The sequence below is a fragment of the Lichenostomus cassidix genome, chromosome 5 (genome assembly GCF_008360975.1).
Source record: "Lichenostomus cassidix isolate B80296 chromosome 5, HeHo_3.0, whole genome shotgun sequence".
Lineage (NCBI taxonomy): Eukaryota > Metazoa > Chordata > Aves > Passeriformes > Meliphagidae > Lichenostomus > Lichenostomus cassidix.
Window position 1 is genome coordinate 57,623,364 of NC_139486.1, and position 144,179 is coordinate 57,767,542.

Here is a 144,179-nt window from a genome sequence, read left to right on the forward strand (position 1 = left end):
ACTAATTGATTAGCTTTTTATTAAGAATTCCTGTCATGAAACTGCTGTTGTGTTACAGTTGCCCAAGTAACAAAACTCCCTGTTGGTGTGTAAAATGCTTACTCAGGTAGTAAAAGCTGAATATGCAAACAAGTTAATCTGCAAGAAGGCCTGAGCCGATATTAATGAACAAAAAAAAGTGTAAAATACATAGTGAACAAAGACTGTTGGAAAGTGATGATTGAAGGAAGCGATGAGGATGATGGAAGCAAACTCAGATGACTGAAGGAAGCGATGAGGAGCTGGGCTGTTAGAGGCATGGCAATGCTAGCAGCTCCAGGAGCAGCGACAGCAGCAGTGAATGGAGCCTCACGAGTTGGTCAATTTCTTCATAGCAGCTTTTCTGGGGCTGTGGTTTGGGTTTGCGCTAATAGGGATGTTTTAGCTATTGCTGAGCAAGCAGTGCTTGCGCAGGGTCCCGGTCCCGGTCCGTTCTGCCCCGGTGGGTGCACAAGTAGCTGGGAGGGGACACAGGGGACACGGAGGGGACACAGCCGGGACAGCCGCGCCCGTATCCCACATCTCGCGGACCCTGCTCCCCCTACACGGGGTGATTTCTGGGGTTGACCCTTGGGGGCTGGGCCATCGCTGGATCCCCGGAGCCCCGGACCACACCCGCCCGGGGCAGCCCCGCGGTGTGGCAGCTCCCCCGCCCCGGTGCGCGGTGCCGCTCCGCCTCCGCGGGCAGTGCGCATGCATGGGGCGGCAGCCCAGCCCTGAGTCACCGTACAGCGCTCCGCAGCCGCTCCCCGGCACAGCTAAAGGCGGCCACCATGAACCGCTTGGGCAAGAAGGCCGATGAGACCCTCATCGAGATGGCTCTGTCGGCGGACGGTAGGGCAGGGCAGGGCGGGGAGGGCACGGTGGCGCTTGCCGGCCGGCGGTGGCTCGGGGCCCGCGGGGGCGAGCGGGCTGTGCGGGGCTGGGGGGCTCGGGTTCTTCCCAGGGCCTGCAGGCCGGCGGCTGGGCGATGGGGCTGATCCCGGGTGAGTCCTGAGCCCTCCCGCATCGAGCTTTGATCCTCCTGCTTCCTCTTGAAAAGGGCAACACCGCTTCTCCGCGAGCCGGATCGAACTGTGGTTAGCTCTTTGTGATCCCCAAATAGATCTTGCCAGTGAAGGTTCTCACAGCAGCACCCTGCCCGGAACAAAAGCCAGAGAACCCGCTCGATTTTTATCTTAAAAGACACAGCAGATACGCAGGTCCCTCTGCCGGACAGCAAACTTTGAGCCTCCCCCGAGGCGCTGCCTCCCAGCAGCTGAGGTTTTCCTTCCAAGAAGGCTCAGAGCAGACTAGCTCAGCTCACCTCTAAAGGTTCACACCTTCTTCCCCCTCGCCCCATCCCACAGCTCTGGATAGACCCTGTGGCAGGGCTTTGTGTCAGAGCCTTGCTTTGCTACAGCCATGTTACAGTTTCCACTTCATGTCAGTGTAGTATGTCATTACTTATAATAAGTGTGGTCCTGTTAGGATTTTGTGAAATAACATGACGCAAGTGTGTGTTTATCGGCACCTCACCTGGCAACGTGAATCAACAGCTGTAGGAGAGAGCATGTTGATATTTTCAGAATGAGACTATATATATTTTCGTAAAATAAAAGAAAAATGCTGACCTAGAAAAAATTCTGTTTTGGGAATAATGCTTTGCCGTCAGTCCTAGAGGTGAAAATCTTAAAGCAGGAAAGAACCAAGTCCCTGTGTTGGCTTCTCGGGTGATGTGTTCTCCCTCACATCTGGACCACACCACCTCTTTTACAAAAACATATAATGCCATTTTAAACATCTCGAGCACTAATGTCAAATCGTGTTTTCAACATGTTTGCCAGCCTTGTTTCAGAGAGGTGTGGTGGCAGGTACGGACTGTGGCATTCCCCAAAAGAAGCGGCAGTGACAGCAAGGAGGGCTGTCCAGCTGCAGGGAGGCAGGCGTCCTCAGCAAGTGTCAGACGAAGGTTTGCCCTCTCTGGGAAGCCTGGTGGGGCTGGCAGGCTTCTTAGGAACTGGAGCAGATGGATATTACAGCCTCTTGGCGAGCGGTCCTAATGCAAAGGGGATGTGAGAGGCCTGAGTCATCGCCCATCCCGCTGCCTGGGAGCAATGAAAGTGCGACGGCTGAGCTGCTCTCTCCACAGGCTGTTCTTCAAAGTGCCTTGAGACTAAGAAATACTTACAGAGCGCACAACGTATTCCCCTTTAGGGAATGACGAAGTCAGATTTGTAAACTTCATTCCACAGTGTTCAGTTTTCCCGTGAGCCTTGTGGGGTTTTTATAGTCATAAATACTGAGTATAAGGAGGTTTGAGGGGTTTCAGTGTCCAAGGATGGTTAAGGAGGATTTACCATACAGTAGCAGATAACTCTCCATACAAAATCATGTTCTATCCAGTTCATTTTTGTTAACTAACACCTTTTCTAAAACAGAAACAATTTGAATATGGGGTGAAGCGATAAGGCTTTTTAAAGTATTTGTTAATTTGTTGCCTGGAAGTCTCTCAAGGTTAAAAAAAATACCCAAACCTCCCTTTAATGATTGTTCAGAAAAGTTAACAGTACTCATATGCTGCCAGCAGGACTTCTTGTAGATCTAAACATACGCTTTGTGCTTCTAAGGAAAAGCCTTGTAAGGCTCTAGATGTCTGATAAGCATAAGCAGGGTCTGTGTAAGTCAATAGGAACAAGGCAGGAGTGAAAACATCTGCTGCTTATTTTCCTTAAAGACATGTTTGTATTTGGATAGTATGTGTATATTTAATTCTGGTTTACTACTGCTTTTCATTAAACTTGAATGCTGGGGAGCAGGTTATGGGGATAAAAAAACAGTCTACCAGCAGCAGAAAGTTTAACTTGCCTGTTAGAGCCTGTGTGCCAAAACTCTTACCTTGAAGGAAGCTTTCTGGCTTCCTGCTGAATTACATCTGTGTGAGGCAAAAAATTCTGGGTTATGTGTGTGATTTTGCTTTCTGTTAGAAGATGTGTGTCATTTACCTCAAATATTAAAGTCTAAGAAAACTGAACTTACAAAATTGGAATGTGAGTATCAGAGGAAGAAGACTGCAGTATGTTGCTAGGCATATTTATGTCTACAATGCTACAGTAACTGTGTTGTCAGATATATCCCAAGCTGCCTATATTCTGGAAGCTTGCTGCTGGCTCAATGCCATGATTTGAAATATGCTGCCTTTATACACATGGCTCCTCTTCCAAAACTTCCAGGAGCCTGGTTTGAACTCGAAATGCTCTAAGCACTCTAAATTCAAATGCTTACTAAGGCTGGTTGTAATCTTGCTTGTGTTCCCCCTGAGAAAGGTGGAAAAACATGAGGAAAAGCTGATGGCTTGACTTGCAAACAGTGCTTGTTCCAGTGTGTTGGCATCTTGCAGTACCTCAGCATTCAGGGCCAAATGCTGCTGTCGTTGAATAAAATGATATTTGATCACTTATTTGATCAGAATTCATGCCAGTAACATAAAATACAGGCCTTGGTTCAAAACTACATCTGTCTCTAATTACTGTCGCAATGTATGTAGTAATTTCTGATCTATTTGTGGAAACATTGAATGGGATATCATGTTCCCAACAGGGCTAAACCAAAGGGTTTGTTAAGAGGAAGCTGTTTGAGAGTTTATTCCTAGGTAATGAAATAAAAGCTCCAAGAAATTTACACATAGTTGAGAATATAAAGGGCAGGAGAGAAAATACTCTCTCAGACCAAGCAGTGTGTGCTTTCTGAGTGGAATTTCTTCGCTGGCTGCCATGTGTCACTGCGGGGGCACAGTGTAAATACAGGTTGGGTATTGGAAATTAAACCTCCTTGTAACAGAAAACTCCTGTTTGCAGCAGGGAAACCTGCTTTTGGGAGCTGATCCCAGCAGCTTGCATCATATCACTGTGTAGCTGTGGTGCTTTTGATGAGAAAATGAGAGCATCAAGCCAGTTCCACTGCAGCTGGTAAATATGGATTTTTCTCCAAAGATTGTGTTGGTTTGAAAAAAAAAAAACCTGAAAACTACACTTGGACAACACTTTCATTTTAGGTGAGAACCCTGCATGTGGATTAACTTCACTCTGCGTAGCGCAGTGAGTAGCAAAGGAGGAATTAAGTCCTCTGCATGCCATTTAAAACCAGTAGTAATTATGTGGGATGTTCAGGCCACATTTTGAGAAGCTGGGAAATACAGCTGGATTCATAGAATATTTAGAGTTGGAAAAAACCTCTGAGATCCCTCAGGTGCAGAACTGAGTGATGGTCCTGCCATCACAGGTGAAGGCATATTAGTCTCTCTGTAACAAAGGGTGTACAATTTCACCTTTCTGCTCAGAAAATCAAAGAAAATGCTCTGCTGCTGTCTCTCCCTTCCAGCAGCTCCTGGAGGAATGGCTTGGCTCAGCTGAGGGGCAGAGGTTCTGGATTGTGAATGCCAGATAAACAGCATGAAAGCCCCCAGCATCTCTTGTAGTGTGAGGCAGTGATGTTCTCTCAGTGATTCCCTCTCCGTCAGTTTGCAGCTAAGGCTCTGCCTGGAGTGCTGTGCTGTCCTCAGGTGTTCCCTACAGAAATAAACTGATAACTGGATTATAAACTGAAAGTACACTTCAACCTTTATGTGCAAAGGCTTAATAATTACTGTGATGCAAGGAAACCTAGGATAAGATATAAGGCCGTTGCTGAAAATGTGCTTTTAAAATCGTCCTTGAGAACTGTTGGTGTATAATTTGTAAAAAAAAAAAAAAAACCAAAAACCCCAAACAACAAACAAACAAAACCCCCAAGAAACCAACTACCACTGTGTTCATATTTAGTATCTCTAAACCAATCAGTCACATGTTCCTGTGGAGGACACAAAACGTCAACATAAACATGTCATCAAGAAGGTGTAAGTAATGTAAAAATGTGATTAAGAGGCCTTAAGAGGTAAGGTAATAATAATAATAAAAAACTAGTGCAAAAGTTCACTGTAAGGTAATAATACAGTGAACTTTTGCACTAGTTTTTTATTGTGGCTTGGAGATTGAACCAAAGAGCAGTGTAATTACCAGGTTGTATTTTCTTATCTAGCAATAATTTTATTGTATTTGGTGATAGCTTTCCACGTGCATGTGTGTATAGATGCAGAAAGGGGAAGGAAGATTCTGGTGTTGTATTGCTCAGGATAGTTCTTACAATTATAATTGTGGAAGGATTTTCAGCTGTTTGCTATGTGCTAAAGCTAAATACTATGTCAGGAATTATTTATAGGTTAAACATCGTGTGTGTGGTTACATATTGTCTAACATTGTGTATTTTGTTGTAACAATTACAACATTTCGTGTTAGGCTAAGCACTGTGTGTGGGAGGAGCTCAGTCTATTGGGACCTGTTTGCTTGGATTATACTATGGAAATGTGTGTTTTTCATTGAAACCTAAAGCTGGTAAAGCTGTGGTGTTTGTGCCTCTATTCTCCAGTGGCTCTCAGTGAGGACCTGTAGAGCTGGTGAATTTCCAAACACTTTTTTCTAGGAAGTGAGTATATCTTTGCATGAAGTGCAAAGTCTTCTAACTGGAAATCCCAAGGGATTCTTGTCTTCTTTCCTAGGCTCACAAGGGAAATATGAAATTTGAGGCCTTTGGCAAGAGAGCAGAACCCTGGCAAACCATGTGGGCAGGAGGTTGTCCTTTCATTTTCTGCCCTTGCCCTAAATTAGAAAGGGCCCTGTGGTTTGTTTTTCAAAGGAGTTGTCTTAACTGTTGGGTAGGAAATCAGAAAGTCTATGTTTGCACAATTTATAGCGTGCTAGAAATATACCATGCTAACAAGTAATGGCTAGCAGATGTGGTTTTCAGGCCACTGGGTTCTTCAAACCACTTTGCCTACTTCAATTCTGTTAATTGACTGGTGCTTATGTAAAGAACTTTAAGTGATTGAAGCCATGATCCATTGCCCTGCTCATTTACCTGACTGATGGAACACTTTCTCTTTGGGATCAGTATGGGAATTCCAAAGTTATTCCATCATTTTTGAAGGGATTTGGACAGAAATGCCAACTCTTGCAATTCCTATAAATCCTGCAAATCTTGCATTTGTTTCAGAAACAAAAATTTACAAGTTAAGTTGGCCATCTGAAATTAAAATGTTTGGATGACATGAAACTGAGGAACACCACCAGAGGACAATAAATTCAAGGTGATTTTTAGAAGAAAAGCAAATATTGCTATATTTGCATCTTCAGTTTCCTAGTTTATGTATCCCTTTTCATTTACAACATCTACAGAACATCTCTCCTACAAGAATAGGACTGTAAGGTGTATGCACAGAATGGGGCTGATGAAATCTGGCCTGACTTTATCCAACTGTTCCTAGTCTGGGCTTTCTTTTTAACTGCACTTGAACCTGATAATCAGTTTGTGTGTCATTCTGCACAATGATGATACCTGAAAGGTCTACGTGCTCACAGCATGCTGTAAGTCTTGGCTGTGCTGAAATATAAAGTACAGTAGTGGTTGTTGCCTCAATTGCATTAAAATGCCATTCAAGTTCTGTGTTACAACGCTATGCTTGTGGCTTTTCTTTGCTAAAAACAGATTTGCACAACTTCTCTTTTTCTTTAGTGTATTCCTTTTTTTGCTATCCTGGTGTCTTTGAATCAAAAGGGGAGGTGGTTTTGTGGTTCTTTAAAAGGGAGGTAGCTGAGGGTAACTGCCCTGTTCTGATTTAAAATACCCAGTTATTATACTAGAGATTAGGACTAGGACTTCATGTCTTTTCCAGATGCTAAATTTTCTTACTGTTAGGAACAGATTTCCAAATATTTATGCCTAAATAAAAGAGGTTTTTTTCTTTTACTTCTGATGTGTTGATAAATACCTGTTCTCTGGAAGTGCTTATTAAATGATAAAACACATACAGAAGATTATTATGTCAGCGAAGCAGCCTGTACTTGAATGCAATCTTCTTTTTTTTAAGGGACTTTTTAAAAGAATTTTAAAATAAAATTCTTTTAAAATATTCCCAATAGATTTTTTTGGATTCACTGAGAATATTTTCATTGTTAAGAAATAGTCCTAAATTTTTAGGAGCGTCTTTGTGTGTGCATGAATCACCACTTCAGACTTCATCTTAAGACTGAAACTTTGGCTCAGCAGCACAGCTATTACTCTTCAGACCAGGCCAGCTGGAGTAATAAGCTTATTTTGCTTCTCGGAAGTCAGCTAGGTGGGTCTCCAGTTCCAACTCTGTCATCCAGCTTTGGAGGATATGATCAGTATGTGCATAAGTTTGGTTGACAAGTCATTGTAAGGCTGTTTTCCTTAGATGTGGAAGCACTGGCAATAGTCATTGTGATGCTACTTGGAATGACTGACTCATTTCTCTTTTCAAGACATCTTGGAATAATATTTTCTTTCATTGTCTGTTAAAGATAAATATAGGGAATTTTTTTCATAGCACAAAGTAGCTGCTTCATAACAACTGCAGTGTAAGTTTCAGGATTTGTTAGGGCTTTGGTTGGTTTATTTTCATTTTACCTGGACCATTGAATTTTGCTCTAGGGAGAGGCATGTGTAGAAACTAATATGCCAAGGTGTCAGACATATGCAGAACAGTGTCACTGGTTTGAAAGCTCTTTTTACCTGCTTGGTTTTGTTGGCTGAAAAGGATGCTGTTATTGTGTCTACCAAAATCGTGGAAATAAATGAAAGCAGCATTTTGGAAACAATACTGAAAGTAATAGTGGAATCGGTAGTAATACTGTTTTACTATTACTAACCAGTGCAGTTTATCATCACCTGCCTGGGAATCCTGTCTCTGGCTTTCCTTTGGAACAGCTCTATCAGAGCTCTTAGGTCTGCAAATGCAGATGATTTTCTAGTTTTAGTAGCAAAACAAAAATTCTGATCCCTGTAATATCTCTTCAGCTGCCACCTGATTTTAGAAGCACCTAATATGTTAACACTTTTACTGCTGGAAACAATCTGTCAAGAGCTGTACTTGGTGCAGATGAATCAGGGAGATAGAAGTTGGAGGAAAGGAAAACTCAAAAGCCTCCTCTTGCTCTGTTTCCTGACGCAGAGTCACCCTGAGCTGTGCCATGCTGCAGCATCTGCATCAGCTGCCCTGTGCCCAGCTGTGCCTCAAACACAGCATCAGCAGCCAAGCTTGTGTCTTTGCCATCTCCCAGCAGACTCTGATTTACTGATGATGCTGAAGTAAAAGAATTGTCACCTTCCAGGGAAATTGCAGGCTAGGTGCAGTTAAAGGGGCTAGAGCATCTGTGGCTGCAACTGTGCTAGTAATTAAAAAAGCCAAGGATTTTTTCACTGGCTCTCGAGGACAAGTAGCACAGTCCAGCCTGTAGGGTCTGTGGGAGGCTTTGGCTTGCAGTGCCATCATTACTTTTTTTGCAGCAGCACTGAACACATGTGCTTTTATTTTTTCCTAACTCATCAGTTTTGCCATGTAAAAAATGAAGTGATTCCAGCACGGTGAACAACTTTATTTCAGAATTGCTAATAATTTAATTATGCAAGAAGCCATTTTTCATGCTTGTTACAGCAATCATAAAATTGCCGTAATGAAAGTACCTTTTTTGTGAGTAAACTCTTTATATTTTAAGAGATGAAATCAGTCTTGATTATATTCTCCAGTCTGTGGTACTGAATGTTGATTTCTGTTTCAGGTTACTGTTGTTCTGATTATTTGAATCTGTAATTGAAGTAGAAATGGTCTGTAATTCGTAGGGGTGGCATACCAGAAGTTTCTAAGTAGGTTGCCCTGTGGTTGGGTGTAGTTTGGGGCAGCATATGTTAATTCTCTAGAATTATAGGCCATATGAAGCTTGCTTATTTCCATAATGTGCACCCTCCCAAGGCACATGTGTTTGAGGAGCTACAAATAGCTGTGTGAAGAGCTGTAAGGCTGCTGAAGAAAACAGTGACACTGGGAAATAGGAATTGCTTTCAGCTAGGGCATGTGTGCTCCCATGGAGGCCAGTGATTTGAACAAATACCAAAAGGATAAATTTCCGAAACAATTCAATGAGTTTTAATAGTCATAGGGTTGTTCTGGTGTTGCTTTTGAACAAAAAAAAATTTGAGGAGTGATTCCAATTTGTACAAACAAATTTTGTATTAAACAGCCACTTAGTTTAGTAATTCCCAAGTGTTTGTTGTTCTTGGCACACAGACATTTCTGTATCTGTATACATAAAAGCATGTAGCATTGGAGAACAAGGTTATACCCTCAAATATGGTATTTTTGTTGGTTTATGCCCATTTTTAGATATGAAGCTGTAATTTCATTAAGAATTTTAAAGGTGTTTTCTTGGCTAATAGAAGCTATTATGGTCCTCCCTGCTGCTGCTCAGGGAAAGTGGCATTCTTGTTTGTGATGCTGAGTAAGGTGTCTGGACAAAAAGGTCAATGTTGGTGTTCCAAGAGGAGCCTTGCCATGCTTTCTGTCTAAGTCACACTCACTGGTGTCCAGGGCTTATTCTTTTGTTTTATATAGTGGCTGTGTGGTAAAGAAGAATGGAGGAGAATTATGAAATAGGTTTGTATTAAAGTGAATTTTGCTTGTGGTTCTTACTGAAGTGTTTTTTCCTTTTAAAGATGACATTGCGATTCTCACCAGTTTCAAGCCATCACAGTCAGAAGGTATTGTACTAACCCATGTTTTACCTTCCTCCCTTTTTTCTGTGTCCTCTATCCTTTCTTTTTGCTGCTGGGAGCCTCTTGGAAATCAGACTTCAGTTACTGTGAGTCATTGGTATCACAGATGAGCCAGGCCTTTGGCAATGTGATTTGCAAGTCAATTGTTGGCTATCTGTTGGCAGCTCTCCTGGTTAAGGGAAATTTCCATTTTTTCTGGGCATTTCCATTCCTGGTGCTTGGTGCAGTTCTGGGATGGAGCCTCTTTGCAGCTTCCTACGTGTTTTGGGTGTGCATTGCTTGTGCTGCTGATGTTCAGGAATCTGATTATGTGTTTTACAAGGAGTGAACATGCTAAGTATGTTGTACTTTTCAGTTAATATATGTTTTGCGCTCTCCTTTTGCCTTCTTGTGTGCTGCTCTCGGGTTATTCAGGTTTATTCCAGTGGATCAGAGAAATCAAGAGGATTTCCTCCCACAAGTTGCACAAGTAATCAGCTGTGGTACTGGGAAAGTGTTTAAAATGAGGAACTGAATTATATTTGTTCTGAGATTAGATTTTCACAACTAGAGAGAAGATAAAATCCAGGGGAAAAAAAACCCTACAAAGGTTGTTAGATGCCATTGAATTAATTCAAGTTCCCTCAGCAGCATAGGCAATTGAATGTCCTGGCCAGTTTATATCCTACCTGGATGCAATTTTGACATCAAATATTTGCATATTGCAAAAAAAAAAAAAAATAGACTTGTTTTATTGGCAGAAATAGTCTAACTGTAGTTGTCTTGACAGTGGTCTAGTGTAAGTCTGTCCAGTCTAAGCTATACACAGCAATGCTTCCTTAATGGAGAAAGAAGTAAGATTAATCACTCAATCCTCTTTTCTGAAAGAAAGAGACACCATTATTAGGTGCATGGTCTAGATTTTGGTCAGCTGTTTTCAAAATGGTTATCTTTCTCCATTGGTGGTGAAGTGATTTAGATGCCTGATTTAAGAAACTGATCTGTCTAATCAGCAGAGAGATGGTTATTTACAAAAACTTCTTGGAGCAGGAACGTAGGTTATGGGCTCAGAGTGTTCTTCAAAGGAAACAGAATATGTAAGATTATGAAGGTACTAAATATGATTTTCCCCATGACATTAACATTTTACTAACAGTGTCCTTGGTGAAATGACTGTATTTGTGGAAGAGTCATTTTGGAGTTCACTGCTGTCATTAAAAGAAGGCAGATTTTTTGTTTGGTTTGTTTTAGAGCTGGTTTTCTTTTCTCTTTGCTTTTTAAACAAGAAGCTTAGTAATTAAGTTCATATTGCTATTCTTGATCCTGTTTTCATATATCTCCATTATGTGGGCATCTGTAATCTTGTGGTTATGTATCATTAACCCTTTGGCAAAAAGATCACGCCCTAATTTGATTTCTAGCAAACAATCCCATAGGTAATTGAACTTCCATAACCAAGACAGAAAAGGTCTGAGTGTGAGACCCTCTTAGACCTAGCAGATATTTGAGACAAGAAAGATACGTGATGACAACAGATTTTTTTTCTGTCATGATTAAAAATATGTTTCTGTGAATGCAGGGTTACACCAAGGTAGTACAGACTGAGTATATTGTGTCTTGCAGCATTTTTTCCCCTCCAAAGAACCATTCTTGAGGATTTTATGTGTTTTGTATTATGAATATTGTGAATATTATTTTCTATCTTTTGCTTGTTCATAGTTCCTTGCCTTCAAGGTCCACATCATTTTCAGGTGCAGCAACATTTGAAAATAAGGAATGTACTTATGTGACTCTCTTTTTCAATGTTCCTTAGGGGAAGAATGCAATGGACCTTTATGTGAAACTATTTCAACTGCAGGATCAGAAATCCCAAGCAGCTCTGAGGTAAGGTACAGGAGGGATGGTGTTAGTTAATGTACTACTAGCAGGAAGGAAGAAGAATGGTTGGTGTGAAAAAGACAATTAGTTTTAAAACGAATACTTTTTGTAGATTGTCTTATACCTCCTTTTTATCCATGTAAACATTTTCTTCCTGTATTGTTTTGAAAGGGCAAAGCCATGAATGTGACACTGACACTCAGAGTCTCAGGAGAGACTTACCAGTGTTGGTGCTACAACACAGTGGTGGTAGAAAACAGGATGAGCTTAATGGTGATTCCAGTATCAGTCTTGAAATGAGAATCATGCAATCTTTCCATGTTTTGAAGACTGGAAAAACATAATGTTTCTGCACAAATCAAATGCTTTGTTTTGTGCTGTGTATCCTGTTGCTGGCTTGCTGGGGAAATCAAGGCACACCAGAGTTCCACTGCTCTGGGAACCTTGTGGCAGTGCAGCAAGACTCATGAGAAAGGAAATGAGGATTTGAGTTACTAGAGTACCACTTCCTTGCAACATGTGCAAGACGAAAAGTATCATCAGCTCTACATCTTTTCACAGTATCTCATTGCTTAATATGTACAATGTCTTGAAGAGGCAGCAGTGTGTGGCCAGTATTCAGTTTAGAAACTGGCTCATAAAGAATATTGAAAATACATGTTCTTCACTTCATTTATTTTATTTTCATTCCTATTGTCTGATTTCTTTATTGTTGTTAGATGTTAAGGGAAGATAGGAAGTTTTAGATAGGAAAAGAAACAGCTGTTCTGTGGAAGTAGAGTCTTCTACTGGCCATGAGCACTCATCAGAAATGATGTCTGTTGAACTGAGTGTTGAAAAACTGCAGCTGTTCTGCTGAGCTTCTTATAAGTAAAACGTGTCCTCCCTCAGCTTCCTCTAAGGGCCAGATCTGGAGATGATCACACAAAGAACTCAGAAGGGCTTCCTGGATTACACAGATCTTTTTCTTCCTAGAGCATGCAGCCACATCATCCCAATATTTTCATAAATTTACCAGTTCCATCTTAAAACTTGCTCATATGTTCACCTGATTCCCTTCTGAATCTGTTGTAGGAGTTGTAATCATCTTTTTCTCCAGGCAACTTGTCAGTGAACAGCCATATCAAATGCTTCACAGACATGATCTCCAGTTAGAGGGTGTGAATCACCATCTCATGATAAGCTGATTCTGAGCTACCTACGAGTGTCTCTTAGTGCATGGAGATAACTCATTTCATCAGAGCTTGGAAGAAGTCACTTTGTGACTTTGGACATATGAAAAGCCAGGAAACATGGGAGAAAGAGTGCAACACATCTCATATATGTAGAGACATGGGATTTGAACCTTGTTTGAGGGGTGAAAGATCCATGATGGGGTGGGAAAGGAGGCTTTGATCTTCAGCACATTCTTGTCTGGGAAAAACATATCTGGTTGTCCTCTCAAACATCTCTCCTTGGTAACTTCATGCAGCCTTTTCTCTTATTTTCTACTTACATGTTTCCTTACAGAATTACTTTTCTTCATAATTTGTTAATAAATATCACAAAGTATTGTTATATTAGCGATATCAGTAAGTAGTTGATAACTTGGATTGTTTTGTTGTGTTCATTGCTCCCTCTGAGGCAGCTTGTTTGGCCTTAGTTTGTTTCTGCAGATCAGCTGATTATCTGATATTTGATTTCATTTAAGTCACTATCTTTCTGTGCTTTGCCCTATCCTACCCAATATCCCCGAACACGTTGTCATTTATCTGATTTTTGCTTTCTGTGCATTAGCCAGACATAAAGTTACAGAGTTACACTTAATCTTCTTGCCCAGTTTCACACTCATCAGCCATGAAAGGCTTAGTTCTTGATCAATATCCTAGAATTCAGGTTAAGTCCATACCTAAAAGTTTTTCTATTTGTTCATTCCAGTAGTAAGATAGCTCCTAATATTTATGGGATTTTTTTTCCACATAGTGCTGATCTTTTGTCTTCACGTGTTGTCACAGCTTCAGCTGTCTTCTCTATAAACTGGAAGAATTTCTTTTCCCTCAGTTCTTTGCTAGGCTGCCTTTAACATCCTTGATGCTTTCCTGTAGGAATTGAGCAGTGTCTTCAATCCCAACATGAAAGACAAACAATGGTTTCCCCTCCTTTCACCAAAACCCTTCTGAGCTCAGATCAATATGCTTTGTTCCTGTTTTGACAGGTAGCACATTTCTCTATTTAATTATTTTACTCCTGCAATAGGTTGGTAATTTTCTTGTCATTTAACTATGTTTCTGCAGTTGAAAAATATGAATATTTGGAATTCCTAAACCAATTTAAGTCAAGTAATTTTAAAAGAGAAATGGAATTAATTAATGAAAAAACCACTGGGAAATAGTTAAATGAACTTACATTCATTCTGCTTCATTGTGCTCAGGCTGTCCTTTCTTTTGGAAGAGAAAAAACATAACATCCAGCAACAGCATGCTTCTGTTCAGCAGCACAGAGAAAAAGCTAAGGCCTTATTATTGACTTAGCAACAGAGGAGGGAAAAAATAAATCCAGATTTAATATGGAGAGCAAAAACATTACCCATACATAATTCAGTGGTTGGGGTTTTTTTCCTTCCTTTTGTAATCTGCAAAGGAATATATGATTTGAATGTAAGGAATGATGCAAGTAAAACAAAAAGTGAAGAACAGTCTGCAGTGAAGCCTGCCAAGATATACAAAAGCTGGATGAAGTCCAGGACTCAAAAAGCATTTGAGCACGAATCAGTGGTGCATTTGGTCCCTCATGATTTTGCATTCTTGCCTATTTGACCCTGGATTTTTTCAGATTTTCTTTTTTTTTTTCTTTTTTAAAATCTGCTTCTTCTCAAGTCTCCTTATTTTTCTTCTTCTTTAATCTACCACAGGGACAGAAGAAATAAGATCACCTGGAGTCCAACAGCTTTTCATATTCCATATTTATGCTTATAGCATAAATGATTTCTAGATGCTTTGTCATGCAGGGAGGCAAGGAGGTGTTTTCAGCAAACAGCAGACTGGGGAAGGGAAAAAAACAGGATGTGATGGGGATATTTTCAAATAAGTGCTCCATTGGGGACTGCTTCAAATTATGCCCTTGTTAAATCAGCAATACACAGACAGCCACTTCTATTAAGGATGGGCAACTACCTTAAGTGAATCCTTACAGAGAATCTGCCTGAATCAGTCTTTGTGGAGTTCCTGTTCCAAGAAATACATAAATGCCTCTGAAAGTCCTTTCAAACAAATTGGAAAATGAATGAAATAAAACCTGGGAATTTGTTTTTTCCTCTGTGCTCTATATTTGTGCAGAGAGAGCACTAGAAGAATCTATAATAGTGTGCCTGCTCAGGGATTGCAGTTAGTTGTCCAAGTTACAAAGTAAATGAAGATGAAACCCACTGACAAAAGAGAGTTCCTGTGCTTAAGGGGAAAGAAGATCACTCAATTAATTCAAGATTGGAAGAAAGGTTAAAAAAATGAAGTTGTATTACATTTTTCTAATAGTAAAAGTTCAGGCCATTCAAATAGGATAAACGTAATATTAGTACAGATTTTGTGGAAAATTGAGTCACCAGTTTGTAGTTTATCAATGTCTGTAGAGGTCCATCTATACAGAGGACTGTTTGTTATTCCAGTTAAGAAGTAGAAAGTAATTTAAAATGTTTGCTTGGCATGCATGTGGACTCTGCCTCATGTGCCCTGTTCTACCTGGGAAGAGTTAGGAATTGATTTTGCACAGTTATAAATTGAATTTTTACCTTTCTGCTAATTTCACAACAGTGAAATGCTCACTAAAAATTCCTGTTAATCAGGATATTCCATAATGTAACTTGATCATAAGAAAATCTGAGAACAAGCTGTCTGTATTTAAACCAGGTTAGCAGAAGTAAATTGGCAGAGCTCCATCAAATTTATTAAAGCAATGCATTTTACCAAAATTAGGGCTTGACACACATTATTGTCTTTCAGTGCTGCACGTGGTCCAAACTAATTGTTTTTGGTTTTTTTTCTGAAGAAACACCATCATAATGTGTATTACTTTTCATGCTTGTTCATTTTTCAGTTCAGACTGGTGGATCTTCAAGTAGAGAACCATAAGATACCATTATTAATATTGCAGAGATAGACCTGAAAGGTTTCAAAATCTAGAAAGAAGTACAAAAATACTTCCTTCAAGTCTAGCAAAAACACAATGTGAGGGCTATTTTGGGGGGAGCCAGAGTGCATGAAAAACCTTTAAAAAGTGGATTTCAGAATAAGAGGGACCAGCCCAACACTGCTGTCACCACTGCCAACCTTCTTGGTTTTTACCTCAGCCAATTTGGACAATTTGAGTTGGGTTTTTTTGGGTGATGTGTTACCAACATTGAAACCCCTTTGTGCTGTACACAGGCTTTGGCATATAATGAAAAAACGGTGTGTTTCTATCAGAGTACTTGAAGTGTGCAGGAGAAGATATGAGCACCAGTTTAAAAATAGTAAATCCTAATGACTTGAGCTAATTGATTGCTGGCAGTTCTGCTGAGCAGGGCAAGTTCCCATGACTTACAGGAAATCATTTCACAGAATGCACAGGAGTGTACAAAAGCCTCTGCCAGCTGTGTGTCTTCACCTCCCAGCTTAGTGTTCCACAAAATGAATTAAAATTTTGTCTCTGGGTGCAGCAGTGCAGGCAGTGAGCACCAGTGGGTGTCTGAAGCCTGTGTTTGCATCTAACCATGGTGGTGAGCAGTGGGTGGGAGGAGTTTGGGATGGAGAGGTTGGATGAAAGCTGACAGAAGGGTCCCAGTGTGGATGGGGTAGGAATGTGTGAAATGGAGAGGTCAGGAGCCACGGGGCAGCACTGAAAGGCAAGGCTGTGCTGCCATCCGTGTGCAGTCTGTACAGTGCTTTACATGGCAGGTATTTAAAATATAATTGGAGAAAAACTTTCCATTTAAACTTTTACTTTTTCCATTAGTAGAGCCCTTCGTTCTCTACTAATAGTGCAGGTTTTTCCAGCAGCATCAGTGACAGGAGGATTAGACTTCTAAACCCAGTTCAGACTGTCTTACGGTAAGAGCACAGTGCAGCTATTTATATTTGCTCTGTTTCTTGGGAGGATTCCTTGCCAAAAAATAGGCTGATCTTCATGGGTTTATTTTACTGCCTTCGGAAAAGGACATTTTTGACTTATTTAGATAAGCAAATACCCAGAGATGGCATCATTAAGAAAGAATGTATGTTACTTGATGTGCAACCAGGACAGGAATGGACCTTTGAAATCAAAATAAATCAGAGTGCTATTAACAGTTGTCCTTCATCATTTTCTAAATGGTAATCTGTACCAACTTGTTTAGACTGTATTTTTTTCTAATGGAAATGATGAGGAATACTGTTTAACTCTTATCAAAAATTGTAATAATTAATGCTTAAAAATCAGTATGGACCAGGTAAAATTTGGTGGTGTAGGCTAGAGACCAAGCTCCTCTGAGGAAGTAGAGGTTGGTTTAAACTCTGACTATCTCGACTGGAAACCCATCTATCACTCAGAAGAGCTTTTCAGCAACTTAAACCAGGAACTACACTGTTTCTTCTGAATTAGCCTTTTATTTTAAACCATCCTTTGCATCATCGCTAACAACATTATGTTTTTCCCGTGATGCCACTGGCAGGGCCTAAACAGCACTGAGACTACTTTACTCATCCCTGAACATCAAGTGGTAAGCAGTGAGAAGTATTCATGCTTCCTTGCATGAATTTGTGTGGCGTCTTCTAGTACAGTATGCCAAAACGTCCCTCACCAGAAAATTTTCCAGTTTCAAGGATGCCATCATTCTAAAAACAACTTTTTCCTAGCTTGTGAAAATTGAATGTGGTTTTGCATTTGTTCCTAGTGATGACTAGGAAAAATGATAAAAGATAAATGGAAGCAAATCAAAACGATAATTGACAAAATTGAAAGGTAAAGATTGGTGGAGAAAACTGGAAAGTTTGCTTTTTTATCATTGTTTTGGTTTGATGGGATGGAGGATGTATTCTGATGCTGGTGTTATTAACAAATGTGGGATTCCTTTTTATCATGGTGGCCTGAGGGCTCGGTGAGTCAGCATGATACTTTAAAATGGTTTAAAAGAGCAAGACACAAACACATCATTTGAAATATGTTGCCTCTTTTTTTTTATTTTGAATAATAAGGAAAGGCTCAGAATAGCCACTTACTGAAATTCACAGACAAGATAACTATATAAATTCTCAAATACATCGGAAAACTTAAAATAATCATTATTGCTTCATGGAGAAAAAGTACAAAAATTCATTTAAGATAACTGAAGAAGTACATGCTGAGGTGTATTAAAACTGTCTGCTTGCTTACTTTGGGCTCTGGTGTCTTCCATTAACACGTACGCTCTCCTAGCATACTTTTTATTTTACTTTGTTCTGTTCTTGTTTCATGTATTCTTTTAGCCAGAGAGGCTTTTTATGTGCATTTATAGCTCAGTGCAAATATCTTGGTGTCTTAAACTGCTTTGAAATGCATGTTTTCAAGTGCTCAGATTTCAGTGGGGTTCAGAAGTGAAACATGAAGGTGAGAAAAGCAACTTGCAAGTTCTAGCTGCAAGAAATATATGGGGGTTTTGTGTTTCTTTGAATGGGAAAGATTATGTTTTTGTGTGCAAACTTATAGCCTGCATGAACTGGAAATTGGGATGGGTGGTATAAAGGGTGTTGTTAATACACATCTTTAAAGCAAGTAAGCTCTTCAGTTGCATGGGTTCCTTCAAGGAAGAATGATGAAGAGAACTTCATGGAAAGGGACTCTCTGGTGAAATGGGACCTGAGTGCATAAACCAGAAATTAGCCATTTTGATTTTCAGGAGAGAGCCTGTATAGTTGTGTATGTTCTGTAAATGTATTTCCAGGAATTTTTCACTTTTGGAAATACATTTGTATCATTTATATATGTATGTATAAAGTTATGTTTAAACTTATATATATGTGTATAAATATATATGTATTTAGCATAGCAGCACTTAAATCCATGTGTTTTTCCTGTAGCATGTTCTAATTCAGTGTAAAAGAGGAGTGTATAAATATTCCATGCAATCTGGGGATCTGAGTGAAGGTGATAACTTTGTTTTTAAGCCATTGAATGTTTCCTACCCTTTCAGTTGTGGAGGCTTTTCTTGTATTTTGATTCAGCTTTCAAACCTTATATTTTTGTTCATTTCTGTATTCTGAAAGTTTTTCTGCAGTGGATTGCTAACTCATAAATTACCTAGTTGCATTTTAATGTAGTTCTTTTGGGTTTTTACACTGTCTGTTTTAAATCTAACTTGCCTGTGTGATTATCAAAGGTATGCAATTAATAAAATAAATATTTGGTTTGTAGACTGTATCTGTTAAGCCAGCAAAACGTTACAAATCAATTTAATGTTGTAATTTCAGGTAGTTTTCCTTCCTGGTAATGTAGGACTATGTTAATGTAATTCCTTGATGTGCTGGTTGGGATCATAAAAACCTTTCCATGGTATCAGTGTAACCTCTCAGCATTCCTGTTAGTCACAGCCAGAGGTGCTTCCCTGTGCTGTAATTAATGAAGCCAATGGGCTCTTCCTCCTCCCATTGGTGTTGGATTCTGCTTTGTTACCGAAAATGCTGCTCTAAACCACCTCCCCACATCAAAAAAAGCAGAAGAGGAAGGGTGCTGAGGTCTGACCCTGCAGTCCCAGCTCTGTGGGGTTGGGCATTTGGGAAACCCTGAGGTCTGAGGCACTGAATTTGGGAAGGCTGTTTCTGAAGGGTTGGCCCTAAAGGAACTTGCAGTTTTCTGACTGAGTAATAATATGAGGAGTATTGCTCTGGGACAAGTTTCCCTGAGCAAACAAGGGGAAAAGTTTCCCTGTCTTTAAAGCATGGGCATGGAGAGGGCTGGGATATTTGTGTATTTGGAACAAGCTCCATGCCTGCAAGGTGAGAGCTGTGCTAAGTGACCTGTCAGGACACATTTCCTGTTAGGTGCATAACCAGAAATAAAAAAAATCCCTCAGAGTCCCAGAAAAACATGCAGGTTAAATAATTCAGGTATAACCTGCACAACATATTTGCTTTTTGGGCACACCACTAAACCACTGAGGGAAGCTGCCCACGCTGCCCAACGCCCACAGTGAGTGGGACATTGCCCACAGCCCCTGGGGCTCAGCTTCAGCCCACAGCTGTGTCTCTGAAGGATTTCCTGTGCCAGGGTGAGTGGTTGCTGCCACTTCCAGCAGCTGCTTTACCTCCCCAGCTCCCTGTCCTGCTGTTTGCCTTGGCCCTGCAGCAGTGTCTCCAAAGTACCTGTGGAGTGTGGCAGCCAAGGGTTCCTAGCAGTGCTGCTGAGCCTGGCTGGGTCTGAATGGAGTGTGGGGCTGCCAGCCAGCATGGACACACTGTGCCCAAGCCAGTCTGGGCAGGACAGACTGTGGGTTCTCACAGCCTCACTTCATGCTGAGCTGGGCTTTGCTTACTGACATCTTGGTCTCTCTCCTGCTGCTGGAGTCAGGGTTTGCTACTGCAGCTCGTGTCTGAGCTGAGGATTGCAAGTCTAGGTCCTTGGAGGATTGGTTGGTTGGGCATGCTCCAATAGCCCAGCCTCTGCTGGGTGTCTAGACAGAAATTACCAAATACAGGCTGACTATAAATATTGATAAAATACCATATGAGCCCTGTGAGTTAGCACTTATGTAGCCGCATGAAAAGCAAATTTATCTCTTCATGGTAGACCATTGCGCCATTCAATTAGCACATCTGTCCACAAGCTGTGAGGTCACTTAGTTCTTAGAGAGATAATTAGACTATTGAGGCTGAAAAGTTACTACAGGATAACAGGACGGCAGGTTTTGTTTTTTGAACAGGTGGTTTTTGTAAACTTGCCTTGTAGTTGATGGATTTATTCAGCTTTTTGAAAGCACTGGGAAATGCTGAATGTTGGCAGTAACAAAATTTCATAGAATCCTACAGCAAAGCTGGATTGGAAGGGACCTCTGGATGGCCAAGCTCCTAGTTAAGGCAAGGCTGGCGTCAAACTTAGGTCAGGTTGCACAGTCCTGGCCAAGCTTGCTCAGGCTGTGTGATCCATGAGGATGGAGATGATGCAGCCACTCTGGGCAGTCTGTTGTACTCATTCCCACTCAGCCACAGCCTCACATCCAGCAGGAATTGCTCCTGTTGGGACTTGTGGTTGTTGCTTCTTGAGTTTTCACCATATGCCTTGGGGCTCTGTCTCTTCTGTAGTTATTAAGAGTATAACTTAATTACTAAAAAGGTTCAACTTCCTATCTGTGCTGTGTGGAGAAGTTTTAACTTGGTTACTTGTATTGCAGGAGGAACACATTTCAGAGTCTTTTCTGTGATGAGCTGTAGCTTCACTTAATAACTGCAGGTTGTCCAAGCTCATTAACTGCATTCATGCGGTTCTGGGCAGACCTATTAAGAAATAAGAGGTACAAATCCATGCTGTTTAATGATTCACTGATAGAATCAATGCAAATTACAAACTTTTTATATACTTTAAAGTTGTAGGTGCACATGTAGGCACAAACCTTCATGAATATGCAGGACTGATCTTTTCCTTGTGAAATCCAAGAGCAGCAAAATGGAAAGGAATAATTTATGGGTGTAATAAGCAGGCCTCTCACTATGCACAATGAATAATGCTATGTACAGAAGGAGAGGAAAGTGATAAGTATTCCCCTTTTAAAATCAGATTAGACAATGACTACTACGTCTTCTTGAATTGGTAGTCAGACCTTTAATTACTGAGGATTCTGATACATCTTAGAAAATAACATCTTAGATAAAATATTACTTCAGTTGTATTGAATAATGTAATTATAGCTAAGCAACCCAAACAATTTGGGGTACTCCTTTGGCAGGAGATTTTTTTTAAAGTAAATATTGCTTATTATTTCTTCTTTGTGTGTATGAATTTCATTCACTAGAATAATATCTGTGCTTTTGAAATCACTGTCTTTTTAAATCAGTGGCTGGGGTGGAGGCTTTTTTTGGCAATTACATTACAGTACTGTTGATTCTATATAGATGTCAGTGTGGCTCTGTGCACTGCGTTAATTTGATTAAATTAATATCTAAACACTTGCAGTTTGCATGTAGTCACAATTATATTTGCAAAGAAAGACCTAAACCTGTAAGTACAAAACAGAACAGAAAAATGCTTTTTCTTTTCTGCTGTTGGATTCCATGATTTTTGTGAGCCTTTTAACCATGCAAAATGATGTACTGCATTTGCAAGCAAAAGCATTTCTGAGGGAGCTGTCCTGGTTTCAGTCACACAAAGTAGTCCAATTGATCTGCTGTAAGTATTTCTCCAGAAGGTAAACAGCAAAAAGCCTTAACAGAATTGCTGAAGAGGGAAGGCAAAGAATGGATGGCAGCATTTTCAGGAAACAATTTCTTGTAGCTTTTTGTGTGCTTCATTGATTTGCAGCAGTATTTTGTAGCTCCCCAAGGCTGGGAGAGCTTCAGGAACACAGGAATTCTCCATAATGCATGGCTGCTTCAAGCAGGCTGCTCTCAGATCTCAGCAGTTACCAGTGTGTCTAATGAAGGTGCATGAAGTTGTGCATCAGTGTGGAACAATAGGATTTTCAATTGTTTTTATTTAATTTCAGCCCAGATAAACACATGGATCATGTGGATGTTATTGTGATTTTGTCAGCTCTGAAATTACATGGTTGCCAGTTGTCTTTTTATGTCCCAGGGGGTCCAGCCTAACATGAGAATAACAGAAACATGCATGCACTATGCATGAGGCAGTGTTTTGATACCTTTACTCTACACTCAAACCCACTTTCTTACTGCTCTTTTGGAAATCTGCTTAAATATCCAAATGACAGCAATTAGTTTTATAGTAGTCATTATTTAAAACATATTTTTATTACCAAAACAGGTTCTAGCACAGCTTTGCCTTTTTTGAAAAAGACATGATAGTCATATTATTTGTGTTTTTCTGATGGTTGGAGGCTTTTCCTAGCTCTAAAAGACATGGATTTCTTGCTCTCTGTATTTGGGGTGTGTGTGCTTGGAGCAGTTGGTTCTTGGAGGGAAAGAGTGGCTCTGCTAACTCCTTGTTGGTTATTCCAGCAGAGTGGAAGGAAGTATAATCTGTTCCTGAAGCGACGTCTCAGGGTAAAGCAGTGATGAATGCTATTGCCAGTGCCTTGGATGGCTGCAGTAATAACATGCTTCACTGTGTGATGCCTTTTGGTAACTGGGAGCAAGGTTCACAGCTGGAAAGAAATATTCCCTGCTTTCTCAGGGAGCACATGCCTCTTTGCATGGTGTGAGAGGGAAAAGACAGAGACATAATCCTCTGAATTATTCTGGTTTGTGCCTACTCTAATAAGATAAAAACTCATTTCAGCCCTATACAAATCCTATTCTGCTGATGGATGTGGTTGAAAAAATAATACCAACCTTCCTCAGCACAGAGTTACATTAAAACTAGAATATTAGCCTCTATGGAGAGCACTTTGCTGTATGTCTTGTGCATGATTTGATAGAGCTGAATATTGATATGGTAATAAATAATACTACCTAATATGAATTAACATCCCTAGGCAAGTGGGGTTGCAGTCTTTTATTTACCTAACATTAATTAATTAATTACTGTGGCCTAATCAGTGGTAAAGGTGGATGTTGTAACTATGACATTCTGGCATGTTGGTAGATTAAAACATGACCTTTAATAGATCAATTGGAATACTAATTACCCTGTCATGCTGATAACTTTTATGTATTCTTTTCCCCATGAAAGTAAATACTTAATTTTGAGACATCACCCCTTTTGGATCTATTTTTATATGGTGTCATTGCTGGGACATATGTCTCTGTGGTGGTAGATTTAGTGAATCTTGTTTTGTAGGGGGAAATGCATGGAATTTGCATTTTGCTACCTGCTTCAAGTATTCACAAGTATTGCTACACTAACCTCTATGTATATTTATTCTTCCTGTACCAATTATTTACATGCAAAGCTTGCAGACATATGCAGTTAATTTTGATATTATTAAAACCAGATATAACCCTTGTTAAAACTTGCCCAAGTATATCTTCAGCTGGAAAGAAACTGAAGATTTGTGGCAATATGGGGAAGCTTCTTTGCTTTCTGTGATATTTAAGAGAAACAGCAAAACCTGGTTTTTGATTCATATGCCTGTATCTTCTACAGATTGATAAAAGACATCAGAGCAAAGATTCTATTTTCTTCAGGGATGGTGTCAGGAGAATTGATTTTGTTCTCTCCTATGTGGATGATCTTAATAAGGAATGGGAAAAAAAGCTGGTAAGTCTGTCTTTTTGAAGTCTTCTTAATTTTTATCTGTAATAACCTGAATGTCAATTACTAACCCTTTCAGATCACTAGACTCATTTGGAATAGAATTTAGCTGAAAAATGTTGTAGCTATGTGAAAAGCAATTCTGTGGAAACGGAAATTTCTGTGTAGTTTACTGTTGTGTCTCAGGACCCAATTCTGTTAGATTTTTGGGACTATGTTTATTGAATTTGGGACTATGTGTATTGATGACTCTTTGTTACTTAAGCTGGGTAATATATTATACAATTGAGCAAAGTAATCCAAATTATTTTGCTTCATCTTTTAACAGTCTAGCTGAGACTTTGGAGAAATATTTGCAAATTGTTGTATCTGTAAATACTTTCAAATGAAGTAGGATTCTTCTAAATAAGCACAGATCATCCAAGCAAGACTTAACATTAACTATTTTTTGTGATCAAAAAAGTTAAAAAAGGAGACACCAAAAAAACTTAATTCTCAGGTAATCATATTATTCTGAAAGATAAGGTTATCGGGAAAAAAACCTAATTATACCAATGCTTTTGACAAAATCACGATCAAAGTTAGAAGTCTGTGAAGTAAAGCACAGTTATCGTCTATATCTTGTAATAGTAAAATATTTTGTAGATAAAAACTAGAATTTCCTTTGGAAAAATACTGGGAGATTGGGCTGATATAGAAATTGCATATTGCCTTCATTCTGTTATGAAGGAAATACTGTTTTCATTAAGGACTTATGCTGCCCGTCCTTGCATTAAAATATAATCCAGTATAGAACACAGCCCATGCATCTTACTCTTGTTACCATAAAAATCCAAGAATTTGACATGTCTCTGTTTCATACTTTTTCCAGATTAAAATCTCAGTCAGTTTTTCTCAGCTAGCCACATTCCAGAGATTTTCTTGGGAGACCAGGTTACTTTATAGATATGGTACCATTGGTTTATATAAAACATACTTTTTCAAACTCTCCCTGACCCTTTGTCAGGCTGTACTCCTAGCTAGATGCTTTCTTCTCCCATGAAGCAAAATGCATTTAAAAAAGAAGGAAGAAGAGACCACTCAATGTAGAGAAAAAAAACCAAAAAAACTGTGCAAAATTTGTCAAAGCAAGTGTTAAACTTTTCCATTGGTCATACTTGAGTTATTTAAAATAAGGGAAGAAATTAAGGCTATTAGGTAATGTTTCAGGTGGGAAGGAAAGTGAGTCAGCTGGTCAGTGTAGTCAGTCACTCATATTGTGTGCAGCAGTTTCCTTCTCAGGGCTTCATGGGTCATTAGGGGACATTAGGAATGTTTGCCAGACCAGAGGCTGTGCCCATGGGTGTCATTATTGACTGAAGGACTCATGTGGGAGAAAGCCCAGGAGTTAGGAGCTAATAGTGAACTTCCTCTTGGAGGTAAAAATGCACTTGCTAGGAAGAAACATCTCCGTCTTGCAAAAGGCCTGAGTATCCACATTAAGGGTTGTGAGATTTAATTCTGTGTATGTCTGTTACTTGCAGAAGAGTTTATGACCCCGTGGAGGAAGGTCAGTGGCCCTGTAGATTAGCTCTGTGGTCACTGGAGGAACAGGCATGGAGATAATTTTTTTCACACAGTTCCTGGGGCATCTGCATTTGCACTGTATTTATCTTCAGCATAGATCTTTATGCAGTTAGTATGCCCATGAATTAATGCAGACTTCTTAGCATACAAGTACTGTGCTGTTGTCTTGGTGGTTAGAAGATTTAAATATTGATGAACTGCACCCTCTGGAATTTGCCTGACATACACTGTCCTTGCTGTTGTGCAGTTATCACAGAAAGAAATGGGAGTTTGTTTTACTGTGGTGCAATGATACAGCAAAAGGGAACAGCTAAGAATAGTACTGTTCATATGAGGAGAATAACAGTTGTGACAAAGGGTTTTGTTTCCTTGTCTCAAGGAAACAGCTTTATTCTGCATTTCTGAGAACAGGATGAATAACCTCTTTGTGTGCTTCAACATAGCCCTGATACAGATGTAAGAGACAGTCTGTTCATCTTCTCCATTAGTTTAGTGCAGAACAACTGTTGTAACTTTTTTGATGTTCCCAGACATATTCCAATGCTGTTTTGAGCTTGCCTTCTATAAGCTACATGAATAAATCTGAGCTAAAGAGAGACTGTCCAAAAGAAGGCCATGAGGATGGTGAAGGGCCTTGAGGGGAAGCTGGAGGAAGGGACCCACCAGGAGTTGGACCTGCATTGCTATCAAATCAGGTTTATAAAAGTTATCTCTCTGCCTTAGGTACCTGATCATGCAGTGCTGCATCTGCACTGGGTGTGTTAGTACTGCTGGACTTTGGATCTTGCCTTGGTAATCTTAGCAGGATGGTTTGTTAGAGCCCAGCCTGTGTTAGATGATAGGCTGTGCTCATCCCACATTTTGTGAGATATCCATGTAGTATGGTGGATGTGGTGACTTAGAGAGCTTCCCTCGTCCCACTGTGACTGCAGAGTCAGAAATATATGCACCATGTATAGCTTTGGGGCAATAAGCTTAAAATCCTAACAAGTACACATGAAAAACAACCAGCACTGGCCAAGGGCTACGTTTTGTCCATTTTAAGCCTTTGATGGTGACATGAAGAAATCCAGTATTTGGCAAGAAGAGGGAGAGCCTTTTATTTTCTTTTTTTTTTTCCCTCAGCAGATTGATGTCCTTTTAAAAATGGTTTTGCCATTAGCTGGAAAGTACAGTACATTGCATTGGTTTCAGGAGGAGGCTTATGGGAGAAGAGCAGTGTGGTGGAAAGAGCATGATTTCTATTAGAGCACTGCAGTTTATCATACTAGGTGTACAGTAAGGACAGATAAGTAAGGTGGAGCCAGACCCTTTGGCTCTGTCTGTTCCTGAGCTGCACAGCTGCTGGTGAGAGAGGCTGGCTGGTGTCTGGTGGCAGAGAACCCTCTGACCTGACTTGCTTGGCTCTCTTCCAGTGTTGGCTGGGGAAAAAATACACACCAGCATGCTTTGTTAGGAAAAAATGTAATCCAGAGTGGCATGTAGCTTTGGATACTAGGCTTGAATGTCAGCTTTCCTCTAGCATTTTAACATGCAGTCTTAAACCATATTTTAGTTGTATTGTTCTCTATTTGATTATCACATCAGCAGAACAGAATTCTCTGGTGTGTTTATACAGGTGCATTTAGGCAGGTGAGGAAAAATAGTGCATGGAATTGGGTTGGCTCCTAGCATGTGCTAGAACTCAGGAGTTACCACATTTGCAAGTTTATACAGCCCAGTGTCTAATTTAATGTCCAGAAGTCGTTGATAAAATCAGAGGGGACACATAAAAATGAGAGGCCACTAACACAGGAAAACACATCAATACATCTTAAGGTGCATCTGAGGGCTATGAAAGCTATTCTTCAGTCTGTATTAGTTTGTCTGAGTAGTTTGTGCATACTGAAATGCAGAAAGAGCAGTCTGCTCCTCACAGACATGCAGGAAGAGAAAATTGGCTGAAAACAGTGGTATTTTGGGTTTTTAAAGTATGTTTGAAAACTGTCATTTAAGACTTTTCAGTAGAAGAAACGTTAGACAGTGTGGCAGAAGTAAATTGGTTGTCTAGCTTGTGCATTTTAAAGATTCTAGAACTCAATATTTGGCTTAATTTACTATTATTCTGGCAGTTCTTCAGGAAATTTTCTATAATTAAGAGGAAATTAATGCAGTCTCCCAAAAGGAGCAAAACATATATGGGGCAGGAGAGGAAGAAAATGTTCTTACCTAAAGACACCACCTAGAGAATTCCTTTGCAAACTACAGAGTTCAAGCAGCATCTGAAGCTCACACAGGTCATGCAGGCAGCACACACTGCCACAGGCAGGTTTGTTGATCTCTGCATGAAGTCCACGCTGACTTTCTGCAAGCTAAGCACATGGGGTGATTTGCTCATCTTATCTAGTTTTATGGAGATGGTTGTGAAGGGCTGTTTGCCTTGCCTGTAATCAGCACTTCAATATCTGTATCAGGCATGATTGTATAGCTGGTGAGTGGATGAGGCTGTAAGCAATCCATGTGCCTCCAGAATGTTTCTTTTCATCATTCTCTTGGGAATGTCAGTCAGCTTGAAGAGGAACACTCCCCACCCAGTAGCCTCCTGAAGTCAGAAGTGTTTGACACAAGACATGTATTTATATTCCTTCTCTGATGACCCAGACAGCACAGAACAAGCCTTTTCCTACCCCCTAGGTGTCCTGTGGCTAGTCAGGGCAATTCCCCATCACAAAGCTGGCCCTCCCCAAGCCCAGGCATGGGCTGGTTTTTGGCTGCTTGCTTTGAGAAGGTCACATAGCATGGAGGGCTTGTCACCAGTGAGTCACCAGTGAGTGATCAATTAGTGGCTAGCTTCATCAGTTACTAAAGTGTCTTTGTTTCTCTGCAGGAAAGGAGAAAAGAATTTGAGAGCAATCTGCAAAAGGCTGGCTTGGAACTAGAAACAGAAGACAAGAAGGTAAAAACAAAAAGTTAGGATCAAAGGAATAGATCTGGAAATTAATAAACTATTTTGTTTCTTTGAGAAAAAGTGTAAATAATGTTCTTGGATTTCAGTGGAGGGTGATTAATCTGGGGGAAACAAGATTAATAAATTTATTTGAGTCCTTTTTTGAGATACATTCATAAGAATTGTGGAAGCAGAATCATTTTGATTCAAGAGGAAGCTTTTGCTTTCATAACAAGAAGGCAAAATAGCTGTGATTTGATTTAAATCCACATAAATGGGAAATATGCTTACAGCTGAATTTAATCCCACCTAACAATGAGTAACAAGTTTGGAAGGCAGTGAATGGATTAGTTATGCACACTGCATGTTGTAATTATGAGGAAGTACCCTAGTTTAACAACTTGAGGATGTTTGATTAGTGGTACTGTTTGGTGCAATAACTGGAGAACATGGGATTTTGGCTGATGCAGTCAGTGTGCCAGAGGCTGAGTTGAGTAAAACAAGTCTTGATCAAGTTCAGACTCTGTAACATCCATAGATGGGGAATTCATTGAGCAATATGTCAAAAACCCTTCTGATTGCCATCTGCTGTGAATGCAGAGAAATGCTGGAAGAACATACATGCTGCATGAGGCCTATGACAAGATTATCCTTCATGTTTCCAGTATAATGAGAATTTTCAGGACTCAGTGTATGAGATTAATATGGTTTGAAAAGCCTTTGTGAGCTTTTAGTAGTGCAAAGATTATTTTTATGGGTAGCCAACCACTCAGATAAGCTCTTCAGTTAAATATAAATATATATGCACACACACACACAAAGTTCTCCTATTCCCTCCTCCTTTTTGTTTTAATATTCCTTCAAAAATATGCAAAAATCAACACATTTTGTATAAAAAATATTCCCATAAATCTTGCACTGAAACACAGTTTGGTCTGATGTCTGATTTACCTTTCCTGGGGCAGGAATCTGAAGATGGAAAGATCTTCTTTGTGAAGATCCACGCGCCGTGGGAGGTTCTGATCACCTACGCAGAAGTGCTGAACATCAAAGTCCCCATCAAGGAAAATGACATCCCCTCCATGGTGGAGAACCCCCTGGACTGTGTGCTTTACCCACTCAGGCTGCCCGAGAAGGTGATGCACCCTGAGCCAGATTATTTCACAGCACCTTTCAGCAAGGACAAGCAGGAGTTGTACCTCATCAACGACGAGAGCACCTTCTTCTCCCCATCCATGAGGAACAGAATTGTACGTATGGGAATCTGGCTGCTGGTATTTGCATGTAGATTTACATGGCCCCATCAGAATATTCATGCTAGGAAGGAGTGAGCATGGAAACTGAGGGAAATACAGAGAGGGTTGGGTAGCTGTGCAGCTTGCTTGGAAATACGGAATAATATTTGTTGGAGCAGAACTTGTGGATGTCTACAAGGCAGTTGTGCCCTCAGTGTTCTTGTATGGGGTAAGGCCTTTTGAGGAAATATTTTTTGCTTTTGCATGTTGTTCCTGAAGATTATATTCAGTGCACATCCATTGTAAGTTTTCATTAAATGGCATTAAAATAGGAAAAGTCTGAAATTCTCCTCCTTGAATCTCAGGTTAATTATATTCTTACACGTTGCCCTTATGGAACAGAAGAAGGGAAGAAAAAATTTGGGATTAAGAGACTGCTGAACAATGGCACCTATACAGCTGCATATCCTCTTCATGATGTAAGTATTTTAGCTTTCTGCTCCCCTGAGCATTTCCCAGTGTTTGCACTCTTTTACCTACTGTGACATTTGCTGTTCCAGAAGATATGAAAATATACTCAAACCTTTCAATTTGTCCCAGTAATTGATTCTGTTTCCTAAGACACAAGATGTATCTGTCAGCTCTACTATTTGGCTTTTATGTGCTGAAATGTTTCTTCCTGGGGATTTTTTAGAATATGTGTCAGTCACATCATTCCTTTAGAGACTTGTTCCATCATACATTCCTGTAAATTTTGTTTTTAATAGTTACTTCAGATGTCACAATGCTTTAGTGAACTTAACCTCCTTATTTGTATCTCTGAATTATACCATAAGACATTTTTTAATACTGTATATAGATTTATATTTTTAAATATTTGAAAGCATTTTTTTTCCTTAGGAAATAAAAATAAATGGGTAAATGGATGTTCCATAGGTTTTCAGGAGGAAAGTTTAGCTGACCAGGATCTAGAATGCTAGTCTAGACTGGGAAATACTTTATACCTTTTGGACTACCAAAACCACAGAGAGTAAAAAGCAAGAGTCTCTTCTATACAACTTCAACCAACTTTAAATGCTAAGAAATCTCACCAAAAAGTTCCAAAACTTGTGAGACAAACTCTAAAATCTTTGTCTAAAAATAATTGTTTAACCTCTTAGAATATTTTCAAAACGCAAACTTAAGGTTGTTTAAACTTCCATTGGTTGATCTCTACTTAGAAACCAATCTTCATGCTTTTCTTTGGGAAAAAAGGAAAACACAGGAAAAGATTCAGAAGAAAAGGAAAACCCAAGATCACAAACTGAATAACTGACACAGCCAAATGTGTCTAGAAGCAGAGTTCTACAGCACAAAAATAAAATTACAAGAAGCTGCCAGAAACAGTGGTTATTTTATGCTGTTTAATTACCAGAAAAGCAATGAAGTTCCAAAATTTTCATAGTGTTTGACAGTTAGATACCTGATAATGACAAACACCACAGTCTTAAGAGGGGTGCATCATCACTCCTGTTTGTCCAACTCAGTGCTACTCCCATTTGAGGCTGTGGATGAGGTTTTTACACCTTGCTCTGGTTTTCTCCCAGTGCCAGTACTGGAAGAAGGCGAGTGACCCCAACTGTGACAGCGAGAGGTACACTCTCTACATGGAGTGGGCTCGCTTCCTGCGCTTCTACAAGGAGCAGCCTCTGGACCTGATCAGGTAAAACACTGCCTGGGCTTGCTGGGTGACCTTGGTTTGCACTGTAATGCAGTGTCTGTTCGTTTGGAACTTGGTCCTGCTTGGGAATTTTTGCCGCTTTTACGATCCGAAGAGAGCTGGGTGTTAAGTGGGCATGGCTCAGCTTTCTGCTAAGAGCTGGGAAAATGCTTGATCTCAAATCAAGTCTCCTTCCATCCAGCCAGTCCTTCTGGGGTCAGGTGTATTACAGATAATTCAGATGTAAAGAAACGCATACATAGGATATCTCAGATTTTTTAAGCAATCTCTGAAGAAAAAATTCTAAAGATTTATCTCAAATGTTGAAATTTCAGCACAGACTTGAAAAAACGCTGATAAAATCAGTTTGGAAGCTTGACTCTCAGTTCTCACCCCAAATTTAAACTCACCCAAGATCTCTCTGATTCAGCTCATACAATACAACAGAATGTTGCTTTGTTCACAAGGTTCAGTTACCTGTTTGTAACATGAATGTAATACATTTTCTGTGGATTACCCATTTGTTCTGACCATATAATCAGAACTGTCATGATGTTTCGTTTGTGGAACTCCTTGGAAAAATCAGAAAGTAAATCTTCATTTACAGTATACTGTAGAAAAGACGAAGAGTGATTGTAAAGTTGGAGTTTCTGCTAGGAGGACAAAAGGGACAAAAGAGGCCAAATATCCTGATCATTCACTTTGTTCATGCAGCTTGAATAACTTTTCATGGCCAGCTTCAGATCTCATTTTCCACTGTACTTCAATGCATTTATTCTTCTGTTAAATGAGAATTTTTCCAAGTATTTCATTTTTGCTCTGGCCAGTTTGCTCTGTTATGGTTCTAAATTTTGCTTTGTATTCCTGTTAATTGCATTTTCTTTGTATTTAGGAAGTACTATGGAGAGAAGATTGGAATCTATTTTGCCTGGCTTGGATTTTACACTGAGATGTTATTCCTTGCAGCAGTTGTTGGCTTAATCTGTTTCCTTTATGGCTTGTTTACAATGGATGAAAATATGAGCAGGTGAGTACAACACTGAAAGTCTCCTGGGCAAAAGCTAAGCGGTGTGAAAGTTTTGTTCTTGCAGAAACACCCCAACAGGTAATAGAGAATTTTGAATTTTAACCATAAAAGATGAATTACAGGTTAACATTCTCATGTATTTTATTGAATTATGTAATTCTGAGACCTGTATTTTGGCTAGGTTAAGAATTCACCTGGGAATACTGCTATACATGTGTAGATTTCTCTGGATACTGAAGGACTATCATAGGATTTTAAACTTCACCCACTGCCATAAAATTCAAGTAGTGAATTAAATTAAATTTGTGAAGCCGCAAATGTTGAGCTTTGGACAAATGAAGCTCTCATTTAATTTCTAAATAAATTCCATGTAGCAGCTTTTAAGATGCTGTGGAAGTAGATGCTTTACAACGTTTTCCTCCTCAGCAAAGAGATCTGTGACCCTGCAATTGGAGGAGAGATCATCATGTGCCCACTTTGTGACCGAGAGTGTGAATACTGGAGACTGAACACCACCTGTGAGTCCTCCCAGGTCTGTATCTGCTCCTGCAGCCACTTGGCATTTTGTGTTTATCCTGAAAACTGCTTTGGTACTGACCTGCTCCTGGGTATTTTTTTGCAGTATTCCCATTTGTTTGACAACGTGGCAACTCTTTTTTTTGCCATTTTCATGGGCATATGGGGTGAGTACATTTGGTAAGCTTTATGTCAAGCAATAAGATGATCTTGGTCAAACTGTTGAGGGCCACTGGAATTCAGAAGAACAGGAATAATGGCTTCACTTTAGTATCCTGTGTATTTGTTATCAAAGGATCTAGCCACTCACTTTTTTCATATAGAATTATTAAAAAAAGTCCAATAAGATTTTTTTTGTTGTATAGCTGTTGTAGTAAACTTTTCTTGGTTTCTAAGCACTAGTATTTGTGTGACATTAGTCATTCAGGAAGTACCAACCAAAGAGTTCAGAGCTGCAGAAGATAAGCTTTCCTGTGTTTGTCTAAACCATAAAGCCTCTCCAGTTCAAATAAGAACAATCAGATTACAAAATGTTTACATATTAAAGTAGTTTATAAAATGTAAAATGCTCTTAAAATATTATATAGTATTATAAATTTTATAGTTGTTTGTGTATGAAATCAGTTCCCTCTAGTGTCTTAAAAAATTCTTAAGCCAGCCCAACTCTTGATCATATGAAAAACATCAGACATTCACCATCTTTAAAATGACCATGATATCAAATAAGCATCAAAAAGCAACAGAAATCTTTGAACACACTACTTGAAAGCTGTTCTGCTTATTTGTTGTAATAGTTATTTATGTGTTATAGGTTTATGCACTGCAGTTAGTGCACTGAATTATCAGGTTCTTTTCTTAATTCCATGTTGCTTTTTGCATATGCAGAGTAGTTAAACTGTAATTGAACATGGCCATCATAACCATGGAAATACCCATATCTTGTCTTGGCATCTTCTTTGTCAATTATTTCTGGAACTCAGTTAGCTAATAAATCACTGGATCCATATTGGGATCTTACCTGTGAGCTGTAGGAGGTAGTCAGTAAATATAGGTGAGCCACGCTGTAAGGATAAATAATTAACCACAGAAAAAAAGCCAGTGCAGATGTTTAACTTGGTCCATGAACTTGTTCACTTCTGTTTTAACATTTGCAAATTGCAGTTACTCTTTTCCTGGAGTTTTGGAAGAGGCGGCAAGCTAGACTGAAGTATGAGTGGGATTTGGTGGATTTTGAGGAGGAGCAGCAACAACTCCAGCTGAGGCCTGAGTATGAGGCCAAATGTACCCAAAAGAAGAGGAATCCCATAACTCAGGTAATGAACATGCTGCATTGCATGTGTGCAAATTCAGTTGTATAGTGAAAGTTTCGTAACCTGGAAATTGATGCATGAAATCAGGAAAACAGAGGCAAAGTTTATGGCTTTGACACTGTTTTTAGTGTCTTTCACATTTCAAGGTAGCAGCCTCTGAAATCTTCATGCCTTTAAAACCACTCTTTCTTATCTCTACACATCATATGAAGAAGCAGTAAAGTGATAAGTGGGTCTAGCTGTGGTTTTGCTTCTGATACCCAACTTCTTTTTTTTGGGGGAACACCAGAGAGGTGAAGGTTGCTCAAGTCCTTTCCCTAAGATCTAATTGAGATACAGTTAGTAACCCTTTTTATCTCTGTTAAACACTACGTATGAACACTAAATGTCAATACTAATTTTCATTGAAATTTCTTTTAGGTAGGAGTTATTAGACAAATTTAGGCATTGGCTGGTTGCATTCCAACACAACCTCTACCACCTCATTCTAATGTATTTTTAAATAATCCTGAGAGTGATCATCTTAGGACAGAGAAGTAATTTTTAAATAATCCTGAGAGTGATCATCTTAGGACAGGGAAGTAATGGGCTGACTGGTTGGCACTGGTACAGCATGGACCAAAACCTGTAGCCTGGTGAGGAGAATCAGCTGGAGCAGAGCACAGCCAAAGGCTTAGGTGTGCTTGTGTAGCTGTCCTGAGGGAGAAGGTTGCTCTCTTGCTTAATTAACCCAGATCCCTTAGGTGAGATAAGGTTTTTTGAACTTTATTTAGGAAATCAACTGCTCTATTGGACTGTAATACAGTTATCTCAGTGTGAGATACTGCACTCCTCTGTGCCTTCTAAGTGTGCATGAACAATTAGCATAAAAATTCAATGGCTGCACAAGCCTTTATTTTATGACTCTTCAATTGAGTGTCTCAGTGGTTTTTCAGAGGTTTTGTTGCAGCAGGGTTAGCAGTGATCCTTATCAGTACCCAGTTATAGGATAACCTGCACACATTAGCCACACTGGAGTGTAATTTCCTCCTATTAGAGCACGTGCTGTAATGAGCATGTGAAAGGACAGTGCTTTCAAATGAGCTAATTCTGCAGTAACCCAAAAGGTTATGTGGGTACAGGACATTGACTTTTCTTGTGTTCCGCAGCTGGTTTTGCTTCACTCAGAAAACTATTTCCTCATTTTTCGTGATTCAAAATTCTTAGTGCACTGAACCTGAAATTGCACATCTTGAGGCTGTAATTAACTCATTTGTTTATGGTGCTGAACTGTCTAACTAGATCATGGCTAAAATCTGGGTTTGCTGATTACAATAGGATTCTAATTTACATGAATAATGAAGCATTAAGAAACCTCAGCATGGAGAATTTATTAAACTTGAGTCTGGTTATGACCTCAGAGCTGTTTGACAGCTAACCTAGCATTACAGTAATAGTTCTGGCCTGCTCATTTCAGAAAGTTGGTCTTTTTCCTTCAGCCACTGATTCATTTTGCAAAAGTTTAACCATTAAAGAATGCAGGTAGTGTTTTTACTTGTAGCAGTTTTATGGCCACTGCTGTCCTGCTCTTTTTGCCCCCCAACCCCAGCACACTCAAAATTACATCCTGATTGCCATTTTAGGGGGTTCTGGGTGGTTTCCCTTGGTTGTGAGCACTTTTCACACAGCTGATGAGGGATCTGTGTGCTTCTTGATGGTGGAATGAGGTGTGGGAATGAGATGAACTGTGCTGTACTTGACTGTTTCAGGAGATGGAGCCTTACATGCCTCTAACTAGCCAGGCTGTGCGGTTCTGCATCTCGGGAGCTACGGTGCTGTTCTGGGTGAGCATCTTTTTGGATCATCACTTTAACATCTATCAGAGGTCCTGATCATTACTAATCATCATGTTAATATGAGAAATTGGATTTAATCACGATATTAACACATGCTTTTAGTATTGTCCCCCAGATTTCATGTTGCCACTTAAAATGCACATCAATTCTGATAAACTTCTTTTTTAAAATAAGACCCTGGGAATTGGTCATTAATTAGTAATTTGATTGGACGTTTTAGCATAGGGATGACTTTCTCTGTGACTTGTTTGCTGTTAACAGACATACTGAAAAATTATAGTAAAGGCAAACAGAAATGGGGATGGAAAGGACAAGTTTAATTAAACTGTCCGCTCTGAAACTCCCTCTACATTCATTGTTGTGAATTCTTTTTTTTGAGTCTGAATTCTTCTGCACTTATTCAAATCTTGGTATTAGATTGTCTGTTTTTCTTTTGTTAACAAAATACTGTTTGGGGATTTAATATATATATAATATAACGAAGTATTTAGTACTAGGCACGTCAGTGCTGCTGAACTCATCCCCACGAAGAATAAAATTTGAAAAATAGGAAGCGCGATGGTTTATACCTCGTTTTTAAAGCCATGAGCATGTAGCTGTAGCGTGGAGCTGCAGGCAGCTGCAGGAGTGTGACTGCAGTGTCCTGTTTCCCTCAGGTGTCGCTGATCATCGCCAGCATGATCGCGGTGATCGTGTACCGCCTGGCCGTGTACGCTGCCTTCGCCAGCCTGATGGAGAACACACAGACCCTGCAGCCCATCAGCAGCCTGCTGACCCCGCAGCTGGCCACTTCTGTCACGGCCTCCTGCCTCAACTTCGTCATCATCATGATACTGAACTTCTTCTATGAGAGAATAGCCATCTGGATCACTGACATGGGTGAGTTGTTGCAGGTAGAACCCTTCGAGGTGTTCCGTGCTGTTGTTCTCAGCTCAGTGCAGTGGGAGCACCTCAGTGACTCAGATGGATCCACAGCCACAGTGAACATTTTCCCTGCATTGCCATATTCTCATAGCCTGGTTTCTCTTCATACAGCTTGCTTGTATTAGAACTACTCTACAGAGGCAATCACAGACCTGAACACATTTAAAAATTACCTAGTACTCCATTAGAGTAGCCAAAGCAAGAGCAGGCTGTCAATTTCAATTAGAAATCCTGTAGATGTGTTTTTAGAAATAGATCACAACCATCTTTACAAGGAAAAAAAGACTAAATAATCATGACTCTTAGTCTGGGGGAAAAGATGGGATAGGAGAGGATATTCTCCATTTTTTCTGAGTGTTGCTTCCCTTGGCTCTGACTGTACAGATTTGGAGTTACACAGATGGAAGGCAGAGGCTGAGAAGGATAGAAAGCTGTTCCCAAGATGTGTTATTGCAGCAGTGGCCATTGATAACCTGTCCTGCAGTAACCTCACTCTAGAGCTGGAGGCCCAGGAAGAACAATTAATTTTGTCGCATATTTTATGTTTGACTTCTGCTTGCATGCTGGAAATGTCCTTCCTGAGAGCCTTTCTTGCATATTTTATTTTATTTTATTTCATTTCACTTATTTATTTAATTTCATTTTATTTTATTTCATTTATTTCATTTCTCACATATCTTATTTCATTTTATTTGTCCTTAATAATTCAGAGGTACAAGTCCCTGCAGGTGTTTTATAGAAAGAAATAATTGCAGAATATATTCAGCTTGTGGAGGAGAGCTGAAAATATTAGGTACTTGCAGTTTGTACAGTTGTCATAAAAACAGTGTGTTGATCTTTTTTTATGAGATCTTGCGAGTGGAGTCAAGAATGGAAAGGTGTTTCTTACAGAAAGGGATGTTGCATTTGGTTTATTTTGATTTATCATGGGCCATCTCTGAGATCTCTATTGCTTATCTCTCCTGGAAAAATCAGACCAAACTGAAACAGAACAAGTTAATAAGTAAAATTGCCTCTAACCAACACAGAAACAAACAGAAAATCATATTTTTCTGAATCTTTTCTTTCTTGAGGAGCAAGAATTATAAGCGTGAAGGCTCAGCAGTGTTCTTTTGCAACATACAGCATGTTGGGAAAAAATATTGTAACGTACTTCTCTATCACAAAGAAAAAAAGTAATCACTTGTGTTGCTAGCAATGAAATTTTCATGCTACAGGAGATCCTGCTAGTTACTGTTTGGAGATTCATCTTGGATCTCCTAAAATAATGTAACATTTGGGGATGGACAAGTGCTAATGGACAGTACAAAGAAGGGGAAGTTACAAGTTTATGAAAGTTTTAAATACGAATTTCCTTTGCTTGCCTGCTCCAAACATTGCATTGTAAACTAAGGGTAGGGTATCTGAGAGCAGGAGCTCTGGTTGCTGAAATATTTGTAGCTGTGCTTTTTTCCATTTTTTTTTTCCTTTAAGGTCACTGTGCATGATGAATATTTATGAATCTATATCCGTTTAAAGGGAATAAAGGAACATAAAATTGTTGTTTTCTGGTTTCGCAGAGATCCCCAGAACTCACATGGAGTATGAGAACAGGCTCACCATGAAAATGTTTTTGTTCCAGTTTGTCAACTACTATTCATCCTGTTTCTACGTGGCCTTCTTCAAAGGGAAGTTTGTTGGTTACCCAGGTGCCTACACATACATGTTCAGTCGCTGGAGAAATGAGGAGGTAAGACTTCCTTAAATAAGGTGGATTGTTCCCTTCAGCCTGCATGGTCATAAATTTCCAGCTGCAGGCTTGATCTGAACTGAGCTGGAGCTCAGCTGGCTCTCCTGAGGCTGATGGTGAGGCTTCCAGGACTTTTCCTGCTGTTGCTAGTCAGGGAAACACCAGCAGTGGAAACCTGTCGGTCACAAGAGTGAAAAATCATAAAGCTTTTCTTGGTCCCAATTGTCCTGAAATACCAGTGATCTTAAATCACCATAGATCTTAAAAACAAAGTCTGGTGCTGAGAGCTCACTAAGAGCCACAGATTCACCCTGCTGGGGCTGAGGGGTGTGTGCTGTGTGCAGGTCCTGCTGAAGCATCTCTGAATTACTGTCCCCAAATGGTCATTGTGTTTTGGTGTGTGTTTTGTCTCACACTTTCAACACTGAAAGCCCTTCTGTAACAGCCTTCCGGCAAGGGTAGCTTAGCTGGCAGTCCAGGTGGAAATGAAGCATTGTCCTTACAAGTTTGAAGATCTCCTTTCTTGCATTTCCACAGCAGTAGAATACCATTTATCTGGGTGACAGCCATTATTCATTAATTCCTGGTTTGTCTCCGCCAGTGTGACCCTGCGGGCTGCTTGATCGAGCTGACGACACAGCTCACCATCGTCATGGCTGGCAAGCAGATCTGGGGGAACATCCAGGAGGCCATTGTCCCGTAAGTTCTGACACTGAGATACCCACCTGACAGCCAGAGGAAGTTCTTGGGGTGGTTGCCATGTGAAGAAGCTGAGAAGAAGTCGGTAAATTCAGCACAAATTCTGACATGTAGGCTCATTTCGTAGAGGCTTTGATCCTCTTTTGGTGAAAGCCGTGGTTGTGAAAGCATGTTGTATTGAGGAGCTTGCTCAGGGAAGGGGAGACTTCACAGAATATCCTGAGTTGGAAGGGACCCACAAGGATGGAGTCCAGCTCTTAAGTTCTGCTTCTCCCAGTGTTAACTTGTTTTTCTCCATACACAGCTGGATTTGTAACTGGTGGGGTCGTCGGAAAGCCAGGAATAATCCCGAAAATTTATACAGTCGCTGGGAGCAAGACCATGATCTGCAGACTTTTGGAGCCTTAGGCCTGTTCTATGAATATTTAGAAATGGGTGAGTTTAAAATCACACATTTGGAATTGAGGACAGGACACCTCGTACTGACACTTTCAAAAGAACATCTTGATTAATTGTTGTGGGTTGATGGCACCACTTTCATCTGCATAACAGTGAACAATTAACTGCTGGAAATCGTTAAATAGGTCAGCCCAATTTAAAAAAAGCTGTCTTTGCATCTTGAACTGCTGGGAATTTCACAGAAACACTGCAAAGACTATTTGTTTTCCTCATTTGAATGGGGAACATTATTCTCTGTGCAGCCAGCCTCGGTCTCTGTTCTTTTCTTGTTCCAAAGCATCTTCTTAGCTGATGTCAATGGAAATTTTAACTAGGGATGAGTGCCAAATATGCTGTAAGAATGGGTACTGCAGACGTGAGATCTACAGTGGCTAAGGGAGAATCCCTTCAGCTTCAGTGCTGCTGTTCAGTCCATGAGACCAGCAGAGGGAGTGTGGGTAAGGGAATAGGAGTTTTCAAAGCTAATGTGAATATGTCAGCACAGAACATTAGTTACAAAACCTGAGAAACCGAAACTAAAAGTGAAGCCAAGCTAAATCTAAAGGAAACCTTAAAGAAGTTAGTATTTGGCTGTTACAAGGATACATTTTGTTGAAGAATGAACCTTTGTGTTGTTTTATTTCTGCAGAAATCGTTTTAAGTGCTTTAGAGTTGTGTAGCATTATTATCACTTAATTAATTTGATACAGGGCTGTGGTTTTGTGAAATTAATATACTCAGAACAATCTCCTTTTCCAGCCATGTCCTTGCTCTTCCAGAATCAGAGCTGAACCACTATGCTCCAGCACTGTCCCAGGGCTGCTAAGATAATAGGAATTTCATTGCTTGTCTAAGGTGAAGAACTTACCAGTGAAATCATAGAAGAGCAAATGACTGGTGTATGGCAATTTATTTTTACCCACTGTCTAAACCAGACAAAATGCTCTATTTCCTTTATTTGAAGTACAGTGGCAGTATTGGCTGTGCACTGAGGATTATCACATTCTGTACTGAGACACTTAATTTTGGTAACAACTGAAAGGATCATTTGTATATTTTATTGGCAATTCTTAAACTAATGTTAAGACTCCCCAGTGGAACTATTGCATATAGAATTGATATGAGTGTTTTGACTAAATCAGTAACAATAGGTGCAGGTGAGGTTGTAGTGGATAAGTAAAAGGAGAGCAGGATTGTTCTGTACAAACTGCAGGAGAGCAGAACTAGCCTAATAATAATTGAGAAATTTGGTGGATGAATATATCCCAATTCCCCTACAGTTATACACACATGAGAATACTTCCATAAGGGCAGATTTTGACACTTCCTTTTTCTCCCTTGCAGTTATTCAGTTTGGATTCATTACTCTCTTCGTGGCATCCTTTCCCCTGGCTCCCCTCCTTGCTCTGATGAATAATATCCTGGAGATTCGAGTCGACTCCTGGAAGTTAACCACTCAGTACAGGAGACCCGTGGCTGCTAAGGCACACAGCATAGGAGTGTGGCAGGAGATCCTGAATGGCATGGCCATCCTGTCTGTTGTCACTAATGTGAGTATGTCAGCTGTGCCACCTCAGCACTGATTCTTCACTGCACTCTGAATGTGAGGAACTAAAAACCAGCTGATGCTTTTTCTCCTTCATCGACACTGCATCACATTTCCCTACAAAAACCAAACCATTTGAGAGGTTTGGCTTCTCCATATATTGTCAGTGTACAGCTCCCAATCCACATTTCATCCACAGACCCACAACTCCTCTATAAATCTGCTCACAAAGTTTGTGTGCCACTTTCTTGTTATTCTATTTTTCCAATTCCCTTTCAGGCTTTTATTGTTGCATTCACGTCAGATATGATCCCTCGTCTGGTTTACTACTATGCTTATTCTCAAAGTGAAGACTCACCTATGTCTGGTTACATAAACAACAGTTTGTCAGTGTTTCTAATCTCAGATTTTCCTGAGGACAATAAACCTAAAGAGAATCCAGAAAACTTTGTCATATGCAGGTTGGTGTAATAATGAATATTTTATCACTTTGTTTAGAATACAGCATAAAAAATGAATGCAGATCTAAGTAGTTCATTAGAAATTAAATTATGTCATTCTCTTCATTCTAAAGTGGGAGAGGTAGTATTTAGGATATCAACAAGGTAATGCTTGAGGTGGTGAGAGTTCAAGCCAATAACAAAAACAATTATCTCAAAAAAAAATCACCACCATTGCTAATGTGCGTTTTGCTTTTTCTTCATTGGATATTTTTGTTCACTTAATTAACTATTGATTTTTGAGTGGTGAAGAAAATTTACGTCCCTAAAGTTGCAAACTTCAGCCTATATTTGCAAAGATTTTTAGGCTGCATAAGTGGGCGGGGAAGCAGGAATAAAGGGGGTGTTTGGATTTCAAAGCTGAAATTGAGAAAATAAATGAGTATTTAAAATCAATCCTTATTTTGCTTGATTAGACCCCAAACCAAGCACCTCAGCACTTTCAGCAGCAGCTACATTTGTTTGGTGGTGTAGAATATGTACTTAAGTCTGTCCTTTTGTGAAACCCATCTGTCCAGCCCATAACCTGTTAATGTCTGTCAGGTTTATTCAGAATGTGTTCATTACCCTGTGATCCATCCCATCACTCTGTCCTCTATTATTTGGTCATTGCCTGAAAAACAAGTGACCTGTGTACCAAATTTCACATCACACATCCTCATCCCTGCCCTGCTGCTGTGAATGTGAGGGTGTTTAAGCAAACACAGAGATAGAAACAAATTGAGAGGCAACCTTTTTCTGCAAAAGGAAGCAGAGCATTGAAAACAAGAAAAGGTTCCTTAAGTGACAGCTGTACTTGCTTGTAAGTGTCACTGAGCTTGTAGTCCATACCAGGCTGACTGTGACATTTCACCTTTGCATGTCTGTCATTCCAACAGGTACAGAGACTATCGATATCCTCCAGACCATGAGAGGAGATACTTACACACTATGCAGTTCTGGCACATTCTTGCTGCAAAACTGGCCTTTATCATCATTATGGAGGTATGTTGCCTAAAAAATCTCCTTCTGAAATTGGGACCTTATGATTTTCTGGATAGTTACTAATGTTAACATGCTGGGAGTATAAAACTATTTTTTCCCTAGGTAATACCAAGTAATCATGTCCTAAATGATTAATATTACTGGGCTTTTTAACTTCAGTGAGCTGACCTCAGAGTAGGAGCAGTGAAAATGGCTGAGGAGGCTGCTAGTGTTGATCAAAATAATCAGCAAAATGAGAAAAGGTCTTTAATGCCAGTGGAAGAGATTAAAACCACCAGTACTAGCACTTCCACTCCTCTTGCTTTCATTGAAGAGCTGTATGTGAGATGACTGTACTCAAATCCAGACAGCATTTTGCAGTGATGTATATTGGCTAAAAGCAGCTAAATCAATGGTTTGGGCAACTGGCACCTCAGTGTTAAGGCACTGTTTTGCAAGTTCTGAAGGGAAAAAGGAGTAGTTAAAGTGCTCTTCTCATCACTTTTCCTGCTGTGTTTTGTCAGCTCTCCATAGCTGAGTGTTATCAGCACAGCTGTGTGAACTTTCTAACAAACCACACAGAGGAGTTAGAAAGGGATGATTGAGATTCAGGCCTTGACACTTTCCTCTTGGGTTTGCTAAGTTATTAATGGTATGGAATGAAAATTTCCCCATAAGAGGATGTGTTTTAATAATCATTCACATCTTAGATACACATTAATTTGGTATGTATTATTCCAGGACAGCCAAAGGAAATGTATTCTATTTGTGAACAAAAGGTGACTTATTTGGTGTCAGGTAAAACAAGAGGTGTTTCATTTGGTAAGGAGTTGTTAATTTTTTTTTTTTTTCTTTTAGCATGTTGTATTCATCGTCAAATTCTTTGTGGCGTGGATGATTCCTGATGTTCCTGCCGATGTGAAAGCCAAAATAAAACGTGAAAAGTACTTAACACAAAAAATCCTACATGAGTATGAACTTGAAAAACTGAAGGAGAGACTGTGCCAAGGTGACAAACAAGCCACAGAAAAAGAGTTCATCGCCACGGAAGGGAGAATGGAGCTATCCAGAGCAATGTAGCCAAAAACCCAATGTTTGGGATTTAGCTCGTTTTAGCTTTTCTTATCTGTGGTTTGCTCAGTATGCATCATGTTGAAAGCTGTAGGAGAGTTGAACCCTTCTCTTCCAGTCCAAAGATTTTAGACTTTTCTTTAAAAGCTTTTACTGAGCTTTCAAGGATTAGGAAATCTACTTGACTGTACGATTTCAGCACTGGTTTGTATTTACCCATGACTTTGAATCCTAAATGTAATCTTGTAATCCTAGGATTTGGACTCCTAGTATAGGGACTGTTAACCTCAAAGGGCTCACAGGACATAAGAAGGTCATTACCACCAAGCCCTCTCGCTGTTCCTAATTGCAATATTCCAGGCTGTATCCCAGCTGACCTAAAATGATATCACAGGGGAACACTGCTGTGGAAATTGCTGAGAAATATTATTTTTACTATGTGATCGTTTAAACAGAACACTCCTGATGCAAAGGTTAAGGTTTGGGGTTTTTTTTGTTAATATTCACAATGTCTTATGAAACATTGGTTTGAACTTCTACACATTTTGTAGAAGGAATTGATTTTTAAAGATATATTGGCTTAATTCCACTTGGAATTATTTGTAGGCACAGAATTCAGTTAATACATACTGGTGAAGGAAAAAAAAAGCCATATTTTCATAAAGATACAATTTGCCCAAGAGTTTGCTCTTTAAATGCAGATATTGTGGAATCACCTAATTGCAGTGGGTTTTGAAAAGAGGTATGGAGAATTACAGTTATTTAATTTCTCAATCTCAAAAACTGCCATTGGAAGATTATGTTGGACGTTGGTTTTGGCCAAAGCTGCTCCTTTATTTATTTCTTTGTTTGGATTCTTGATGGATGCCAGCAAAGGGCTAAAGCTGTGTGTCTGTCCCTGATGCATAGTGTGGAGTTTGCCTGCACTCCATGGCAGTGGGATGGGAGCTGGACCACCCCACCAGCTGATCTGGTCTTGGATTTTTATCCAAAAGATTTTAAGCATGCCAAATAATCCATATTTATGCTGTTATTGTCTTTATACATAGTAGCCTAAGGCTTGGGGGTTCTTTTTTTTATTTCCTTTTGAATCTTTGGGAAGGATCTTTTTTCTGTTTTGTTAGTTGGCTTTTCTACAAAGTTACTGAGTTTATAAATGTGTACTAACTATTTGTGCAAAGTAGCTTCCAGCTGTCTATGAATGTGCCCTCATTTTCTAGTTTGAAGCAGGTAGGCATTTTAATGATTTTGCTGTATATTTAAGACATACCAACACTTCCATGCTTAGTGCCTTCTTTCTTTGCATTGGGCAAAAGGTGTGGGAAGGATCTGTGCAGGGCAGCTCCAGAATGTGCTTGCAGGGTGCTGTGAACCTGCAGACAGAGCTGCTCAGTGCTACAAACCACACCTGCCTTGGCACACTTCTGCTCCAGTGCCATGTGGCTGCTTGGGATTGCAGTCCCTAGACTGCAGGTTGTCCTAACCAGATCACTCAGTTCTCTCGTGCTGAGCACACAGCGTAGACAAGATTAGAAAATTCTGCTCTATTTGCACTTTGAAAGTTATACTTCCTTGCGAGTATACACTTAAAAATTGAGATTTGTGTTCCATGTCAGCTGAATGATGTACTGTTTACTAGCACCACAACTTAGGGTGGTTTTTTTTAGCAAACCTCGCCTGCTCCTTGGAGTACTTGGCGAGCAACCTTAATGTTTAACAGTTCCAAATCCATGTCCTGAGTGGAGCTGTTGTTATTAGCAAAAGGGTGGATATTAAGTGCCTACCTCGAGCACACACCACACAGTTTGGCTGCCAGTCAAGGAGCTGATGCAGATGTACATTTCTTATTACTGTAAGTTATTCACCTTCACCCTCTACGTTTGCTTGATCAGTCAAGCATGTTGGCAATTCATGTTCATGATGAACTGATCATGTGCTTGAATATTCAGATGTATTTGAAGTCATGGATGTGTTGGAGGAATGCATGTGTAAATAAATTAGCTCTGCTGCTTGATGTCTAAGCCAAAGAAGAGTATCAGCCATCAGTAATCACATATCCAGCACCACAGTTTGCACAGTGTGCTGCATCTTGCACATGTACTGTTAATTAAACTGCTTAATTTAGATGTGGTGGCTTTGTTACTGCCAGCAATGCGAACAGTTGCTTCGAACAGAGAGGTGAGGAGATGCAAAAGGATATTTCTGTGCAAAATGTACAACCTGATCGAAGCTGTAAACAGATTTGGAAATTCAGTGTTAGGTGCACTGTTTCTGCTTATGGAACATAAATTTCTTCAAGTAATAAAGTGTCCTAATATACAACTCTTGAAAAGATATCAGCAAAATAGGTGTGTTGTGGATAAACAATGCTATTTAAAAGCAAGGTGGGGGAAAATAGGAAAATTAATTCTTTTTGGGATACAGCATTGATATGCAGAAGCCTGAATCTGCATATCCTGAATTGGATATCCTGAATTTGAATTGATGTTTTGACTCCTACTTCGTGCTTCTTTCAGACTTATTTTTTTAATATCACTTGCTATTTAATGCAGCAAACAGATGTTTTTGTATATGTTGTATCATACAATAGAAAGTGGAAAAAAACCCGGGATCAGCTTATTTAGAAAGAAATATATATATATATAAATATATCTTAAAAATATGTCATTATGCTTCATAGCATTACTTCTTCATATAGAGAAACTGTACAGAAAACAGACTGTTGTTATATTAAAAGCTAATATCACCTTTTTACACAATAGTTTGCCTTTACCTTCCATTAAGCAGTATTTTGACTAAAAGTATCAGTGTGGTTGGGTCTGTAATGGTTCACATAAATTTTCTTGAAAAGTGACAAAAGTAAGAAGGCCTGCTCAGTTTGGAGATGTGCTGATCCTTACTGGTGGAATATTTCATTTTGATGCCATTCAATATCTAAAAGTGTCCTTCAACCAAAGTGAAGAAAGTTCTGTGTTGCAATTACTGTCATTTAATCAATAATAGATTTCCTCATTAGAACTACTTACAAAAACAAAATTGACCTTTCAGGTGTAATACAATCAGGGATTTTTTTTTTTTTTTTGCAATTAAAATTAGGGATTTTTTACCTTGGGAAGATGTAGTGTGGTATGTTCTAAGCAAAGGACTGCAAAAGAAGAGTGCTACTATGAGACACTATACTGTTTTTTCTAGGAAATTTTTTTACTGTGCTTTTACTTCTTTATGTAATGCTTTCAGTTTGAGGCAACAGGATGGAGTGAAAATAGATGGACTTTCTGCCTATCCTACATGTACCACTTGTTTGAGTTGTGCTGTCCTGTAATCTGAGTTTTTGTCTGCTCTGTATGATGTATATGACACACTAATGTTGGAATAAATTTTTTAAACGTCCTGCTAACATTTAATATGCACATTTAATAAGACCCAAGTCTAGCAAATAAAGCTGTGTTCATTTTTAATGTGCTCTCAGCTCGTGTGTGAAACTTCCAAGAATTCGGAGAGGAGGTGAAGTACTGAAAGTCAAATGGAGAAGAAATATTCATCTAGATTTCTGCACCTCATGCAGCTCCATTTTCAGGCAGCCTGCCTTGTCTGGAGACAGATTTTATTCCTGCAATGCCAGGACCTGAGGTGACTTCTCAAGTTCTCAGTCACACAGGCAGTTTCCACACGCAGCACAAAGTGCTTCACATCCATGCACTTTAAATAGCTCTGGGAAAGAGACAGCCACTGGAAAAGATGGCAGGGCTGAAGCCTTGCTACACATATTTTAATCTTTATTAAATAAACTCACTTCTGAGACCAGTGGAGGGCTTTGGATTAAGCCACAGGGAGTCTGGGGTTGAAGTTGATGGGTTGCTCTCAATAGAAGTTTTTTATCTCAGCATGTCACCTGCCAGCCTTGGGAGGTCATGTCCTTTGTAACCTTGAAATAACAAACTGAGAGACATGCAATAGCAATTAGCAAATTGCAGAAAGGGATGAGGTGAATAAAATCTCTGCACTAAAAAAGGAGAGAAGAAAAAACGAGCAAAGCAAGCAGGGTGTGATTATATATTATGGTACCACCATAGTGCTCATTACTGAGGTGACACAGGGCAGTTAATTAGGTATCAAAAGGAAAACTGAAGCATTAAAATGGAGAAGAAGTTGGTAGCAAAGAAAAGAAAAAGGAGGGAAAAAAAGATGAAGGAAGGTGCTGTTGCTGTGCAGGATAGAGGGGATATTTATGTATTAAGTTGGGAGTTTTCAGGTGCATTCAAGCTTTGCTCTTGGAGCTTAAACCTTGCTTCCACTGAGGCCTGTGGTAAATGGGTAATTTAAATTCAAAGTTCAATTGGTGATACAATGTCTTCCAAAGCCAATTATATTTTATAAAAAAGAGTAGAATGGTAGCTTGTGAGACATTTACAAATTCTGGTACAAACCTGGCTCTCTGCATGATTAGAAATCGTAGCTACCCTTCAAAAGCCTTAATTCCTCGTTAAACTTGTGCAATAAATGAAGAGATGCACCAAAATTCAGTGGTTGGATTTTCTGAATCAGAAAAATAGGTAAGGCACCTATATAACCTACCCAGATTGGAGAGTTTCTCTAAAAATGAATCCATGTTTATTAAAAAAAAACAAACAAAACCCAAAAAATTATAGGGAGCACTGAAGTAGAAGTCATTTTTCCAATACTTGCATCTCAAATTGTGTGAGATGCATTGTCTTACAGGAGTAGAAAAATAAGCTATTCACCACAGGATCAGTGGGAAGGAACAGCAAGATGTGGGAGAAACAATATGCCAGCATCTGAATCTGCAATTTGAGATGTGTAGGCTGTGAAACAAATAAAATCTTGTCTGATATTCCTCAAAATGTTCAAAATTAAGAGTATTTTCGAAAACACTGTTTCTATCTTAGATGTTTAGGGGATGCTGCTGAGAGACACAGGGGAGGGCTGAGGGCTTCTAACATCTAAAAAGTAAAGAGATTTTGCCCAGAGAGAGCAAAAGGAGCTCTCACAAAGAACTAACTTAAAAATCCTTCCTTCCCTAAACAGATGGAAAGAAGTAAAGGTAAAAAAAAGGACCATCATTACCATATGAAGGATAACAAAATTCTTTCCAGGCTGTATGAATTACTGTGTGACTTCATTAAGCCACAGCTACTTTATCTTGTCTGTCTGCCTTGGTAAGGGTGGTCACAGCAATTCTTGGCTCGGCGTCCTTAAAAAGGAATAACCAAATTAAATCTCTTTCTGGTTTTAAATTATCAGTTGTCTTAGCACACCCCTTACATCATTCCAATGCAGCTCAGGAAGGTATTTTTTAAGCAAGCACTGAGAAAATCTGCTGGGAGATGATGAGTAGGATGTGAAATTCAGCAGCCATATCAATTTTTGGAAGGTGCATACGCACATTCCCCTGCAATAATGGGTGACTCTGCTTTCTCAGTCAGAAATGAGTCAGTCTGAAGCGTTTGATAAGGGCAGGATTCTTCTGAATTATTTTGTTCAACTCCTCAACAAGCCAGTGCTGTGAGCTTGTCAGAAACATTTGTATTTAAATGACTGGCTGACCTCGCTTGGCCCTTGGGCGTTCAAAGCATCCAGCACTGTTCAGCATTTCAGTTTTGGCACTGAGAGATGCAGAGACTCTGCTAACTGCTGCTGCCATCAGGAGACATTAAATGAGTGAGCCTTTTTGTTGGGTTGGCCATTCCTTAGGTTTGAAATGCTTGAAAGGTGAAAAAGCTCAGATGGCCCCTGGTTCCTTGCCTCTCCCATGCTGGTGGCTTTTACTTATTTTTCTCAGCCTTGGTGAAAAGTAACACAAATAGTGCTGGAATGTTCCAGCACTGCCTGCTCCCCAGCCCTTTTAATAGGTTTTTCAGAAAGGGATAAAAATACTCCAGACAGAAGGTTTTAGCAGGGAAAACTGATGGGAAGGCTGGGTTCCCTGCCATGTTACCTCATCACAACAGGCAGTTTTGCTGTCAGATTATCTCCAATAAACATTTCTGCTGACAGTAGCCCATTGCTAGTGCCAGCAAACAGTAATACTACAGGTAAGCCTGCTCTCTGGTTGTGGCATCTATGTATTATTCCTCAGATACTATTCTGGCTCTGTCTATTCTGATGTAAATTGCACTATTATTTTTGGAGGTGGCCAAGATTTCAACATCTCTGTAACAAAGATTCAAGTAAAAAAGCAAAGCAGATGAAATGGGTGGGCCAAGAGATTTCTATACAGTTCACCACATAATAGCAATATGTTAATTTTAAGGTATTTGGAGTTCATGCTGCTCTAAGAAGCCCCTACAGTCAGGAAGGATTCTCTGCTTTCCCCTTTCATGCAGGATTGTTTGCCTCTGTGACAATGACAGCTTTTCAGCTCCCTCAGGAGCAGCACAGGAGGCAATGTGGCAGAAAAGTCTCATATTTTGAGTAAGGGAACAAGATCCTGTGTGTTTCATGGTGAGCAATAAGTGTCCCAGTTCTTTTTCACTGGGTTTTTGTTTGCATTTAGGTGGAAAGATCAAATGTTTCTGTGGCTGCAACCTGCCTGCCACAATGACTTGTGTTTTAATCAAAAGGTGCCACAGTATATCCAGTCACCAGGTACCAGCAAACATCCAGCTTTTTCATCAGCTGAAAGTATTCTGTGAGATGGGTAAAAAGATGATGATCTGGTTAATAGGGTCACTGCTGGGATCTGAACTGAGGGAGGTGACATGGGTATGGGAAATCACAGCAGAAACAAAGCCTGCTTCATGCTTTTGCTGTAAGTTCAGAGTGCTGGGGTTGTGTGCTGAGCATGAGGACAGAGCTGAAAATAATAACTATGAAGTCTTATTAACGACTTTATCTTCAGAAGGAGGAAGGTGAATTAACAGAAGTGTTAATCCACATGAACTGGAGAAGACAGAAAAGCTGAGGCACCAGACAGGCTTGAAGCCAGAGCTTGTGGATAAATATTTAATGTTCAGGTGTGTAGAAGAAGCCTTTAAATGTAAATGCTAGCCTGTCATCAGGTCTCCCCTGCCCAGGAGAGGGGAGCCAGTTTTTTGGCAGTTAATACAGGAACTGGAGGGGGGCATCCCAGAGGTTGGTTCTGCTGGGAAGGAAAAAGCAGGATTTTCTTTGCTTTTGCACCTGGAAGAAATTAACTGCAAAGAAACCCTTTGGAGTGTTTGCTTCATTTTCAGTGCTGCTCAAACCCTACTTCACATGTGTACCAGGAGTAACCAGACATTTCCCAGGGCACAGAGGAGCTCCCCCTCCTCCTGTGCACACTGCACTCATCCCTGATTGTCACACATCTGTCCTTGCAGGCACCAAACTCCTCCTTGGGCACAAGGACAGTCCCAGGAGCAAGGCTTTTGAACAGAGTTTCAGTGTCTGATGAGGATGGGGCAAAGACTGAGAGGGAATTTTAGTCCTTGTCGTGTTGAGAACAAATGCAACTTCCTACAAGGCTGCACTGGCAAGCTTCTTCATTCCACAATAAATGCCAATTATTTGGCTCAAGTTTGGCACAGAAATGCACAAAAATCCCAGTCGTTCTGAAGCTTTACAATTAAACCTCTCACCTGCCAAAGGGTTGATGCTGTTTAGCACAAGAAGAGAGTGAGATCAGCTCATGGTCTTTGGAGAGCATGTTCCTTGCTGCCTTTTCAAGCTCAGCTTGGCCTGGAGGTGATGTGAAAAGGCCAGCCCAGAGCAGTAGGTAGGGATTTCTCTCTTGATTTCAATGTCTCTGATCAGACCACAGTGATTTGTCAGTAAAATGTCAAACAGCTAAAATAATGAAGACAGTCCCACCACAAATCTGTTCTCAGAACGGGCAGTAGTGGCTCAGGCAGTCACAAGATGTTCATGTTAGCTGCAAGGCAGAGAGGAGACATCTGTTAAAGTGGCAACACTTGGCTTCATGGCTCTGCAATTGGGTGGAAAACAGGCAGATTTTGGTGGAAATGCAGTGCCATCTTGGACACTTCTCACGAGCTACAGGGATCTTGTAAAGTGGTTGCAAGGCTGCACTGGTTGACTTCCAACCCTGAATATTCTATTCTTTCAAATGAAGCAAAGTAGGCAATGAGCAAAGCTGGCAGAAAAACTAAAACCTTGACAAAAAAATTATGCTTTCAGAATTTTTTTTAAATTGTTCTCTGTCAAGAATTATTTATTCCTTTCTTTAATTGCTTTAATACATCCCAAGCATTAGGAAAAATGCCAGGGAAAAAACAATTAGCACATTTTGACCCACCATTCCTGCTGATTAAATTATTGCCTTAGTTTTATTCCCTGGTTGTTAACAAAATTTTTCTAAAGTAGAACTTTTCATTAAGAACAAACATCAACAGATTTTAAAATAAGAAAGCTTTAAATAGCAGGACATTTTCTAAGTGGTTATTAAGTATGTTTGGGGAATATTTTCAAATATTAAGAATGGAGGTTTTCATCATTTTTAGTTATCATCAAAGGCAAAAAGTTTTCTGCTTCTTGCAATTCTCAGCATTTCATCTTGTTCTACAACAGTGAGTTGCCAGTTCCAGCACTCAAGTTACACTTCAGATATTTGCATGTGTGAGTTGTAGTGTGACCATAGAATCAGAGAGATTATATTGTGAACATAGATATATTTTAATATTATATAGGATAGGATAGGATAGGATAGGATAGGATAGGATAGGATAGGATAGGATAGGATAGGATAAAATTAATAGAATAGAATAGAATAGAATAGAATAGAATAGAATAGAATTAGAACAGAATAGAATATATTATGGCCCATTCATATTACCTGGAGAATTAAACTCAGACTAATTCATTAATAAAAATTCTGAGAAGCATCAGCTATTTCAATACCATCAAGAAGAAAAATTTACTGCACATGCTCTGTGTGCTCAGTCTTCCCTCCTGATGCACAAAGAACTGCTGAACCTGATTTCTCTTGGAGCAGCAACTAACAAAATAATGAATGGAGTTACAATTTGGTCAGGTATTTAAGGACATTAGAATTGGGCTCCAATGTTTAGCAACATTATCAACTGTTTAGAATTACTTTAATTTTGAAGATTGCATTTTCCTGGGTTTTGTCCCTCTAATCTTTTGTGAAGTAACAAGGGTTAAAATAAGAAAGAGCATGGAGAGAAGGTAGTACAGCTGACCTGTACATCTGCCATCTCATTTGTGCTGATAAAGGGACATTCCTTCAAATGCTGGGATCTGAAAACTGTGTGTTATCCTACTGTAGGGAAATGGGTAAGCATGGAGCATTTGGGAAAAAAGCTAATATGCATGTGAAACAGAAATTGCCTTCAGCCCCCCAAAAAGCCTAGTGTGAGTCCACTCTCCAGCTGATAACCTGCCTGTGGCATGGGAAAGGAATTCCAGAACATGAAGGATTGTGAGATTTCCTCCAGAAGTGCTGGCCCTGGTGAGAAAGCCCTGTTGTGTTTAAAGTCATATTCCTAGAGACTGGGTTCAGGCAGAGAAATCTGGGCTGGTTTGATATCCTGTCTGATCACCTCTGTGCCCCAGATGGATTTAGGAGAGAATCCTCCTCTCTCTTCCCCTCACTTGTCATATTTTTCCCTCTCCCTCAGGCTGTGGGGCTGGTCACCCATCCTTTCAGGGAAGAAGGATTAATGAGCATCATTTTGAAATCGATTAGAAGTGCTGGAGAGTACAGAGAGCTTTTGAAATACAAGCAATGGATTGGTGAACACTATTTTTTGGAGAACACCACTCGAGGTACAAGACATGAGAGAAGGGAAGATGCTCCTGTAGATGGGAAAGCCTGTGCTGGGTGAAGAACTTAGGTGTGATGTTAACCAGCTGCCAAAGGCCCTCCCAATGATTTATGGTCAGAGAATGATTAATATCCTTGTCATAAATGGAAAGAAATGGGCAACCTGCCAAGGAAACCTGTCTGTGAAAGCAGAAGACAACTCAGTGCAAGGAGTGACTCAGAAGCATGAGACTGATTTAACACATGGATTCAGTGGAGATATTTATTAAAGATAAGATTCCTCCAGGGAAAGGTGTTTTCATAAGCCAGGGAAGCCTCAGAGTAAAGAAGAATTTGGAAGTGAAGAAGACATGACTGACAGAACGGATTTTTAGGTACTACTTGCTTTCCAGCCATTCAGTTTTGGGACATGTATTTATTTCAGAGCTTTGATTATTTTATGATTATTCCTAGCAGAAAGTAAAAAATCCATGAACACGGTTGTTTTAAAGGCACTAAATCTGGCCTTGGTAATGCTTCTGGTGTGTTCAGCACCTCAGAAGCCAGAAGATACCCATGGAAAAAAAAGGAATATATAACATATAGGAATATATAACCTAATGGAAGATGTGAATTGTGAATGAATTGGTTGTCTCAGACCAATTACTGGACACATCAAAACAAAACAAAACTAGGGACAACTAGCACATAAAAGTCAGTCTATCATAAGGAGGTGGGGAAAAAAAAAGATCTATACAAAAAACCATTCAGATCACTGTAAGAAAACTTAGATTCTTTGTTCTAGAAATAACCACAGTGACTTTATTGAAATCATGTACAAAGCAAGGTCTACAGTATGGATCTGTAGGAAAACATTAAGTGAGAGAGAACAAGAGAACAAACAACTAAATTTAGCAAGTTACATGTTGCAGACATTAATTACCGGTCTGCAGCCCCAGGGGTGAGCTCTGGACATCTGGCAAACAGCAACAAAACTGTGCTTGCAACCTCCCTTTGCTGACATATTTATTCCTGCATCAGTCTTGGTCTTTGCTTGGCTGTAGCATAATGGACATTTTTCACGGATAAAGCAGGTTTAATAGCTAAGGAATGCCTGTTCCTCAACAAGGCTTCAGAACAAACATATGGTAAGAGAATTTTTTGAGAAACTGGCATCACTTCTGAAAGGAGAGCATGGAGAATGTGGAAATTGTATGGAATCCTTCTCAGCTGGTAGAAAGCCATGGGCACATTTAAATTAGTCCCATACAAAGGGGCAAACACTGAATTCCTTTTTGTGCAGGAATTCACAAAATAGATACCTCTTGCTCTAGTAGGTAGGAACACAGCCCAAGCACAGCCTTTGGCATTTATCTCTTTCCTCCTTCCAGCTGTTATTTTTATAATAGATTGAGAAGTTCCTCCAGCACTGAAACAGAATAAATAGCATTGTCTTACAAGAGCTTTCTATCTACACTCCAGTATTTGGCTTTGGCAAACAGAGTGGGATCCCTGGATCACCCAGCACAGCACACAGAGGCAGCACTGATGGCAATGCTGATCACTTCCCCAGCTCTGGAAAGAAGAAAAGCCAGGCAAGAACTGCCCAGAAAAAGTGCCCTTTGGGTAGAAAAGGGATGCAACCTGCAAATCTTGGTTACAAGAGGAGCCAGGAAGTGCCTTGAGTACAGAATGGGTTGTAATAATCAGAATTAATGCAGTAAAATTCCATGGCAAAGGCCCAGCAGATGCCAAATACTAAAATGAGGGATGTTGTAAAGAAAACCAGGAGACAAAAATGCTTGTCCTGGCTTCCAGGATGAAAATGCCAGCTTAAGAGACAAACTAGGAAATCCTGAGCCTGGTAAGGAAAGAAAGTTCAGCACAAGTCTTTTGAAGTGCTTGAACTTCCAAGTCTTGTAAATAGGCCACTAAATATGCAATTAAAATTCACCTCCCCCATAGAAGAAACCCTGGAATAGCTAAAGACATCAGAACTGGTCACACAGAGGCTGAGTCACACAAAAATCAACAGACTTCCCCCAGGGGAATCAGCTGGTTGATCTACCAGATCTGTGATGATTTATTCATAACAAACAATGAGAGAAAAACAGAGGTAAAATATTTACACTGAAACAGCAGATTATGAAATGAAATGCATATGAAATCTGAGCTCAATGGTGACATTTGAATCAAGAACTTGATATTTTTAGTTGCATTGAGAGATCACAGGTATTTTTAAATGGAGAGGTTGAGTTGAGTGCTTTGGCCTGAAGTAATCTGTCTGTGTGACATCCTGATTTTCCCTCTCCCCTGTGGAACACAAAACAATCACCACTGAGGTCATTAGCAGTGCCCTAAAATAAAGCAGATGTTTTCCTCTAATCTTAATTTATGTGCTGCTCTAATACTTCTGGGGGAGAAGGAATGTTTTATGTATTCCACAAATCAACAAGAATATAATTTCTGTCTTTTGATTCCCTTAAAATCTTTTAGTCTTTGGTTTTGCTTTGCATCTTGTGGTTAAAAGAAGAGCACCTGGACTTTTCTACCTTCACACCCATGGCCATGCTCTCCAAAAATCTACCTGGCACTTCTGAAGTGTTTATAAAAGAGGCAAGACCTTGTGGCTTAGAGAATGGCACTCACATTGTCCCTCAAAAGATGCAGCAATATCAAAGAAAACTTCTGCTATTAATGAAAAATGAGTTAAAAAAACCAACAGCATCTAACACCAATGGGTTCAGTCCTGTTTTCTAATAAAATGAGACTTATATTTCTTTTGTGTGTGTGTGTATTCATTTCCCTTCACAAGCACTTTTGAACCCATTTCGGCCCAGTTTGGCAGAAACATAAATTATGCCAGAATTATGAGTTCCCTACAATTTTCAGGAAAAAAAAATTACCAAATGCAATTTGGAAAGGAAAATAAAAGAGGCACAGTTAGGGAGAAGGAAAAGGCAATCCTTCACAACATGAAGGAGCTGAGGATGCTGACAGGAAAGCACTGGAGAAATTCAAGGGAGGAGCTGAGTTCTGATAGATCTTGTCCAGGGCCTGATGGAAGGAAAAGGCAGTGGAAAACCAAAGTTGCTGGGGACAGGAAGCCTCAGGGAGTCTGATGCATTCATTAACAGCTGGCCTCAGTTACCTTAGAGGTCTTTTCCAACCTTAGTAATTCTGTGATGCTCACAGAACAAGCAATATTTGATTTTATATTATGAATACATTAATGGGAATATATTTATCAAAATATTAGCCATTTCAAGACACACAAGCATTGTTAGCTGGGATTAGTGTTATGTGATGCAGATGCAAATGTGTGACACAAGAAACCTGCACAGATTTTGTATTTTCCTATTTTGGATCCATACTGGAGACAATGTTTTTTGGCTAATTCCAAGGAAAATCAAGAGATTAAGTGGATTACATTCAGCCTTCAATTCCTGTAATGGTTGTCAGCTTGTCAAGAAATGAAACTAAAGAAGAAAATGATGAATGAAAGTCTCCCTCAGATGCAAAACATAGTTTTTCCTTGGGAAATCATGACAATCACTTTCTACCAACTCCACCAGCCCCAGACATCAACTAAACACATGATTCCTCCTTCACTTTTTTGCTACAGCTATTCTCATTGTCTCAATATCCTCCTACAGAGAAAAGTTATGGTTTAGCACTTGAAAATACCTGAGTGTCCTTAGATCACTGGAAGCTGTTCTGGCAGAGTCTGGTGGTGGAGCTGCAATGGGTTGGGTCTCTGTACCACCAGGAAATTATATTTGTGGACATGGATTCTAATTACAGCTCTGTGTATGTCTTTCTCCTTAGAGAAACAACTTTCTGTGTAATAGAATCCACACACATTCTTCCTACACAGCATTTAATGCATTTTGTGTCAATTTAGTCTATTGAAAAATCAATATCTATGCTAAAAAAGGATAACAAAAGAAATAATTGAGGCACATTAGGACTGAGTGCCAAATTTAGGTTGTAATATCAGTATCAGACCAACATGGTAGCCCAGAGCTTCCCCATCACCTCAGATGTCAGTTCACTGCTCTACTAAGCACAATTATTCTCCCAATATGCATGATGAGCTTTGTTGTGTTGTTTTCCCCCACCAGGAATAGTTTCCAGATCAGATGATGTCTCTGATGCTATTTTTGGTGTCTCTTGAAGTGTTTTTCTAGCAAATGAAAGCATATAGTGGATTTACACACCATTTGGATCAGTGCAGCTTGTGACCTGAATCAATGGGAATTTCCTCCCCTAACTTCTCTAAATACATTTTAAAATAATGCTAAGAGGCAAGTTAGCAAAAAATAAAGGAGTATTGCAAACTTATAAAATCTGCTTGTGATTATCTAATTCTAGCAATAAAAAGTCAGCAAAATATAGTCTTAATTCCTACGTTTCTCACAAGGATTCTCACATGAGGTGAAAAGATACCTGAGTGTCACTAAGACCAAACTGTCTCTTGAATAAAAACCTTTTCTAAGCTGCTAAACAACCCAGTGATGGCCAACAATAATATCATGACAGATTAATGAGAGAAAAAAAAGATCCTTAATCATCACAGTGATAAAAGCCAGGATGATGCTCTGCAATCACCAACCCTTGGCTAAATTCTGTTCTGGGTGATTGCAGAGCTGCCTTGGCTGCTGGAGAGCTGTGGCTGTGTCTGAGCCCCAGAGGTGGGAGCATTCCTGTCTGTGTGACATGACAGATGGCCTGCAGCCCTCTGGGGTCCTCTGCATGGAGCTCATGGAGCAGTGCTGGAATTCAAGGGAACAGATGTTCCTCTCGTGTGTGGGAAGAATAGAAGCATCTCTGTTTGCTTTTAGGAGAAATGGGTTCAATGCTGTTAAATTTCTCCACAGATTTAAAAAAAAAATTAAAATTAATATCGTTGTTTTCATTATTTAAAAGGCGTTTGGCATTGGGTGGATATTTATTCATTTCTTGGTATTTCTTCTCTTTAAAATCTACCTACTAATACTAAAAACAAACTAGATTTTAGACAGGAAAGGGAGGATGGAGGAAAGAAATAAATCGTTTTGTAGCATAACAGAAAAATTTCCAGCCATTGAGTAGTCCTATATAATAACTGCAACTCATCTAGGGATTTTTTTTCACAGTGAAATCTGCAATACCAACAGAACATAAAAATTGACTGCAATTCTAGTCCTTTAATGGTTTTTACCACTAGAGGGCTGAAGGAACAGCTTCGAACTGAGCTAGATTATCTAAAAATTAAGCATTGACATCAGAATGAAGACTAAGGATTTACATGCTCAGAAACAAGATATTCCTTAATTTAAAAAAACAAACAAACAAACCCTGGAGTTTGTAGCAAATCTTCAGAATATTGCATCACCTGTGTTAGTGCAGAGATTCCCTGACAAAATTACCTCCAGTTTAGTTCAAAACTAGAAACCACCCTGAAAAATGAATGTGCAACTCCTGCACTCCATCATATTTAATTTTTGGGCCTGTTGGAAAAGCAATGGAATAACATCTAGCAATGGAATAAAAGCATCTGAAGGAGTAGCCCAATTTACAAGCTCTAAGCTGCTGTAACACTGAGCTGAAGCACTGGAAAAGCTGCTCAGCTTTGCTTGACAAAATCCACATTTTATATTGCCTCTGTGGCCAGCTTGCTGCTAGATATTTCTATTGTCCCTGTGACTGTGGCCTGAAGTTCCAGATTTCTATTCCCAAAAAAGCTCAGGCTGGTTGAGAAGCACCATGTGAATGTGTAAATTCTGTTCAGACAAATTCTTCAGCATATTTCAGTCCAAGTGTGTTCTCTTTGGGACAAAAAATAAGGATAAACAGTCTTTGTGTTGCTTTAGAGATACAGGGCCAAAATCTGAGCCAAAAGTTTGACTTCTGCCATGCTTGTTGTATGACATATAAACGACCAATCTGGCTCACAGTTCAGGAAATTAAAATACCATTCAAGATGTGAGCAACACGGATCATGAGGGAGAAGAAAAATTCTGTGAGCTTCTGGTGTTGCAGCACATTGCAACTATTCCTTTCCACACCACAGTGTGAAACTCTTCCCAACAGACCATAATAACCTTGCTCTGGAGCTACAGGCACAGCCCATTTCATAAAGGATGTGTTTAGACACTGATGATGTCCATGGACACCACACCCTCCTAAATCCTCAAATTGCTGCTCTGTGCAGTTTTTTCAAGAGATTTGTCCAACTGGGAATCATCATGATTCTGGAGAATAAGTCAAAAGCCCACCAAAGTTGTTCAGGAGGTGATCCTTGCAAACTTTTCAGGGAGAATAAGAAAATTCCTGGTTTAAAACAATCTTTTTGTCACATTTTGCTGCCTGCTAGGTCAAGGTTTGGCACAAGATTTTAGTTCAATTTTTTTTAAATTATTGATTTTTTTCAATAAATAGTTTGCTAAAAAAAGAGTTTACAAAGCTGTTGCTTCTTCCAGAAAACGTTCTTTCTAGTGGCCTGGCAGGCATGATCATTATTTTGGCACTGCTGAGTGATTTTGCAGTTCCATAGTACCAAAGAAAGTAAAAAATTGCTTTGTTCTCCAGATGACATCAAATTCCATTGGATTTGGTGGACAGCTACCATAAATAGGAGTTAGAATTAGATCGTAATCCTTAATTTTTGAGGCCAGTTTATGCTTTCCTCAGCACCAGAAGTCTGCATTACACACATAGATTTAAGGGCATAACTAAGATTTTAAGCACTTCTTTTTTTCTGAAGGTGACACTGTATTATTAGGAGCAGTATTTTGTCACCTTTCAGTAGACAGAAATAACAAAATGTCTCAGATTTTATGTGTATTATCATGTGAATCTAAAGTAGCACATATATGATTATTTTTCCAAATGGGATCATTTATAAATTCTGCTTGCATTGCACTTGGGAAAGAAAAAAAAGTCATTTTTCAGTGTATCAACAGCAAAGACAAGGTGAAAAATGGAGTTTTGATAATTACTATTTTTGAATCACTGGTATGTACCGTGATTACTGTGCAGTTTTCCTCAGAAATGCTAAAACTTAGAGAAAAGGAATTTATATTGCTGTGCTGACTTTGAACTCCTGTAAAAGAGTTATATGATATTTAGGCAGTATTGAGAGGATTTTTGTGGAAAATTTTGAGATTAGATATGAAGCAATAAGAAAAAATTAGCTAAGAACCACATGTGTAATTCTTCATCTCTGAAAGAGATTAACTTTTTGAAATAACTCAGGAATTTGTTAAAACAAACTATTTCTAGAAATAAAAGGGCAGCTGAGGACTTAATCCTTTAACCTTCACATGGGCAAAAGCAAAAGAGTAGCCAATAAGGTGAAGAAAATTGGATTAATTTTGCAATTAATTGGAAAATTATTTCACAAATTAATTGCAAAAATCGCAATTAATTAATTAATTGCAAGATTTCAGGATGAAACAATAAGTTTTCTGTTCCATGTGAAAAACACAGACATCTGCAGCATCTTGGATTCCACCACATATCATCCCACAGATATTGTTAGAGCCTTTTCAGAACTGTTGATTTTTTTTCCACTGAGCATCTTTTGGCTGAATCTCTTTCCTCCTGGTCAATATGTGAACATTTAGCAGTGATCACCTGGACTAGAAGGTTCTGCATCACATCCTATTTCCCCCACCAGAGGAAAAAGAGCTCATTGTGATTTCAGCAAACTTTGAGTGAACTTTTGTGAGTGAAGTCTGTCTGTGACAGGTGTTTATTACAAAAATAATTAATAATAACAATTTGATTATTGTGATGTGCTGTTTCTTCCAGAAATGGCTTCTTCTACCGAGGTTGAACACTTAATATATTCTGTTTAAAAAGCTGACAAGGCTGTACAAATTTATCAGAACTAATGAGATTGATTAGCTGTCTGCTGCTGGCATGTGGAACCAAACCAGCTGAACTTGGTCAGGATGTGACTCAGTAATATCTATCATCTGATAGACAGAAAAATTCTGTTTCAGATATCTACAGCAGCAGAGCCTAGTCACTATAGGATTTTACTGTACCAGGGTTGTTTGCTAATTTGAGTATTTTATGCAAATTATTCTCCTAATTCTCATCTACCAAGAGAAGCAACCAATAACGTGCCATCTGGACTTTTCTTCTCCATTTTGGTGCGATATGATAAATTACTTATTTTTCCAAAATCAATCACCATTTTTTTATTAAATGCTATTATTTTACCAATAATTATTGCTGCTACTTAGTAGCCATAGCATCAAAGCCATGCCAGTGCTCAGCTTTCTAAAAAAAGAGCCAGAACTCCTTGCACAGCTTCAATAACCAAACCATCCTCGCCCTGCAGGCTGTGAGGTCTCAAATTCCAGCTCAGAAAAGGGCTCAGGACCTTTCTGAAAGGCTTGAATTACAGAATCCAATCCCATTTAATGCATCCCTGCAAAACAATATTCCGTTCCTGCTGCTGCCTCTCAGGAAAATCTATTAATATGGGTTTCCTTTGAGCATCTGCAGTGGCACAGTGGAGCCATGATACTCTGGGAAGATGTGCTTATGTAACTGTGCAGCTTTTCCTCTTCTGGGAAAAATCCTTTCCGATTCCTAATGGGGGTGACAATGCTGCAAACCGCGGAATGTAGGAATCAGGGCTGTGTTGGGATGCTAATTAGCAACGTTTCAACTGCATAGGGTTTGGTTTTGATTTATTTTCTACTCCAGAACTACTTTGTAGTTCCTTTTATACAATTTTGAAAGGGGATATTGAAGTTCTGTGTGGATCCGTCATTGTGGGAATTTCAATATTAAAATACTCGGTCTGGTATAAATGTGCTTTGGTGCTGTAAAACTTCATCAGCCCTCCAGCAGAGGGCAACATCTGAAAAAAATATCTCTATAAATCCGAAGAGCAGTTGCTTTTAGGGTATTTCAACTGCAACATATGTTTTCATCAGGGAATCTCCCTTTGAAAATAGAGTTTGCATTTGGTTACCAACTGGGGGAGTGAAGGAGAGTAATAATTTTTGAAGGATTTGTTTATAACACAAGTTTTGGGTTTGGTTTTTTTTTTTTTAAGTAGCATATTACAGAAACTTTTAGATTAAAGCGAAACCTGAGAGAAATAGAATGGTTATGACTTAGGAAAAAACACCCATTTTTGCATCTGCAATTTTCTCCAGAGAGATAAAAATTCATCATTATTCGATTGTGCAAGGAAAAAATAATTCCGATTGGAACACGCTGAGTGCGTTGCAGAGCTGCAAACCCCACAAAACGAGGCTGAGAGCCTTGCAGTGGCCTAACTAGAGACAAGACAACAAAAAAGAGACGGAAAACACTGCACGCTCTGGAGAAAGCACTCATTAATGGCTTGGCGCTGATGTAACACGAGTGAGCACCGTGGCTGCAGAGATGCGGTGATGCTGGTACCTCTGAGAGGCTCTGTGTGTGTGTCTGGCAGGGCAGCAGCAGAGATGCGGTGATGCTGGTACCCCAGGAGAGGATGCTCTATGTGTCTCTAGCAGGGCAGCAGCAGAGATGAGGTGATGCTGGTACCCCGGGAGAGGCTCTGTGTGTCTCTAGCAGGGCAGCAGCAGTGCTGTGATGATGCTGGTACCCCGGGAGAGGCTGCTCTCTGTGTCTGGCAGGGCAGCAGCAGTGCTGTGATGATGCTGGTACCCCAGGAGAGGCTGCTCTCTGTGTCTGTCAGGGCAGCAGCAGTGCTGCACTGTGCCCGCCGTGCCCCGAGGGGACAGGGGGCTGCACGGGGGCGGTGCGGGCGCGGAGCTGGCCGCGGTGCTGAAGGCAGGGAGCTGAAGGAAGGCTGCGCATCGCGGGAGGGGCAGGGAGCGCGGACACACCGCCCGTGCACTCGGCGGCCCCGGCAGCGTGCGCCCAGCGCTGCCCGCCCCCGCCGCTCCGCTCGGCTCCGCTCCGCACGGCGCACAGCTCGCAGCGCTCCCTCCCTGCCGGGCATGGCTCTGCCTTCCCCGTGCGGGGCCGCGGAGGCTCCGTGACCGCGCCTTCGGGAGCCCCGCTCGCCGCCGCAGCCAGGCGCGCTCCCTCGCCCTCGCCCCCCCGGCTCCGCTCGCCGCCGCCTCGCTCACTCTCACTCACACACACACACACACCACTCGCATTCTCCCCGCAGCCGCAGGTGCGCCCGGAGCCATCGGATGAGGGCCAAAAGTTAAGGGGTTAAAGCAATATGAGCCACCGCCGCTCGTAGCGGTGCCGGATCCAGAGCAGAGCGGTACCCGGCGAGCATCCCCGCAGGAATGGAGTCGGTAAAACAAAGGATTTTGACCCCCGGCAAGGAGGGATTGAAGAATTTCGCTGGGAAATCGCTTGGTCAACTCTACAGGTAAGGCTGGTTTCTCTGATAGGATTTTTCTCCCTAGAAAACAACGGGAAGCTTTTGCTAAGCTTCTCCTGAGCGCCCGGCGCTGCAGGAGGATGCTCGGGTGCTTTGGGGAGGTTGGCGGCGGCAGGGCTGGGAGCTCTGCTGGAGACAATCTGGATCCTGGAAACTAGTGCTGAAGCTGCTCAATATGGCACCCTCGTAACTTCTCTGTCTGGCTCGTAGATGGTGTCAGGAAAGATGTAGTGAAAGATTTCCCCACCTTTCTTCCACAAACCCAGGATCTCATCTTGAAATCAAAAATGCAGCAACCTGTATTTTTGTTCCGTCCTAATTTTACAATGCACTCGCAGGATCTTTCCCCCTGCCCTTAACAAACATAAATATATATATATATATATATATTCTGGTTTTGAGCAGTCTTGTTCTTTGTGTAACTCGCCGTCAGATGAAGCTAAACATGGAGATGTATAAATAATTGATATCCGAACGATTTTTTTTTCCTCCTGAAGCTGAAACATATAGAGGAACGCGTTTAATTATTTATCCATCTGCCTTGAGAAGCATCTGCTTGTTCTATAAGTGATATACAACTGCAATTGTTAAACTCAAAAGCATCACTCCCGTGTATTTCTGTGTGTAAAGAACATTTCTCTCAACGTCGAGCCTTGTGCACACAGATAAATAAGCCCAGATTCCTGCATACCTACGAGGTGCATGCACTAAAGTTCACACATCCTTCTCCACCCAATCTGGTGACTTTAGTGACCTCCACAGCGTTTGAGAATAGTCGGTGAAATTCCAATATATTTTCGATTGTACCGTCTGCTAGAAATTACCCCGAAATATTGGGTTTGGTTTGGGTTTTTTTGTTGGGTTGGTTTTTGGTTTTGTTTTTTGGTTTACTTGTTTTTTGGTTTGTTTTTTTTTTCCCTTTCCCCGAATTCCAGCTATAAGGTAACTGCGGATTTGTCTGCCCAGGGTAGGTCACGTAAAAATCTTTTTTTTCCATACCTCTGCGGCAGTGCTGGGCACAGACACAAGGCTGTTTCACAGCATGAGTCACAACTTCTGCTGCCATTTTAAGGGAAGGGGACATATCAGCGAAGTGATAAAGGTAAAATTAAGACTTCCATTTTCATAGGAAGTGTACCATTAAGGAAAGCCAAAAGCAAAACTATGGCCATCAACAATGCAATAAATTTCCTACCTTTTTTTGGTTATATTTCAGTAATTTTCAATCGTTGAAAATTATTAATAATAAGAAAGGATAATCCAGAATAACTGATTAAAGTATAATTAAGAAAATACCTTTTTTTGCCCCCCAGTTCTTAAAAACTCTACAACATTTAAATAAAACTATTGTGTCTAATGTTTGTAGTCACACAGTGAATAATGGAGAAACGGTGTTTGTATTTTCCAGCAAATTTCCGTTCGAATTCACACCTCGCCTAACAAACGCGCGATTTGCTAATCTTTTTCAGCTCGCGGGAATTAAGCACTTTGTTTACTATTCTTAGAATCTAAACAATTTTCTTGCCTTTTACGCATTGATTTCCAGTCTATTCCTGAAGACAAGACGCCCATTCAGGGAGAAAACACTCCTACACTACCCTTTATCCACACGAACGAATTTCGAACAGAAACCCACGGTGGTTTATTTTATTCACGACTTTAAGAGATTTCTTAATGCCGCGATCTTTAAGCATGGAAATAATACGCCCAGAAAAGAAAAATAAGGGGAATTTCCGCTGAGTAGCTTTTGGAGAAAATCCCTGTATTTTCTGCCAAACACGGACAACCTTTTAAGGCTTATTCTGCTAATTATTTCTGCCCTATCAGCCGGATGAGTTAACCTGAAAGAGATGCTCCTCCGAGGGAGAAAACACCTCTAGAGCAGGGGTGAGGGCAGCTGTAGTAGAGTCCAGAGTGTCGGCAAGTGGTCACTTATTTGCTTCTCAAGATGATAAAATTGGTTAGCTTTTCTGGTTTTTTAAATATCTCGGTGACTTCAAAAGAAGATTTAGGGATTCATAATGGGATGCTTGCTCGATAAACCTGATTTTTATTGCCACCGACAAAGCATTTTAAAAAGTTTTCCATAAAAAATAATAATTTTTTTTAAAAAATTAAATGTTCTAAAAGTTCTATATCACCTTTCGTGGCAATTTTTTTCAGCCGATTGGAAATAGCTGCAAATAACCATTTCCATTCAGATTCCTGCAGGTGTTTTTTGGGGCTTTTTTTCTCCAGGAGACAGGATTTTCAAGTCAAACCGAGGGAATGGGGCAATGAGATAGTGCTTCAAGCTGCTCTGGGGAGGGTAAACCTTCTAGGTGATCCCAGTTGAGCTGAGCTCAGCATTGAGATCCTTGGGAAAGCCTTCTCCGGAGATGCTCTCTGCAGACGGTGGTGTTTTCTCTCTTTCCCTGCATGTGCCAGCCATTTTGCAAATCCCAAATAAATAGCAACATCGCCCTCTCCCCCTCCTCGCTCCTCCCCACCTCCCTCCCCGTCTCTCCTCCTGACATTTCTTTTGTCCCCAGCCCTGCAGCGAGGTGCGCACCGAGCTCATCCCCCCTCGCTATCCCCAAAAAAACCTCCCCAAGCCCTTTTTTCTCTCCCTACACGTTGGGCTGCTCAACATGGCGCCTCTGCAGTGGTTACAGATGATGTCTTCTCGATGCGCCCTACATCTTTGGGCAGAAGTCTTTAATGATAGATGAGCAGTGCTCGGCTGGAGCTCCTCCCCGGGCTGCTGCGGAGGGCTGGCGGGGGGATTGGGGATGACTAATCGAGACTCCCACAGGTCAGCGCTAAAGAACGCTTGAAGGTGAACGGGGAGAGAGGAAAAAACCCTCAAATGGAGCTCCGAGCCACAGGAGGGAGGGGAACGGTGAATTTAAGCGTTCCGCTGCTTGAAATTGTTGTGTCTTCAGGCGGCCAGGGCTTGACTTTCCCTTCTTGTGTCGGGCAGAGTGCTAGAGAAGAGGCAGAAGCCCGGGGACACCATCGAGCTGACGGAGGATGGGAAGCCCATGGAGGTGCCCGAGAAGAAAGCCCCGCTGTGCGACTGTACGTGCTTCGGGCTGCCCCGGAGGTACATCATTGCCATCATGAGTGGACTGGGATTCTGCATTTCCTTCGGGATCCGCTGTAACTTGGGAGTGGCCATCGTGGATATGGTCAATAACAGCACCATACACCGAGGAGGAAAAATTATTAAAGAGGTGGGGACCTTTCCCTCGTAAATGCCACATCCTCCCAGTACAGCTCCCGGCCAAACACCTCAGCACAGGTGGGAAGGGCTCTGGATGGTTGAATTTCCTTTCCCCCACCTGAGCCCCTCGCCCTTCGTAGGAAGGAAATCCCGTTCTTGAAGCAGAAACATTTCCTACCAATTATTTCCGCTTTTTCATTCCAGTTCCTAGCCCCAGTTTGCGGGATTATCGTAGGGAAGCTTCGCTCCCCGCCCTGTCTTTTCCACACAACCTTGAAAAACGCAGATATCTCGATAAAATAAACGTAGGGGATGGGGGAAGGAGGGCTTCGAACAAGGGATTGTCAGTGGGTGCAACTCGCCCTAAAGGAGGCAGGGAGCTTTTGCCGGAATGGTTGGAAACACCAGGGCGAATTTGCTTTGACCAAAAGGCGTTAAATGATAAGAGCCGTGTTAAGAGAGCGGTGAAAGAGATGTGATCAACCCAGGTGGGTCTGTAACACCCAAATGCCCAGGCAAACCCCTCGGGGCTCGCTGCCCGCCCAGGTAAAGGCGGGTAAAGGCAGGGGAAGGCAGGGTTGTGTGTGACCCAGGGCTCCGGGGCTCCCCGGCTCTGCCCTGCCCAGCCCGGCTCTCCCAGCGGCTCAGGGCACTCGGGGCACCCCTGGCGTGTTCCAGGGTGCTGTTCCTATTACAATTATCGGGTTTGGTTCGCTGTGTGCTGGCGGGGCAGCCGGAGCCCCTGCCGTGGGGCTGGGGCAGAGCTCACCGCCCGCACCAGCATCCCTTCCATCGCACTGCGGGGGAAGCCGAAACCCTAAACTGGCACAATTACAGCCTTCCTCTTCTCTTTCTCTCCCTCCGCCCCGGCCCCTTTGCATGGGAAGAAAGCGAAGTTCAATTGGGATCCTGAGACAGTCGGCATGATCCACGGCTCGTTTTTCTGGGGGTACATCATCACCCAGATCCCCGGAGGGTACATCTCATCCCGGCTGGCAGCCAACAGGTAACGATGGCAGAACTAGCGCCGAGAGCCCCAGCGGGGCTGGGCTGGGGGGCTCGGGGGGTGCGGGGCTGTCCCCAAACCCCGCACAGCCATCCCAGCCCTAAGGCAGCTCCTGCAGGGGCGAAGGAGCGCTGGCTCCATCCTCCGGGAACACCTCCGGGATGGAGCATTGCTCCCCCGCCTTCAATGGACCCCCTGGCTGATATCTGGTGCTGGTTTCCTTTTCCTTTAAACACTCACTTAAGGAGCTTGTGGCGGTGATATTCGAGCGACACCTATTCAGAGGCAAATTCAAAGATTCATTATTTCATCAAAGCTTGAGAGATTTTTTCTTTTCTTCCCCTCGCGTGATTGAATAAAAAAAAAAATTCCATAATTTTTGTTTTAATGGAAAGGAAAACCATCGGCAGGAATTTTTCATTAGCGCCCAAATGAATTTAGAATGGTCGAAAAAACAGGTTTCAATGAGACTCCCACAATGAAAAGAAAGTGCAGATGGTCCGGGGACTTAAGGACTCGTTTCTATGGCGTCTGGCGGTTTTTCAAGCACCCAGGGTGAGATTCTACCTGTTAATTAGATCCACTGAGTATTCGAGACACATGAGGCTTTCACATCCATGCTCAGTGCCACAGGCTGATGGTTTGCAGAAGCAGCGAGGGTCCTAGTGCCACTCTTCAAACCAAGTTAAGTGCAAATAGGTAATAAACTCAGCCCTATATATCTTTAACTCTTGGCAGGAGTGTGCAGCATGAAAGGTAGGGCTGGATAGGCAGAGAGACTTGGGTGTGCTTGAGAGAGAGGGTGGCTGAAGCAAAAAATGGTCTCCTCAAGATAAATACCTTTTAGGCAGATTTACAAACGGAGAGATGCTCTGTAACTGAGAAATCGCTAATATCCTACCTTTTAAAACAAATAAATCAAAGCACGACATTTTTAAAATGCGGTGTGCATTGTCTTTCTGTTTACAAGTGCTGTCTTTCTGATAATGGTTCAGCAAGGCCCATTAACAGCCATTTAAAGGACTAATTACCTTTCCTTCCTCCACTAATCATTTCCGCCCCTTTACACCGTCTGTAACCCCTCAGGATTAACTGGAGCAAATCTTGGTGGAGTAAAGGCTGCAGAATCTGACCCAGGGAACCAAAAGCTGTCTTCATTCACCCAAACACCATCAGTAAAGCCATTTAAACCAATTCAGATGTAAAGAGATGCAACTACAGAGATTTGCAAGACAACAGCAGGGACATTGCCAGGGAAAGCCAGTAGTAGAAACACACAAGGTGGCATGAGAGAATTACATTTTTCTCTTCTTCACAAACACATTTAGGACAGTAACTGAGGACTAGGCCAGCTGAGCTAGGTGTGTTTTACCTATTAAATGATTACTCCTGTGGAAGCAGTTTTTTGTGTATTTTGTCATTCCCAGAATAGGCATCTCTCTGCCTGGATATTCCATGGGGACCCAAGGTAATACTTGGGGTGTTTGTCCTGGTGTGATGAAACCCTTTCTTTTCTTTTTGTCTTGTTCACAGCCCAGTGAGGGACTGTAACTGGAACAGTGATATTTATCACGGTGGGAGACTGAGGATGACCTGGCTAGGGTCTATGAACCTTTCAAAGGTTCAGGTGCCATTATGGTACTGCTGTGGTCTGCACTGTTCATCAGTCATTTGGGGAATATGGATAAATGCGAATAAACTTGAGGGTACAAAAAGATTCAGCGGATAAGATGATGTGTTAGACTGAATTCTGTTCAGTAGGTGACACTTTAGGTGCAAAGTTACACCAGAGTAGGTTCCTCACACAAGCTCCCAACTTGATGCTCTGCCAAGATAGTCAGGGTAATCGTAGAATGTTTATTGTTCTTTATTTAGTGCAATGAGTGTATTTAAGTCAATGACCTTGGATTTTTGTGGGTAATTTGGACACACTCATATGAGTCTTGAAAAATTGGAGATTGATTTAGAGATCTTTAACTGCTTCAAAAATAATAGTATAAAGTGATGCCTAATGAAAAGAAAGCAAGAACTCTGTATTCAGGATATTAGTGTATAAAAAGATTACTGGGAGGTAATCTGATTCTAAGTATGTATGTAATTCCACTGGAAAAAATTGCTTGGTATAAGTAATTACCTTTACCTTTAATAAGTAATTACCTTACCTTACCTTTACCTTTAGTCCTCTGGAAAGATATAAGGAGAATCAGCAACTGACAGCCATATAAATGAAATAAAACTTAAATAGTAACAATAATGACTAGCCACCACTGGTCCAACCAGAGAAATTATGTGATAGTTTGTTTTAATTGGCTTTCAAATTCCTATGATGGGAGTTATATTTTAGCTATTATGAAATGTTTGCAGTAGAGGAATAATAAAGAAAAATATAAGGGATAATCAAGTGTTAAGGGCTGTTGCCATAGTGAATTTCAGGCTACACAGCCCTATAACTAAGCACATGCTTTGTTTTAAATCTAGAAATGTAATAATTTTATTCAAATTATTATTCTTCATTTCACATTCATGCTACTGCAGCTGTCTGTGAATAAAGCACCTGCTGTGCTGTCACACACATATGGAAAGGTGTGAAACTGTGCTGGGTTTTCTCACCTCATCTCAAGATAATTGGAATATCATTATATTTTAAACTTCTGATACACCCTTTAAATATTCTTTATGTTGGAAACCTATAACAAATCCCTTGTCCTACCAAAAACATTAGTAAAATGCTGTGGCACTATTTCTTCACTGGTTTCCTAAGTGAACTGTTTAAATATTGACTGTAAATCAGGAAAGATTCTTTGGAATTCATAGGGCATTGCTAGACTGCACAACAGGGAATTAATTCCCAGTTTTGCAGTTATATATTTAAAACAGAAATGCTAGTTTTGACTGTATGTGCCAAGCACTGATTTGAAAGTGTATCTGCAATAATTACAGACTACTTTTTATAAAACAAGGCTGAGTGACCATTTTAGCTCATTTGTGTACAATCAAACATTAGAACTTTCTGATACAAAGAAACAAAGGGCAGAATAGAAAGACAATATTATTTTAAAAAAATAAAATAAAAAATAAAATAACTTATGGTAATAACATATTTCCTATTATCTGTGAAAGCTCAAATCCTGGCACCATTCCCTTCAAAAATGTAACTACATGACTACATTGCATTTCTCTACAATGCAATTATCTCTCATCTATGCTGAACTCTTCATCATTGTCATCCTAATGAGTGAAATTATACAGATCAACATTTCACTTCGAATTAATCTTTGTTTCTCAAGTGCCATTCTTCTTGTTATTAAGGGATAAATCCTTCCTTCCAGCAAGTAATCTGATAGGATTATTTGTATGAATAAAATGAGGGATATTTCAGACAACTGTCTGTCAGTGCATCTCATCCCAGAGTCCCACAGATTTTCATTGAAACTGTCATTAGCATGTCAGTGAAATCAGAGTCTCTCTAACTCAGCCTTAATGACAACAAGCATAAAAATTGAAGGGAAAGTATTGGTTTGGAAATACAAGCAGAAAGATTCCCTAGAAGTCCATATCTTGACATTTCTCTATTTTAAAAAGAGCAATGGTTCCATTCTTCTGGCAGGTAGACATATTGTGTGTTTTCTGATTGGCAAACCATGATTAATTCACAGCACGAGCAGGGGATTAGGGGATGATTAAAGTGCCAACTTCTGAACTTCTGAGGACTTAGGCTGACCTTGCCCTGGGAGGGAAAAACCCCCAGAGCTGCACCTTCCATCCCCAGCTCTAAATCCTGCAGGGCTGAGCTGCTCTCTGATCCTGGCACTGCTGTGGGGCTCATCTGCTCCCAGGCAAAGCAGCCAATATCACACAAAAAAACCCCAAGATGATTTTGTCACCCTCCTGCCCTGCAGGTTCTGTTCAGCACCAGCCATTCCAAGGAGAGGACTGGGGAAACTGGGAGCTGCTGGTGCTGCTGCCTCTGCCATATGGCTCAGGGTGCTCCCATTGCTCTGTCATGAATGATGAAGCTGTTTTCAGGATTTAATGATGCAACAAGGGATTTGGAAGGGGGTTTGGGTTGGTAAAAGGGGGCCTCAGATGTGTGACAAAAATTAATAATGTATCCAAGCCCTTATTATACCAGATTAGATGGCGGGAGGTCGACTTTTACATATTAATGCTTCATGAAGGGCTTATAATAGGATTTAGGATGAAGAGCAGGGAGACACATCCCCCTCCTCCCTTACACACACATGAATGAAAATAACCTGTTTTATCTCGATTTTTAAAAGCCAAATAAAGCTGTTATACTATGGCTGCTGGCCACAGACTTGCTAGAGGATTGGTTTTAGGTGATTCTCTTATGAAGGATGTTCAGCCTAGGAGTGGTGTTGGGTATAACTGCTCATCTCTAATGGCAAAGGTGGATTATTCTCTCTTGTTTTTTGGGCAGCTGAGTTCATCTACCACTGTAATATTCATGGCATAACCCCAGCTTTGTTAGCCTTGTGTCATTCTATGCAAATTAAGGGCCTGATTCAGAAAAACACATTACATTCTGTCTATCATTTAGGAAAACATAAATTGTCAGGGTGAGCATTTCATGGGGATGTGTTTACAGCAGAGGGGTCAACAGAGGCATCAGAAAATGAGCCTGTACTAGACAAAAATCAGAATTATTATATATATGTCACAGAATAGCTAAACAGTGCCTCTCCATCATGGGTTCAGTTCTACTTAGTTAATTTGAAATATATAAAGAGAAATAAAAGTTATCCCAAGAAGGGTTATCAGCATGATTACAGACTGACAAAGACAGCTAGACTAAGACAAATCTTATCAGGAGTATTTAGGTTACAAAGGGGATGAACAAGTGACACCATAGGTGTTTAATCAAAGGAAAATCAGTATAGGAAGTGTGAATCTTCCAAATGACTGGCTACTCACAGCTTGCAGTCCAGGAGGAGAATATGGAGAACAGCTGAAAATGCATGGGGAACAACTGAAAAAAAAAAGAAAAAAAAATTAAACTATATCACCCAGGAGAAATAATCTTTTCAGAGTCAGCAAGAACACTGTTTATATTTATATACATTGGAAGCAGGTAAAGCATCATAGATGGTGTTTAACTCTTAGCTTTCAAGGCACCTCAGGCAAGAGGGTTACAGGCTAAAATGGTATTTTCCCTGGTACTGGGAAGCAGCTGCATAACTCTACACTGACAAACGTGGAATTTTGGAACTAATTGAACACAAAAGGGAAGTAATACTCAAGATATTAAATGCAGAGAACCAAATTTACTCTTGACTAATTATTTCAAGACTGAATGTAAAATTTTCAGAATTTAGCCCTGTTTGTTGAGCTGTAACTGCAAGAGTAGGGTTATGTTTGAAAATTTGGCTTATTTTTTCATTCCATCCTCCATTGATCAAAATCTTCTCAAATAATTATCTGCAGAAAATTTGCCACACAGTTTACACAAAATTACACCAGATGCTTTCAGAGAATCCCAGAATGGTTTGGGTTGGAAGAGACCTTAAAGACCACCCAGTTCCAACCATCACATCCCTTCCAGAACACCCTGATAAAGAACCTTCTTATTTATTGGGGATTATATCATCCAGATATGTCAATTCTGTCCAATAACTTCACTCCCAGCTCTCTCCTAGCCCTGAGCCTCCATGAAAAAGCAGTATATGTCCAGCACATAGTGGTTATCCTCCCAAACAACTCCTCAAAACATCTGAAAATCAAACCTGCAGATGATTCCTTTGATAAGTGTGTTATACATCTGTAAATCAGCAGAGACATTTGAATCCCAGCCTAAGCCCTGCATGCTGGTGAGGTGGTTTGAATGAAATAGTCGTGGTTTGAAACATTATCTGGCAGATTACATATTTAAAGAGCAAGCTGTCCCAGAGCTAATGAGCTAGAAGGAATGAGTCAGAGCTTTAGCTAGACAGAGATAGGTAGAATGAGTTGTAAAACGAAACTGCAGGTTTGAGAGATTCCCCAGCTGGATTCAGACAGCAAAGAGAGAGGATTGGTAGGGTGAGCAAATGAATGAATGAATGAAAAGAGCAGACAAGGTGTAGAGGACCTGATTTGCTTAGTGATGCAAAAGAAAGAAGGTAGAATTGCAGCTGGGGGATCTGAAGAGATTAAAACCATTAAAATAAACCAGCACAAGTAGAAGACATATAGTGGATATCTGAAGTAAAAAGCTGGGAAGGAAAAACTGCTGCTAAGTAGGGCAAATGCTTCTAACTTGTGAGGTGGAACCTGATCTGCTTGTGAAAGGATGATGTAATGCACTTGTTGGTAAGAGCACCAATCTGAATTAAATAACCCAGGAGTCTTTAACATTCAGCACCAATTGCAATGGTCCTGTCATTCAACAGCAACCAAATTCTCCACAAAATGTACACTGACAAATCAAGCAATAGGTCTGTGAACAAGGAACAGCCTGAAAAGTATTTTGGGTCAGTGGCATTAGTGGGGTTGGAAGAAGGCAGAAAGCTAAAGGGCTTTGGGCATTTCACACCAGTGCTTGATCCAGCCCCTTGTGTGGTCTGTTTTGTTCAAAAGTCTCATGGATATTTTGGGATTTCTTTATCCTCAAACCTGGCAGATCAAGCCACAACAAAGTCAGGTCATTGAAATGTTCATATTCTGTATCAAAGCCTTAGAAGGCTCTCATCCCACCTGAGATGGGTAGAGATGTGCTCTGTAAGGTGGGGAGTGTTAGGAGACAGCTACACCCCTGAAATTTCTATATATTCAAAGAAAAATTGAAGTTAAAAAGCTGATCACAAACTGTCATTGCCCACCACATTTGCAGGAGAGAGGCTTCTGAAAAGCTCTCTAGAAGCCCACAGACATTCCAGTTAGCTCCTGTCCTGGAAAAATGGAAGCATTTCATACAGCACTGAGCCTTGCAGTTCCTCTCAGATGAAGAATTCTTTGGGGTGTATAAAAATAGAACATAATTTAACATAATATAACATAATTTAACATAACAAAAATAACATAACTACATTGTGTTGTTTGCCCTTTGTAGGAGAAGCTGTGTCACAGATGGAAGAAAATAGGTAAAAGAATAAATTTTAGAAATCTTGAGCTGGCAGACTAGTCTAAAAATCACATTATGTGATACATATTGTGCTGCTGCTGCTGCACTAGGATTCTCCCAGACAAGCACTGCTCAAGAAACAGCAGCAGAGTCAAAACCTAGCTTAAGTTTTTATTAATGTTTCATAAAATAAGACTTTGTTCAGCATATTTCACATGGTTTAAGAAAAATGGCAAACCAGCTCACCAGCTTGAATCTAAATAAATCTCACTTTTTTAATAATGACAGAATTTTTTCATCTAACCTTCAAACTAAAACTTCACAAGAAAACTCATTATTTCAATCCTCTTTATTTTCCACCCTTACTTAAAAGATTCATATGTAAGACTAGGAAAAATGTTTCATCACTGTTTACAAATTAGGTGTTTGTTCAATACACACACTTCATCCAATGAAAACAATGTTCTCTAGAATGTGATCAATATGAATGTCAAATTGTCAAATGCAGAGGTTGTGTGCCTCAGAACAGAGCAGGGGTTCCGTTTTCCACAAGTTCCTTTTGACAGTCAGAATAATATAATATAATATAATATAATATAATATAATATAACATAACATAACATAACATAACATAACATAATATAATATAATATAATATAATATAATTAATATAATATTTTGAATTTAATTTACTCTGGTGGTGCAAAATGCTTTCACACACACACCCACCCCCTCACACACTGCAATTCCCTAGAAAACTAACAAAATAACCAAACTTTCCAATTCAGTAGATAGATCTTCCGTGAAGTGATGATCAGTGGCATTTTGGAGGTAAAAACTATTCAGTTGCAGTCCTGAATTAATTTGAATATTTTCTATGCCTTCGTATTGCTCAATGCAAATTTGTTAAAATACATGCAATAGTGTTTTGTAGCTGTCAGTGACCAAGAATTACTATCCTTTAATTATTTTGAATTTCAATGAAATTACATTCATAATTCACTGATATATTCACAGCATATATTTACACATCTAAAAATCGACGGCATTTTCTCGTTTAAATAAACATTTAAAAATCTGTTTTGAATGTATAGAGTTACTATTTATTTTTTTAAATGGATAAATTTAGCTAAGGTGCTTCACATGCTTTAGAAAATACACATTTGGTGTGTCTTCTGTAAGAGACACTATTCTCTTATAACCTATAAGTTTCACTTTTTCAAGGTGGGTTCACTTATTCAGCAAACTGTGCAATTTGTCAACTATATTAAAAACTGACGTCATAAATAAAAATACAGGGGATTCAGGCAGCTGAGGAGTTGATTCCTACACATCTAAAAGGGTAATTGATGAACTCTTTGCAGCAATTTCCATTCCCAGTCATGGGGGTAAAAGGATGCCTCCAAGCAGGACTCCTTCTTTTCAGCTATCCTAGATGTCACTCAATAGGGCACAGAAATCCAGAGGTGAAAATAAATATATTTCTTTCTCTACAGTTTGTCCCCAGTGAGAAAAAGGAGCCAATTGGCTTGAAACCCAAACAGATTCATCCTCCCTGCAACCTCATTCCATTCTAGAGCATTTTTCCTGAGCTGTCAGAGTAAATTTCCTTCTCTTCTGCCATCCCAAATGTCTTGCATTGAAATGATTTTGTTATTATTAGTATTTGTATTATGAGAGGATTAAGTCACAGTTCATGACATTTGAAGCCAATGTCAGCAAAACACTGAAGATCAATGTTAGATTCTGATTTTTGGGACTGAGTCTACTGAGTGTAGAAATAGAAATAGATAGTAAAGCATCATTTTTTGTTTCAGGACTGCTTCTGGTCACTTAGGAGGACCAGAATTTATTGGGTTTTCCCCCTCTCCCTGACATACTACTACTGTATTTATTGTCTTCTTCTGTAGATGGTTGTTTCCTTCCAGATGCAGTTGCACAGTTGCTGACTTTGAGTCAGAAATGAATCTTTCCTCAAGACTAGGGGCTGCTGAAGACATGTCAGGGCATTTTAATTCCATCCTAATGCAAGGGCCAAGAATGATGGCAGTGGCATTGCTTTCTCCTGCTTTATCTCTGTGACACCTCAGTTTTCCCAGAGTTTCCCTTCAGTCTGCTAAAGCTCCTAATTTGGGCCATGGCATTAAAATATGGTTGATGTGTGAGTCAGCAAAATGTTCCATTTTAGAAATGCCCTAGGAACAGTCAGAATGTTCCATTTCCCATTTAAATGTATTCACATGTGAGCTGCATTCAAATATGTTTTGATTGACTGTAGCTCAAAAACTTTCTTGCTTGGTCTAAATCATAATAAATAGTGTTAGGTGAGATGTTTAAAGCAGTAAAACTAGCACTGTATAACAATATTCTGTTAGGTAGGATTTTGTATTTGTGGGAATAAGTGTAACAAGATTAAAGAGCACAAAGGAGGAATACTTATGATATTTATAAGTGTGCACTGAGAGATGCAAAGCAAATGTAGGAAGGTTTATTTGCTCTTGATTAAGAGTTATAAAGGAAATGGACTCACTAAAATATCCATGCATGGTGCAACTTTTCAAATGTATTAAAAAAAAAAAAAGATAAAAGAGCCATTTCATGCAAGAATCACAATTTAACTCACTTTTTCTACCTTTAAATCCTTAGATTTTTTGGGGGGAGAGGGGAAGTTGTTCCTACAAAGCACAGTTCAGAGAGACAATTGACTCACAAGTGACTCTGCAGAATTATTTCATCATCTGCACCCTGATGTCACTAAACATTCACCAGTGCTTGTGTGTCTAAATACAGGCAAGATCTAAATCTGGAAGAATTGTGTCTCTGATCATTCCTTCAATTCCATTTTCCTTTGTCTTCTGGAAGGAATGGACTCAAGGAAACAGCTCTTCTTCAGTGACCATGAGAACAGAGGCAGTTCTGGGAAACACAGCTTTCAGCAGTGGCAAGCAGAAGCTGATTTCAGACACACTATTAAAAAATTAGAGTAAATTTCCTTGATGAAACACTTACCTGCTGCTTAAATTTATAAATTGCAATTTATAAATGTCATCCCCACAAAGAGATGGCATTTTCCAGTATTCTATCTTTGCATGATTATAACAGGGATGTTGAGTCAGAAGGATTGCAATGATTCACACTTTCACACTTGCTAAGAATCTGCTCCAACCAGTCTATTCCCAGTCACGAATTTAAAGCCATATTGCTGCACTAGACATTTAATTAAAGAGCTGCTCAGAAAAGAGAGAGAAAAGGCTTCAAACCAAATGGTCCTTTCTTCCCCCTTGCAAGCAAATAGGGATTTTCTCAGTGATCCTTCAGAACAGCCTGTTGTTCTATCAAAAATTGCTAGCAGGAAAATCAAACTTTTAAAAAGAATTTGTAAAAATCACTAATAAAGCTCCTGTAAACCCCAACTTCTTCTCATTTATAAAGGAAATAAGTGAAAATAAATGAAAACAAAATATATTTATAAATAAATTAAATAAATGAAAGCCAGGACACCATTGAAGTTTTTGTGAACATGTGGAGGAACTAAATTGTAAGGAAATAAACTGCATGCAGTTTTGGGGTAGAAACTGTTTCTCACTGCCTTGTGGCACTGCAGCAGTTTTTGAGGAGCACAAGCTCAGGTCAAAGGTTTCTGTCAAATCAGTTCCACATCAGATGCTGTGATGTCATGTGGCATCAGATTTATACTTGCATTACATGGCTTTATACAAAAAAAGACACAACAATGCTAGAGAAAAGGTTTCCTCCTACAAGGGGTGGATGCTAATTGAATCAAATCAAAATTCAGCCAAACCAGTGGAATTTTGGAAATGAATCACCACTTCATGCATTTATTTAGACATTGTGATGTGCTTTATTGGAAGTTAGGATGCTGTGGAATCAAAATGAGCAACTTTCAGTGAGTAGCCTCTGAGAAAACAGCAGCAAGAATGATCTGTTTTCCATGGATATATGTCTCCAGACTGATTTACTCTTGTGTTTAAGAAAATCCCATCTCTGAAATTCTTCTGCTGCTTTTGACTTTTATAAAAGTGGATTCTCTTCTGTTTTACAAGGAATGAATGCATGGTGTCACTTTCTTACAATTAAAGCACGTGAGAAACACTTTTACTGACCACCTGTTTTAGCAAATCATTTGGAGGCTTTTTCTAATTTTGTTTCCAGAGGGTGGAGAATTGAATCAGATTTGGTTGAAATTAGTGTGAAATCTAAAGGAAAGTGGGTATTTACAGGGATTTATATAATCTATACCTGTGATTGCATAGGATAAATTTGCTTAGGAAATTATGCTAAATAGATAGATATATACAACATTGAATTTTTCTTCCTTTCCCTTTTTTTCCCACCTCTGCAGAGTATTTGGTGCTGCTATACTGCTGACATCCTCCCTCAACATGCTAATCCCCTCTGCAGCCAGGGTGCACTATGGATGTGTCATCTTCGTTAGGATCTTGCAGGGCCTTGTAGAGGTATGGAAAAATTATCAAACAACTTGGAAATGTGATAGATTTTTGTTAGCTTTTAACTAGAAAATGTAGCTTTGGAAGGAAAAATAAAAGTTGTTTGAAATTTGTTAATGATTTTGTGTATGGGGGATTTCAATGGATGAATTACAGCTGTTTGATTTTCCTTCAGCTGTAATATTTCACAGCAAAGTATTCTCTGGCTGAGAAGCCAGTGGGATGTGCATTTAGCACTGAAGTTTCACTAAATCCTTGTACTGCACAAGGCTTACACTGGTGTAATTCTCAGCACTTACTTGCTGGCCAGCATCACAGAATAAATATATAATAAAAACCTGAGGTTATAGCTTAAGTCCTGATCATGCCATGTTTTTGTTGGAATGAACAAGAGATTTACTGTAATTTAAAAGAGAAAAAAAAAATTGAGCTTCCTTCCTTCCTTCCTTCCTTCCTTCCTTCCTTCCTTCCTTCCTTCCTTCCTTCCTTCCTTCCTTCCTTCCTTCCTTCCTTCCTTCCTTCCTTCCTTCCTTCCTTCCTTCCTTCCTTCCTCCCAGAAAGACAATTTTCAGTCCTGTTCTTTGCTCCTCAGGGCCACACAGCTTCCATTGAATGAGTTGCTCTTAGCTAGTACTTTTTGTATTTTACATTTTATTGTACAAAAGGATTCCAAAAGGGGTGCAGAATTTGACTGCAAACAGGAGAGGAGGAGGAGCAAATGGGTAATTAAAATAAAATCGTTGACTCACACATTTCTCTGATACTGTTCAAAGGAATTACAAATGCAAAACATTCCAAACAAGGCTTTTTGAAGAAGGTTTGTGATAAATCATGACAATCTTTCAGCTTTGTCTTTATATTTTTTTTCTTTTTAATTGATAAAATACTGAAATGAGCATGAAACTGGTTACAGAATCTTTCTCCAAAACAAAAGAAGGTATTTGACAACTTCCTGAATGTTGAAGATCATCATCTCAACACTTGTGATACCCCCAATGTTTGCAAAAAGTTATTAATTTTTTCTACTTTCTGCAGAGGAAATGAAATATCAGATTAGGAGGAAAGTGAATCTATATAACCCATATAATCTATATATTGTGTATGTGCATACACCATAATTCCTTATCAGGAATTTCATGGGCAATTATTGTACATTTAATGTTGTATTTTTAAAAATTTCGATGGTGCAGGTTTAGTTTTTCTGTTGCTGAGTTAAAAGCTGGTTTTAAAGAGTCACCTGCAAGGTAGCTGGTTTAAAATCAAGTCAAATAATATCATTCAATTATTGGCTTTATGTGCTCAGGCAGGTTCATTAAAGACAGTGAAAACTGCCTCTATTAAAATTATATTTCTGAGCTGTTACAGGTCTTATTTTCTAGTTTTACAGCAGTGACACTTTAACCTGTATTTCTTAAATTATACTTTAAATGTTTGATCAAAAAAACAAGGGTTGGATAAATTAGTCCAGACTGTGTTTTCATCCTTCCTTTGACTTTGGTTGTTGTGCACTAAGACTCTTTCTCTTTTATTATTTGCAATTCTGTCCTGGCAGTGGGAGGGGGAGCAGAAAAAAAAAAAAAAAGTAATGTTTTACATTTGTCTCATAAGGTCTCTTTAATGATTTGGAGTGATGTACAAAACCCATTTCAGCTTGAATAGACACTGCAGTTTTTCTGTGGCTGCGCTCAAATTTCTCTATTCAAATGCAAAGCATTCTCAGCTTCTTGTTTGTAGCAATTAAAAAATAAATAAAAAAAACTCATGCAAAGACGATGCAGTGAGTGATGAGCATGAGCTAACCTGTGGCACACCCATTCCCCAGGGGGTCACCTACCCTGCCTGCCATGGTATTTGGAGCAAGTGGGCCCCCCCATTAGAGAGGAGTAGGTTAGCAACCACTTCCTTTTGTGGTAAGTACCCTCCTCTTTTTGTCTTCCTCCCCTTTGCCATGCACCAGTGTTCTGAGGCTGATTTCTCTTCTCCCTTGTCATCCTCGTGTCTTGTTTTGTAGGTTCCTATGCAGGAGCTGTCATTGCCATGCCTTTGGCTGGGATTCTAGTGCAATACACGGGGTGGTCTTCTGTGTTCTATGTGTATGGTATGCATTTCTGCTCCTTCCCCTCCAGCCTTATCTGCCCTTTCTGAACGTGTAAAACTGCTGTTGAGAGGACAAAAAGCCCAGAGAAGTGGGACTGCAATGCTAAAAATACAGTCCAGAGAGAAGAGCAATGAAAGAACTGAATTGAAAGGGAAGAGTGTGTAGGGAAGCAACATGATTAAATGAGAAGCTAACTCATGCTGAAACCTTCATCACTTTCAGCAGTGCAAACCTCTGTGCAGATCTATGGTATCTCTGCTCACGTTAACACCTCTCTTGCTTTTATAAAACCACAAATTTAGAATGCCTGCCCTGGATAAGTTGTCCCAGTTTTTATCTAAAGACCTACATAACTTCATTCACTCCAGTTGTGTTAACCTACACTGATGGAAAAGAGTGTCCCAAGGGAATTCATTCTGCATTTATGTGTATTAGGTGGAAACCTTATAGAAATTTAATAAACTACCCAGGAAGTCCATTGCTAGGTTGAAAAACAGTGCCAGAGTCTTCTATTTTGCAGGTAAAAAAATTTAGTGCAGCAATCAAATAGCAGCATCTTAAAGCAGGATGGACCTTCATTTACAGTTTGGTGACATGAAATGGAAGCAGTTGCATTGCATTGCACTGGGAAACTTAATATTAAGATCAGTGAATATTCCCTTACAGTGAAAACTTAATATTAAGATCAGTGAATAATCCCTTACAGTGAAATCATTCTGTAAATGAAGCAGAGACTACTTCACTGTGCTACAGCTCTGCATGTGTTTTGCCCAAATATTATTCACAGGATCAAACTCTCTGTTGCAGAGTTCTCTCTACTGAGATAACTCAGTAAAGGAGCACCAACAGCAATTGCCATTTAAATTTGTTAAGTAACTCTCCCCAGATTTATCTTCCTCGTTCGCTGCTTTACTACTGTGCATTTCTTTTTTAAAGTCTTTCTTTCCATTCCCAAGGGAGCTTTGGTATAGTGTGGTACATGTTTTGGCTTTTGGTTTCATATGAGAGTCCTGCAGCCCATCCTACCATCACGGATGAAGAGAGGAGATACATAGAAGAGAGCATTGGAGAGAGTGCCAACCTCCTAGGTGCAATGGAAGTAAGAATATTGCTCACACCCTGGTATTCTGAGATAATTAAAAAAAAAAATCCCAGCACCCAAGTAAAGACAACAACAAAAAAAAAAAATCAAACACTCTCCTTTAAGACTGGAAAGCATATTTTGGACAATTGTATTTCTGGGAAGTGGGAAGGTCTGAAATCTGCAGGTCTATTTCTATTTTTGCACTGAAAAAAAAAATAGAAATAGAAATAGCACAGGTTCCAGTTCTTCTAGCAGGTGACTCGTGGAATTTATGCCTCTTTTTATACTTCAAAGTATAAAAAAAGAGGTACAGCTACAGTTGAAACTGCAGCTTTATTTAGATTTTTCTTGCACCTTGAGTTCCAACAGTTAGGTTCCTTCCTATATAGTAACTTCTGGAAGATTTTCCTCTTCCTGAAATCAAAATGCAGGAAAACACTGATCAGTATCTCTTGAGGTCCCCAGAACATCAGAAAATGCCAATCCTGACTATTTTATGCTTTGTCTGCCAGAAAGACTGCAAGTTGCAATAGAGCATGCTTTGAGATCTGTAAGAATATTTACCATTATTGCAGAAATTTGCTGGAAACATGCTATCAAGCCTCTTATAATCTTAGTTCTGTACTGGTTTAGTTCTCCAGAACTGCTAAAAAACCATGTATGAACCCAGAATTTTCCAGCCACTTAACACTCCTATCATGCTATATAATAATCTTATTTCTGTAACTGCTGAAAAGCTTTATAGAAATTATTGCCATATTTGCTCACTCAGAAAAATTTAAAAAAAAATAAAAATTAAGCCTCATTTCAGCTGCTTTAAATTTTTACACCATCCATTCCCAGCAGACCCTCATTATGTTTTGGTCAGAACACTGATTGAACTCAAGAAATTAACAATTTTTGTCTTAGTTCCATAATAAATGAGGAACTGAAAATATTACAGAGTGATTTCTTTGATGGCTGATATTTCTAGATGCTATTGAGGGACTGTCTCAGTTGATACTCAATAGTATTCAGTAGTATTCATGGTTTTGAAAATCTGATGTGAAATGTGCTACTTCAAAGGCTATCCATACAATTCTAATTTGGGCTGTAAAATTTCTGTCTATTTTTTATTGTGGCTTTTAAATTAAACTTTTTTTTTTTTTTCAAAGTGATTACCTTGTATCAATAGTTCAGTTGCTTCTAAAATATTTAAGCTGAAATTCTTCCCATACCATGAAGTTAGATTTTCTGGCTGCCTTCCCATTAATTAGGTCAATTAATTCTTAGCTCTCACTTAAATGTAATTTATTAGGTATACAAGGTGTTGCACATATCCACCCATGGGCTGCTTTTCTTTGAAGAAAAGCCAGTATTCAAATCAGTAGTAGACTAAATTCAGCCTGAATTCTTGCTGAAGTGATTTTCAAGCACTTTTCTGGGTATGGATCCTGTATTTGGATCAACACAGATGGGCAGAGCCCTGGGCTTGTGGACAGGTGCTGGGACTCAGCAGGATTGTCCATCTGTCTTGTTATTTTTATTTTTTTTTCATTATGCAATTTATTTTAAAAATACAATAAAACAAACAAACAAACAAAATATATTGACCAAGCAGTTTCAGCTGCAGCTTGATTAAAAAAAAAAAAAAAAAAAGGAAAAAAAAGTAGAATACTGCAATTAAGATTTAAATGCCAAAATGCATGTTTGCAACAGATCTGGATGAAATTTTAGAGTGTAAAATCTGACTGTTGCCTTACGTGCAACAACATTGTCTTTTAAAGCCATTATTATTCTTTTGGACTTATGTCCATGACTGTTCATGTTTATGGGACTGAGATAAAAGCACTTGCACATGAGCTCTGTGATGCAATTAACCATCACTGAGATTCTCCTCTTGTGCATTTGGTAGTAACTTTTATTTGCTGTGCAAATTTGTGCTTGATGGGCTGTAGGTGAAAAGAGGGTAAGGAAAGGGAAGATGGATAGCTGAAAATGATATAATAATTTGATAATGACATAATAATTTGATAATCCATAGTAACTGGATCCCCCTTTCTGTGTTTCAGAAATACAAAACACCATGGAGAAAATTTTTTACATCTATGCCAGTCTATGCAATAATAGTTGCAAACTTCTGTAGAAGCTGGACTTTTTACTTGCTGCTAATTAGTCAGCCTGCTTACTTTGAGGAAGTGTTTGGATTTGAAATCAGCAAGGTATGTAAAAAAAAAAGTGAAGCTTTTATCTTAGTGAGGTAAATATCAGAGATATGTTTCTAGTGTTTATGAGGAGTAGGAAAGAAAAGTGTTCTGCATCTTTATCTTTGATTTACATCTTAAATCTCACTCATCCCAGTTCTTGTTTCCTTGACCAGCATGAGTAAGTGAATTAACAGCAACAGCAAAGGAAAACCAGATCATGCTTGGTATTAAAAGGTATCAGCAGACCCATTACACTCTGTCCCTGCTGCCCCAGGGGCTCCAGAATCCCACCAAGGCTGTACAGGAAGAATTGAGAAGTGGATTTTTCCAGGTGCCTTTCAAAAAGCAGGACCATCTCTCAGAGATTCTTAAAAATTCTCACTGTGCTCCGTAAAATAAAATAAAATAAAATAAAATAAAATAAAATAAAATAAAATAAAATAAACTTCAGTTCACAAGTTTTATTCATTTCATAACTCAAGACTTCTAGTTTTGACACAGAGTCTTGACATTGAAAAGAAATAATCAATTAGTTGCTGAATGCTTCAGAAAATGAAGAATCAAGGTTCTTTCATGGTTTACATTTGCTAATTCTAACTCTGCTTCCAGGTGGGTATCTTATCTGCTGTGCCACATTTAGTGATGACAATTATTGTTCCCATTGGGGGACAAATTGCAGACTTTTTAAGAAGCAGGCAGATTGTCTCAACGACTAATGTGAGAAAGATCATGAACTGTGGAGGTAAGTTTTGTATTTTATTTATAAGTTTCTTGGAGGGATTTGATGTTCACATTGTGCTCTCTATAGAGTAGTAAAGAAACAAACTGTAGAGTTGTCTGTGCTTAGGAAGTAATATATTCTGGAATATATTCTATAGGAATATATTCTTAGGAATTCTTAGGAAGTAATATATTCAGAATATTTTCTGCATTTATTATGTAGTGCAGATGTTGTTTCTAAATAAAAGAAAACACAGGTGCTACTCTTCCCCATTTTGATATAGTTACTTGGGATTTGAAAAACCATTTACACTGTTAAAGACACAGAAGAGCTTTTGGAGGGTAATTTGGCTACTCTGAGCTGCTTCCTCAGCCTTAGCTCCTCATATAAACACCCTGAGCTTTAGGAGAGCCCAACAACTACCTGAGATTACATCCATGAGATGTCAAAGCCACAAGTATTTATTTTCATCTCAAAATAGATGGGGAGTAACAATAAATTAGCATACAAACAGTAAAATAAGAATTATTTGAGAGAGGAATAATGTGGTTTTTAGAGATGGAAGATACCTGATTATATCCCCCTCTGAGGTGATGTTTTATTTGCATTCCTGTGAAATATCATGTCATCCTAAGGCCTGCAGTGTTTGAGAGGGAATGGAATCCAATGCCTGGTTTTGTTTATTATTTTGCCAGGTTTTGGTATGGAAGCAACTCTTCTTCTGGTGGTGGGATATTCCCACAGCAAAGGAGTGGCTATTTCATTCTTAGTGCTTGCTGTAGGCTTTAGTGGATTTGCCATATCTGGTAAGATTATGTTACTATTATTACTAAACTATTTTATTTTAAGAGATAGAACACCTAGCTTTGTTTTTATCCATGGATAATAATTAAAAAGCACACTCACTTTGGAATTCCCAAAGGACATTATTTATGATCCTTACAAGGGAAAGTACATTCAGCATTACATCTTTTAAATGAGATTATTTCTGTTCCAATAATTCAATCTTTTCCATATTCATTGCAGCAAATGAGACTTGCTTCTCATTAAGATGCTAAAGTACACTATAGATTTTTCTTAAAATCAAACATGGAAGACAAATGGACTGTTATTACACAATGATACCTAAATTCACACATCTTTGTTTAAATAGAAGTCTTTCACTATTTCTTCCACTGCATATTGGTTATTGCTTTGTTAGTAGTATATTATTTTATTAATTTGAGGCCTGTTATTATGATATTATTTTATTTTGGGTCTAACTGCTGGAATTTTTTTCTGCTTTAAAATCCAGCTATTCTGCTTTCCTGCTGATTCATCACCCCTTTGCCTTTCCCCTTCCCAAACACAAGTCACATTGCCTTCCCTTGTTTTCCCACTGTGATTTTAGTATCCTCTCCCATGCTGGCTCCTTATGTCCCAAACAAAATGTTTCCTTTTGTGCCAAACATCTAAACTCTCCTCCAATCAAACCTGTCCTCAATCTCACACCTTCTGCAAGGTATCATTTCTGTTTGGTACAACTTGGGAAGTGTATTGCACATTCCCCAAGCTGTCCATATCATACTGTCTGCCTTTTTCCCTTTTATTATCATTCTGAACTCAAAGGTTTGTTTTCTGTTTTCTCTTACTTAAGTACTTAATTTGGGAAAAATTAGTTCCATCCATTTAGATTACTTAAATAGCTTCAGCATAAATTTTCAACAGAATTGTGCTGCTGAAAGTGCAAGAGAACAAGTAAATATTTATCAAAATTTTAATAATTCATTTATAGGTACTGTGTTTTTACTCCAATTTACCACTGAAGAATAGAAAAGAACTCTTCTGCTGGTCTATGTGACAAAAAGAAAAATGTGGGCAATAGGAAGGGAATGTGTTACAAAGTGGGGGAAGAAATGATGTGTTATTTACATTTCTATTTATAAAATAGTTTTGTAAATCACCATGAAATATGACCTCTCTCCCTGCCTAAATATCTTCTGGGTACTCTGCTCCACACAGACACTACTGGGAGGTTTTGGGATTTTTTAAACTGCAGTTTTGGGGAGAAAATTAACCTGGTATCCCTTTTATTAATATATTCTTAAAATAAAACGAAACCCCAGAGTCTTTCTAGGAATATTTAAGCATTATAGGTCTTATAAAGAAATGCAATTAAGCAGCCCAAATACGTTATAGCAAAAATGCCAAGTGTCACTTTTCTCAGCTGAAGTGAGGCTGTGCTCTTGGTGTGAATGTTCACTGACCTTTCTCTTGCAGGATTCAATGTCAACCACTTAGACATTGCCCCGAGGTATGCTAGCATCTTAATGGGGATTTCTAATGGAGTCGGGACCTTGTCTGGAATGGTTTGCCCTATAATTGTTGGAGCAATGACAAAGAACAAGGTAAATGGAAATGCAGTTCTCAGATCTTCTGGTTTCAAGAAAGTGACCTTTCTCTAGTGCAGCTGGGCAGGGGATCCATATTGGAGCCAGGGATGCAGATTTGAGGGATGCTCCACCATATGCACACTAGGTTGATGCTTTGGTGGACTGATGCGTTTTTCAAAAAAAAATGGATATATATAATTGTAAAATGGACACTTTGATGTTGTAGCTGTGCTGACTGTCACAACCTCGACCCCCTTGTTTAAGCCTTCCAGCTCAGGAGAGTTAGGTAAATCCCTGTGCTGCTCTGATTTTGCCAATCTCTTCTCTGCAGACACGTGAAGAGTGGCAGTACGTCTTCCTCATCGCCGCCCTGGTCCATTACGGAGGTGTGATCTTCTATGGCATATTTGCTTCAGGAGAGAAACAGCCCTGGGCAGACCCTGAGCAGACGAGTGAAGAGAAGTGTGGCTTTATTCACGAAGATGAACTTGCTGAGGAGACAGGGGACATTACCCAGAATTATGTAAATTACGGTACCGCCAAGTCTTACGGTGCTACAACCCAGGTCAATGGTGGCTGGCCTAATGGCTGGGAGAAAAAAGAGGAATTTGTACAAGAGGAAGTACAAGACTCATACAACTACAAGGAGAGAGATTATTCATAACAAACCTAAATATTTGGTATATTTTGTAGTGTTTGTGATTCAATTCATTGTGATTGTTTGCACACGGAAATACAATGTGGTATAAACATGTAAACACATATCAAACAGGAAGGTCTTACTGTAAAAAAAAAATACATCAAAGTGCAATCTGTATGAGTTGTGATGTTATCACTTTCATTAGATTATATTTGTTCTATAAACATTAGAGTTTTAAGGGTTTACTGGTCAAAACTATAGAGGCAATTAGATACTTTACAGCATACAAGAGCTAAAACTCATAATTAAAGATTAAAGCACAACTAAGCAACCAAGTTGGCACATCTAATGCTCTTTTTAGAAAGCCAAAATGACTTGATCATTAAAAATGCACTTATATATTTGTTACACTGTATTGAAAGAGATTGTGTTGAAGACACACATTTACTCAGTGCAATGTGGGAGTTGTGTGTTTAGTCTAGGGCAAGACCTTTCTTAAAGAGGGAAGGTTGAGTCCCAGACATTTATGAGGATTGATCCAGTTCCCTTCATGGGAATTGTATCAAGCCTGAAGAACAAATAGGGCATATTGTATGTTTATGGTGATTACATGCTGCAGGCTACTCTGTGATGAATAAAGGAATTATTTAGGAGTTTTATACTGAATGTTTGGGCACAAATTCTTATTTCTGTTCTTTACAGAATCTCATGTAATTATAGGCATTGTCATGTTCTTCCCTGCATTTATCAACTGATATGAAAACAATGTATAATATTAAGTCTGACTTTTCAGGCAGCCTGGCAAATCCCTTTGTCAAAAAACAAGCTTTATTATTCTATTCTTTGCAGTATATTCTGAATTTGTACTGGTGTCTTTAGAGAGAGAGAAAAAAACCCAATATAACATAGAAAAAAATATAGTCTTTTACAAAATTCCAAAGAGAAGTTTACTAAGAGCAAGTAGCCCTATGAAAAAGGATGCATTTGTTTTGCAGAATATTTTGAAACCAATAGAAGAAACAGAGAATAATTTAACCCTTATCCTTCCCTTAATAGCTTTCATATTTTTACACATCGTGCCACAGTTGTATACATAGATATAAGTTTATTGAAGATACTGTAACTATAGAAAAATGCTGTTATTTTAGAAATCCCTGAAATAAAAGATGTATTTGTCTTTCGATCAAACCTAATAATAATAATGGACACTGAATATGAGCAACATGAAAACTCACAATAAACCAAAGTGGTAAATAACTAGTGTTGGGTTGAACGAAGCCAACAAGCATCACGCTTGTGTTTTTAGCATAACTCAACAGTGACTGCAACATTAGTGTACCAAGCAATAAGTGCAATGCATTATGAAGTGCATAACCTTCTAGATTATTAATATATTAACCTTCATTTAGCTTGTTGTATATACTTGGGGTCGTTGGGATTGAGCCAAACCGAACCAACTGAAGTTAGCAGCGCCAGACCACTTCTTAATACTCTAAAATGACAACGATGATCCATTTCTTAATTCAATCAAATGATTATTATTGTATGTAATAATCCATTCTGGATTCTTGGTCTGTTCATTGTATTGTGCTAGTGATTGGAAACCCTGCTACCGCAATATACAACTTGAGGATTGTTTTTTTTCTCCTTTTTTTTTTTTAAATGCAAATCATACCTTGACCTTAAGAAAAGAAGTATTTTGCTTTGTGCCTCAAAGTGATGTAAAACGTGACCATAGCTTTTGCTGTGTTTAATGAAAAAGATGTGGACTGTGTCACTTTTGTTGCTGCAAAAAGTGTTAATAAAATGCTCTATTTATCCTTTTATATAAAAAGGACCACTACAGTTTCTTGTGATTTTTAGATGTGTTTTAGTCGCTGCAGAACAAATTCTGCTGTCGACATGGAGGGAGTGTCTCACAGGGTTTCTCTAAAGAAAATGAAAAGCAACACATTGCTGTTTGTGGAATTTTTCCTTTCTTGATTATGAACAAAGCTCCTTCACTGAAACATATTACTTTCCATCCAATTTTTAGATAAACCATACAGCAATCAGCAACTTTAATAAACCCTATATTAAAAATAACTATTTTTCCAATGAAATATTTTACTTTTCAATGATTTTCTTTCACTGAGCAGAATAATGTAGAAACATCCAGCTGACCAAAAGGCTTCAGAGAAGTCACCAGAGCAGTGACAGTCCTAGTGCTTTTCACCAACAGGCTGCTTGCCATGAGATGCTGAGTCAATTAATCAATTAGTTAATGCTAATTGTTCTGATGGACTGCTGTGATGTTGATGTAGGAACTTCCTGAAAGATTCAAAAGCAGGAAAAGCTGGATTCAAATGCACTGTTGTATTTATTGTGGTAAGTGGACAGCTCAGAAAATGCAAACTAAACAAAAATCAGCTCGTCTTGGTTTTCAGTCTAATCTTGCAGGTTCTCTACCTTGGAATTGTTTCAATAATTCCCATTCATTAAGTATAGGTGGGGTTGTTTTCCTATTAGCTTGACACCTTTTAATGACATGGAACAAAGGAGAGACTTTATTCCAGGCATGAGACACTGCTCTGCTCAGCCAGCTACAGCTCAGTGAGGACCCAGAAATTGTCTGGGAATGCTGCACTGCTCAAGGAATCTCCACATTTTCTGCTTCTGCTTTGACTCTTCTCTTCCTCTTTCAATGGCAGAGCAGAGGAATCCATTCTCCTGGGAAGGGGAAAGGGTGTGACAGGTTTTAAGGTTTTTAACTTCTTCACAGACTCCTATTCATGTTAAAATACAGGAAGCAATTATCAGGAACATGGCAGAGAAGGAAGAAGGGGGAAATGGAGAAAATAATTGGGTTCTTCAAAGACAAGCAGCAACAGCCTTGGCTGCTTCAGGGAAAAGGAGAGTTGAGGGGACATGACCTTACATACAAAACCCCATTTTTCTTCTCAGTAAATAGGTTTATGTTTCTCCCCAGCTGCTTCATTTTTATAAAGAAGCATTGCTAAAATGTACCTCTCCAGCCTCTTCTGAGCTGTGCCCTCTCTGCTCAGAGGTTTTTGCTCTGCAGGTCTGTTGCACTTGCATGGTGCAGTGTTCCCCTTTTGGAAATCTGAGCAGCTCAAATCATCTCCAGCTGTCAATCAGACTTTTCACAGACACCTGATGATTCTGTCCTGTCACCAATTCCTGTTCTGTTCCCCTGTCTGGTACTCCCTGCTCACCTACGATGTTGAAAGAAAGGAAAGGAATTGTTGCTCACATTTTTATTTATTGCTTAATTATCTTTTCAGTGTAGAACAATAAGTAAAAGGAAGGGGCAGAATCCAGGCTCTGTTAAAATTGTTAGAAAAGCTTTGCATTTAGATGGAGTAGATTAACACCTCAGATGGTCACCTTCATGTCCTCAAATGATTCCATATAGACAGTCAAATAGTGACAATTCTTAAAATATTTGAATCTCCCTCAGTGGGATCCCTTCTGTTAACACACACTCTTTGTTGCAGAGATAAAGCTATCATAAAGTGCTCTTTGCTTTCAAAAATGATCATGAAATTCAATTGATCAAATTTCAAAAAAACCACTTTCCTAAGGGGAAAAAGAAAGCCTCAAGGTAAAGGTTGAATAAAAGTTACAAAAGAATATCTGCAAATACGACTGAAATTCTCTTTCAGCGTGAAGCTAGGAATAGGAATGAGGGTGGAAGTCAGAATAAATGTCACAGTTCAAAGCTGTACCGTAAGAAAGATAACATCACAGGCTCAGTTGCTGCCTCTGAAAGATGAAATGTTTTGTTCCTTCCATGAAAAGCTGTGAAGGAGTTTAAAGGCTGGTCTAAGTCTAGATTAACTACTTAACAGCAGCTGCTTTTGTGCTTATTTGGAATTTGCCTGTGTTTTTTGCTTGAATAATTTCCATTGCACTGGGAGATTTCAGAGTAAATAATCAAAGGGCCTAGAGCTCCAGTGAGATATTTTAATTAGGTATCTGTGGATATCCTCTCTACCCAGCCAGAGTGCCTCATGTCACTATTCTGGCTTTGCTCAGTGCCTCTTCACCCAGCTGTAGCCCAAAATGAAATGTATTTTATGTTTATTTCCCAGCCACTACAGGAACCTGTGTACTTGGTGACACTGAGGTCAAGTGCTTGGACAGCATCTTCCAAGTTTGGGAATTCATGTCACTAAATGATTGGTGGCAAATGTCTCCTTGGTAAGGCTTTTAACATCAGAAACTATTAATCCTGGCAATTTTTGTTTCAAAAATTCTTCTCTCAAATACCACAGGTGAGGCATTAGAAAGCAATACAAAATTAGATTTGAAGAACAGTCTAACCTATGGCAGGCTCTTGTCTATAAGATGGATAATAAGGTAGAGAATAAGTATGAAAGAGATGTAATGTCAGGCAAAAAATATCAATTAGAAATTGCAAGCCAAAAAAGCATTGTAGGAAATTTGAGGGAAAGCTTAGAGAAGAGCTGACAAAATTTGTGATGTATAATCAACCAAATTAGATGCCAGCAGTGGTCCTGCACTAAGAGAGCTTGTGAGAAGGACGTGATCATTGTCTTCAAGATAAACTTCAGAACAATCAACAAAACTGTTTTCTGTTTCAATCTAGAAACTGCCAACATTATTTTCTTTTTTGTAAATGTTGCTTTGCAGACTTAAAATTGAATCAAATAAAGATAAGGTCAACTTTCTTCTCAGCTGTGTTGTTCTGTGCAATTATGTCTGCTCACAGGGTCAATAAAACACAAACTCTTTATCCTGCTTGGATGAAGCACCAAATTATATGTGATGTATGTGATGTATAATACATATAATATATGTATTGGCTGTGCTTTGTGAGACTGTATTCTCCATTGCATGAACATGAAAATACAGTGAACATCTGCCCTGTAACAATAAAAATATAATAATAATCTCAGCCAAAACTGTAAAAAAGGACTTAATTCATATAACAGGTCTGTATACATCCTCTAAAAACTTTCCATCTCATTTTAAGCAACCTGAAAATGAAATACTTAAAAAATTATTTACATACATTAAATACTCTTTCAAAAGGTGTGTTTCAAAAAAATACATTTTTTCCCCATATAACTCAATCATACTTACCCAATTAAAACCATTTCTCTCTCATTTTTATACACTGAACACATTCAGTAACGAAAGTGAGAGAAATAAAAATCTAAGAAATCAGAATTTCATTTTTAGACAAAATATTTTAAAGGACATTTTCTGTGTGGGTATGTCTGTGTTCATATGAGTAAAAAGAAAAGGTATTTTTAAAAAATAATTTTATAGTGCATTAATTTGCTAGCCTTAGAATTTTTTTATTAGGCTAGAAACTTGGTCATACAATACCAGCCTTATTGCAATTGTCATTTACTGTTTGCATCACTAAATGTAAATAATCCATGTTTTATTTAGAACAAAATCCTTTGGGCCATCAGTGGTTTATTTGTTCTTGTGCACTAATTTATTTGAGAGGACACAAAAACTACTTAACAGAAAACATACAAGCTGAAAAAAAATTTATTTTGTTGAAATAGCAGCACTACTTAGCATTTAACTATTGGCACTCATTTAAGATCTGTTCCCTACGTGATACTTCAATGCAGAGACTGTGACACTTTGCTTGTTTTATGCTTATTTTATTTTTTGTTATTGATCAGTTTAATCTTGTAAATATATCACCTTCAATTATGTTATAAAAATAAACTAGTGGATCATTAATACGTTTTTTTTAACAGCAGCATGTTGCAAGCATGGCTTAACCATTCCCTGCAGAATTGGTTCTTTCATTTCAGACAACTTTGGCTTTTTGTTCTCTACAATGAAATCACACACCATGTGATTCTTCCTGGAATAATCTCATAAAAATCTCACAAAGACATGCAGAAAAAGGAAGGTGTGAGAAAGAACAAAACAGAAAAGAATCCTCCAGCTGTCTAAGGGGAGAGATTTAAAGGTCACTATCAAAACAGCAAAACCAAACATCAGAGAGGACAATAAAATCAATTAGCAAAATTGTATAGCTGATGCTTGCAAGTTAACTGTCTTAATAACAAGGTGTAAACATGGTATGTATTCAAACACTTTTGGGCAACTTCATTCACTTCCCAAATAAAAGATCCATGTGATTTTTATCAGGAATTAAAGTTTCGTTAAAAAACTTTTTTTGATGTACATCCATTGCAGTTTGTATGGACAAAAAGTGTTTACAGAGTACCTTGAAGCCTGCTGTCCCATTACATTTTACTTTTTGCTTCTATTGCCTGAATAGACACCAAGAGCCTGTGACACCTCCATGAAATTAAGTGGATTTTCCTTGGAATAATGCTGGAGCTCAGCATTTCATTTGGGGTGTGTAGCCATTAATTTGTGATTAATAACAAAGTACAGGAGGAAATAGAGATAAATTATTGATCTGCTTTTGGGCACTAATTAGAACAGGTTTACAGTTAATCTCTAAAGCTTTCTTTATCTTGTAATAATAAGAAAAACAAATTTAATTTGTTCTCTGTTGTTTTGTGATTAATAGAACGTATGGCGACAAATCAGAATTATATTCCTAATAAGGGATTTATGAGCAAACATTTTGGGTTGCAGACACCATTCTCCTCAGTCTGCATCCATAGAAAGAACAGAGATTAACAGTGACAACTCTGACAGTCAGCAGGGCTTGGGGTAAACTTTGCAATATGCTGATATTAGATTTGCAGTAGATAAAATGCTTTACTAAGAAAACATAGTCCCACTTCACCATGAGGATTTGATCTCATATTTTGAGTAACCTCAAAATTACCAAATAAGCAAGGTCAGATTTTCCAAGGTGTCATCTTTCAGCAGGATCCTCTCTCACTAATTTTACTTTCACAGTCCCTGGAGGTGTTTAGGGAAAGCCTGGATGTGACACTTAGCTCCATGGTCTGGTTGATAAGTTTGGTAATAGGCTGACCTTGATGATCTCAGGAGTTATTTCCAACCTAATTGGTTCTGTGTTTCTGTAATTTATTTTCATATTGGTTTTGAAAGCAGCATATTTTCAGGTGATCCTCCACTCTGATGTGATGCCAAAAATTTGACATAATCTATGTATTAAATGGAAGAAATGAAGATGTCTACATGAAATAAAAGTTCTAATTTCTTTTCAGTTTTTAAAACTCTATTGATGCTAAGTAAATTCACCTCATGCACTTTGCATTAACATTCACAATTGCCTCAACCTTGATCAGCTTCCTTTCCACATACATTATGAAACAATTCACAATGAACTAATGGAGTTTTTCATGAGACCTCTATGTCACTCAGCACACAAATGAATAACACAAACTAATGAATATGTTGTTTTCTCCTCCTTGTTCAGTGCTATCACCCCCTTTAAATCCTCATTTGAATGATTATTTTCCTTGGTTACTCTTCAGTAGTTATCCCTATAGTGTCCTAGTGCTTCAGACATTGATCCCCATTTCCTCACCATCTCTGTAACAGGAGTGCCTCGATTGCATCCTTCATAGAAAACAAGATCAAAACCCCAAAAATATCGCTGATTTATAGGGCACTGATTTGAGAATTTTAATCCTGGTTTTTAAGAGCTATTGGTGATAAATAGAACTATCTGAGTTTATAATGTAGCCCCCATATCAGCTGCAGTTAAAAATGTTCTATTACCATCAATCAGACACACCCTCTGACCATAATCAGACTGTATCTTCTCTATCTTCCCAGAAATAAGAAGTACATTTATTATGTAATATCTATTAAATTTTACATATATTTAATTTCTAGAACAAGTTTTAATATCTATAATATTAATTTTAATATTATTTTTACATAAATATTTAATATCTATAACACTTTATTAATTTACTATTTATATTAAATTAATAAAATAGCTATAATTTAATATATATATTTATATCTATATTTAATACCTATAACAAGTTTTGCTTCTGTTTTTTTTTAACAGCTTGCTTGTTTTCAGTCTAGAAGTTTTGGAATAAGAAAAAAAAAGGGGATCACTTAATTGGCATTCAACCACCTCAAGGGAAACATCATCCTCTTTTCCTGGTAACCTGGTAAAAATCCTCTGCCTCAGCCAAAACACATATTTCAACCAATGCAACAAGTGTATTTTTTTTCACCTGCATGAAGTGTTTTCTGTGCAATCAATCAGCCAAGGATCTTTGTGATTTTGGGGCAATGCAGTGCCCAACTCCCAGCTGGTGCTCCTCACTCACTGCCCCACAGCCCAAATCTGCAAACAGCAGTTTCCATCCAGCCCAGATCTTTTATCTCAGATTCATTTGATTCCTTGACCCAGAGAGCCACTTGGACAGCAAAATTGTCCCTAATCTGCACACATGCCAATCCTTCTTTGTTGCTGGTGAGAGCAGCCAGAATGATCTACATCCCCCATGGAATCTTTTCCACAGGGATTCCTCAGGAGCTCTGCACAGGTAAATGTTTGTGGATTTGAGTAGGAAGAAATGGTGAAAGAAATTCTTTCTCAAAATTTCAGTAGACAAATGCAACCACTATACATGCTACCCTGGAGGCCAAATATTTCAAGGCATGCTTTCAAAAATTTCAAGGTTTTAAGGATTGCATGTTTATTTGTCAACACGAGAAATTATCAATTTTGAAAGCTTTGCTTCTTACTCCGTGAAAGAATATTTTTATTTTGTCACATACATTGCAGAAACAGGCAAAAGAGGATGGGATATATTGGTAGAAACAAAGCAACAGGGCTGCAAACAGATAATCATTCAACTTTAGCAGAACAGCTCTACTGTATTCACAGGATTAAGGCCAGTTCAGTAAAAGTGCCTGGTGCATCCATAATTTAAATTCTGAAAGATTTTATTTATGTGCATTTCTTTAATGAGTTAACACACAAGAAATAAAAAGCCAGGCAAAAAAAAAAAAAAAAAAAGGAAGAAATCGGTTTGAAAATGCATGTAATGGAACTGCTGAACTGATTTATGAAGGACTTCTGTATTCAAATATTTGGGAGATTTTTTTCCTAGCTATTTACTCAAGAATCAAAACCTGTATATCCATTAAAGCAAATGTAGAAGAGAAACCCCTTGAACAAACAGTGAATCATGTGCAGTTTAGTCTAAAAAAGGCAACTCCACAAGGAGCCACTAGAGTATAAGAAATTTCACTTATTTGTAAATTCGTGAGAAATATAGTTAGTCAAATCCAGGCAATGAATTATGAATGGCTCTGAGCAAAGGGGGGAAACTGTATGTACTGTTCAACTGACAAAGAGCAGTTTGACATCCAAATACTGGGGAAAACACTGAATATAAAATAAATAGTAACTGAGATTATAAAAGCAGATACTGAGAACAAGCACCATAACAGGGAGGTTGGAACTAGATGATATTTAAGGGTGATTTCAACCCCAGCCATTCTATGGTGGGAACTTGACATGACAACTGTTCATATTTTCCTTTCAGCAAGATGAATTCTTTTCAAGATTTTCAGGTAGACTACGCTGGCATGAAGGGAAATACTTGTCTCACCAAAATTTTTAAACACATGTTTATAATGTTAATATAAATAATAATAATATGTTTAATGTTAATAGAACATTAAGCATGGCAAGTGTGTTGAGTTTCATTTTTATTCTCTCATAAACACCTGTTTCCCCCTGTATTGTAAAAACATATTAAACCAAATCTCTCTCCATTTTCTCCATTTCAAAATATTTCTATCAGGACTCTGGCATAAAAACGCCTTACAAATAGATAGCAATGTATTTTTTAATCTTCACCACCAAAGGCAGGTATGCCCACATGTCTTCCTCTCTGTCCCCCCATGAAGTTGTATGGGGCCGGAGGGGTCCGGCCGCCTGGCCCCAACGAGCTTCCGGGGCTTCGGGAGACCTCGGGGGCCTCACCTGGCCCAAGCTCTCAGCCCTCCCGGCTGTTCAGCTCTGTCCAGAGGCGGCTGCGGTCAGCCTCGGTGTTCCCAGGGTCGCTCCGTGGAGCGGCAGGGACCACGCGGCGGAGGCGGGTGCCTCCCGGGCAGGAACGCCGTGGAGTCGCTGGTCGCTTCCCGTGATAAAGAGAGTGCTACGAGTTGAGAGTCAGCAGTGTGCAGTTTATTCAGGAGCAGCGGCGCGGGGGAGGCACACTGGGGGCTCTCGGGTGGGGCGGTCCACGCAGCTGCCGGGCGCAGAACCCGGCGGGGCTGGGGTCGCGGCCACACCACCACGAGAGAACAAAGGGAAGGGGTTTTTAGGGGGAAATACGGGGTTTCCCGGGGAGGAACAGCAGGGGCGGAGCCAACGGGGCTCTGGGACAACATGAGGGACAAGCGGGGGAGCAAATGAAATATAAGTAGGGAGGGGATTACAAGCAACTCATGGGGGAAGCCCGGCAGCAGAACATTCTAGTGAGGGCAAGCAGCGGGGGCGGTGATAGGGGCGGGGAAGCAAACCTTCAACCAATAAGCTTAGGAAAACTTTCCAGGGGAGGGAGAGAGCGGTTTACGGCCCGGCCTCCTCCGAGTCCCAGGCGATGGCATCCTCGGCAGCGTCCCCGTGGATTACGCCGACCGCCGGCCTCGGGGACTCGGGATCTGCAGCATCGGGCCGCCGCACCCCCACACCTCCCCCTTCTTTACTAAATAAGGAGCGAATATGCTTAACTAAATATTTCTTAATCAATGCAAATGAAGCAGCAATTAAAGCAATAGCAAATAAAACAATAATGCAGTCTTTTAAAAGCGTGGCTCCCCATTCGGGCAGTCCCAGTCCTTTCAGTGCTTTGTAGGCCCATCCTCCGACGGTGGAAAGCGTGGAGTTCACAGCATGACGGACGCCATCCACGGTGCTTTCAAACCAGAGGCTGCTCTCGAAGGTGATGTTTCTTATCAAGGCGTCCATATCTTGCAGCCTCTGGTGGATGCTACGGCTCCTGGAGGATAGGTTGAAGCAGCAGAGCCCCTCAAACTGTTGACAGCCATGTCCATGCGCAAGGAGCAAAAAATCGATGGCCGCTCGATTTTGTAAAGTCGCATGCCTGGTTGTTTGCTCATCTTGCAAGAGGTCAGCAATGGCCTCTGACGTCAATCGGGCTTGCTTTGATACCCAACATTCTAAATTGCCGACCTCCCCAAGGGCCTTGGCTGCAGCTACCCAAGGCAGGAAGGCGGACACTGCTATCCTTTTTCCTTTACTCCAATGATAAATTTCAGTGCTGCAATCTTCCTCATCAGGCTTTTTTGGGATCGAATTGTTTGACCACACCGGGAGGTGGGTCATGTTGGGAGAAGCAAGAGTCAGATGGCCAAAAGTGCACGGACCCCCCACAAGGTGAGAGGGGACCCCGGCCCAGGCGCGTTCTCCGCAGATTAAAAACATTCCCTCCGGGAGCCGAATCGGGTGAGCATAGTGCCGATTTGAAGACGAGGGCGCTTTGACATGGGTAATATGGGTGCACCAATTCTTCGCAACGTAATTAGGATTGCCCTGTCTCAGCCCCTGGTACAGCTTTAGATCCAACTTATGCGGAGTTTGGTAATCGAATTGGACACAGGCGAGAGCTTTTAGAGAACCAATAAGCTGAAACTCGTGGGGCTCTTTCTCCATCTTCGCTTCACCCATAACCCACTTCTGCCACAGCAAAAGAGGGCTTTGAATGGGAAGAGGGAGAGAAAATTCTTGGCGGTCCTTGTAAAATTTATAGACATTTTGGCTCAAATTGAAAGTGGACCTCCACAAGGAGATGAGGGATGGCGGGAACGCATCTACCTGCACCGGAGCTCCTACCAAGGCAGACGAGAGCGGATCTCGGACCGCATCTGTAGACATACACATTTGCTCCTTGTTCATGGCACGGGCTAATGTCACCCAGACGTTGGAGCTCGGCTGCCTCACAACCCACGATTGGACTGGGATGATGGTCGGCATGAAGAGAAGGAATGACGCGAGGATGGTAGGACGCATCTTGGCCTTTGAATGGGGGAGCAAACAAAACAGCATTAACCAAAGCGATAAAGATTGGGGCAGGTGGAGGAGGGAGGACGGGAAGGCCATAGGGAAGAGGGGGAAGGGAAGTGGGAGGCTGGCTCAGGGAACTGCGGGATGGACTCTTGGTGACTCAGACGCTCTGCTTGCGAGTGTGGGGTCGGAGGCGGCGAGGTGAGGAAGGTGGAGTCTCCGCCTTCTTCTTGCGGCGCCAGTGGGCCGATGTCACATCCTTTGGCTCCGGTCTCGGGGAGAGTGGCCCTGCTTTTAGGAAAGGCTTGACAAATTTAGCTGGGACCCATCGTGGCCCTTCAGAGGTGGAGACGCAGCAATAGCCACGCCCCCAGATGATAAGTGGGAAGGGACCCACGATCTTTAGGGAGTCCGGTTCCTTGATCAGGACAAGGGGGCGCTCCTTCAGCTTGGCTCGCGTGTGGTTGGCAAAGTGGCGAACCACCGGGGTGTCTGGCTCCTTATCGGAGCAATTGAGAAAATTTAGAGTAAAAAGAGCCCTGGCGAGCCGATTTGCCGGGGTCTCTGTTTCTGGTCCCCCCTTTTGCTGCTGAAGCACCCTCTTGAGGGACCGATGGGCCCTTTCCACCAGGGCCTGACCCGTGGCTGAGTGGGGAATCCCGGTGGTGTGGGAAATGCCCCACTGGAGGAAAAATTTCCTCACTGGTCCAGAGGTGTAACACGGACCGTTGTCCGTCTTAACCTCTTTAGGAATGCCCAGGACGGCGAAGGCCTGCAGGAAGTGCGAAATCGCATCCTTCGCCTTTTCCCCCGAATGTGCGGTGGCAAAGATCGCGCCTGAAAAGGTGTCTACGCTCACGTGTACATATTTTAGTCGGCCAAATTCAGGCACGTGCGTGACATCTGACTGCCAAAACTCCCCACTATTAAGCCCTCTGGGGTTGATTCCAGACCCCATGGATGTAATCTGGAGGGGTTGACAATGGGGACAGGCCGCCACAATGGCCTTGGCTTGGTCCACTGTTAACTCAAACATTCGCCTCAAGGCCGGGACATTTTGGTGAAAGAGTGCATGGCTCAGCGATGCCTGCTGGAATCGATCAGGCACGTTGGCAACATGCACGGGCGCAGCGAGCGCGTCTGCCACCCTATTCCCTTCCGTGATTGGACCCGGAAGGTCAGTGTGTGAACGCACATGCATCACGTAGAAGGGTTGGTCACGGTGGGAAATGGCTGTCTTGAGCCTCTTGACCAAGCAATTAATTTTTGGGTTGGAGGAGCCGGACAGCCAACTGTCCTCAGCCCTTGAAACGATCCCCGCTACATAGGCCGAATCAGTAACCAGATTGAAGGGTCCCGGAAAGCGCTCAAATGCTCTGACAGCGGCTGCGAGCTCGGCCACCTGGGCGGACCCAGAAACGATCTCGACATCGCAATCCCCCCGCTCTGTCGAGGGGTTCCACCAGGCAATCACCGATTTTCCTGATGTGCCCGAGCCGTCAGTGAAAAGTGTCGGAGCACTGAGGGGTTTCCGACTTTGGACCCGGTCAAGAACAATTTTTAGTTCAGATATTGCGAATATCTTATGTTTTGGAAACCAGGTAACAACCTGGCCGGGAAACGATTCAAGTGCTAGCTGCATCTCCTCACTCTTTAGCAAGGCAAATTCGAATGATTTTGTATCAAATGGAACGTGGATGTATGCGAACTCACGTCCTGCTAGGGTGGACAGGCGGGACCTCGCTCGTCTAACAAGCTGCGCCGTTTTGTCCAGTGGCGAAACTAAAACTTTGGGGGACGAGATAGGCAGGAAGACCCACTCAATAATGAGCAGTCGGTTCTCCATGTCTTTCAGGTCCCATTGAAAGATGAGCCCGTGCAGGTGGGGCATTTTACCGAGGATGGCCAAATTAAAGGGCAATTTGGGGTCGCATCGGTGAACGCGACATGTTTTCAGGGCGTTCTGTACCTTTCTGATGGATTCCCGCGCTTCCGGGGTCAGTGTCCTTGGGGAGGTCAGGTCGCGATCTCCACACAGGAGGGAAAACAGCGGGACCAGGTCTTCCGAGGAGATGCCGATCAGGGGCCGAATCCAGTTGATGGCACCACAGAGCTGGTGCATTTCCTGCAGGTTAGATGGATTGTCAATAATTTTAATTGGCAAGGGTGTTATTGTTTGCTCCTCAATTTTTGCTCCCAGGTATCTCCACGGCGCCGTCACCTGGACCTTGGAGGGTTGGATCTCAAACCCTTCGCTCTCTAGGGCCCCCACGACTCTAGAGAGTGCTGTCCGCAAGATGGCTTCGGTTGGCGAACAGACCAATACATCATCCATATAATGGACAATGATTGACTCACTCGTGACCTCTCGCACTGGTGCGAGAATGCTGTCCACATACCACTGGCAAATGGTGGGGGAGTTTTTCATCCCTTGCGGGAGCACTCGCCAGTGATAGCGGCGCATTGGGCGTTCCCTGTTGGTGGAGGGAACTGAAAAGGCAAACCTGGGCGCATCGTCTGGGTGCAGGGGAATCTGGAAGAAGCAGTCCTTTATGTCCACCACTGCAATCTTCCAGTCCCGCGGGAGCATTGAAGGCGATGGCAACCCGGGCTGGAGAGGCCCCATGTCCTCAATGACTTCGTTTATTTTTCTGAGGTCATGGAGGAGCCTCCATTTGGTCCCTCCCGCCTTCTTGATAACGAAGACGGGCGAGTTCCATGGACTGGTCGAGGGCACGATGTGCCCCTTCTCCAGTTGCTCCTCAACGAGCTCTTCGAGCGCTCTTAATTTGTGTATAGGCAAAGGCCACTGGTCGACCCAGACAGGTTTATCAGTGAGCCAAATCAATGGCTGGGTCGGGCGCTCACCAGTGACCCCAATCAAAAATCCCGAGCCGGAGCCAATTCGACTCGGGCACCCCATTGGGACATAGTGTCTCTCCCCCTCAGGTTGAATCCCGAGTTGATGATGAATGGCCGCACGGTGGCGATGCGACCCTCGGGGCCTTCAATTAGAACGGGGATGGAACTCCGCTCTGCAGGAGTATATCCTCCCACACCTTTCAACGACTGAGCCACAGGCTCCTTGGCCCATGCCGACGGCCAACTCGCCGAGGAGATGACCGTGACATCCGCACCAGTGTCAATCATGCCAGTAAGGGAGATGTTGCTTCCCTTCTGGGAAAGGCCACAAGTAAGCATTGGCCTGTCCTTACCAACCGCCTCAGACCAGGCAACCAGCGGTCGTTCCGTGAGGATAGCGTGGAACGGGATGACCTTGATCCTGGCCACGACCTGATTCCTAGAGAGGATAAGAGGGGGGTCGGCAACTTCAACCTGGAGTGGAAAGAACCCCTCTGCATCCACTCTTATCAAGGAAGGGATGATGGCAATCCCTTTGGGTCCGGCGTCCGCATCTGAAATGGCAAGGACAAGAGCGTCAGGAAAGTCACATTTGAGTCTAACAAGAAAAGAGTCACATCCGGGTATGGTACAGTCATCGTCGACCCACGCCTGCTGGAAATCCGTGGGGTCGAGGCCGGCCGGTGGCTGTTGGCAGCGTGAGGCCGGCATCTCACGCTGCGCTCTCAGTTTCCCTGGCCAGCAGGGAAGGGAGGTGGAAACGAGGAAGGGTCAGTTAGGGACATGGGGGAAGGACGCTGGGCGCGGGCAGGGGCAAGAGCAGGAGAGCAGGAGAACTTGGAAATTTCCTCGACCGGCGTGGGGCAGTCTGCGGCGAAGTGTCCTCTTTTGCCACACCGGTTACAGGTGGCATAGGTGTTTCGGATGGCCAGTGCCTGAGAGGTGTTAGCATTCAGCGCCTTGACCGCAGCCAGGCGCCGACAGGCACTGACCATCTGGGCGATGGTCGGCCGTGGGTCATGTGGCAGGGACAATATGATTTCTTTGCAGATGGTGTTGGATCTGGTGATTGCCCTGTCCACAAGCAGCTGCTCCCTGATGGTGTGGTCGGGGACCTGACGATCGATGGCCTGTTTTAATTTATCAACAAAACTGGGGAAGGCCTCGTCAGGCCCTTGGAATATCTCCAAGTAGGGGATGGTAGGGGCATCCACCGGAGGGATACCAAGCAGTACCCTCTCCGCTGCACCAGCGAGAGACACCAGAATGTTAATGGGTATCTCTCGGGCTTGCGTCTGGGGTTTAGAGTAATCCCCCTCACCCAACAACAACTCGAAGGTGGGGCCGTTTGGAGTGCCGTGCCCAGGAAGCAGTCGCTCTAGCCCCCTGATCTGCCTTTTCCACTCGTCCTCCCACTCTTGGTATTCAACGGGGGACAGTAGACAAGACATCACTAATTTAATGTCGGAGGGAACTAGAGGGACGCCAGTTAGAGTGGCGTGAAGGACTGCTCTGAAATAGTTCGAGTCCCGGCCAAACTCCTTTTGCGTTTTGGCCAGGTCTTTGAGCGCGGCCCTATCAAAGGGCTCCCACCGTGGGTGATCGCGTTGCCCCGAAACGCGGACTGGTGCGGCGAAGGGGGCCTGGAGGCTCTCCGGTTCCGGATCTAGGTGACAACCTTTCCCAGCCAAGCCGGAGGACCCATCCAAGATGGCCTCCTTCCGGTCAGGGACCGTTGGAGGACCAACAAAGATGGCCTCCTTCCGGTCAGGGACCGTTGGAGGACCAACAATGATGGCCTCCTTCCGGTCATCGTGGGAAAGGGGATCCAAGATGGCGTCCTTCCGGCGGACGCCGGAAGGGTAGCCGTGGGAACCGGGAAGACCCGCCTCCGGGGAGGGGTTAGGAAGGGGCGGAACATCGGGAGGGGCGACTGACGAAGGTCCCAGGGAGGAGTCGAGGAAGAGGTGGGGTTTCGGTGGGAAAGGGGAGGTAGGCGGGGTAGGGATAAAGGGGTTGGGCGCAGGGGCGGAGGGTCCGAGGGAGGGGGTGTGCCCGCACGGTGATGGATAGGCCGCCCAGGGGGAGGGATCAGGGAAGGGGCTCGGCGGGAAAGCCGAAGCAGCAGCGGGAACGGGAGGATTATAGGGAGAAGGGATGGGGGATGGGAAAGCCACGCGACAGGCGCCATCCTGCTGCCAGCCGCCGCTCCTTTGTGGCTCTCCGGGGAGACAAAAGGAAACACGGTGGGGATTGCGGGGGACTACCAGGGACGAATCAACTCGGGAAGAGGGGTTAGGAGAGACAGAACCGGGGGTGCCCGAGAGGGTCGCGTGTTCTCCCTCCCAGGCAGGGGACGAAGTGACCGCGGGGGCGCCGGAGACTAGATGAGAACTCCGCGTCCGCAGACGTTCTGAGCCGCCGCGGTCGCCTCGAGAAGGACAGGGGCTGGGGTTATTTGAGGAACGGGCAGACGGGGAAGGGTTAGCAGGGACTCCCGCGCTCCGAAGGGAGGGACGGAAAGCGTGGAAAATCTGTGTTAAAATCCCGAAAAACTGGTCCACTCGCTTGTCCCCACGGGACAAAAGCTGGTTCATGCGCGAGCGGACCCCACGCCAAAAATCGATAGAGATAGCATCTTGGGGAGAAACATCGGGAAATTCGGCAAAAATAAATTTAACAAAGCGTTTTAGGAGCGGGGAGGGAAAAGAAAATTTCGCTACTCGGAGGGAGGTTTTAACGGAAACATAAAATTCTCGTTGCTTTTTGGTTAGGTTAACCCCCATCTTTCTCACCCGAGATAAAGGTTAGCCGAACCAAACTCTCACCCGACCGATCCGAACGAAAAATTAAATGAAAAGAGGGCAAGCTAGGGAACCCCTTCCCCTACCAACTCACCCGAACACAAAGCGGCGCGGTCGGTTCACGGGGCTCACGGGGCTGGCAGTGCCGGCGAGGAGCACCTCTCGATGTAGTCCAGGGAGGGTGCTGCAACTCGCCGGGTGGCGGAACAACAGATCTCCACTCTTCCCTTCCAAGGAGCGAAGGCAGGTTCGGAGGGTCACGTTGACGGCGCCACTTGAAGTTGTAAGGGGTCCGGGGGGGCTCGGCCGCCTGGCCCCAACGAGCTTCCGGGGCTTCGGGAGACCTCGGGGGCCTCACCTGGCCCAAGCTCTCAGCCCTCCCGGCTGTTCAGCTCTGTCCAGAGGCGGCTGCGGTCAGCCTCGGTGTTCCCAGGGTCGCTCCTTGGAGCGGCAGGGACCACGCGGCGGAGGCGGGTGCCTCCCGGGCAGGAACGCCGTGGAGTCGCTGGTCGCTTCCCGTGATAAAGAGAGTGCTACGAGTTGAGAGTCAGCAGTGTGCAGTTTATTCAGGAGAAGCGGCGCGGGGAGGCACACTGGGGGCTCTCGGGTGGGGCGGTCCACGCAGCTGCCGGGCGCAGAACCCGGCGGGGCTGGGGTCGCGGCCACACCACACCGAGAGAACAAAGGGAAGGGGTTTTTAGGGGGAAATACGGGGTTTCCCGGGGAGGAACAACAGGGGCGGAGCCAACGGGGCTCCGGGACAACATGAGGGACAAGCGGGGGAGCAAATGAAATATAAGTAGGGAGGGGATTACAAGCAACTCATGGGGGAAGCCCGGCAGCAGAACATTCTAGTGAGGGCAAGCAGCGGGGGCGGTGATCGGGGCGGGGAAGCAAACCTTAAACCAATAAGCTTAGGAAAACTTTCCAGGGGAGGGAGAGAGCGGTTTACGGCCCGGCCTCCTCCGAGTCCCAGGCGATGGCATCCTCGGCAGCGTCCCCGTGGATTACGCCGACCGCCGGCCTCGGGGACTCGGGATCTGCAGCATCGGGCCGCCGCACCCCCACACCCCCAGTCATATGCTCTGCTCAAATGACAAATTTGGCATTTGAAGGGAAAGAATTAGTCACTGGAGCAGCAAAGGGAGAACTGAGGATTCCTTACAAAAGCAGTGCCTTCAAACCATGTGTCTGCTGCTCATCACTCCCTTCACATAAGAATTCAAAAATGCTTGGCATGTTGAACAGCAAGTTGTCTTTTTCAAAAATAAAATCATAATAATGGGAAGTCTCTGACAGCTGCCCCATGGCTTGGGATATGAATGCTGGTCCCAGAGGAGGCAGATGAGAGGACAAAGTGCAGATGAAATGGGGAGATGTGGAAGGTAATTAGCTGGAGATGTGTGTCTCCAAAATGTGTCTTGGAGGTCTTTGTGGCACAGCTGTGCTGTTATGTGAGAATCACTGTTTTAGCTCTGCTTGGGTTCTTTGGTTTGCTCATTAATGCAGAATATCTACAAAAATAGAGATGACACAGTTATTATATACTTGTGAGACTTGTTAGACAGCATTTAGCAATCTTTAGGAAGGATTCTGAAACTCAGTGACAGAGAAAATGCCATTAATATGTCATATATGGTGACCCTGAGATCAGCCTGGTCACTCAGAGCATGGTGCTGATTGCACCAAGCTGTGGGTTCAATCCCCACTGGAGCACTCACTGCAGAGCTGGATTTCATAATTCTTGTGTGTCTCTTCCAGCTCAGAACATTCTTTAATATTCTCTGAATATTAGGTATAATAATTAGGTAGTCAAATAATTACCTACAGAGGAAAACCATTTGACCGATTTTTATTTCTTGTGTTCATAAATTATTTTCGTATTTACCCAAAGCCTGCACTGTTATAAAATCTCCTTTTGTTTTTCTTTTTTTTTTTTTTTTTCTGTAATATTTGCTTTTCAGGAACAAATACTGAAAACTCCCAGGAAAATTAGCCAACTAATTCTACTGCATGGACAGCCAGGGAATAGATATCCACAATCATCCCATCAGATACTGTACAGAGAATCCATAGAATCTGCTGGGAGAAGATCAAGCCTGGGAAATAGGATATGCTGTGAGATCATTAGGAAGAATTTCTGTTATTTCATCATCTGATGAAGCACATTTGCAAAGCAGCCCATTTCTTACCTCACTTAGGAGCTCCTTCAGCAAGAGATGAAGAAAGCTGGGCACCTCTTGGCTCAGGCTGAGCCCTTTTCAGGATTGCCACATACAATATATGCTGCAATATATTATATATATATCATATAATATATAATATATTATTTTTAGTGGCAGCAATGTACTATCTGAGGATTTACACTCCCTGACACTCTACAAGGTGAATTCTGCAACAATCTCACACAATATGAGTCTTGAAGATACCTGCTACCCAGTAAATATATAGTAGAAATGTTCTTTAAAGAGTATTTTAATTAGGCACTTGATGTTTGGGAAATAGATGAGTTTGAGATAGTTTTGAAATTTTGAAATTTGAATGTGTATCTTTATATGTTTGATAACATTTTTTGTGGATCAGTTGGTACGTTTTGCACTTATTTTGCACCAAAAATGCACATCAGGATGACATTACTAAGAGCTCTGAAGCTATTTCAAATCCTGCTTTTTCAAATATTTGAAGTTCCAACAAACCCACTATTTAAACAGTAATTTTAATGCATTTTTCCTTCTTTTTTTTTTTTTGGCAGTATTTTATAATGATCTTCATAAAGTCCATGGCTCAGTACTGGAAAATAATGCAGCCTTGTGGGGTTTTAAATCTAGCAAGTGGCAGACTGTGACGTTCACAAGGAGAAGGACTAGAAGCAAAAAAATGTTTATTTTTAAATATCAGGATTCACTGTTCAAATTCAGGAGAGATGTCATATTTTGGAGGTTTTTTTCATTTTCTTTGCCCTCTGCCTGTTTGGAATTTACATGGAGGCAATTGTTCTAGCTTCAGGTGTGACAACTACGGAACCCATGGACTTCAAATTTTATTATGGTAATTTCTTTCAAGTAGCCTACATGTAATTGTGACAATTCTGATATAAAACACCAGTACAAGCAAAAATCACTGTGCATGCAGCATTTATCATCATATTTTTCTTGAAATATTTTCCTCAAAATTGTTCTCAAATACTCAAAGGAATAAGTAAGCAGTTCATATTTCTTTATATTGCTTTTAGGAGATGTTCCTTGAGCATCTCTTCCAGCTATGGTTTTTGGGGAAGAATTAAAAATAGACCCATAGAGGGGTTAATTGGATTGAAGCTTGATTAATTTCAGCCCAGTTTAATTATTGATTCTCATGGAGCACTTGACCCATTGGAGTTTGAAAACTGTGGCTGAACTGCTGGGAAATAGACTCAACAATTCTCTACCCTCCTTTCTTTAAATGGGACTTCTGAAACATCAGGCTGGGCGTGCTGAAGTTGTTCAGCAATTGAAAACTAGTTCTAAACAATTTGATTAGGAAAATTATTTCTCTGTCTCCCTTTTGGAAGCTCCTTCATGGGCACAGACTTGTTTTTCCACCCAGAAAATTTCTATTGTTCTCTTTCAAGCAGTGACTTGCAAGAAACAAGATTTTACTGGGCACTTCAATGAACCTCTGTGAGCTCCTTGGCTCTGCAGACTTGCAGTGAATAGTAACCAAAATGCTCCTTGAAGGATCAGAGCAATTGCCAGTGAGTGAGATTACATGCACAGGCTGATGCTGTTTGTCTTGGTAGCACTCACAGAAAGGAGCTCCAGAAGGAGATATTAGAATTATCTCATTAGGGGAATATACACTTCTAAATACAAACGTTATATCCTAAAAATCCACATCTGTATTTCACATTTTACACCTTTCCAAAGGTATCATTTCAAAGCAAAAAGCATTAGTGACAATGGTAATCCCATGTGACAAAATGCAATTTTACCGAATTTTCAGCATTAATATTTCTTAAAAAGCATTAAACATGAATTGTATATTTTTCTCAAGGGGTAGGAGTCTGTGGATTCCTTTTTTTGAGAAATACATTCATTTCTGTACAACCATTATTGTAGAATACAGAAAGCCTAATAGTTTACCCTTAAGATTAATGAACAAAAGACCTTTTCTTCTTTCTCTTTCCCAACCACAAGCAAATGTATTTCTCTGTGGCATAAATCACAAATATCCAAGACATCAAATGAATTTGACAATAAAATGTGCCTACTTCAGATTTAATGTCTAAACTATGAATATTCTATGCTAAGACAATGTTTTTGTCACAGTGAGCTATGCAAACCAAGGGCAGCAGCAACTGGTGTTGCCAACAACTTTGGCAGCTTTTCTTATCTTCTCATTGTGCTGCACAATAAAAAATGCACAAAAGTAGTTGCCATGGTAATTCCTGAATCAAAGGACAGTCACAAACTGTTGCAGAGATACAGAGCATCTTAAAGCAGATGCACACAGACAACAGTGATTTTTAGATAAATGACCTTGTAGGGTGCATCTTCCATTCCATCAGGTGGGAAAATGTCAGCAGAGAAAAAAATCACATCAGGACTTCTCAAAATACACAACTGTGACAGTGAAAACACGTTTGCACATAACTAGTTCAATGGGCAGAAATGATTAATTAGATTTTAAAACTTCAGGACAGAAATTTTTTTCCTTCAGCAGTGAAAAGAGTATTTCGCATACCTTGAAAATAAACATCACAAAAAATAGCCAATTATTTCTTTTGTGAAATAGTCCTGAAAGCACTTGACAGACATGGTAAGAAGGTATCTTCATGTGTTAAATTAAACCCATTCAGTCACAGACAAGCAGCAGAATGGATCTGACTTTGAAATTCTGGAGTTTTTTCAAACATGGAAGTAATCACTTTCATTTGCTAACATGTGTCTAAGTCTTCAATCACAACCTAAACCCCAGTGTCTGAAGAAAATATCCCAATATGGGATAGTATAATAAATAATATCCCACTATGGGATAGTATAATAAATATTATCCCATGGTATTTATCTTTGTCCCCATTTTTCCTATTTCACTAATGCAAATACTGAGCTTCTGCTTGGCTCACAACACCTGGAGCAGCCAAGTCCATCAGGCAGCCTTTTGCTGTGCTCTACAAAGAGCCAAGGCTGAGATTTTTTTGTCAAGGAAAGGTTGGTAGAGGAAAATAAAACAGCTCTAATTAGGGACAGAAATTAATGGTATTTGATTCTGTGTATAAGCACCTGTGCAAGGAATGGAAAACTTTGGCTTCTGCCTTCTGAAGACAAGGAAGAGTCATAAGCACTTCACAAATGCTTTTTCCAGTATTTGAAACTTTCATTTTCACGTATTTTCTTTGTCTACTTTCCATATCAGACCAGGCCCCATTTCTCCTGTTCATTGCCATAAGGTACTTAGAGTTACAAAACTGAGTCTCAGGAAAATGTCAAATATAATGAAAAAGAAAGAGGAAAAGCCATAAAAGAGAAAAAATTGGCAACAAGTTCTCCTGTGGGTCACATTCTCACAGGTTTGGCAAGTTCTTCTGTTTCATCCACTGAAAACATGCTACCAGCTCAGCTGCTCCTGCTCTGCTGGGTCACCAGGGTATTGTCCATGAGAAAACACCTCCTAAAGCACTGCAGAATGTCACTGACAGTGGGAAAAAAACAGCTCTGCTCTTGGAAAACACCGCTGGGGGTTTATCCCTTTTTCTTTCTTTACCGTGAAGCAGATTGTGAAATAAATGAAAAGCGACTTGATGAAGAAAGCACAAATTATTTGTTATTGTGATGAGATGTTCAAGGATAATGTTGATGATATGGGAATAGATGGTGGATCTAAAAGCTGAGCACAGTCTAAAAAAGGTGAAGTTCTCCAGTAAGAGCTGCAGCACCGAGAACCCTTGACAAAGAGGAAATGCCACTGACATGTCAGATATAATCAGTACCTCCTTCTAGCTCTTTGAATGATAGAGAGCCACAGCTTACCAGAATAAAAATGATGGTTATGATTAAACTACAAGCCAGTGGGAAAGTGACAAAAAAAAAAAAAACAAAACCAGGAGGCATGTCAGAAAGTTTAAAATACTTTTTTGTTAAATGCCTGTTGATTCTGTATGTTGACAGTGACTGGTTTAGACCTAAAGCAAAATTAAATCTTAAAAGAATGTAAAAAAAAATAAATAAATCAGTCAGACCACTACAGAGATATATATTGGAATCTTCATTAAGATTCCAAAGGTTAAAAATATCATAAGATTTTCCAATGAGCCACAGTGAACATTAAGGTACTAAAGACTGTAGGGAAAAAGTGGTGAAACATTTACATTAAAAATGAGTGTAAATGGGACCCTCCATTCATTGCTTTCTGATGTTTAGGAATATATTCTACCATTGCAGAAATCTGCAAATCTGTCTTATCTCAATATCCTTCAGCAGTAACATGAATCTGGGGAGTGTCTCAAGCCTGAAACAGCTTAAAGAATAAGGTATAAACTCATTTAGGTTCATAAAACTTAAAATATCAGCTGTCCAACCATCTGACCAAAAAGATCCCAAACCAACTTTCTGCATGGTTGTTGAGGGGGAGAAACCTTCATATGTTAAAGATGAGGCTTGGTCATGTTGTGGAAGTGTGTATGCAATGTGTTTGTCTGAATAGCAACAGAATGCATATTTGGATTCACAAGTTTGTCTCAACTCCTTGCAACATGTAAAGGAAAAAAGATACCTTTGGGAAATATTCTTGATATTTCAGGCCTCTCAACATCACATCCACAACATGATGCTCCTGTAATTTTCTTTAGTTAGCTGGATTCTGTAACAGAAATACCAGCCTTTGGTTTTCTTTCACAGCAAATTTCTGAGGCAGAATTGCTAAGAATTAATCTTCAGCCTGGATAAGGCTTGTTCCAAATGTTTCTGACCAAGGGATCATTAAAACTGTGCCTGCTAGTGCTTTGGAGGCAACAGAAATGTCTCTATTTGGATTTCAGATCCAGACCAAGTATGGTGACACCAGGCAGCTTTCCATAGCTTCTGATTCAGACTGACAGGTACAACATTAGCTGTTCTCTCCTTTGCCCATATGTTTTCTGGTCGTGGGGGAAAAAAAAAAAAAAAAAGTTTTAATCTCTAAATAACCAAATGCATCTTCTGACTTTCAAGAATATGAAAAGAGTCTGTGAGGATGGAGATGAATCATTTGACACACACATATTTCAACAAACAAGGGGGTGGATGCCAGAAAGTTTCACTGCTGTTAACTTTTAGGCTACAAAATTACCAGGTAAAAAAATCATGTCATTTATTCCACAGAATTCTCACTAACAAACTCTGCTGGATGATGACTAAATAACTATTCTGAGACTGGAAAGAGTGAAACTGAGCCCCATAGTAGTATATGGGCTTCTGGTGTGTTCTTGTGCCTGTTCTGAAGTGTGGTGCAAGAAATCTGCATTTTCTCCTCTGCATGGGGATATTTGTTTGCTGTTCTCTCTCCTTTCCTGCAGAAGCAATTCCACATGCAAGGAAGGAGCCCAGAGGACAAGGATTACCATCCTGGTGCTTTGACTCTGACAGGGAAGGAAGGTGAGCTCCTGTGGAAAAGTACAAACAAAGTAGGAATATGCACTATATTTCCCCTCTTCATGCTCTTCTAGCTACCAACAATTTGCAGCTTGGAAAATTCCCAAAGCCTGCTGGTGTTTGTTTACTTAGTAATCATCAACTCACCTCTCTTCCAAATCTTGTTAGCCCCCTCTTGACAAAATATATTTTGTCATCCAAGATGCCCTGAAGCAAAGAGTTTCATAGGCCTGACACAGTCACAACTCCTTTCTTGTTTTCCATGGCTTAGAAAATTTTTGCTTGTTTGGGGTTTTTTTGTTTGTTTGTTTTTTCCAGCCTCTACTACCCTGATTTCCTGGTCCTGATTTCCTATGTTGGGTAAGACAAGCAAGAGCTCACTGTCTTAACTCATGATTTTAAAGACTTTTGTCTTGATCAAACTGTCTTAATTTCCAGGTTGAAGATTGCAAGCATTCATTGTCTATGTGAAAGCCATTCCTTGTCTCTGAAAGTTTTCAGTTATGTATAATATATAATTATTTTATATAATATATATAATAATATATAATATGTATAATATATAATATATAATATATAATATATAATATATAATATATAATATATAATATATAATATATAATATATAATATATAATATAATATATATTATAATATATATAATATATAATATATAATATAATATATAATATAATAATATATAACATATAACATATAACATATAACATATAATATATAATATATAATATATAATATTATTATATATAATATATTATATATAATATATAATATATAATATATAATATATAATATATAATATATAGTTTCAGTATATATTTTGTGAGGTCAGAGGACCATAACTGTCCATGACATTTCTGGTGTTAAAAAACCATGGAGGTATTCAATGGTTTAATGCAGTTTTCTTTCATTATATTTCCTATATTTTCCAAAGGAAGGAAGGAAGGAAGGAAGGAAGGAAGGAAGGAAGGAAGGAAGGAAGGATCAAATGACTTTTTGTTGAACAGAGAAGTCTGATCTTCAAAGTTATTAGGTTCCTATTAAATAGAAATAAAATGGCTCATTGTTTTTCAAGTAAATAATTTTTTAACAAGTCACCTATATTCCCAAATGAAGTAAACACTGGCATGAAGGATGAAGCCATAAGTATTTTTAATATCTGGTGCTTTAAGAGCCTCCAGAGCAGTTCATTCAGTTTCCCACATGTTAGCTTATCATGGCAATGCTTTCATTCCTGTCTCATTTCTGTGTGAATTTTACTGGGGATGTGGTTCTTTTCTTTCTTGGGGATGTGGTTCATTTTACACTGCAAATACAATTCTTGGTGTGGTGGCTTCCTAATCACAGTAACTTTGGAAATCCAGTGACCACCTGTTTCATTTACATGTGAGGCTTTTTAGTCACCACTACCTAATTTTATAATGTTTTTCTGTCTTACAGAGTCAAAATTGCTTTCAAGATCATGGTATTTCTGGACACCACTGCTAGCATACTAACTTCAAATATTTTCTTCCCTAAATGGGAAGAAGAAATGTGGATAAAATGAGCAGTCCACCACAATGCTTCGAAAATCCAGACCTTTGGCATTTATATGTTCATTTGCCATTGAAATAAAAATGAAATAGTCAAATACCCTGTGCAACTCTGAAAACTATATCTTAAGATTTATGATAATGTCTAAAAAGCTGAAAAGGAAATTGTTTCCCCAGCAATAATATGCATTATTTATATGTGTATTTAGCTGTATTTTTATTCTCCAGCAAAGAAAAAAAGTGCTGGTAAGCCTACTGACTTTATCATTTAGTATTCCTGTCAAATATAGGACTGTTTTCATGAGTGCTAAAACTGCTTTTGCTCAGCTATGTAGCTGTGCTTAGCTGTAGTGCAAGCTAAAAGCTTTTTTTTAGGTATTTAAAATAGTTCATTATTACTAACAACGCAACCAGATTTAGTTAAAGAAATATGGTTGGATTTAAAGACCACAAACCCTCCAGAGACCTAAAAATAATCAATTCTTTAGGGGTTTCTGGAGCTTTTAAGTCTGTTTCTGGTGTACAGAAATCAGATGTGGATTATAAACAGGAAACAGTGCCCTAATAGCTTACAGTATGATTTGGCATCATGAAATTGTGCAATTCAATGTGTACACTGAGTGACACAGTGCCAAACCTGCCTTTCTGCATCGTTGATTTTGACATTATTTAAATAGCTCAAAACATAAAGAAAACTGTTGTAAAATATTTAGGCTATAGCATACTTTAATGCCATGAATAGTGTTGGTGCATTCTGTGCAACACAGCAGAATTTTCACATGGGCCAAGTTTACCTTTGGCTCCAAAGGTGTGGAGACCTCCTGGAAATGAAGCACAGCAGTTCTGCTAAATGAGGGATTACTGCTTTTGAGAAACCTCACCAAATAAGGGTCATTACATTTTAGTGCAATGTCTGCATATGGAATCAGAGGATCCAGAATTTAATGTTTAATCCAGAATTTAATGTTTAATCTTTAGCTTTTCAAAAACATCTGTTTCCCAGAATTTTCATTTTGGAAATTCCAAATTTCAGATGGTTCTCCCCTAAACTGAATAGCAATAACCACTGAAATTTTACTTTTTCTACACGCTGGATTTTCTCTCTGTTGTGTAGCACTCAAAGTGTTCCACCTTCTCAGAGAAGAAAAACCATCTTTGGTCTACAGCCTCACTGGGCTGCTGTGCTGAGAAGTAATTAAAAACTTGTATTACTGAGCTGCCATTTCCACTCTCCTGGGAGAAAGGGAAAAAAAATGAAGGCAGTAACACATCCATCAGAGTCTTGATAATGCTTTCAAAAATGCTGTCATGTAAGGCAGGCTTAAGATCCATGCTGTGCAATATTAGATGGCAGTTTGTTGTTTGGCAGGTCCAAGCTCAGAGAAACAAACAAACAAACCAAAAAAACCAAACCCACCAAATGGTGATGTCTAAAGATATATTAAAATAACAAGACAGACTCAGAAACCCGAAGAGAATCATAAGGAAATCTTTGCCTCAATGAAAATACTGAATGTGTATATATTTATTAAACCAGCTTGTTTGACCATGCCTTATTCAGGCTACTTACTGGAAATGTAAAACATATGTAAGGAGAATCAACATGTAAAGATTTGTACACACTGCATGTCCATACAGCTAAAAAAGAGAGATTTGTGGTTCAGTGTGATGGTCACAAAAGAGAAATATAAGTTAGTCTACAAACATTTTCTACAAAAGTACAAGTAATGGTGGGTTCTGGCATAAAAAGGGAAATGAATATTTAACAACCTTTTTTGTCATTGAAATCTTAAAAATTAGATTTGATTTCTGTGTTGGCAATATTTACTTATCCTAAGCTTCCTGCCTATCCAGTAGCTGTGAAACTGCTCTCCAAACCTGAGCACACCACAGATATTCAGATATTCATGCACACAAAGGGATGGAAGCTTGCAGAGCAGGCTGGCTGTTCCCATCTGGAGCTTTAGGCTCCCTCTGGCCCACAAGGGATATTCAGGATATTCACCCCAGTGCAAGAAGGTTTCCTGTACATCTTGTTAAGCCAGCATTAGGCTGAGAGATGCCAGTTTTCATCCCCACGTCGCCATCTCCTGAGCCCTCAAGCTTGTCCTGAGATCTCATAAAATACTTGCTTCCACCTGTTTCCACCAGTATCCCCTAGAGTTTGCCACGAATTTAATTGCCTGCCAGTTTTTATGTCTGCTTAAACTACAGGACCTTTAAATAATTTATGTCCTAATTACTGTTCATCATTTTTTAACTAGAAGGCTCAATTCCATTCACACAAAAGAAAATTCATGGGATTCATTCTGGGGAAATACTTTCAAGGAGCCACATAAAAATAGCAAGTGTGATCATGGTTTTGAAAAATGAACTTGAGCTTGCTCTAATAAAACGTCATAAAAACATTAATCGTTCCCTCCTGATATGGATCACAGTAATTTTGGCACAGATTCTAGTAAATAATTTAATGTGCAATGTAATACCTCAGATTTCTGGGAGAGCTTGTGTATTGATCAGCTCATTGGGGGCTACCATTCTGCCTGCAATTCATATTCCTTTTTCCCAAGCAGCAGGGTTAAACCCAACTGATGTTTCAATCAATCTCCACTAACACCACCCCAGGCTATTGAATCCATCTAGGATAATTCAGAGCAGAAGCCTGCAATGCCTCTGAGCCACAGTTCAAAATTAAACTTCTCTTTTTGGAAAGGGATTTGCAATGTTGTTTTTTTTTTTTCAGGACTGCAGTATTTTCAGGAATAAGCAAGTAAATGCTTCAAGTTGCTCTATGATTTGTGGCAGGGCATCTCAGGGAGAGGGGAAATCATTCTAATGGAGTGCTGTAAGTTTCTGGAGTTCAACAAGTTAATAGAAGACACATGTCTGGAATGATTTTACTGTTTTGTAAAGCATTCTGTCTGAGAAATATACACAAAGGAAAAACAGCAGATGAAATTATAGGACAAGGGTAGGCTAAAGGCTTTTGAAGTTTTACTGTTGCTACCAGGAATAGCTGTAACTCTTTTACAGGTTTCTGGTATTTCTGTTAAGCAGATCCTGGCCAATACCTTAAAAATCTGATTGTGTATCCATGCATGATTGCTTCTCCACTTTTGTCCAACTGGGGCTATTTAAGGGAGTAGGGGCCAAGAATTCCAATGGTCTATGCAACCAGAAGCTCTAAAAAATTAATTCCTCATGAATTTGGAAAAATACATGCCTTTGTAGACAGAATTAGGTGTTGCAGGAGCCATTTGGTTATTAAAACATTTACTTAAGAAAACAAACCTGTTAGAAGTTGACCACTTTAGAAAAAAAGAACAAAAGTGACTGCTCAGGCATGTATTTGTATAACATTACTTCAATGAGCAGTGCAACATTTTTTAATAGATTTAGCAATATGTGGATATCTTCCCCATGGCTGTGTGTTGGATCTGCCTCACCAGAGAGTTCAATTCCTGATCTCCCATTCCTCCTTCCCAGCAAGCCCTTCAGGATCCTGAAGTGCCACATGTCTGGCCAGAGCAGGTGATTATAACAGCACTGAATGAGAATGTTTTAACACATGTGTTAAGGAAAATAATCACATTTGCTATTGCATGCTCTGGTGTACTTGTATTGAGTGCTGCTGCCTGTCTGCATCAGGCCGCATTAAAAATACCCTGGTAGGCATGGAGCTGGGGAAAGGAGAAGACATGGCTCTGCAGCATTTTCAGAGCAGACTCCTGGCATTTCCTTTTACTCAAATAGATTGTGTAGAACTGGAACAGATGGGGAAAAAAAAAGACAAAAATCTTCACGTCAATCCGCGCAGTTGTGGAATCATAAGTTATACAGGAGATAAAAATATTCCATCTGATTTTATGCACAGCTTTTGGAGCAAAGGTACTACACACACACACACCCCAAAAGAAAAATCCAAACACCACCCAAAGTAAAAAGCCCAGGACAATCAATGACTGCATATTTAGATTCCAAAAGTAATTTCTCAGTTTGCCCAGATTTAGCTTGTTTTACTTAATACCTCATCACATCTGAGCTCGGCTAGCCTACTCAGGAAGTGTGTTTAAATTTTTCATCTCATACTGGAGAAGGTGGCAAGGATTTCTGAGCCAATTTTCTTCCCCAGCCTTGTCCAAAGGCCTAGCAGATACTCTGCATTTCCCCTTCAGCAGAGGCAACATATGGAAATAATAGGTGCAGATATCACTCCAAGCCATTTTTCTGCTCTTTGAAAGCTGACTGCTCAGGCAGTAAAAGTATTTCTGGACAGAAGCACTCAGTTCTTGCTGAAGCAGACAGAGTGACCCACAAACTCTCTGGCCCGACACATTGATCCTTCCCCATCCCCAGGCAAGGCAGATCCCATCTCTGCTGGTGGCTGGAAGAAACCAGCACACAGCCACCCAAGGCAGCTTCATCCACAAAACCATCAGAATCTGATTTTTTTTCAGTGTCTGGGCACTGGGTGACACTGGAGGCTTTGAGAGGTGGTTTAACGCCTTCCACCTTTTTCCAGAGAAACATATTTGTGTCAAGGCACAATCAGACTCCACCTTCCACCTTCTGCCCAAGCTTGGAAGTATTCTGCCTGCAGAAGCATGTTTTGCATGGTTTCAAGCACACTGTGGGATTACTGGGGCAATCCTTAAAGCCAAATGAAGAATTTTATACTTAGTTGGTGTGTACACATCTTCTCTCTCTTCATTAAAATTGAAAGGAAATATGTTCATTGTCAAATTGTCTCAAATAAAAGATTTTTGCTTTCACAGTGTCTCTGTTTGAAAATCAGATAATTGTATTCACTACTGAAGGTACTGATGTGGATTCATAAAGGGAAAGTGACTATATGCAACCGCTTAGCAATGCTAATATTGCTTTGCCAAATGCCTCATCCCAATAATTTTTGCACCAGCAAGGGAAGTTCAGAGGATGTTGCTGCAATAAATGATTTTTCCTGAGGGAGATTAAAGTCCTCTGACAGTGCCCCATGTGTTGTAATAACTGTGGGCTGTACCAATTCCATCATGCTGTGCTATCCCTTGTTGATTTATCACCCAGCTAATGGTCTTTGGAGGGGAGAGTTGTTAATAATTTTAATTCACTCCACACACAGTTCAGCACGGAGAGGGTTAGGGGTACCATCACACTGTGAACTTACAGCAGCCCAAAAGACTGGCTGAGCAGCAGCTCTCATTTACAAAGGATTAATCAATAGCTAAAGGCAGGGATCCTGTTCAGACAGAGGAACACCCATTAGCATCCTGACATGTGTCTCTTAAAGCAGCTGGGACTTTAAATGGTGTGGTATATGATGGGGAAAAATCAGTTACTTACTTTGTGTTACACAGGAAATCTGTTTTCTTTTCAACATGGGCTGCAGAACAGCAATTTCTGTCAATGTAAAAAAAAAAAAATCCCAACAAATTAGGTATGTTCTTGATGTTTATACTAAAAATACTGTTGTGCATTTGAAAAAAATTGTTAATTTTTACCACACAACCATGGAACATGTAAGGGGTTTTTTCTCTTCCTTAGGTGAATTATGTTTTATCACTGACTGGAAATGAAACCATTCACCAGGAAAAGAACCCCATGCATTTTGTGAGAGTTGCTCAGGCTGGTGTCCTCAGAAGTGACCATGAATTCAGTGGCCCAGCAGCTCCAAGAAACCACTAACAATCATGATGCTGCTATGCAGAAAGGGGGAAAATATATATACTTGTCATGGTGTAGATTCAAGTTTCAAGTTATCAAAAAGTTAATTTTGGTGATGTGCCTGAACCTGCCTGGGGCTGTGGCAGAAATTCCATTGACCTCAAAGAGCACCTAAAACCAACCAGCATTGATTGGAACCAATTTGGCTTCAATAAATACTCTGGATTATACTGCAAGCTTCAAAATTAAATCCTGCATTTGATCTCAACACTGGAATTTTAAAGAAAGTGCTGAAACCCTAAACCCCAAACCAAGAAAGCTGGCAGGAGGCACAAGCACTACCTGTAACATATTTGAATGCTCTTATTTAAATTGCTGACTGCTATTAAATCACTAAGTGATGAGGATTTAAACATCTTTTTTATCAACTATTTCTCTCCTACAGAAGGAACAGCAGCAGCAGCACACCATTAAGATGTTATAATCTCCTTTGCAGGATAAAATCAGATTGGAAATATATTTAGGTCGAGGAGATAGACATCTTTATTCCTATTCATTCCAAGCAAAGGATGCAGAAAACCAAAATGTCTGCTGGGATTCCTATGCATGATCAAAATGATATTAGGAAGGCAGATTTGTTCTCATTCTAGGCACACTGCTGTCTGTAGAATACAGAAAAAAAAATGCATTTAGCCTAAGAATGTCAGGAAGAATGCTGAGAGAAAGACACAAGGCTGAGTATATCCTGGTTATAAAGAAAACACAAGAAAATTAAAAAGCACATCTGAAACAAACAAAAAACCCCCAAGATTCTGATCATTTTCTGTTAGACAACTTTTTTTTTAACAAAAAATCAGTGAGTAAAGAATTACTTAGTTTGCAAATCTTGCTCTACTGTAAAAGTAGGCAGAGATCCATATCCAAACATCAAAATCTAATACCAGTTTCTAATTGTTTTTCTTGTCACTCAACCAGATTTAATGAATTTTCAGACTTGTCTCTCCTATTTTGATACAGAAAATACATTTTCCCTTGACACAGATGAAACTAAATGAAGCAGAGGACAAAAAGTAGAATATTTTATTACTCCAAAGGCATTTCAAAATTGTCTGAAGCACTGCAGTTCAATCAAACCCACCCAACATTATTGGTAGTCCCATCCAGTGTTGATTTAATCAAGATGACACAGAGCAGTTAAAATCAGGGCCTGGTTCAAGTAGCTTCCTCACCAATAATTTATTTTCCTTGAAGCTAGACATTAGTTTCTCACCCTTTGACACTTCTGGAAATGAAAACATTGATAGCTTGGTGCAGTTGTAGAGAACATATGAATAAAACCTCAGGATCAGCCTCTTGGCTGATTTTCATGCAGCCCCAAAATTGTGCTGCTGGCAACCCAGGCTGGTTTGACCATGGAAGTAGCTAAATACTAACAGAGGTTGCTTGGAAAGGCTGTGAAATCTCTGTCCTTGGAGATATTCATAACTTGGCTGGAAAATCTCAGGAAGCAAAGGCAAGTCTGAACTGACCCTGCTTTAAGGGCAGGGGGATTGCACCCAGCCATCTCTGAAACTGCTATTATTCTGTTCTCCTGTGATTATGTTGAATTTGATGTCTGGTGTCAGATATATGATATATGATACATGATATATGATAGATATATGATATCACCACAGATAGATGATATCACAATAAGCTTAATTTCAACCATTTCTACAACTGTAAAAAGCACTACTTTTTCTGTCAGTTTTTCGCACAAGGTACATGTTTTTGAAGCATGGATTTCTCTGGCTTTAAATTTGGGGATACCAACCAGAGTGGGGTTGAAATAATGATATCATCTTTTTCTACAGTTCTCAAAACTTTTTCGATTTGGAGCCAACAGGAGCTACCAAGACAAAAGCATAATAAAAAGTTACTGAGTTTTTATCTGTTCCATTGAACCAAGTATCTACATCATATCTAACTTACTTCCATCTTTGCTGTAATATTTGTTTTTAAATAACCATGACCAATGTGTTACAAAAATGATGCTGCTGCTTCTTGTACTACCTACTCAAATGTTAACCTTAAACCCTAGAGCATGTGATTTATACACTATATGCTTTAACTTGAAAAGTTGTATTATGTATATGTAATGAATAAGCAAGAGCTTCCTAATAAATGTAGCTGAGTCTATTGAATAGCATTAACAGCTACCAAAAAAAAAAAATCAGTGTAATCCAGAGAACAGCATATAAACTGAGAAGATGGCAACATTCTGTTGTGGTCTTTGTCATGTTTTCCTATGTAACCTTTTCATGCTAACCAGTCCAACATCGACACAGCTTCCCAATACATTTTAGCCCTCTCTTCTAAATTTTTAGCTATCTATTAATTGTTACACAAGTAAGATTAGGCATATGGTATTAGAATGTATGAAAAATGTGAAGATTATGTCCATCTGCAACATCATATCACATCCATAAAACACAACAGGATGCTTCTCTTCTTGCTTCTCTTCTTCTCTTCTTCTCCTCCTCTTCTTCTCTTCTCCTCTTCTTCTTCTCTTCTTCTCTTCTCTTCTTCTCCTTCTCCTCTTCTCTTCTCTTCTCTTCTCTTCTCTTCTCTTCTCTTCTCTTCTCTTCTCTTCTCTCTTCTCTTCTCTTCTCTTCTCTTCTCTTTTCTTCTCTTCTCTTCTCTTCTCTTCTCTTCTCTTCTCTTCTCTTCTCTTCTCTTCTCTTCTCTTCTCTTCTCCCCTCCCCTCCCCTCCCCTCCCCTCCCTCCCCTCCCTCCCTCCCCTTCCCTCCCCTCCCCTCTCCTCTCCTTTCTTCTCTTCTTCTCCTCTTCTTCTTTTATTCTCCTCGTCTTCTTTTCTTCTCATATCTCATCTCATCTCATCTCATCTCATCTCATCATCTCAATCTCATCTCATCTCATCTCAATCTCCTCATCTCAATCTCATTCTTTCTCTTATTCAGAAAAAATGCCCCCAAAACTATTAGGAAATATGTTTTCATTTCGTTGTGCCTCAAAAATGAAGATAGTAGATTCAAGGAGGAAGGAGCAAGGGAGGACAAGAAGTGAAAGAACAACTGATTGGGTACCATTCCTCTAGAAAAGTACAATAGAGGCAAGGAGTAACTTCAGATTTATAATATTAACCAAGTTTATGCTCTCCATTTTCAAGAAATATTTTCAGGAAGATTGTGACATTGTATTGGTACTTTCTTATTTACCTGATCTAAAACTCACTTATGGTTAATGGAAATATTTCTATTAATTGGGATAACATTGATTTGGGAGGTAGTTTTGGCTCTGTGGATTGAACTCAAGGAAATCTCTGCAGACAGTAGAATTTATTAAGAAAGGAAAGAAGGGTTGTGTTCTAAGGGTCATTTATTACTGCTGTGTCCCTGCAGAGCAAGTCAAAATAAATACAACCAATTTCTACTGATACAGAGTGGTTTTTTCAGGGAGATGAATGGGTCATGTTGTGTTGTAACGTGTGTCCTTCCTGTCCCTGACCCCGCCCCCCTGACCCCTTCTGACTGGATGTGAGTCAGGACCGCCCCCCATCCCTAGAGATAAAATCCCCAGCAAGATCCGGAACAGCCTCTTTGGTTCTGGGCTCATATGGAACCTGCACCCTCCCTTGCCTTCCCTTCCCCCTCCTCAGTCTCCCCACTCCTCCCCTGTTTTCCTCAATAAAAACACCATGCAGACCAGGAACCAAACAGCTGCCTTTCTAAACCTGCAACGCTTCTACAAGGACCGCGTCTGACCAGCCCCACAGCTCGTGGCCATGGAATGACCATCCTGCGTGTTCCGGTTCTGGGGCAGCCCTCCCCCCCGCAGCAGGGGAGAGCTGCCTTCAGGTTTTGCACTGCTGCAATTGGTGGAGAATGCGGGCAGCGGTAAGAACTTGCCTAGACATGCCGGGGAGCAGCGGAGCCCGCGGGAGCTGGGGGGCGGCGGGAGCCAGCGGCGCTCGGGGAACGGCGGGGCCGGTGGCACGGCCACGCCGGGCCGGCCCGAAAGGCCAGGCCGGGCCGGGCCGAGCTGGCCGCCGGCCCGCGGGGCCCACGCCTCCCCACCGGCCCGCGCGGGGCTGCGGCGGAGCGGCGAACGCACAGCAGGGAGCCGCCGACGCGGCGGGACGCTGCCTGCGCTGCGGACAGAGACCACCCTGGCCGCGTGGCCCGCACATGGGCGCCGCCATCTTGTGAGCCGCCATTTTGTGTCGCGGGCGCCCCTCCCCGGCGAGACCAACTCTGCACAGCCAAACACCATCCCTGCTGTGCAGCACACGCGGTGGCCGCGAGCTGTGAGACTCTCTAAAGACACAGGCGAGTCCCAAGAAAAGGACCCTGAAGGGACTTGTAGAAAACTTGTGAAGTCTGTATTGAGTTGCTGAGGATAAAACAGTGACGAAGAGGACTGTAAGGGACCGGAAAGCGGTGACCAGTCTTGTCAGTCGGCAAAAGTCTACCCAAGAGTAAGAGAGGCTCTGGGGGTGAGCCGATAGCGCCTACAGCGCCTATTCAGGGAAATTTTCTGACCCTGGACCTCTGCTAAAGGTGTAGTTTGCAGCAGAGGAGGAGTGAATGTTTGTATGAATGTGATTTGGAGGCACCCCCCAGGGGAGGGGGTGGGAAACGTGTGAATGGCTAAAGGCACCCCCCAGGGGAGGGGGTGCAGAAGTGTGAATGGTTGAGTCATAGAACACGGCAGGGTGTAGGGCTCTGTTTTAAAACCCAGCTAATTCTTTTTTATTTTAACCTTAGACAGATTAACAAGTGTTGCATTTTGAGAATTGGGCTAGAGAGGGCTTCCGGAAAAGGCCCTCTCCACCCAATCCTCAAAAAAGAAAGGTATTTTCTTTAGTTAAAACCCTTTTTCGAGTTACAGTATGTTTTGTTTACCCCTATTAATACCTTTCCTCCTTCCCATGTCCCTTCTTCCCTCCCATTCTGATAAGGAGGTAACTAGCAAGGCTGCATCCCATCAAAAAAGACGCTGAGTTGCTACCGATACTCTCAGGCGCCTTGCCAGTCCCCCCCTTGTACCATCACCCTTAAAAAATCACTCCTCACCCCCTTTTTTTCTACCCTCTTCTTCCCCAAATAGCCCCTCTACCATGCTCTCTAAAAATTTGCTTTTCCCAAAATCCCTGTGTCTTTCTGGCTGTGTGTAAGCTCTGCCCCTCTCCCTGCACGTCAAAGCTGGGGGGGGCACTGCAGACAGCACAGCCCCGTCGCGCAGCAGAGCAACAAGATATACCTGACCTCAGCCAAGCAGCTTCAACTCCAGCCCTACTGAAGAAATTTCTACCAGCTCCAAAAGACTCTGAACTAGAAAAATTTTTTTTTCCTTTTGTATAAGAGAAAAAGTGGATTTGTTGTAACGTGTGTCCTTCCTGTCCCTGACCCCGCCCCCCTGACCCCTTCTGACTGGATGTGAGTCAGGACCGCCCCCCATCCCTAGAGATAAAATCCCCAGCAAGATCCGGAACAGCCTCTTTGGTTCTGGGCTCATATGGAACCTGTGCCCTCCCTCGCCTTCCCTTCGCCCTCCCCAGTCTCCCCACTCCTCCCCTGTTTTCCTCAATAAAAACACCATGCAGACCAGGAACCAAACAGCTGCCTTTCTAAACCTGCAACCCTTCTACAAGAACCGTGTCTGACCAGCCCCACAGCTCGTGGCCATGGAATGACCATCCTGCGTGTTCCGGTTCTAGGGCAGCCCTCCCCCGCAGCAGGGGGGGGCTGCCCTCAGGTTTTGCACTGCTGCAATGTTGCATCATGTTGTGCAAATCATTCTATTCTTGTTCTACTCTGTTTTTTAAGCAAATATTGTCTACCATGAATTTATCAAGGCTTTCAACTCTTTCAAGTCAGGAAGTGTGGACAGGATGAGTGGACAGTGATGTGGATTGAGAAATGGCTGAACAGCAGATCCCAGAGGTTCTGCTCTGGGATTACATAAATACCCATTGGGATTATGTAAATCACGTCAAGAATCAGAAAGATCTTGTGCCAATAAAGTTCAATTCTGTAAAGTATTCCTCTAAAATTTCCAAATGAAATATTCATTAGAATTCAACATTTTAGCAGAATTAGAACAGTGATGTTGCCTAGCTGCAACTGAACATTAATTGCTGATCAGTGTGATAGATGTTTTTTGTTATGTACATAATTACATTTATATGATATGCTGCAGCACTGTAGCACTGCACACTTCTGTAATGAAGAGTCTGACTTTCTGGGGTAATAATAGAAAATAATTTATAGCTTAATAATATGAAAAAGCAATGCATTGATCACTTTAAAATCACAGCAGAATTCTCCCCTGTGACTAATTGTGCATTCTGGTGTTCTTCCAGTCTTACATCCCTCTGCAGAGCTGCCATGAATCTTTAATTCCCTGCAAATGCAGTGATGCCAGGATCACTTTTCATCATCATTCCCACTCAGCTGAATTCCAATGATCTCCACAAAGCAGAATATCAAAATACATTTCTGAGATTGATTGCCTCACAAATGATGAGCTGTAGTAAACCAACAGTAAGTTTCATTGCCCCACACACTCTTCTGGAAGGGTTTTCAAACAATGCTTCCTCTGATTGTTCCCCATGTTGGGAGTATAACAAGGTGGGAAAATAAAAGCACTTGCAATACCAAAACAGACCCTTTGGAAAAGCTTTTTCCATAAAGCTGATAAGTTTTAAGAAGTTTGTTCATTGTAGAAGTACTTCACTAAAATTGTAGAGAGAAAAGTTTCTATACATGACAAGATTTTTTTTTTCTCTTTGATCAGCATTATATTTTGCTGCTCAGAACCTCTCCTTTATTACTTAGTTATGCAGTTTTCTCTTCCCTATTTATTTAAATTTTAACACTGTAGAATATTTCTATTTTATCTAAATGAATCATGTCCATAAAATGTCTTTTTTATTTTCAGATAAACTTCATTGTTCTTTTCTTCATTGTCACATTGTTTGTTCTTTCATTATGATGGAGACAATGCAAGAGCAATGCAATTTTAGTTTCTGTTTGCTATATCTTGAAACAAAAAATTTTTAAATATCAGTTTCAAAATGTTTTCATTTTCATAATGTCTCCATTTTCATAATGTCTCATTGTTTTCTTAAGTATTTTATATTGGAAATGAAGTATTTAAGTTTTAAAATCTAGATTTTTACAACTATTTAAAATATTTGATAATGCATTTTTACAACATCTGTATTTATTATGAATATTTATTCTAGTGCTAGAAAAAAAGCCACATTAAATGATGGAAAATATATATTACTTATGTTGCATATTTTATTTTATAGGAGAAAATATGCTTCTCCTGATGTCAAGGCAAGTAGAGTATTCCTTCCATTCTGTTTCACCACAGCTGACCAGCATGGGATATTGGAGCAATTCCCCCATTTCCTCCTCTCTGTGCTGCAAATCAGACCATGTATACATCAAAGTGTGCACTAAATATAAGCAACAGAGTAAAATTTGTAGGAAGGATTTGCAGTATATCAAATATTTCTATTACAGTGTAGCTTGCTTTCATTAATAGATAAAAAATCCCTTTTTTTTTTCCTTTTTGACACCTTTAGTTCCTCTGCTCCTTGATTGCCTACAGAAATGACCAGCTAATGATATTCCCTGCATCAAGAACACACAAAATTAGCACGCTGCTATCTGCTGAACTATTCCATACAAAAGCTCAGAACCAGAAGCAAATCCCAGCAGCTCTTCAACTTCATCATTTCCCGAGACAGTTTTATTAGAGCTACAGCTAATAAACAAATTTTTCAATATGGGGCAGCGGACCCTGCAAGCATGGCCTGACCAGATGGGTACAAGGATGCAGACAAATAAATAATTAAAGATAAATGAGTGACAGATCTCACGCTCAGAGCATTAACATGACACGAATCCAAAAAGCCTGGAATGGATGAGGACCATTACCACTGCACACATGTGCACAAACACATGCAATTCCTCAACCAGGCCTGGCTCTGTTTCCATGTACCAGCCCTGGGTCAGGAAGGGTGAATGCTCCCAATCAATATCCAGTTGTTAGAGTAACAGCCATGTCGGTTCTGGATGGCTGGGCGGGTGAAAACATGTTTGTTCTACTTAATGTGACACAGTCCCGTCAAATTAACAACCACGGCAGCAGCAGCCGCCCTGCTTAATGGGCTGCAGTCAGTTCCACAGAGAATTATTATCAACACTGAGCCAATAGATCTGAAACCTCATTACAGGAGGTTTATTTGCTGATAATAACTAAAGGCACACTTTGTGTACGTTGGCGTTGTCTGATTTTAAAGATACAGCATGGCACAGGACTTAGTAAACAGACTGCCTTTGAATTGACATAACCCCAAGATAACATCTGTGTGTTATGTGGGAAGTGGAGTTATTTAGACAAACCCCCCTGATGGGCTGAACTACAACAGACACTAACCTTGGAAATGCAAAGAATTCCCTTGGAAATGCAAAGAATTCCCTTTTTCTGCTGTGAGTCAGTGGTAACGCTACAGGATATGCAGGAAAGCTGAACCTCAATATGCAGGCTGTAACCAAGGTCTGAAAGACAAATTTCAGCTCCCCTGTGTATTGCTGGAATAACCAAGAGTGGTTAAAATTCAGCATCATCTGCACCAGCTCTTTGCAGAGCTCCTTGCCATGCTGTGGGCACATCCTGGGAGCTGACTGACAGATCCTCTTCCCTTTCCCACTGCTAGGACAATGATGTCTACAGGTAAAAACAGGAAAGTCAACCACAACCATCCAGAAAAGCGCCTTTTAATCCGAAATGGCTGAGATTTGTCTTACTTGAGAGCACTTGAGAGATGTGAGGACACACATATTTGGATATTCTGCCACACAGAAGAGAGAGTGAGAAGAAGAAAGACAGAGGTGCAGGGCTGGGTTTACTTTTCCTTTGGACATGGAAATGATGTTTATGGGGGAATATTTTCCTTTCCCAGCCTATCTTTCCAGAGCTCTCAGCATTTTATTTTCCTCACCTATTTGCTGCCACAGCCAAATGGTTCCTTTGCCTTCACATAAAGCCAGCCCTGAGCATTCCCATGAGCAAAGGATAATTTCACATAGTTCGTAGCCTTGACCATTCCTGGTTGATTTCCACTGGGAAATCAAAAATTGGCAGGTTGCAAGATTAATTCCCTGCCACATTTCAAAAAACACACTGTAAACTACAGAAAGGCTTAGAAATTCAGATGGGAAATTTTAATATTAGTGTGCTTCCACCTGAAATTGCTCTCTGTGGTTCTCATTTTTGCTTCTAAAGATTGCAGATTAAATTAGTAATCCAACACTAAAAAACCAATAAAAATGAAACAGAATAATTAGTTTATGAGAAGATCTAATAAAGGAAATTATTAGGCCAAAATATTAAATTCTCCTGTAAGTAAGTTAAAGGAAGTGTTTTATCAAAATTATTTAATAGAAAACCATCCAAATGATTCCATAGAAAATGTTATTTTCACTTATATTTATTGCTATTATTCTACCTAAAAGGTCTGATTACGTCCAGCAGCTCAGAATTTTAAGTGAAAAAAATCCCAATCCTTAGATGCTTGAAAACAGAAATGTTTTGGCTGCAGCTGAACCTTCTTCCATTAGGAGATGCTGCCACTTAAGGATGATAGGATTTGAAATGCAAGTGCTTGTTTGGTGAGTAGAGAGGAGGATGAAAGACACAGATCACATGCACTAAAAGTCTCTGTATTTAACTAGAAGAGAAGAGATGTGACCAAAGGGCCTGGAAGACATTTATGGTTATTCTAATTTCTTTATATATTGGAACAAAACTGCCAAAATATTGCAGTTCTGCAGTGTATGCTAAAGCAGATATACCTTTGAAATCTCAAGGAGTTTAGTGAAAGTCTAAGGTGAGGGAAGGTTTGACCCACCAGAGTCTCACTAATATAATTTGGGTTTCCACCATGTAATTTGTATAGAATACACTTTTCTATAATAGAACAAAATAATCAGTTTAATCAATCAATCAATCAGTCAAAGCTTTGGCAGCATCTGGAATTTACAATAGTCAATGAAGAAAAGCAAATAAAGCTTTATTTAAGATGTAATTATTCTAACATTTGGCAGAACTCTCCAAGGATTTTTTCCTTAAAATTTTGCCGTGAAAGATTTCTATACCTCCTAAATCCCCATTTAATTATCTCTCTGCTTGCCAGACCTTGGAGAGCATGCTTGCATCTGTTTTCTTAATTCATATTTGCCTTTGAGTTTTCCAGCAACACCCTCCCACGCTCTGTCTGCTGAGGAGCTATCAATGCTGCCCATTGCATTGAAAGGGAAGTCAGATAGGAGAGAAAAAGGGAAAAGAAAGGAAAAAATCCCCTTAGTTCCTCTGATTTGGGAGTTGGCTGAATGAACATATGGAGGTGGGCACAGTTCATATCTGCTTTAGATGCCTTCGTTGTTGAACTGCAATCCACATCCAACAATTTGCTGCTTTGTATGTCTCATGCTAAATTTCCAATTCGTTAGGAATTGAAGGAAATGTAAGATTTGGGGAGGGGAACATTGAAAAATGATTTTGGGTGAGATCCTGGCCTGACAAATTTGGTCATATTTTGTTCCTGATTTAGGCAGAAAGAGAATTTCACCTGTTCTGGTCAGCCTCAGCTGCATCCCTTGCCACCCATCATAGCTACAACAGCCTGTGATCAGAAACCACCAAAATAAATTGAGTTTCAAATAGTTCAGCCAATAGGTAAAAAACTAACTCGTTGGGATTTCATGAGAAAGCCAAATGATGAAGTGCAAAGCGTTCCACAATGGGAGGGTGTCTGTTCTGGAGGCAAGGAGAAGAAAAACTTGCAATTCTGTGACATGTGTCAGTCAAAAACCAGGACTTTTTGAAGAGGTGACAGATACTTGGATACCTCTGCCTAGAAATAAAATCCTGTAAATCTATCAGCACCAACAAATCAGCTGGAAAAACACAGAATCATATCATCTTCTTCCTGAAAAGAATAAAGTGTAAGACGAGTGTTTGTAGGATAAGAGAGTAAGAAGTGTAAAATTAATTTGCATGAAGTTTTACATGTGAATGCATGAAGGTGCAATAATTTGCATGCAGTTTTGTATATTTTCCTTTTTAGCTTAGTAAAATATTTTCTTATGAATTGTCTAGAATGACAAATTCAAAGACTGACTGCATTACAAAATGTTGCCAGCAGGTCAGAGGAGGTGATTGTTGCCTGCTGCTCAGCACTGGTGGGACACAACTGCAGTGCTGGCTCCAGTTCTGGGCTCCCCAGGGAAGAGGTGGAGCCAGATACTTCTTGCGGTGCCCAGGGATGGGAGGAGAGGCAATGGGAAGGAATAAAAGCACAGGAAATGCAATTTACGCTGAAGTAAAAACCTGATTACTGTGAGAGTGGCAAACAGTGTAACAGGTTGCTCAAGGAGATGGTGGAGCCTTTCAACAGTGGAGATATTAAAATCCAACTGGACAAGTTGCTGCTGGAGAAAGAGCTGGGCTAGGTGATTTCCATCAGTCTTTTCCATTCTGTGCCTTTGTGCTTTTGCAGGCTGAGTTCACAACCACCTTTCTGTATGATTGCTATTACAGGGAGGAGTCCCAGGGTTCCTAATGCCACAGACACACTGTGCTCAGACCATGTCCTGAATTTAGGTGACTTTGGGTTCAGAATCTCTCCTCACATGTGAGAAGCTGTCTGCTCCTTAACTAGATGGAGAGGATATTAAAGGAGCACAAAAGGAAGTTGGGTTCAGTACAACGGGCAGGAGTTATTTCTAGAGGAATATCACTGTCCCATTTTCGAAAGTAAGCACCACCCTAGGAGGCACATTAAGCAAATTTAATTTAATTTTAATACAGAAAAGATCTGCCACTGATTTTTATTTACAATGTATTAGATATTAATTGTTTAGATATTTGCTCTTTCATATATCTTTCCAAAGGCTGGTTTCCCTCTTGTCTGCTTCATATCCAAACAGGATTCCAAACCTCACAGCTGTTTAGTGCAGAGAGCTCAGGTGTGCATTGGTCTCAGCAGCCACACAGGACAATTTTCTGGCCCATAATATGTGAATTCACTGAATGCTGGCAGCAGACTGAGTGGCAATGGAGGCTGTGCATATGTACAAGAGGTACTCAGAACAGACAGCTGCCCTCCTTGCACAGATGTACAGCAGTGAAACCTACCTTGGGGCATCCCTGCTGAAGGAAGGAGCTCTTAAGAACCCCATCTAGGGCTCTGGATGGAAAGAGTTGTCTGAAAAATAAACCAACCACTTCTTGTCTTTGTTAACATCCCAACTTATCCCTAGGAGAGGTGAAAAAGCAGGGCTGTAACTAAGCAACAATATATAATCTTTAGGATTCCTGCTCTCTTCAAAGCAAAACAGCCTCAACCCACCTCTCCATCCTTTCTTCATCAGCTGCACAGAGCACAGCCTGGACACAAACAAACAAAAGCCTTTCTGTTTCATTGTTCCTCCAAAATAAATAAACAGGATTTATCAATAAAATTGTTCCTCCAAAATAAATAAACAGGATTTATGAATAGATTAAGCTCTTTAAATATATTTGGGAATCCTCCTTTCATCTGAATATGCAGCAAGGCTGACAAGCAAACTGCTAGAAAACACAGATTGCTCAGACTGAAAGCACATCAGACAATCCCAGACAAAACTTCTGTTGCAGACTCATGTTTGATTCCCCTGCACAGTAAACCTAGACCTGTGCAATTAATTGACTTGATGGTTTCTGGTAAATAAGTCTTAATAAACAAAAATGAAAATATTAGCTTCTCAAATGATAAAAAGGTCCTCACACACTTAATCTTTGATTTTTAAAGTCAATTAACTAATTGAAACTAGAAAACACAATAGCAAATCTTTGGAAAAGTCAGGTCCTATTCCTCTCTCACTTTTTCTTCCCCTCTTTGGCTGAAAAGTTACACAGAATGTCCATTTGTAATTAAAAGAGACTAAATTTGCCCTAATGCAGTCATAGTTTTGCCCATCCATGTAGGAGTAGTCGTCCTGGTTATGGAGCATTGTCTGTCATGTCTCGGCTTACCAAACAAAAATATGATTTATTTCCCAGTCAGCTCTCTGTCCTGTCATTAGCTCTTCAGGTAAGGCACATTTTTCCCCCTTCCCTTCACTCCCTTCAGATGGAGAACTTTAGTAACACAACCTGTGTTAATCCTTCAGAAAAAGATGGTCAGCAAGAAAATATGGACACTTGTTGGCAGCAGTGTGTAAGTGCATTTCACCCTTTTCAAGGATGCATGTAGACAAAGGAATAGCTAAATATTCAAGTAGTTGGGGGGTTTAATATTTATTTTCCCATATGTAAAAAGCTTCTACTTACTTTCCAAATAATTTTTACTTTCAGTGGGAGAAGAGAAGGGAGGAAAGCTTCACTTAATATTGATTTTCCTAATAACTATCTTTGTTTATAACATGCTGGCTCTCAAATGGGTGCACTACAACAATGGCTTCCAAAGAAGCACATTCCCACAACTAAATAAATTAATGCAGCTAAAAAAAAAGAGTAACCATTAAGCAGCTCCCATCTTTTCCACTTCAGCTGCTGAAACATTTAAGTTACTTTGACATCCATGCTATATAATAAAGTGAGAAACGATGTAATTGTTAATTGATGATCAATGCAGCCTGTGCTGTATCTGACTCCACTTGCCATAATAACATTATCAATTACTGAGTGCCATTTTCCTTCTCTCACCATTTCCCTGTAAGTGGCACTGCACATCACAACACACTCAGTAGGCATTTATAGCAGAAACATAAAAACCCAAACTACCCACCCAAAATGAATGTGTCAATCTCAGGGTTTCAGTACAGCCAAATAAATGTTGTTAGGAGAAACTCCACCATGAAAGGCGTTTCTTTCTTAAATTCTCTCCCAAAGGACAGACACAACTTTTAACTGGAGGTGAGTGGAATCAAGGTGATGAATGACAGGCCAACAACTCAATTTAACTGGAGATGTACAGCTGGTATTGCCAGCTATGCAGCTTTTCCAAAGTCACATCCAACCCACACGTTGTCTCAGATAATCACTCACAAGCTGTCTCAGGTGAAATAAGTCACAGCTTTCAGAGATGAGATAAAATTACAACATCCACTTCTCTGAGGTTTTGAGATGCAGATTCCAAGGGACATAACCTGCTTGTATTGTGCTGCAATCAATTTAAATTGTATGAAAGCTGCGTGGAAAGCATATGGCAGGTCTCTGTGACTGGCTGTATTACACCCTGGTATAGCCTCCTTTTCTCTTGCAGTTGCCTTTTGTAACATTTTGCAATCAGGAAATGATTCATGGTGAGTAACTAGGCAAATTTAGGCAATAGATACAGCACCTACACAAGGGCACACTGATCTGTCTTTTGGGAACAAACAGGAGAGCTGGAGCATAAATTTATCTTTTTTTGTTTACAGACGTGCAAGTGTGCTCATTATTTGAAGGTACAGACTGTTGGAGGCACTTTTGTTGTGATGATCTGAAAGCACCACCTTGAAAAAGAAAAAATTTCTGAGGCTGTCAGGGGTAACTACTTCTGTTCATCAAAAGAAATCATTCCTATTCTGAAGGTAGATTGCATAACGTGAGAATCCAGACAGGACTTGAACTACCTTTGTAGCTTTACCTGGATATCTGCTGGTGTCAAATAGATGCTTAAGGACTTTGTAAACTGACTTGTGCTCGATTTGAAGGTAAAATCACTGTGGTTCCCCCTGCCTTTCCTGCCTGAGACAGTCTGTGGGAGCTAACATTGACTCATTCTCCAGGAATTTAAAGTTCTTCTGCATGAGTAGTGCATCGGAAAAGGTCACTAGTGCAATTAATATCCGTTTATATAATTATTCTTACAAAGAGCTCCAAAAAATAATTTGAAAGCACTATAATGAGAGATCTTTGGTCCAAAACATTATATTTTAGAGTGTATAGACACTGAATCTCTGTCAGGTAACTGCAGCAGAGGCTTTCAAAGTGCATGTGTCAGCTTTGCATTTCAACTGGGGAGTTGACCAACCAGAACCACATTCATCTACATCATCTCTCCTACAAGCAAGAATGATGTACAGCTAGTGCAGCCTAAATAAACTCACAGGTTATTAGCCTGTGAATTATTCTATAATTCTAGGATTCATTTTAAAAGCATGGTGATAATCAATATTGTATACTTCTAAGGTTCTCCTTTTAATGAATTTAAATTACATTTAGTGTCTTTTCTAAACTGGTTGAGGGGATAGTTTAAAATGTGACTCACTGTCAATGCTTAATTATTCATCTTAGCCAATGTAAGTTCTCAAATGGATTTCTTTTTTCTTTCCATAGTAAGGAAGATTTCTTGCCTGCATCTGTCAGGTGCAACCAAAAAAGTTCTATCATTCTAACTTTCAGGATAATGAAACTAGACAATCATTAATTAAATGATATATTTTTGGGGATTGAAAACCCTGGAGTTTCTTCTGGGTAACAGCAGGCTAAATAGAGCCATATCTCAACTGGGAGCTTTGTTCACTTTATTAAATAGTAATTACTTACATACATAACAGTTGATTTAATATTATATGTGAATATTGTCAGTGAAAGAATGTCTTAGGTTTGATTTTGTATTTTCTGCACTCTGTAAGTAGATATCACTGTTCTTTTCTACAAAATTTTAGTACAGGGGTGCTATGTTGGGAAGAAAATGTATTTTTTATCCCCTTGAATTAAAATTCAATATTTCTTGACCAATATAATACAACAGGATTAAAACCAACAAGCAAAGAAACAAAAATAGGTGAAAAAAAGATCAAAAGAAATGGGATATGAAACCAGGAAAGCCCTGAAACAAATTACATGGCTTAAGCTGATTACAAACCTTACACAGCAGTTATATTTTCACATCAATCAAGCAGACATGGAAAATTAAAATCATTCATGATATAGCCACATGTATTTTGACCTATGTGAAATAACTGCTATGCTGCTCAAAAATTTAACAAAATCCACAAAACAATGAAATCCTGATTCATAACTCCTCAGTCTGAATGTCACTAGGTGAGATCCTCACAGATTCATTGTTCATAATTGTTGGGAACTGATGGGCTGGGTAACCAAGAGCCAGTTTGTGATTCATGAAATGTAAACGTATTTTTAGTATTCTCATTTTCATCTACTCCCTCACTCACTCCTCCAAAAATGGGATAGATGCTCGTTATTTGGTATTGCCTGTTATTTCTGCATTTTTGAAGAAGATGATCATCTGACAGGGGAAAAAATTCTCAAATTAGCACTTCTATAGCACCAATAACAGGTGGTCAAATAGCAGATTCATACATGCTGTAAACCAAATTTATTCTATGTCTATAATAATGCACACAATGAGAATAATTTCCAAACAGTAATTGAAACAACTCCTGTAGGTAGTACCTACATCTGGGTACTACTATCAGGAGAGAGTTCACAGGAATTGACATCAATTCAGAAAAGATATATTTAAAAAGTTACAGGCTAAGATGATGATTAATGATTCAAACAGATGTACTTGAAACTAACATTCAGAATAAAAAAAAAAAAGGCCAAGTGCTGCAATGATTGCCTTAAATGCTCATTTCTAAGGGCAAAACATGCTGCTAGTGATGGTCAGTTGAAGATATTTAAGGAGCAATATAAAACCAAAAATATTCAGTGAAAATCCACTGAGGAACTTTTCAAGGAATGCAGAGGAACACTGCTGACCTGCTGTGATGATATATTATTAATTACTCAAGCTTAGCACCTAGATCACCCTGAAAAAATCAGCCAAAAGTGGAGAAATGCAGCAATGTTCTGTTCATATTTCTTTCCCAAATTGCATCAAGTTTCTCAATTAATAAAATAATAAACCACCAAACTAAAACATGTTTCTCTAAATTACAAGGAAATAATAGAAAGTTCCTTGATAAAGACTGGAAAAGGTGTTTTTAGTTCTTCATTCAGACACATTCCAACAGAACTCCCAAGCAAACAACTTCCCACCAGCTCCCAAGCAGAGACCTGGTGTGCTCATGGCATTCTGGATTTTGGGTTATCTGCCAAGAGTATGAATAACCTCCAAGGCCAGCACCACTGAAACATTTCTTGGAAAGAGCTCCTGTGGTTTGCTGCAGTGAGCCAAGTTCAGACTGGGCTGTGTTTGTGAGCACATGTGCTGGAGTAATCTTCCAGGGTAATGCACTGGCAGCATTGGGAGACGTTTTATTTTTACAATTGCTAGTGCAGTAGAAGCACATCCATCTGCACTTCAATACACTTGATGGTTATTCACATCAGGGGTAAGTTTTCAAAGAGCTGCTAAGGTTTTTGGCCAGGTAGGGCACTGCTTTTGCTGAGAACTGTATGTGTTAGGCTGAGCAATGTGCTTTGAGAAACAAATATGTGCTTTCTTCCTCTGAACACTCAGGGATGGAGGATTTTTTTTTCTTCCCCCTAGATTGCCAAGGCAGTTAGTTTGACTGGCAGATTGAAAGATGTGCTGGGAGAACTTGGATTCTCTGGCAGGGCTGAGGAAATCTCAGTGCCACCTGAGGATGTCTGCAGCCAGGGAAATGCCACTGCAGGGAGGTGCAGAGGTGTTTGGCATCACTGAAGCACAGCAAAAGCAGAAGGGTCCAGTTGTAATGGCAGAAGATATGTTTTAGACTAACATGATATCCTTTCCCCTTCCCCCTTTCCAAGTATCCTTTCCCTTTCCCCCTTTCTTTCCCTTTAAAAAAAAAAAAGAAAAAAAAGTCCAATTTTTGTTTCAGAGCATTTTCATTTATAATTTGTATGCCTGACAAGAGGTCTAAGCTGATATTCAAATGCCCTTTTCCATGCTGTCCTTTTCCAAATGTCCTTTCCACCACCAACAAAACAAAAGTATATATTTCTTGTAGGCCCTTTGGTTCTCCCATTGGCTCCAGCCCTGCAGAATCCCTGTCCTCTCCAATATCCCCTCATCCCACCAAGGCAGAGCTGGCCAGAGAGGCAGGAGGAGCAGAGCAGGACCTTGTCCTCTTCAAACCACAGATGGCAAAACAGCAGCCACCAAAGCATCATGAATGGTATTATTTCATTCTGTAATTAAATCCAATGGCATTTTGCAATTGGGAATTAAAAGTGGCCTTCTTAAGATGTGGAAGTATACTTTAGACATCAAATTGCTGGGTAGAAGATGATTGAAATACACCTTTATACTTTTTGAGAACAAAAGTACTCATTACTTAAAACATTAAGACAACAGTTGTGTTTGCAGAAAAAGGGAGGTGCTCACTCTGCATTGCCCAAGGTGCTAATTCAATGTGTTAATTACTGTTAACATGGATAATGATGCTGCTCTAGGCCATTTTCATCCAGCATTTGGAGGAAAAACTCAGTTTTAATCAGAACCAATTAAGGCATTATGTAAAACTCCTCTACAGCCACTGCATGCTTCACTCAGTACACATGATGGTGTTGGTTTTAAAAATAGATGAGGAGATGTGTAAGAATCTACTAGGCTTAGGGAATTGTTTTTATTACCAAAACCTAATGGAGCAGCAGATGGTGAACTGGCTCTAAAGAAGCTGCAGAATATTTAGTACCCTTTTTTCCAACTTTGCCTTTCAATATGAATCAAGACTTTATCCTAGAAGAAGAGGGTGGAACAAAAGCTATTTTCTCAGTAAGTCTTTGGATTAACAGAAAGATGGAAGAAATAAATGATATTATCCTTGATCTCAGAAAATATGCCAACCTAAGGAGACCCTGAACACTCTTTAGGAAGGCAGAATAAACCGTTTTTTCTTTTCCAAAAAGAAAGGGAAAAACACATACTACTGGGGCAGTCACGTGCAAAGGCCACTGGCTCAGTACTGAGAAACAAAAGTAGTTGAATTCAGCAATCCATTAACCATTCCAAAGGTCTTTTCTCTGTAGTGATTCCTGGTTTAAATACATCTAATTTAGCCCAAAGCAAGGCAGACAGGCAGATGAGGCAATTCAAGCTTTTTGAAGTCTGCATTTGCAATACAATCACACAATGCTAACATTTTGCCTATTTTTGCTCATCTTGTAAAACCATCATCAATAAAACTGTTCAGCCACATGATACAAAGTCACCACACATATCCCTCAGAAAGATTAAGCAATTTGGTTTTAAATTAACACTTAATGACTGAACTAAAAATAATGTAAGATGAGCACTGTAAGCTTATCATGATGCTGAGGTAATGAATTTTGACAAACCTCCTACAATCATCCATTTCAGACTCCAAAACAAAAGGTATCACTTTCCTGTAGCTTCAGAACACAAATTTCCTAATGCTGTAAAGCAGGTTTGCAGCTGGAAAGCCACATGATAGGGCTGAAAATATCAATAGCTGGCAATTCCATGCAGCTGGACTACTGGAAAAGAATAAATAGACATAATCACGTTACAAAACAAAACATTGCTGTAAAGAAATATCGCAGATTCAAAGGCCATAAAGCTGTTCTTCAGGAGAAAAGACACCAGGTTTCTGAAGCAGCAGAAGTTTGCTGGTGCTGGATGTGATCTATGTAGTCTTGAGAAGGCAGCAGCAGCACAAAAATAACTACCACGATCTGGAGAAAATCTCCAGATTTTTTTTTTTCTCCCTCCTCTCACACCAGCATTTCTTTTCTGGGTTCTTGACAGCAGAAAACTGTCAGCTGCTGCAAGCAGTGCCCAGGCTTGGTACATCTCTGTCCTTTCAATTTGCCACACAGAGTAATACAACTTCCACCATGTCCCACGTGTGTCTGAGCAACTTAAACTGCTACCTTCTCACCAAACTGACTTCAGCAGGTTAAATCCATCAGGAACCTTCTGTATGGTTTTTAGTCTCTGGATGTGGAATGATGGTAAAACTGTTTCAGCTGAAATTTTGAAGAAGGCTGGAAAAGGGACTGATAGAGTTGAATGCCTTCAAGGAATTTTGAAAATAGTTAAAACATTACATTATTCTGAGATAGATATCAGAATGTGGTGACATAGGAGATCCACAGCTGTGGTCTCCACTAGGTATTGTTTCATGGCAAGCCTTTTTGTGTCCCTGAACTGTTGTTGTCTTTCATACTTACCCTATGTAACCCTTTGGGATTTACCTGGAGTGCTGTCTCCAACATTTTCACACATCATTTCACTATTTTTTAATTCCAAATATGTCTGTGCCTCATTCTTCTCCTTCCTCTCTTATGCCAGAGGGTGCTGAGCTCTGCTCTGGGCATGCAGAGAGAAACAAAGTCTATGTGCCCCAGGAATAGATTATTGCTGAGACTGAGAGGTGAAGACACCTTTCCTTTGCTGCAAAGGTATTGTTGGTTCCTGCAGAACAAAGAAGGGCTTTGCTAAGGCAGCTGGGGTTGGAGTGTGCTGGCCAGGATGTTGAATATTGGGATTGTCTGCCAAGATACAGAATTACCAGAATTGTCTGAGTGTGGGACGAATAGGAAAACATTTTCTTTTGTTTTTTTGGGAAAGATTCTTTTTGTGTCTACAAGGATATATGGTGTACAAATCAAACCATCTCTTTGCTAAGGTGATGCATTTTTTCCTCATGCTATTTCACAATAGCTGGAGCAGTTTGATTTAAACTTCCAGATACATTCTGCACCCAAACAGTGACTCAAGCAGCCTATAGTTATGATTTACCTGCAATAACAAAGGAACTGGGTGTAAATAAATAAAATGGAGACTGTACACACAGCTTCAGTCTGAATGCTCCTGTCATATTTCATCCCCTCATTTCCATGCAATGCTAAGCAAAGCATGGAAATGTTTACCTTTGTCTGATCTTTAATTCCCTAAATTTATGTGGAATCATGCACAGATGCTCTGGAAACCAGCGTGGAAAAGGCTGGCATTTTAATTGATCCCAGAGCCTCTTTGCTCACAGCCCCTGCTGCTGCAAAGTCTGCTTCTTGCTCCAAAGGGTTGCCTAGCCACGGCAAGCAGCCAGGCAAGGTGCAGAAATCCAGGGGAGGAAGTAACCAATCAATTTTTTAATTTCCCTATGTAAACAGCAGCGAATCAGGATGGGTTTTGAAACCTCGTTAGTGGAAAGTGAGATGCATTGTGCACATTTTAACATGTATATTAACTGTATGCAGTGGCTTGCAGACAGAAATTCTAAGCCATTGGGTTTGTTTCACAAAGCTTTTTTTTCAAAAGACAACCTGAATATGTCATTTAATACTCTAAATGCTTTGTAGAGGGTTGGCAAGGAAATAATTTTTTACTCCTTTGTCGCTACTATCCTATTAAATTTAATGTTTTCTTGTGATTAGTTTATTGTGTTGTAAGTAATACACTTTTTTTAAATGCTTGAAAGGCTAAATATTGACAGAGTCAGGAGGATGATATGTACAACAAGGCCCTGATTTTAGGAAGATTTATTAGAAAGGCAAGACTGATATGTTTGTCCTTAAAGATTTTCAATTAGTGTTGCCACTGCATGTAAGTAAATTTATCATTGTCATATTTGCAGGGCAGTGAGTTGTGTGATCCTTCTGCACCTTCTGTGTAACAGGTGGCTTTAGGATTGTTTCCAGGTTTTTAACAGAGGTTGCCTTGCAGGTTTGCCCATCTCTGATATCATCAATAAGTGATTTTTCAAGATACTCCACGCTTCCTGCTATGTCACCTTAGCAACCTGCATGGAGAACGGATCAATGGTGATTTGAAAACACTTCTCACTGCTAATTTCAATAAAAACATACATTCTGCAGTGCCACTAGTCATATGCCACTTTTGCCTTTGAGATCCCTCCTGCCTTGAGTCCAGGAAATGAAGAGTCTTTCATATGCTACACAAAATATCTGGTTTTATCATAAGATAATACAAGAATTTGGTTCAAATACACGGAATTTGAAACTCTGCTGTGTGTCACAAACTATTTACTCCATAAAAATGAATTTAAAAGAAATATTACATATACATATACAGTAACTTTGCAGGAAAAAGGCTTTTGAACTTTTGATGGGAAAATATAAATTAGCTTCATTGGTTCCCAAGAAAAGCCCTATTGGCACAGTGAAAGGATTAAACGTGGCCATTAAAGATTCCAAAGATCAATTAATTTTTTCAATAGTCTTGAAAAGAGAGAAATCTTAGACATCCTCAGGTACACATGAGCTCTGCCACTGAGTTAAAGTCAATGGTTCATTCAGTAAACTTCTCATGGAAGGAAAAAAGAAATAATATTAAGCCTCAGCTGTAGGCAGCAAAATCCTTTTGTTTACATTATTATTTAGCTCTGCTTCACCCCACACAGATGCTAATTCGATTAGGAGGGTAGGTGAAACCTTTATTTATCAGGTATTATATCAACACAGTTCTTCTATAAACACATTTTCCTGTCCTGCTCTCTCAGTCACTGCTTGGAGAGAATAGGGAACAAGCAGGAAAGGAGGCTAAAGGATGCTCCATTCTCAACAGGCTGGGGTGTCCTTGGCTGCTTTGTTCCACCCTCCATTCAGACTGACAACCTGGAGATGGAATGGGGTTATTTCTGCTTGTAGATGAAAATCCAACAGCGAAAAATAGACTTCCTTGCCTATTGTTCAGGAGACCTATGACTTCTGGAGTCTTCAATCACTATCACCTCCAACTAATTTTCAATTCATTAGTCAGATGAGAAGAGTGTCTCAAGGACACCGGAAAAAAAAATATTTGCTCTTTGTCAGAGAGATTTGCAGAACAATGGAGGATGTTTTTAAAAATAAAATGGAAACTTTCAGGTTAAAAATTCTTTTAAATAAAAGAAGTTTTCACACTATCTCTTTTTTTTTTTTTTTTTTTTTTTTCTTGAAAGTATTCCTTTAAAATGAAAGGAAGAGGAGATAAAAATATCTTTTACTCAGAGATCACACAGATGTCACAGTTCAGGCATTTATTTTATTATCTGCCAAATAGCAC

The 144,179-nt window shown here is 40.3% G+C and overlaps 2 protein-coding genes across 2 annotated transcripts; both read left to right on the forward strand.

Annotated features, from left to right (window-relative positions):
* Positions 1-717: 717 nt before the first annotated feature.
* ANO5 (anoctamin 5) lies at positions 718-47,304 on the forward strand. The gene is made up of 22 exons (XM_085063248.1): positions 718-873; positions 9,622-9,666; positions 11,474-11,544; positions 17,198-17,245; positions 23,755-23,868; positions 28,295-28,363; positions 29,320-29,604; positions 29,955-30,068; positions 31,176-31,291; positions 32,181-32,315; positions 32,742-32,847; positions 32,938-32,998; positions 33,993-34,144; positions 35,890-35,964; positions 36,633-36,855; positions 38,460-38,629; positions 39,231-39,328; positions 39,633-39,763; positions 41,111-41,316; positions 41,592-41,773; positions 42,691-42,796; positions 43,634-47,304. The coding sequence occupies exons 1-22, from the start codon at positions 813-815 to the stop codon at positions 43,853-43,855; spliced, it is 2,790 nt and encodes a 929-aa protein (XP_084919374.1). The 5' UTR covers positions 718-812; the 3' UTR covers positions 43,856-47,304.
* A 16,171-nt stretch (positions 47,305-63,475) lies between these two features.
* Positions 63,476-90,602, forward strand: SLC17A6 (solute carrier family 17 member 6). The gene is made up of 12 exons (XM_085063249.1): positions 63,476-63,915; positions 66,890-67,142; positions 68,020-68,138; positions 79,562-79,676; positions 81,490-81,577; positions 81,679-81,765; positions 82,722-82,864; positions 84,901-85,050; positions 85,645-85,777; positions 86,452-86,562; positions 88,016-88,143; positions 88,460-90,602. Exons 1-12 carry the CDS (start codon positions 63,830-63,832, stop codon positions 88,790-88,792), a joined length of 1,746 nt encoding a protein of 581 aa, XP_084919375.1. The 5' UTR covers positions 63,476-63,829; the 3' UTR covers positions 88,793-90,602.
* The last annotated feature ends 53,577 nt before the right edge of the window (positions 90,603-144,179 follow it).

What these genes read in the sequence shown, in the direction of transcription:
- ANO5 (XM_085063248.1), top strand. Translation starts at nt 813, where the DNA reads ATGAACCGCTTGGGCAAGAAGGCCGATGAGACCCTCATCGAGATGGCT. An exon ending in AGAGGAATCCCATAACTCAG is followed by an intron (nt 34,145 to 35,889) that starts GTAATGAACATG and finishes TGACTGTTTCAG; the next exon opens with GAGATGGAGCCTTACATGCC. An exon ending in ATCCAGGAGGCCATTGTCCC is followed by an intron (nt 39,329 to 39,632) that starts GTAAGTTCTGAC and finishes CTCCATACACAG; the next exon opens with CTGGATTTGTAACTGGTGGG.
- SLC17A6 (XM_085063249.1), top strand. Translation starts at nt 63,830, where the DNA reads ATGGAGTCGGTAAAACAAAGGATTTTGACCCCCGGCAAGGAGGGATTG. An exon ending in TCCCGGCTGGCAGCCAACAG is followed by an intron (nt 68,139 to 79,561) that starts GTAACGATGGCA and finishes CCACCTCTGCAG; the next exon opens with AGTATTTGGTGCTGCTATAC. An exon ending in TTGGATTTGAAATCAGCAAG is followed by an intron (nt 85,051 to 85,644) that starts GTATGTAAAAAA and finishes CTCTGCTTCCAG; the next exon opens with GTGGGTATCTTATCTGCTGT.